The following is a 120000-nucleotide window of genomic DNA, read 5'->3' as shown; positions in this document are numbered from 1 at the left end:
AAATCCTACACTAACAAAAGCCCTCGCTTTCTCCCGCATATCAGCTTTATATGTCAGTAGACCAGCTGCCAGAGATACAAATGGAAGCATTACAACCTTAAACTGTGTTAAAAGCTTACTTGAGTATTGTGTGACATCGTTTAGCTTTAAGCAATGCAGGTGGTGACTGACTGACATGACTGTCCCTCTGGATTTACCGTAGCTGTATGCACTCGCCTCACTGCTGTGCTGAAAATGTGTAGTACTAAAAACCTGTAAACTCGATTCAACTCCACCTGACTGACCTGCTGCTGATAGCAGCTCTGCCCTCCATACTTCCTGTACATGCTGACCTGCTGTCTGTATGCTGAAGAATACTGAAGACAGCGCTCGCACTCATGGGCTTCCAGCTGCACCAGATCTGTTCACATAAAAGAGTCAGACAGTAGACTCAGTGCTTATTAGCCTGTTAGCTACTAGCACTACTTTGGAGGATGTGGTCTCAGTCCGGTCACAAACTAATTCTGGAGCACTTGGTTTGTGCAGGAGTGTGATTTGACTTTGATTTCACCCGGCCATGGATGTATGATGGATGATGAGAACTGGATACAGCATCAGAGGCGGGGCCCTGTTCATTCCTCTGAAAATTGCGCAGTGGGGCATGAAGCCAAAAAAGCCACTTGCCGCTGTAAAGAACTTACCGGGATGAAAACATACTGCGCATGCTGTATGGGCCCAGTGCACCCATAGAGCATACTCACCAGAGACCTCTGCCGGCAGGGCTGACTAACTTCCAGCTTAGCCCTCTGGCTAACTAAGTGAGTTTAAAATAATTCAATCGTGCGGCTCTTCTAGACTTTCCAAATGTTATCGGACCAAATGGATCAAATTCTGATAGTGAAACTAGTCATTTCGCAAAGGTTGTGACTCACAAATAAATTATCTACCATTTTACAACCACTCCTTTTCCCCTTGATTGTGTGCGGGGAAAATGCTTTTTGGGTCCCTGTCAGATTTGGGCTGAACGGCTTCTGTAGCCAGGTGCACTTTGCATGCTGGAATGCGGATGAGCAAAATCAACAGTTGCTAACAGCTAGCCAGAGAATGAATCAAGGTCCGACCTGGACTAACAAAAAATTGGTTGCCTTAATATTTGGGCAGAAAGAACCTTCTTCCTGGAGGTTTGTAATGGTTCGTGTATCCATCCTGAACTGTTGGGTACAGGATGTTCAGTTCGGTACGCTACTTTCCTTGGTTCTGTATGCTCTGTGACCCAAACAATTACTGTTAAAATAATTTAATAATCCACTTACTCCGACATGCAGAACAATATCTCTAGCGTTTAAGTTCCACCCAGACTGTTTTGGCAGTGCATCACTTAGCTGTAGCTGTAGTGTCACTGCCGTCATTATTATTAATATGTGTCGTTATCTTCATATTTAAACGATATTGTGTCTCCTCGTCAACTTCCCCTCTCTGTGACAGTCGCCTTATAATGAAGCCGTCTGGAACAACTATAAACACATTAGATCTCCAATGTGGTGGGACAACATGTCATAAGAACCAGTTCTGAGCGACCATAAATCAGCATAAAACAGCTGTCAGCATGTGTCCTGACTTCCTGCAAGAAACAGAACGTTGTTTTCTTTTTCCAATTCAGCACAATTAAACTGTTTCAGTAATAATTTCCACTGCAGCACAACTAAACTGTTTCAGTAATAGTTTTGGCCAATGAGCCATCGTTGGATGTTTACATTTTCAGAATAAAAGATTGAGAAAAAATTTTCTACCTTCCTTTTTTTCTGCTGTACCGAAATCATACCGAACCGTGACCCCAAAACCGAGGTACATACTGAACCATGTCTTTTCTGTACCGTTACATCCCTATCTTCCTGGTTTGTGTTCTTGTTTCTGCTCCAGAAACATCTGATCAATGAGCGGAGTGAACGTTCTGATGCATTTTGGTTTGCTTGATTTTTTTTTTTACTGTGTGAAAAGGAATTGAAACCAAGGAGGAAGTGCAACAAGCTTACCAACTTATCCATTGATTCAGACCAGAGCCCTTAGCCATAGATTGGTGACTCATAGAATAGTTTGCATACACACACACACACACTGTGTGTGTGTGTGTGTGTGTGTTAAATGCAAATTCTTAAAGGAAAGTACAACAAATTAAAATCTTTATACACTAACTGCTCATATTATGGTAATATAACTCGATGCAACTCGATGCCTTTGGTCCAACCGGACTCTCTCAGCCCCTGTGCTGATTATTGTTATTGCTCAAATTTAGTGCTATTATAGACTATTGAAATTAGCTCCTTGGCTTGATTCAATTTGTTTCTTTGTAGCATTAATAAAAGATAGGATGATATCATACGTGCCACGTTGGCTGTAGTGAAAACACTGAGCAGTGGCTGCAGAGTAATTAAACTTATGTATGAAGCTAGCTAACGTTCACCAAGCCTTCATTTACCTTCGCTTCCTGTTTGACCTTGAAGCCAAACAGTGCTGGATAGAAATGTCACTTTTCTCAGTTTTTCTCCTAACCTGTAAAATAAGAAAATGAACAACACAAACACAAATACAGCAAATTCTTGACCAGCAGATGCCCAAGGCATACATGGAAAATCTTAACATAATTTTCCATCATTAAATTTTAATGTTTTATATTTTTATGCTGAATAAATGACTCGTGCCTTTACTTTCTGCCCTCTCTCAGATGTATACCAGTAGACTTCTTGCTGTGTAAACACTGGGATTGATTGACTTTTGAAACACAAGTAGGTCAGTAGTTAGAGTAATGAAATTTGATATTTTTTTTAAACATTTAAGGTGACAACATTTTCTATTTTAGACACAGGGATGTTAATGACTATTAATTAATGACCTCATTGTGAACACTATTAATTACCTGGTGAACAGTCCTGTTCAACTAGAATATTACTGATGTTAGACCTTTGTTTTTAATTTAATTAGCATTCAATTAAAAACCAAGAAATTAATAAACTGATCTTCCCACTGGCACCCATAAATATTATAAATGATGCAATAGTTTGGGGGTTATTTGAATTATTTTAAGGAGAACAAAACATTAGCAATGAGAGAACAGAAACATTCCTGTGAATAAGATCAGTTTGAAACATTACTTAGGTCTAAGGCTACAGTGTGGCAGTATAGTATACACACATGCACACACATTTCTCTTGAGTGGCTCCATAAGGATCAGTATGATACTGAGGAAATTACACTAAGGTGGAAAGAGGGGGGTACAGTGGAAAAACTGAAGCTAGGGTCAGGTCCTTAGTTTGCTTCATGGGAAGATCAAACTCACTCTTCTTTGTAACTCAGTCAACTGTATTCAGACTTATCGCTGGAGTTTTTCCACATCTTACTGAGACTAGATGGTAAAATACATTCAGTCAGTTGTTTAAATTTGGCAAACCAGTCTGGTGGACGGGTACAGTAGCAGTGAGGTTACTTTCAAAATAAATTTCCATACCAACAAAGACAACATATTTTATGTGCAGTGTTTATCATTCCATCATGACACTGTTAGAATTAGTGTTGGTGTGGACACAATAACTATATTTAGAGACACACTCAAATTTATTCAAATAGTACTAAATTATCGCCTGTAATGACCCTGAAATAACATTGCAGTAGTCAGCGGCAAACTGTGACCACTGGACCAATCCCTCCAGCCTACATGCTTATCACATTGGGAAGTACAAACAAATCTGAAAAGCTGGTTTTGTTGCAGGCTTAAGTTCTATGTGAAGAGACACATTTATGAACAAAAGAAGTTATGATGTGTATGCTATCATCCAATCTTCAATTAATACAAGCAGTACTTTATCAATACCTAGAACATTAACATCTCATCCATCTCAGCCCCACAACCCTCTGTTCCATACGAAATAGCAAACACTCACAGCAATTTTTTATATCACTCCAGAATATAGCTCATAAGGCATCTAAAAAAATCTAAAAATATTCACAAGTAACTCGCCAAGTAACTCACCATGGTAAGATGTGGCGGAACACAGGAGTTGTTTTTGTACTTGATTTTGCCAATACAGACTATGCTGTAGGAGTTTTAGGAAGGTTCATTTTGACTAAGAGACTATATAAAATGAAAAATAATACAATTTTGATTTATCTCAAACTCTATCTAAGAGCCCTAACAATTCCCCTCTAGCAATAGTAATTAGTGTTTACCGGATATAGGTGCAATATGTAAGTACTGGCATTAATCAGCGCAGGCACTGGAGGCAGCACCACTACTGAGCAGCTTTATGCTACATATTGTGGGGATATACAGTATATCTGTTTACATGTTACATGTGGGGACTTGCCTCTCTTTTAGGGACAAAAAGCAAGTCCCCATAGCGTAAATCATTCATTTTAGGGTGGAGGCTTGGTTTAAGGTTAGGGTTAGTAGTGGTTATGGTTAGGGGTTAGGATAAGTCTCAAGGAGATGAATGTAAGTCAATGTAATGTCCTCTGTAGTGATGGAAACACGACTGTGTGTGTGTGTGTGTGTGTGTGTGTGTGTGTGTGTGTGTGTGTGTGTGTGTGTGTGTGGATTGGAGTTGCTAAGTTGTCAGAGAGCAAAGCTCCTCAGAGAGTTTTTTTTACCCATAAAGCATCTCTGCACCACTTAGCTCAGCTCACCTCTCCCTCTGTCAGGGGAGGGGTCAGAGAGAGAAAGACAGAGTGAGAGGTACGATGTGAGACATCTTTCCACAGCTGGTTAACAGATGGCTGGAGCTGACACACACACGCATGACCTTTTCTCATCCATATATCTAGCTAGTATATGACAGCAGCTAACTACAAACACTGTTTAGTTAGAAACATGTCTACTAACGCCTGCTTGGTTTGCAGACACTGTATATGCAGCCTGAGTGTTTTAGGTTAAATTTGGATTGGAAGAAATACTGCAAACACTTTAGTGTCGATGTAGCCAAATGTGTCTCTGGCCACCTATTAAGATCTAATGTGATCACTATGCTTCATCAGTGCATCTTAAATGGCTCTTTACATATGAGTTTTAAGAATATTTGACCTGTAAACAGGAAGTACCAAAATCCAATGGCCACATTGCCATGAAGCTTACAAAGCACACTCATGCTCCCCAGAGGATGAACACTTTCCATTGTGGACAATCCATGAGCTTTCCTCCAGGGCCAGCCTCTAGCCAAAATGTTAACTTTGCACACATATTTCATACTCCATTAAAGTGTTTGCCGTTAATGTATTGCCACATCCTTTTCTATTTTCCTTTTTCAACAAATTTTATATTTTTACACTCACTACTACCGATATGATTTTGTGCTTTCCATCTGGCACATTTTGTATCACAAGGTGTAGTGAACATTGCAACATTTAGTCTTGATTTCTGTTGGTGTGGCCATCATATTCAGTCTATCTCTTTCTAATCTATTTTCTGTCAGTAGCATAAAATGCTAAATGCATTACAAGGCTCAGATATGTGCACAATATGTAGCAAATACTTTTTTTCTGACTTTATAACTAGAAAAGCAATTGTAACACAGTTGGAAGCAGGGTCAGATTAGGAGGAATACAGTATTTTGGATGGGATGGTTTCAGCCATGCACAGTCACATCAGGTCTTTAAGGGCACTAATGCCACAACTCACTATTTCTGTGATGGAAAAGAACAGTCTGGAGTGGATCTGCCAGAAAAGCTTCTCCCGAGTGGAAACTAGGGCTTATTCAGCTTACCCCACTTAACGCTCCCTCTGGCCTGGAGCCCTTGTGTTGTGTTTACTGAAAGTACTGCTCTTTTCTGCTGCAACTATTTTCATGTTGGTGTGTATTTTAAAAATGTCCTTGTTTCCAAATGTTGCACATGTTAATTCGTCATCCTGTTCCACAGTGTATTTAACATTTTTGTATTTGATTTAGTGTTTTACACAAGTATTTGAATTTGCATTGTTTATGGAGCTGCAGCATGTTTTAAAAAAAACATCCAAAAAGAGGAATATTTCATTAGATAGGCTGCTGTTTCTTTTTCCTCATGTCTTTCTACATCTCAGCATCATCACTAATAAAAGGACTTTTTTTCATTCACATAATGCTCAGTACTCACCTCGTTCAATTTCCTCCTTCCTTCCTGTCTGTGATGAAAACATAAGCTAGCAGCTCTCTGCTGTCCCAGACCTGCACTAGCAGCAGTAAATCTACCAGTAGACGGACGCAGAGAGACAGAGAGAAAACGTGATCTAACAGCGATTGTGTCCTTGTGTTTCTTCTGAACTAATAAATCATCATTGAGATTGTCTCTGCTCAGGCTGCGTGGCTCTGCCAGCTGCTGCTGAGTGTTGTACAACATCTGACAAGAGTTGAAACATGGGCAGCACAGAGCAAAAGCCTGGAAAAAAATGTGGATAACAGCTGCTTATAAAGGTCTGAAACAAAACGTGAAAAAATACTGCTGTCGACACTCTTGGTCTGCTTAGGTTATGTTTTTGCAGGTCTGTTGTAAATTTTGTGTTGTTTTATTCACACTGATGCTTGCTTGCAATATTTTGGGGTACAGTTTGGTTCATAAATCATCCCATTGTGTTTTGTTTAGCTACATTTGTAACATGTCAAACGGTGTGCAATGCTGATGATACAATTCATATTTTTTAATTCCATGTACTTAAAAAACACGTTATTATATGATAGACTTGCTGTGTTTTAAAGTTACCAAACATGAAAACAAAATAATGGATTTATATCTGCAAGGTCAAATCACAGAATAGTCAATATTGCGATGATAAGCCATACACATTTCCACAAAGATAACATATAATGTACACTTTATTACTTTTTGTAAATTATATTATACATTTATGCAAATTCACCACCTTTGAATTTATAGCTGACACTTCCAGTTCAAAGTCCATTAAAATGTCTGAATATTTACACTAAACATTCACATTTCACAATCAAACATATAACCCAGTAATCTTCTTGTTACACCCCAGCAACCAACTCCTAGTGCCCCCCTATAGGCAAATAACTACTGAGTCACATGTCTATCTGCTTGGGGTGGATTCAGGCTAATGCAGTTGCACACAGTAATGCAGCAATACATTTGTGTGTGTGTGTGTGTGTGTGTGTGTGTGTGTGTGTGTGTGTGTGTGTGTGTGTGTGTGTGTGTCAGCGATGTGATTCAACTTGTTTCATTTTTGAAGACGTAGTTAGTGTTGGCTTTGCGTTGGACTTCATTTTACTTATAAGTGTTACTGTCTATTCCTTCCTTAATAACAATCCATCATATCAGACAATCAAATGCTTACTTTTTTAAGCAGCAGACACTCATTCAATTTGTATAAGCCATACATAGATAATCTTATTTGAAAGCAAAGACCAATATTTTGAAGCAATGCTCATTTGAAGGAAAGGAAGTAACCTACCATTACTTGTTTAATGCCTTTGCCTGGATGTCCATGCATAGTTCTGCTCCATGTCTGAGGTCATTAGACACACTTCATCCTATAGTGCATTAAGATTTGTAGTGCTGCTTCATGTTGAAATGTCACTTACATGCGTTTATTTAGGGCAAGTAATTTGTGGAGATTTATTAAATTAATGTACTTATTTATTTATTTTTTTAAATTCTGCAGTTGTATTTCACTTGATGATTTCTATTTTTATTTTACTGCACTTCAGGGGGAAATATTACACTTTTTTTCTCCACTGTTTCATTGTGCCATTAATACTTATAAGTGATTTTTTTCTAATACAACTTTCTATTACTGCTGCAGTTTTTCAGTGATATGTTGTTCTAATCTAATGCTTACCTCACCTTTTCTCTCTCTTTCCCTCACCCCTCCCTCTCCTTCTCTGCCTCTTATTTCTCCTTCTCTCTCCTTCTTAATGTGACTTAACTTTGTACGTCACATTTAAAAAATGTCATATTGATGTACACTGCACTAATACAGTTTGGTCTCTACTTACATTTTCATTTTATTCCTATTCTTCACTTTTTTTCTAGAAGATATATGTGCAAAAAATCTGTTCATAGGATGTATAAAACATAATAATAATAATAATAATAATAATAATAATAATAATAATAATAATAATAATAATAATAATAATAATAATAACAACAATAATAATAACAACAACAATAATAATAATAAAAATAGTATTATTATTGTAAATGTCACAATACAGTGGAAGATACATCTCTATCTCCACCACTGATGGAAGAAATATTCAGACCCTTTACTTAAGTAAGAGTAGCAATCCCATAATGTAAAAATACTCCATTACAAGTAAAAGTCCTGCATTTAAAATCCTTCTTAAGTAAAGCTACATAAGTGTTTTTAGCCAAATTTACTTTAAGTATTAAAAGTACTTGGTTTGCAGCAAAATCAGCCCCTGTGACTGATATATTAAATAAGTTTAATAAATACACATATACATTATTAATATTGATGGATCAATGTGTAAGCAGCATTTTACGACTATACGATTTTAAACAAGAGCTCATAAGACCAAATGTTGGGAACAACTGGTTTAATCTTTAACAATGCAGTGTCGTTTATAAGCCTATTATATGATATTGCATGTAAAAATTAAAATAAGCTGTAGCTAAAGCTGTCAAATAAGTGCAGTTCAGTAAAAAATGACATTATTTTCCTCTGAAATGTATTTGAGTAGAAATATCAGCATGTAACGTCACGTATCCTTCAAATAGTGTTTCTGAACAACCTGCCTGGAAGAAGCTGTTTTTCATTATTTTAGTTTAGTTTTTTTTTTCTTCAAGTAAAAAAGCTGATATACCTTACATGATAGTTCACCCTAATACCATACCAATACCAACTTTTCACATAGTACAGTAAATAAAGACAGATACATTTGTTCTGTTGTGCCACGTAGGCCCCTGGCCATGTAGATTTAAAGTTACCATTGCATTTACTGGACAAAATGCAAAATAAAAAACAGGAGTGATAACAGAAAAAAATCCAGTCACAAAAATCCTTGGAGAGGGCCACTGCTGCGGTAGCATAATTATATTTACCAACCTTCAAATGAAGACGTGGCCAACTCACCAAAAATCCACTGGTCATTCCTCATGTTAAATACTGGGTGTTAAGGGCTTTTAGGAAAATGTCCTGGTCAACCGCAGTCCAGACACTTGTTTGAGGAGGTGGTTTAAATGAGTAATGCCCCCTCAGCTTATAGTTTGCACTGGAGGAGGACCACAAGGATGTGTAGTTAAGAAATGTGCCACATATGACAGAAGAAGCAGAACTTTAGTTTTCACTGTGCAAAGGGCAGCATGTTTAGAAAACAGGCAGTGACTTAAAATAAAGAACAGTACAGGACAGGTCAGGTGTGTTTGTGAATATTGAGAAATATGAACAGGGACGGGGTATAACTAGGAGAGACAGCAACAAGAGGGAGGAAGGAATAAATAGGATGAAAACTTGAGAGGATGGCGTCGGCAGTTACAGTGACTTTTTGGACTGGCAATTAAGCTTTGAGCTCAGAGGTAGTGAAGGTTAAAGTTCTGATACTGCAGTGCAACAGTCTGAATGTAATGCAAAATCTCTGAGTAGGACTAAACTGTGGCACAAACTGTGTTGTATTCAGCTGTATTCAATCAAGAATGAGGTCTATTTGATTGTTTGAAAAGCAAAATCATTTTGGTTCTCATTTAGGTTACAAATGATTCTATGGAACTCTTCTTTTAAAAACACATTGTTGTGCACTGATGAACACTCTTTAATTACAGTTTGTGAATGGAAAGAATTTATTTTCTTACTTTTTCCTTCCTCTATTTTACTGTTGAGCAGTTGTCACATGCACTTCAATATATCAGAGATGCAACAGCCTTGTTGCACCAGTGCTATTATTTTATTTTCCATTTATTTCTATTCACTTTATTTAAATTTTTGAAAAACAAAACATCTGGCTGATCAATTTTTCCCTATTGCAAGAAATGAAGTATGAATTATTCAAATAAATTTGAGTTGGAACTCTCATTCTTGATGATATTGATGATAATGTTTAAAGTTCATGCTGAGCATATAGTGGGCTTGATTCTTTCTTTATCATTAAGGAAGGTGTGTTCATGTATATCGACGTATGTAATGTTAAAATACAAAGTTAATACATTTATACAGGGACCAGATCACCACTGCTATACATATTCCAAAATCTTAGTTTCCCTGCAGCACAAAAAAGTGGATCTTATCCAATCACAAGACCTACATGTTCTCCCATTAAGAGGCATCTGGGAACACAACTTCTCACTACTTTGTATTCTGTAAAAGAAAATAACACTAAACATTCAAAAATATAACCATGTCCCTGTAAAATTGAGCAGCATTTCACACATCAACAGATGCTTAAGGCACAGCTGGAGCTTATAGGCATGCATTTATTTATGATTATGTTGTTGAATTATTTTGGGAGAAAATAAACTGGCCTGCTTAAATTCTTCTTGATGAATTTGCTTGATTTTGAAATGAGCCCATGTTTATCACTTCTTTTTCTTACAGCTGACATCAATGATTGCTTTTGTAAGAAATGTATTTGCTCTCCAGGCTTCCAACAAATGTTAAAGATGCATTTTATATGATAAAATAAACATGTACGGTAATCATTGATGTTTAATTAAATGAGGCAATGATAGAGGGAAGTTAGCGATACTATTGAAATTAACTGACTCCCTTTATCTTATTACTAGCAACTTGCAATTTGTTGTATCTGCTGGTATAACTGCATGGTTAACTGCAAACATAGAGGTAGACATTAGTCAATATGTGATTCTGTATTTGTATTATTTCATATTGCTATTTTAGAGGTATATTGTTGATTGCAGGATTATAGTAGACATGTGGCCTATATAGTCGTATATAGGGCCATATAGTTCTTTACAGGCTGTAGTGTAGTTTCATCCAACTAACTTAAGTTTTGCTTTAAGGTTTGCATCATCATAAATGACCCTAACTACAAATGCAGTGGTCAGAATACTATTTCACATCTTTACTAACACTGTTACTACTCATAATGACAATATAATATGAGAAATATTTAATGTTCATGTAATGAAAGTAGATTTATTAGACAGCATATGCAGTAAAAGCTCTGCCAAGCAGAAGGCTGACAGCAGGCCTGTGTAATGACTGAGAGAGAAACAAGAGCAGCAGGCAGAGAGACAGAAAGCAGAAATGGTGTAAATCCTCCAGTGTTTGGAGGAGGTGGTTTCTGTGGTTTTAATGGCTCTGCTTCCAGTGCTTTAGCTTTGATTTAGCTTACAGTGACAGAAACAGCAGTTAAGAGGCCAAAGGTGTGTTTAAAGCCTGTGAGAAATGCTTCATAATTCAATGTGGAATTTTATACGGGACCTTATAAATATTATTTCACCATGAGTTCGACTTACAAATACAGCACAGGTCAGTTTTACAATAGAAAGTAGTAATCTGTGGGGTGTAACTGGTGCAAATAGCTGTTTGCTGTGTGTCTCTGCACTGCATTTCACAGAGAGAGACACTGTGACATCCTTCATTAGATATTCTGTTAATACAGTTTATGTAGATGCTTTTTTCTATATTGGTATAGTTCACATTCAGTCACTCTTCATGCTAACTACCCGCTTTAAAATGAGACTCCATAACATTTGCTGAGCAGCAGCCACTGTGGCCACAACTGACAATTAATAATGGTAAAAGTTAAAGTATGGTGTAACAGTAGCACAGGAAGAGAAGAGTGATCAAGTCCATTACACAGCCACATCTGCCTGAAGTTTGCCAACAGTAACCACCACAAGCTACTGGTCATACCAGGCCAAGTATGGCTATAGCAGCAAAAACATTAAACCAAGCAAGAGTGTGTTTTATATCTTATGACTTCAACTTCTCATTTGTAACAAGAAAAGAGTATATATACACATATATGTATATACATATTTATATGTGTGTGTGTGTGTGTGTGTATAATACAGAAATACAGAATGTTATTAATGTTTCTAAATATTTGTTTATTTTGATTTTACTTTTTTTTTGGTTTAGCTTCTTTCCTTTGCCTCAGTTTGATGTTAGCAGATTTTAAAAAATACTAAAAAAAACATTTTCCCCATTTTATTCGAAGTCTTGTGGGTCCCAAGAGAAAAGGTCATTATACAATGTGTTACACTAAGCCCCATTTTTTTGTATTAATGAAAATTCAAACTGTCAAATTAAATTTCAATGCTAAGACCCATCATTCACATGGAAGTAAAGTTTATTCATTTACATGACACCCTAAGACATATTTCTTATTTTTTTCCCTTCATGAGTATGGTTTCATATTCAGATAGTTCGAGTATATGAAATATAACAAGTGATTATCACTTGAATTATTTTCTTCCATTAAATCCACTGTTCAGTTTTTAAAGCCTGTTTCATATAAAATTTTCTTCACTGTCATAGTTTAGTTGTGTGATCATGAGTTACTGTAGAGTTTTGAACTGCCATGCACATTTTATCACATATACAGCTGACACCAAACTTTCTTTCTTCCTCTCTCTGTAAATCCACTGTTTTCTTTTGTGTCTTTAATTGCTTCAGCATCTCTCTCTCTCTCTCTTTCACTCTCACTCTCTCTCTCTGTTGTGTCATTGACTATGGGTTAATATCCTCTCTGTCTTAATCCCCTGTTTTTCATTTGAGCTTTTATTGATTCTCCATCCCTGCTTCATGTGGTGGTGCTTTTCATTTAGAAGTTGCATTTTCTGGACCACTGTCAATGGCTGCTGGATGCTAAAAGTCTTGTAGGGGAATCCCATTAAAACATTCATTTACCAATGCACGAGATCGGCTGTAGCTCCAGGGATAATTACATTGTATCCTGTCTTTAACACATAACATACATCTTCAATAAAATTGGGGTAAATAAATATTCCACATATGTAAGGGATAATGTACAGCGAGTGGGTCATTATTGTGAAAAGAAGAAGTATTGATTTAAAAATGATTTATTGATGATTGATTTAAAAATGATTTTATTGATTTAAAAAATGATGTTATTGCTTCCGCTAAAAAATAGTCCATTAGATTCTACGGGTGGAACTGCATGCATAGCCACGTTAATATCTATGAAAACTCTGTAGCCTTCTTAAGCCATGTAATACTCAGTAATAATATATGCTGATGACATTGCAAATTATAATTTAGTAAAACATTCATTCTGGGCTATATGTATTCAGAATATTCACATATTATAATAAGATGGCAAGAAACTCAATGCTAAAACAAAGCCCTTCTGCAGATAAAAGGAGGTACTTTAACTATTCAATGTATTGAAAAAAAAAATTTAACATCTCAACATCTGATTTTTCCTTTCAGTTTCCCTTGGTTGTGTTTAAAAATAAAAAAAACTTTGTAATCTGAAGAGAAATTCTGAAAAGAACACACCAATTGTTAAGTCACTGACTATGATGTCAGTGGAATGTTGGTGAACTATACTGGTGGAGCACAATTATGTTTACTTAGTCAGTCCTTTCACTGCCACAATGGATAAAACACAAAACTGGAAAGCGTAAAAAACAAAGAAGAGAAGAAATCCGGGCCAGCAGAAGAAAGAACTGGAAGCTTCAATAACCAACACCAAGGACTTTGGTTGTCAGGTCAAGTCCTTTGTCCAGGAGGACAAGATGACAAAGCTGATGGAAGAAAATGTTCTTCTCAGAGACCAGCTCACAGACTCCCAATTCAAGCAGCATATGTCTCATTGCAGACTGACAGCTGCACAGAGGAGCATCACAGCACCGAGGACCCAGCTGGAACAGGTACACCATGACCTGGTTAACTCTGAAAACAAAATACCACCAAACCTGCTGCTAAGTACAGTCAAGTTACAATTACTGGATCATCCTCGCACTACTTAACTCTGTCTATTCTGTATTTCCGTATTATAGCATTATATATATATATATATATATATATGTGTGTGTGTGTGTGTGTATACATACATATATATATATATATATATATATATATATATATATATATATATATATATATATATATATATATTTAGTCTTTCTAAATTTTCTAAATTTTCTAAATTTTCTTTGTATTAAGTTGAAGTATATGGTATCCATCATTCTTTATTTCACACTGAATATAACTGACACTTTGTTTTTTATTTACAACTCAACATATTATTTAATACAATAAAACAAATGAAAATGGCCAAAAATATTGGTACCCTTAACTTAATTGCCTTTGGAGGCAATAACTGCAGTCAAGCGCTTTCTGTAACTCTGAATAAGGTTTCTACTCTTCTCCACTGTTAGTTCGGCCCACTCTTCTTGAGCAAATTGCTCCAGTTCTCTCAGGTTTGATGGGTGCCGTCTCCCAGGTGCAAGTTTCAGATTTCTCCACAGATGTTCAATGGGATTCAGATCAGGACTCATAACAGACCATTTCAGAACGGTCCAATGTTTTCTTCTCATCCACTCTTTGGTGCTTTTTGATGTATGTTTGCTGTCACTATCCTGCTGGAAGACCCATGACCTGTGACTAAGACACAGCTTTCTGACACTAGACTGTACGTTTCACCCCAAAATGCCTTGATAGTCTTCTGACTTCATTGTGCCCTGCACAGATTCAAGGCACCCAGTGCCTGAGGCAGCAAAGCAACCCCAAAACATTAATGAGCCTCCTCCATGTTTAATAGCAGGCATGGTATTCTTTTCTTTGAAGGCGTCATTGTTTCTTCTGTAAACATGGGATTGGTGTGATTTACCAAAAAGCTCTGATTTTGTTTCATCTTTCCAAAGTACATTCTCCCAGAAGGACTGTGGCTTATCAAAATGCATTTTGGCAAAGTCCAGTCTGGCTTTTTTGTGTCTGCCTCTTAGAAGTGGAGTCTTCCTGGGTCTTCTACCATGGAGCCCATTTTCATTCAGACAGCAACGGATGGTGCAACTTGAAACAATGTACCTTGAACTTGAAGATCAGCTTGAATCTGTATTGAAGTTTTCCTTGATACTTTCTCAACCATTCGAGCAATCCTTCTGTTCACTCTTTACGTTGACCATGCTTGGCAATTACCTTTTTTCTAATGTCTTCAGACCACTCTCTAGTTTTCCTTCTGTTTTCCATGTTCAATGTGATGCACACAGTGTCAATAAACAGCAGAGTGAGTAATTTTCTCCTTTCAAACTGGCTGCCTGAATGATTATAAAATTGAAAACACCTGTGATAGTAATTAAAATACAATAGTCTGCTTAAAGTAACACTACAAATCCATTATTTCTTACAACTTCTAAAAGGCACCAATAATTTTCTCCAGGCTATTTTAGAATATCTTTGTAGAATAAGCATGAATTCAGTTATTTTCACAACTTTTTTGTTTTGTTTCACTGCAAACCAAACATAGACATACATTGATAATAAAATATCTTTTAATTTCAACACTGTTCAGGGCGAATGGTGAATTATTTTAATAAAATGCAAGCTCCTGACGGAGCTGCTGCAGCAGGCCCTGAGTCTGAAAAGTGGTGGGAAGAAGATTCCTACAAAGTACCAGTGGTATCAAGAGCAGCAGACTGACTGGCCTGAGGATGAAGCAGAGAGCCAAGCTGCTGTTTCAGAGCCACAGCTGCAGCTCAAAAACAGTCAACAAGACCTGAGCAGGGAGAGATGTTGGACAAAAAGTCCAAAAAGAAGAAAGGCTGGCTAGCCAGGTTCTTCAAACGCTCCAAATGAACACCAACTTGAAGGAGGATTGTGGCTTTGTGGGATCTTGCCTGTCATATATGATTTGTTTTTTGTGTTTGTTGTTCATCTTGACTTTATTGTGCATGTCCTGAGTAAAAAACAATATAAAATAATGTCATGCCTGGGCTGTTGTTACATTTCTACAGAGAATTCTATTTCTATAGTCAATGTCAGTAACAGATGTACTGAGATAATGATGGAAAGAACACATACAGGAATTGTGTTTTTTTGTAGATATCAGGAGGAAAACTCTAGATAAAAATAATATTATGATTTAATTAATAAGTAGTATTTCAGGGAGAAATATTGCATTTTTAATGGCTGCACCATTTCATCAAATGGAACAATTCTACATATCTTGAGTATAATTTTAAACTGAAAAAATTGACCCTTCAGTGTGCAAAAACCACACACATCTTTTTGTCCAGATGTTGAGTCCAAACCTAATTGTGATTTCTGCTTCTCAAGGACTCACAGCAGAAAGAGTACTACAATTAAATCCCAAATTGGATCTTGGTCAGGTACCAAGGTATTATAAATACCTGTGTCCTACCCAAATGCAGCGACAAAGATCCCAACATTGTACTTTTTCTAATGTTACAAAATGGAAATTTTAAAGGGAGCATACAACAGTATTGCGAGTGCTTGGGAAGCAGAAATTCCAAAACTGACATATTTGGTATGTTTCGTATCTCCACTGGCATTTTCAGTGGGTTTGAACAATGTCTGGCTGCACAGCATGAGTTTGTAATGACTGATGTTAACACGATGAGCTCTAAGTGCCATTTAAACTGACATGGTAATGAAATTAAATTAGTTTTAGTAAGAATGTATTGATATAATATATATATAAGCACACTGTTTTGATTGGGATGGAGATATGTTTGTGCTGTGAAATTCGTTTTCATCTTTAGCTTTCTTTTATGTATTTACTTTTCTATCTTTTTGATTTGATTACATTTTTATTTGCTTCATAAACTTGTTCAGCAACAAATAGATGTCCATTTATTATTTTTTAAAAAGTGAGGCTATCACTTATACTGTAACAATAACAACCACCAACTCCTTCACACATTAGAACAATCATAATGTGTCATAAAGATGTGTGCACCAGGGTGAGTACTGATTGTAATCGTAGTAACAGTAGCAGCAGCATTAGTACCTACCTGTAGTGTCAGTGGTGTGTTAGTGTAGGAGCAGTGTGAACCAGCCTGCAGTGTGTGCATGTGCGTATGCGTATGCGTGCACGTGCACGTGCGTGTGCGTGTGTGTGTGTGTGTGTGTGTCAGCAGCAGTGGCTGCTTGTGCTGATGAAGTGCAGAGGCTCTGGGGCTCAGGAGGCCATCCATCATCTCCATCAGGCTTAAGTGAGGCTCTCTGGACTGGGACGCCACCAGACGACTACCCGGGCCCATTGGTCTGAGCTGGACTAAATAAACACCAGCCCTTCATCATCATCATCATCTTCCTCCTCCTGAGACCCAATTTCAACATCAACAGAAGCAGCAGCAGCAGAAGAGGGAGAGCTGTTGGTGGTGGTGGATAGTGGCGTTCTTTTTTTGTTTTTCAATAACATATAACAATACATATCAGTACATGCACTCCAACACGTCTGACAGTAACTCTACGTCCTGCAAACACACAGTACATGATGAGATTCTCAACTGGAGACACCTTCAATATCTTATTTACAAATGATATGAATTTAAAAAAAATATCTCAGCCATATTTGACATATTCAAACTTGTTTATGGCAGGAACATTTATCAATTTCTTTTAATTGAAGCCTATAGCCACTCTGCTTGGGGTCCAATCAATTAATGTTGTACTTCATAAGCTGTGGGTGAACTTCATGAATAGATGTTTCAGCATGACACATAATTCTTGTCCCTTCTGGTCTGGGTGCATTAGCATATTTAAGAAGGTAGTAAAATATTCATTCTGTGCCTTTTTTAACATTACAAACTGTTTAGATTCCAGTTATTGGATTTAGTTCAGATCTAATCACTGAAAAAGACAGCTCTCATAATTCCTTATATACAAATGTCAATAATTAGTCAGTAGCACATCTCTCATAGAGAAGCTCACAATGGTACAATTAGTTGAGCTTTTTTCATAAAAATATATACAGTATTTGCTTATTTTATAATGATAATAATCAATAGGTGCAACCTTGTGATCAAGCTCCAATGAGGAAAAACTTGAGGAGCTATAAGAGGAAAAATGAACCACAACAAAATCAAACATCATTTCTATTATTCTAGGCAGCTTTCAGTGCTATTACTGATACTACTAATACAAATTTGCTTGATATCTGCAATCTAGAAAGTCTATGAACAGTTTTCTTTTCAGTTATGTATCAAATATACACAGGATTAAATTGAAAGGTCACTTTGCTTAAACATTTCCAGTATATGTGTGTGTAGATGGGTCATGTATTTCTGCCCTCTGCTCTCTTTTCATTTGCAGTACATAAACCAAACACCACCCAGGGATAGGTCATTCTCCTTCTCTCTCTTTCTCTCTTTCTTTCTTTCTCTCTCTCTCTCTCTCTCTCTCTCTCTCTCTCTCTCTCTCTCTCTCTCTCTCTCTCTCTCTCTCTCTCTCTCTCTCTCTCTCTCTCTCTCTCTCTCTCTCTCTCTCTCACACACACACACACACACACACAGGTCAAGTGTCAAAGGTCATATTGTGTCTGGAGAGGATTTACTCTTTTGGCTGTTTGATCTCAAACATGCACATGCTTACACACATTTTTTACTTACACACACACATACATACACACACACACACACACAGTGTCCATAATTACTGGACGCACTGTGGCTTGTCTCAAAGGAAAAACGTTCAAGTCGGATTTGTACCGAACCAAGTGGGCTCGCTGGTGTCAAATCATCATGTCATACATTTGTTTTTGGCCTGATCATGTCCTTCTGTTGAAAATGGGGTCTGATTGGGTCTAAAGATGCAGCTAGTGAAATTAAAAATGAACTGTAGAACAATCAAGACTAGTTGACTCATTTTTCTTACATTTTACATTCAATTTGTTATGTGTGAATATAGGCATTTATGTATTATGATTATTTTTAGTGAGAATTACGCTCCCACTCTCAGTACAGGCTCCTCTGACAAACCAGATTAAATATTAATCTGTCATCCATCAAGTTATTTGGCAGTATAGCATTAGACTTCAGCTATTTAGATACAGACTGAACACATGATGTGGATGCTCATTGTGGCAGATCAAATGAAAAGAGAGCTGCATGGTTCCTCTCAACTTTCTCAACTTCTATATACATTAGCCAAGCTGTATATGTGCAGGTAGTTAAAACATGTCAGTAAAATCAAGCCCAGATTTAATAAGTCAAATATTTGCAACAATTTCTCAATACATTTTGAAAGTCACAAAGTCTTAACCAGAAAGGGAAAAAACACACATCAGGAAATGGATTTCCTTCATAATTTAAAGAAAACAATGACATTACAGCTCTAAATCAGTGTGATAAAGTAAAAATATTGGATCTTCAAACAAAATGAATGTGAGTTCAGCCACGGCTGGATTTACAGTGCAATCTAACCAAGAGGCTATTTATACAGAAATGACTGATAAAATAAAATTTAAAAAATAAATAAAAGTTGTTTGGTATTGCGACTATACCTAACTGGCTAACTGATTTATGATATAAAAGGTTTAAATACAAAAGTCCTTCATTGTGTCATCCTGTCTGTTGCTATGGTTACATTCAGTGATCAATGTGATACTTCACTGTTAGCCACGGCTACATGCTAGCTGCTGGGACTCAGTAAAAGCTGCAAGCACAGAATGACAATCATGCTCCATTCAGATTTATGTGCTTTTTAAAAGCAACAGCTTCAAATCTGTCATCCATTTGAGCCATCCAAGTGTTTTTGTTGTTGGGTTTTTTTTGTTTTTTTTTATACCAGTTTAATAATCTTTTGTTTTGTTTTTTTCTGGTGAGTAGCCACATTTTTCTACTGTCCTGTTGCCCTCCAGCGGTAATTGGCTTCCACTGTCTCTACAATCCATCAAAAACACCTCAGACACATATTCCTGCACTGACAAATGTAATCCATCATTTTAAATTACATATATATTCTACCAATCACTTTACTACGCTGATAATTATGGTGTTTCCATGACTTTGGGCTGATTGCTTGCATGAATGGTAGTTAAAAGGCATAATGTAACTTGTATTGTGAGATACACGTTCATGTTCTTCACGCATGTTCTTTTCATATTAATTTTCTGGCAAAATAGAGCTACTTTTTGACAGGATTACAGCGGCAGTGGTCTTACTGTGATAAGGTCATTATAAAACTACATGTCTAATTCAAGAGATGTACTGTACTATTATATCCAGTGGTGTAATGTAACAAAGTAATAATACTTTGTTACAGTACTTAAGTATTTTTTGGGAGTATCTATGCTTTACTTGAGTTTTATATTTGTCAACTTTCTCTTTTACTCGACTATATTTCCTAAATAAAATGTATACTTTTACAAGGATACATTTCCCCAAGCATCTTTGTTATTTCATTACTACAAAATAAAATTGAAAGAAATATGGTAGCCTAATGATGTTGGAACACTGACTGCAAGCAAGCAGTTTTGTAGAATCAGTGGTCCTAGATTGAACATTTGAATTCCACTTGAGTAGAATTCCACTTGACGATGAGATTTCATGATGGAAGTAGAAGAAATAGGGACGGCACCTGCTACTCTGGCAACTAACAACAATGGTGACATATTTGCGAGAAATGTTTTCTCATGTTGGAGTGAAAGACTCTTTGTACCGGATGAAGTGCCTCTTATGCTTACCCAAAAATACGGAAATACTGGCTTTTAAAAACTCTCCGTCCAACCTCAAGAAACACATTGAGGGTAATTAAGATTAACCCTGTGAATGTTAATCCTTTTAATGTTATTTAGTTATCATAATTAGCATCAAGGCTGATCAGATCTCTGGTGATAGCTAACGTGATAGCTAGCCAATGTTGCTCATTACATTCGAATCACAGATATAGCGTTTACCACTGAATTTTGTCGGAATTAATTCAACGCAAAACTCCTGAAGACATGTCCATAATTCTGAAACACTCTTACTGGTATAACCTGCCGGCAAAATATTTCCTCAGGTAACTTCTATTTTATACCAGTGGAGGAAATATTTGTGGTTGTGGCGGGTTACAGAAATGTTCAGGATTATGCACGTCTTCAAGAGCGTCATACATTTTGTTAAACTCTCCCCTCTTTGTTTTACTTTGAATTAATTCTGTCAAAATTCAGTGGTTATAGGCTATTGGGCTATATCTGTGACTCGAATGTAGGGTTACATTATTAATCAAAGTTAATACATTTAAAAAATGAAACAATGATTACATCAGTGGCACAAAGTAGGGCTAGTTGATGCACATCGCTATTTGCAGATTTGGTAAAGGTAGTATGTTAAATAATGGTCATTGACTGTTAGTGTTGTTGAGTAGCTTTTAAATCCTGTAGCTAAAGTTGTTATGCTTAGAAAAGATCTTTCTCTCACTGTTTCAGAGAAAGCATGTACACCACCTTAAAAAATATGGAGAGCTCACATCAACAAAGAGAAAAAGGGAGACTCCCTTCACCGGCAGGAAGACCTCATTAGTGAACACCAGGACTGTTTCTCAGAGGTCCATTGACAAAGCTGCCGTGAAGTATGTAGTATGTAGTCCGAGGGCTCCAGCCGTTCTGTGTTGGTGAACAAGAACCATTTAGAGATTTTGTAAAGGAACTGCTGCCCAATGCAAAAATTATGTCAATGCTGACCCTGCACTCAATGACTGATGAAGCCTCCAAGGGAATGAAGAAAATGGTGACTCAGGCCATGAGGGGCTTTGACCATATTGCCACCACCACCGACTGCTGGTCTGTCAGAAGTCAGGCTTTCATTGGTATTTCTGCCTATTGGATTGACCCTGACAGTCTCAAAAGATGCTCAGCAGCCAATAGCCTGTAAACAACTAAGAGGTTTGCACACATTTGATGTGTTGGCAAGCACCCTGAATGACATCCATTCTGAGTTTGAAATTTGGGGGAAGATTCTGAGAACTACAATAGACAATGGCCCAAACTTCATAAAAGCTTTCCAAGTTTTTGGTGAAGATGAGAACAACAATGCAATCAGAAGTGATGGTGATGCATCTCAACCAGGAGAGGATGAAGAGGATCAAGAGAGGGGTGAAGAAGTGGAGATTGTTGATGTGTCAGTACTTCTGAATGAAGATGATGGTTTCAAGTTCCAGCTCCCAAAACACCAGCACTGTGCTTGTCACCTACTCAACCTAATAGTTGATACCGGGAAAGCAACATCCAATGAGGCGTACCAGAAAGTGCACCGTTCAACATTTGGCAAGTGTAATGCACTTTGGAACAAATGTGGAAGATCCACACTTGCAGCTAAAACTGTTAAAGATGCTTGCTCCCTCCAGCTGCTGCGCCTGAATGCTACCAGGTGGAACTCCTTGTTCCTGGCAGTGGAAAGACTGCTGAGGATAATCAAAGACAAGGGAGAGGGGGGCATCAGAGTCATATGCACAGACTTAAAGGTTCCAGTACAAGTAAGAATTATGTGTATTTTATCACTTCATCATAATTGAACAATTTGACAATTGAATGTCTCTAGAACTGTCAATGTGTTTCCCCACCCTTTCTTGAACTCTAATAACTATTTCACATTGTATCCAAAATTCTACTTATCATTGGTCCATTTTAGTTAATTACTCATCCAGCATTTTTTGTTGAATCTGATGAAATGGTTATAAAGTGTTATAAAACAGTGTTGTCGTCTTTGTTTCCATTACAGCTTTAAAACAGCTGAACTCGCATTCTTCAGAGTATGCCACTGCTGTGAGCCCAGTCGCCAAGGCAACCAACATCTTGCAAGCAAAAGCAAATGCCCACATGGGGTGGCTACTTTCAACAATCAACCTGCTGACAGTCAAACTTGACCAAATCAAATTGGCATTGAAGAACTGCAAACCTCTGATGGATGCTCTAAAGGTGGGAATAAAGAATTTTCGTCCATGTCAGAAGACACTGAGTTGATCTCAGCTACGATTCTTCTTCCAAAATTCCAAACAACTTGGACAAAGGATGATGCCACAATCAGAATGGGTAAGACCACATGGGGACAGTGAAAAACAAGTATATGGATGTAAATTTTGTACTAAATTTACAAACTAAATTTATAAATCTCAAATTAAAACAAACTATTTAGCACGAAACCTTAGGTTGGGGCCATGACATGTTATACAGTTGTATTAATCCTACCATTTATCTTTTCATCCTCACAATATTTCTGGAATGGACTTCATCAAGCAGCACATAAAAGAACCCTCCCTACAGCTAGGTGATGCCACCAGGTCCAGTTTATCTTCTGATGACTTCTTCTTTGCCCTGCAGTTGTCTCTAGCACAAGACGACTACAAACAATTGGACAGATACTTGGCCTATTCAGCAGATCACATGGACTTGCTGAAATCCTTCCCAGCTGTGTGCAAGCTGTCTGTGAAGCTGAACAAGCCTCTACCTGCCTCAGCGGCCTGTGAAAGGCTATTTAGCATTGCAGGACTTGTCTTCAGCCCAAGAAGAGCGAGACCAAATTCTCGCAATTTCAAAAAACAACTTCTTTTGAAGATGAACAGCAAATTTATCAGTTTCAAGTAATTACTGCGTTGTTACTGTAGGGAAGGAAGAGAGGAAGGAGGGAGGGGGGGTTGATTGAAGGAATAGGAGGGAAGGAAAAACTGGACTTTGTTCTCTACAATCTTTAAGGTTTGAAGACCTTGTTTTTTCTTTTAGTGTGATGTAGGTTTCATTTTTAAAGGTACTGTACATACTTGAAAGAATAAAACTTCATAATTCTCAAATTTCTGACTGCTTGCTTTTTTATTAACAGCATTTACTCTACTTTTACTTTCAATACTTAAGTACATTTAAGAAAATTACTTTTGATACTTAAGTAAAGTTAATATATTTTAAGACTTTTATTCAAATAATATTCTAGTAGGTGACTTCTACCAAAGCCATTTTCTGATAAGATATCTGTACCGTACTTTTACTCAAGTGTGGCTTTCAGATACTTCAGGTGCTTCACTGATTATATCATGGCAGAAATAGTTAAGTTTCTGTGGGCTGCTTTTCAGAGATTTTTAAAAACAAAAGCTGGGATTTAAGGTAAACCTGTGGTATGTGCACCAATGGCAGCAGGTAAAAACACAATAATAACAGTATGATTTTTCACACACAAGAACTTCATGATCTTAACATACTGCACTATCAACTACATACTTAAAATTCAGGCAGTGGTTTTGTCCTTCCATTATATCTCAAGAGCCCCCCCCCCCCCCACAAAAAAAAAATCACAGAATGACTTGATGAAAATCCTACATTTTTTCACTTCACACGATCTTTCCCTACACTTGACTACAAGAATCAAGCCAGAAGTAGATTCAGATCCATCACCAAACTCTGACTTCCCAAATACTACTTTCTGTTTACCATTTTCATTGTAAAGCAGTATTGCAGTATAAAGATGCCGCTCTACCTGCAGCACAAGGAGCATGTCACTTTTGAAGCAGTGTGATTAGAGATTTCCTTAATGTCACATGTAACAATAAGTTTTAGTACATTCAATTTAAATCATGGTGTAGAAAAAAGCTTAAGTTATATTTAGCTAGTTGGTTCTTACAACATCGACGATACTACTTGGGATATTTAACTTGGCTTTAATCTGGGTGATCGTCAAATTGATTTCATAACCAAACAACCAGAAGCAATTTATGCAGTTTTTAGAATTGACATGTGTGTTATAATATTTCACAGTGTGCCACTGGAGACAATGTGTTGTTGTCTTGTTCATTTTACTCCTTAAATGAATAAAAAAAAAAAAATAAATAAAAAAAACTTTCGTGTCTGAGCCACAGATATGCAGGTCTAGGTGAATCTTGACACTTGGACATTCTGGTTGTTGCCACTGGACAATGTATCAAGCTCAACTGACTGCTGAATAACTCTGGCTTAGCTTGGTTACACTGGCAAGTGCTACTAGTAATATTAGTGATCGATCTTTTGTTAGCCTAGTATTAACATCCTACAAGAATGGGCCAGTTTTTATACAACTGGTGATCGTGAAGCAGCTAGTGTCCGAAATGAAAGTCAGCATGACTAATCATCTGCCCAGCGTCTGTGCCAGACTGAGGGCATATCTCCTCCTCATCCCACCACCAATCAGTAGTCCCCATCCATCAGTGCAGTATCAGAGCATGTCTTCATGGTTCCACTTGAAAACCTCCTTCTTTGCAGTGGCTTGGTTTTAAAGACATTTCAAATGTTTCACACATTTGATTGAAATCTAACAACATTCCTAATATTTGGTGGCACAGTCTGTCTCACAGTGCAGTGGTGAATTGTATTTGTTTTTAATCTTTCTAGTAAGATTTTATTTGTTGTTATATTCCTCGAAGGACGTTAAAAGTGTTAACATCCATTTCCATAATGTTCCGTAATTTCCAGACACATATAGGAACCCAATCACCAATTCCTATTTTTCAGTGCAGTGTGAGGATTTCTGTTGGCCAGCTGGTAGGTGGAGCTACGCAGCCACGTGACCAATCAGGTATATGTTGTCATAGAGATGGCCAACAAAGTCATCGGAGACATTATGGGCTGCTCGGCGAGTGTTCCTGATAAACTCCCTCTTGGACATTTTGTTTTTGACGTGAGGGCTGGTCAGATCAATGGACAGCAGGATCAGACTGTAGCACAGCACATACACAGCATCTGCAGAGAGATGACATTAGAATGTGATCAAACTCAAGCAGTGTCTGGCACTAAGGAGAACTGATAGTGTTAGCTGTTCACCCAGAAAAGACATTGACATAAACGGGCAGTAAAAGAAACTAGAGAGTTATTCTGTGGATAATTGAAATTATGATGCATGACACACACTGTAAATGTGTTCTATGCTACTAATAAACTGTTCTCCACTGCTGTGTCAAATCCTGTCCAGAGGGCAGGAGGGGCAGAGGAGCACTGAAATGAAAAGGCTGTCCTCAGAGATCCATCCATCCATCCATTCATTCATTCATCCATCCATGGGCTCAAAACCATTACACTAATCCTCCTAATCACAAAAGTAGGTCCAAGGAGTTTACAGTATCAGAGGCAGGGATTGGTTTCTGTATGGTCTGCTGACAATAGCAAAGCTCTAAGTTAGTAAATGCACAGTCCATTGACAACACTGAAGCCAGGGATTATTGTAAATAAAACCTCAACGGTTTCCCCTCATTTCATGGTTTCATGCCAGAACATGGAAAAATAGCGTGGTGTGCCATAAGTGAGAGAGTCGTTATCTCATCATCCATCATCTGCAGAGTCACATTTAAGCTGAAGTTCATCTTGTTCTTATTAAGTTTACTTTATTCCTCTTTACAGTGTTACCCACATCCCTCCATCCAATATTTCATTCACGTTTGGCTTTTTCATCTGTTTCTCCACCTTTTCAGTGAAAACTGCAATATAATTATGGAAGGCAAGTATATAGTTTTTGTTTATTCCTGTTTTGTGGCATACACATGCAAGAATTTGTGTTCTTGTGGGATTTAGAGAGTCTAGTCTCCAGTCTAGAACTAAACTGATAATCTGGCAGGCCAAAATTATTTTGCATATTATCTACTCCAGCGTAGATGTTGGCAGATATGTAGAGCAGTAAACTGCAGTGTAAATATTTTTTAATTTGCAACATATTTGTATGACTTTTGCTTTTCTCATTTCAAATTTAGCTTTATTTTAATTGATAGTTGAAACAAGATTGAATGATTATCAATTAGTAGCAATCACAAACAAGTACAAGTAAAAAACATTGTTTTTACCCTGAATTTTTAGTGTGGACAGACTTGGCTTCATACCAGCATAGAGTAATTGTAAAGACAAATTTTGTGGTTTGCTGACAAATGGAGTTTATCATAAGTCTGTCAGAGAGTTGTAATAATTGTGTAAGTATTTCAGTAATACTGTCGTGGAAATTTTTGTATTGTTGCTTAAAAACCACCATGTCCAAATAGAAAAACACAAAACAAAAATACAACTATCTTGTATTTTTGGAGAGAAAGCTTGTTATTATTTGACCCTTTCCCTAAAGCCAGCCCTTTCTCTAAAGATTGTGAACAGACAGTTTTCTACCTCTCCAGGAGCAATGTTGAAAACAGTCAGATTCCTAAGTGGATACTTCCACAAACTGTTACACCTTCTTATAAACAAGTATGGTCATAGCAGAGGCTTACTTGTAGTTCCTACAGTCTCCAAAAGTAGAATGGGAGGCAGAGCCTTCAGCTATCAGGCTCCTCTCTTGTGGAACCGTCTTCCAGATTCAGTCCGGGGGCAGACACCTTCTCTACGTTTAAGAGTAGGCTTCAAAACTTTCCTTTTTGATAAAGCTTATAGTTAGGGCTGACCAAGCTCACTTTGGATCAGCCCTTAGTTATGCTGCTATAGGCCTAGACCTTCGTGGGACTTCCCATGATGCACTGAGTTCCTCTCTCCTCCTCTCCATCTGTATGTTTTCATATATCATTACTGCATGTTACTAACTTGACTTCTTTTCTTCCCCAGAGTTCTTTGTGCTTTCTCATCCGCAGGAAACCCCAGGGACTGGGCTCTGGCCCTTGGCTCTGGGGATGTCCTTCTCCAGCCATTGCTGCTGTTTGTTGTTGCTAGTCATGTATCTATTGTTGTTGTTTTTGTTTTTGTTGTTCTGCTTCTCTGTGTCCGTCTGTCCCCCACCCCCCCCAACCCCTTTCTTTCTCTCTCAACCCAACCAGTCAAAGCAGATGGCCACCCACGTAGAGCCGGGTTCTGCTTGAGGTTTCTTCCCGTTAAAGGGGAGTTTTTCCTTACCGCTGTTGCCAAGTGCTTGCTCATGGGGGAATTGTTGGGTCTCTGTAAATTAAAGGGTATGGCCTAGACCTGCTCTATGTGAAAAGTGCCCAGAGATGACTTTTGTTGCGATGTGGCGCTATATAAATAAAATTGAACTGAATTGAATAGATGATCTCACAGAGACCTGATGGACAGTGATTGGACATCCTTCAAATTTAGCTTGTCTAGGTACCTCATGATCCACACAGTTTCTAAGGCAGTGGGCTTAAAGAAAGATATCTCCCTCTAATAGAAACAAGTTCAAGAGTTCTACTAGCCTAGGAGTAGGATTTCTTATACCACAGTGTCACAGTCACATTACTACCACATTGAATTGAGAACAAGCACTGATCCCTTAGTTTGAAAACATTTGACATATAATATACACAAGAAATATATCCAATGATAACCACTTTTTAAATCTCTCTCACAATACCAATAAGCCTAGGACCACAACAACTACAAAAACTACTAGTTCACATGCGGTATGTTTTTAGTATGTGTGTAACTACTTACCTGGACTGAGGCCCAGATCTCGGACAAGACCAGGGTTGCAGGTACAAAATCTGTGGCTGAACTTGGTGATGAGTGTTTCCAGATATTCTCCCCTCTCCTCTGGTGCATGGATATGTCTGAAGAAATCCCGCAGAGCATTAGGGAGGAACTGGTTACTGAAGTTATGGAGGGTCACCAACTCGTCCAAGACATCCCGCCTGCACGCACAGTGACATACATAAATGGAGCCATGTAATACTACTTTCAAATGCAAAGGCAACAAATGCATCATGGTAGACACACTAAGTAAACATGCTCAAACACATGTTACCACAGTAGGGCTGGGCAATATGACCAAAATCTCATATCCTGATATAGCTCATTTCATATCCCGATAACGATGCCTATCCTGATAAAGGACATTTGAATTCAATGAATAAGTTGGTCTGTGCCACCCCCCCTTTGTCTGTCCATCCTATGCGCAGATTAAATTAAATTAGTCTTCTTGGCTTTTAACTCAAGAAGCTTTTATTGCACTTACAGTAACATAACGAGTGCAGTGGTTGTCAACTTGAGTACTTCATCCGGTTCACTGTCTCTTCTGTGTGTGCAGCACACACGGAGGGCTCAACCTCACCCAAGGTGAACCATAGAGTGCAGAGGAGAGTAGCGCAACTATAAATGACAGCAAACTCAGCAGACTGAAATGAAATTAGATGAGTGCACATAAATTTGGTAAATAACATAAATAAAGTCTCTACTGAGTTTTGCTGTCATTTATGGTTGCGTCTCGCTGCTTCTCTCCTCTTCTCTGCTCTTTCTCAGCACGGGTGGGGCTGGGCCCTCCATGTGTATGCAGCACAGCAGAGGAGAGACAGACAGCAGTTGAGAGGCGGAGAGTTGACGACAACTAAACTTGTTACGTTACTGTAAGTGCATGATATGAAATGATAAATGTTTTTCTAATGTCACACGATGCATATCGTCATATCACACAGCCCTACTCCACAGTTAAATAAATAGACATCTTACAACTGGATTTACATTGACACTTGAGTTTAAGAGCATGATTTTAGACTTTCTAAAGGCGGATGAAAAATGCTTCCAATGTAAAAGTGTAAACTTTGCATCATAAACTGTCATGGAAGACAGCTGGTGTGTCTTTGTGTCTGTGTGTTAACCTCTCGTCCAGGTAAATCCTCAGCATCTTCCAGTTGAGCCGTCTGGTGTAGAAGATGAACTTAGCCAGTTCAGTGGGATGATCCACTAGTATGCCTTTAGACATGAAATAACTCATACCCTACAGGGAGGGAGAAAGATCATAGATCTTCTGAGTGGAGGTCTAAAGGGGCCTTAATCCATCTGAAGATCCAGACACACACAAACACACACTTTGATGTTGAAGTGACAGATTGCTGAAACACCAGACGCTCAAAATAATGACATCATCAAACGCATAATTTTGTAGTGACATCATTGTACCGGACACAAACATGTGCACACATTCACACTGTAGAAGCTTGGAGTCAGTGTGTGTCTATAGGACTACAAATCTTTGATGTTTGAGCATGTGTTACCTCCTGTGGGTTTGCATTGAATGTCAGGCAGCCTTCATCTAGTTGCAGATATAGTCTTCTATATGAGAAACCAGCAGGTAGTCTTCTGTTGTAGATGGAGCAGTGACCCCATGTGGACTTACACAGCCTGGTGGATCGACACACAAGGAATATATGACAGAAATAAATAGAAAAGAAGAGAATAGAACTTAACTCATACATTAGGCAAAATGGTTTGTCTGGACACAACTGTGTAGTCAGCGCTTAGTAACACATATAATTTGTTTTCAGTATCTTGAACTTTCTGTCTCTTTTTATCTTGTATCATTTATTTTGTACTGTATATTAGTATACTGTAGCTGATCACACAATACAGCTGATGTCATTGACCAGAATGATCAGAAAGAAACATCTGTGAATCTCAATCAAACAACTAGTTCATTACTTTAACCATCACCATAAAAAGGGCTGAGCCTCCTTACCCCTGCCATAGATATTCATCATTTCCCAGGTCCTGCCACACACAGCCGGCCAGGCACAGATCTGTAGCATTCAGGTACGACAGGATGGTGATGCCTAACTCTGGTGGCAACATCTCCAAATCTATAAAACCATGCTGCTCTTTACCTACAATCACCAAGAAAAAGAAAGAAGGAGACAAAGACAGAAAACAAATAACAGATTCCCAACAGATTCCTGTCATTGGAGGATGACATTCAGGTTCCATCAACCTGACCTAAGATGATTTAGAGAGCCTTGTGGAGCTTTTCTCTTACAAAAACAGATTCTTTCAAGTAGGAAACAGATGTGTTTGTGCATAAAGTGGATTAAGAATTAATTCATTGACACTGAGAGCAAATGATGTCACAGCTTGAAAGGAGATATAATATTTTCTGATAGCTGTATCTTGCCCGAACCCTGTGCATGATGTTTAAACATGCATGTGTACCCGCAAACGAATTGCATGTTGTAATGTGCTGTGCTACCTCACACAATTAACTCATCTTCCGCTGTGTCCACAATTAGGTGATGTCCAATGACACATCCCCTGGAGGGTCTTTGGCATAAAGCACAGTATTTTATGATTTACATCTAAAAGGAAAAGTCCATATTGAGTTTTCCTTCACAACAACCAGAAAGATAAGGAAATGCTTACTTGGTACTAGGCATTCGGCTCCTGAGACCTTTTAAGTCTGTGGTTGGCTCACTAGTCCTACCTCAAAATGTCACTCATGATAACACCTAAACACAAGACTGCTTTAATCAGGATTATTATAACACCAAGTTTAGCTTTTGTTGCAAAATGATAATAACATAAATTAACTTGGAAAATGGCAGGGGTCAGTCCATGTAATCTATCATCTAATCCACATGAAAAAGGCGCACAGATCACACAATAACATAGAAATCCACCCCACAACTTATTCTACAGTCTCCTCATAGGCTGCAAGTACAGACTGATTCTGATTTCAAAATTTTAACTGGTACTATAAAGCTTTGTTTGGCTTTGCACTGGCATTATAAGCCCGCAGTGTTTTTCTTATGGCAGAATAAAACAGCCAAAAGTGAAAAATAAGGAAAAACTGGCCTAAATTGATTAAATAACTGAATCGCTGAGCAACCAGTCAGACAACTGTCTTTCATTACTGTCTTCAAATTCATATCAAACAGGAGAGGAGAAAGGACACTACAGGTGATGGTGGTGTCAGGGCCTGTATCATACTTACCAAATGTCACTCCTGTGCCTTGAATATATTTATTTAGGTCCAATATAATCTGTTATGTCAACCATTGCAGGAGTAAAAATATTACTGGCACTCATCTTGCTTTCAGTGAGGTTCTGGTCTTTTTAACAGTTCTTAATCCTAATAGCTGGTGTGAACGCACTTAATTGCCACACTCAAATCAAATGGAGGCAACATGCATGTACCATGTTGGATTATCTATCTCTGCTGAGGTTTTTCATCCTGTGTAAGAATGAATGGAAGCAATGACTTCTTCTATGGGTAGGATAGGAAACCAAGCCCTCAGTAGAAGTATTTCTACTGATACTGACTATATGCACACATCATCAGAAATAATGGGGGAGAGGGGTTACTAAAGAACACTGAACACTGAAAAATCATAAAAAGGGCAAGCAGTTTTGTTACACAGTGCTGATTAGTGTGATCATCATACCTCCCCTGCGTGTTCTCAGCAGATGATAGATGTCAGGGCCGTAACAGTGCTGAGGAGCTCTTCTCTGTGTGCCTCCATCTCTCCCTGGTGGAAAAAAACTTTTTTTATTCATCATATTTCTTTTCTTGCATGAATTGTGACTTAAGACTAAGGTCCAGGTTATGCTAGAAAAGAACTAGTTCTTTCTGACAAATCAAAAGTGTTTAAAATTGTTTCCAATGTCCAGTGAAAAGTTGTCGTCGTTATAAAGGCTTTCTGATTATAATCGGTTTCATTAATATTGTTTTCAAACAGCATGATTTTAAGGGCATCTTTAGTCTCCATGTCCATGGTCATTTGCAAACTCAACAAACCGTTTATGTATGAAAAATTGTCCTCATGACACATCATCTCAATTAGTCATATTATAATTAATTTAGTTTAGTAGGGTGAGTCTTCAAAGTTTTAGATTCACTAAATGAATAGCTCCAGAAAGGCAATTACAACAGACAAATAAAGAAACCATTTAACCACGTAGCCTACTTAACCTTAGTAGAGGCACAAAAATCAAGGAAAATGACCAAAGCAACGAAAGCTGAGCAAGTTAACAAAATCGGGCAGTTTAGTTGCCCTGCTACTGCAGTAATTACGGTGTCAAATAGACATCCAGTGTGTTTTCATGCACTTTAGTAATCTAGTTGTTTTCACTTTTGGCAGTAATCTAATTTCAGAAATAGCCTACATTGAAACAGGATTTATGTACTCTGTAACTTGACATATTGCACATTGTTTACAGTTTATTAAATTACATTCTTCTTACAGTAATGATTTTATTCACATTAGAGGTTCATAATATTATCTCAAACATAAACAGGAGCTTTTAAAATATGTTTAGTCTGTTAGTCTCTCTGTACTGATATTGAGTTGAAAGTTTACTTGTAAAGACTGCAACCCAAAACCTCTTTTTCCTTTTCTGTAAACAAACTCATATGTTGTTTGATCAAAAAATGAAAAGCATTAATGTCAACCATTTTTTTTGATAGCAGAAGTCATTCACAAACTACATTAAAAAATGTGAGGGTTACCTGGCTCTCGTCTTCCTCCTCCACGATCAGCCAGTCGGTCGGCTAGCTCTTCCTGAAGCTGCTGCTGTTGTCTGGGAGGCAGCCTCCACAGTGCCTGACCCATCTATGTTGCAGCACAGCCACACAGAACAAGCAAGTCAATTAGATGATGATATATAATAATTATTACCACTGACTTATCTATATGTATATATTTGCCTGCACACCATCCCCAGCATCTGCCTTCTCATTTATAGCCCACAGCAAGAGTGCTACACATGACCATGGGTTTACTACTGTCATACAGCAGTTAGTATGTTTACTGGTATTCTGGTTATGGTGATGACGATTTTTTACATTTATATATTTTACATTTATATATTTGTGCATGTAAAATATCTTAGTTGCTGTTAGAAATTAGACTGAACTATTAGATTTTTTTCCATCAGAAAACATGATACTTGGGCGTGTAAGCACCGGATCCATGTGCCTGTCAGCAAATTAATTGTTAGTAAAAAAACAAACAACAAATATCATGACGTAAGATGCCGCTAAGCACAGGATACACTGACAGTTCCATCATCACTGTGATCTTTCATTACTCACAACCACATGAAGAAGTCAGATCCACAAGATAGTGTGATACCAAGTCAGTTTAGAAAAAAAGGCAAAAACACTGTAACTCAATATGATCCCAAATAAGATTAGAGTCATACCCTTGACACTGGTATGCGTGTAATCAAACTCTCTGTCTACTCTACTTCACACAATACGTACCAGGGGCAGAATGCTTCTCAGGATGTAACAATACACTGTCTTGTATTGTATTATTCAATAAAACATTTATTCATCCATAGGTGAATTAACCAACTCCCCTCAGGTTTTATTCAAAATCTGTCTAACAATAGTGAGTTGTAGTACTTGAAATGGTATATATCTATATATTTTGGTTGATTTGTTGTGTTGTAAAGCACTGTTTGTGTTTCATGTTTAAGACTATATGCTGTAACTTGTGAAACCAAAATGAGTCCAGCAAAACGTTATTGTTCACTTCAAGTCTCAAATAATACATGTATGTTCCTAGCACTGTATAGTGTTCTATAGATTCAATCATATCTATGATAGTGTCTTTGTCAACATACAGATGCCATTCACTGAGATTTAAATGAATATGTCAGATTATATTTGGGTCACTTATTGTACAAGCTAAACTACTTTTCTCTTATACTGCATGCTGTTCTACAGTGAAAAGAACTGCTTATGCCTATTGTAATATGCTGATAAAAGGTAAACACCATGGATTTAGAAGCTTGTGCTTTCACAGTTATCCTCTCGTTTTAAGGTTGAAATGGCTTACAATTATGTGTATTAAATACGTTAATAATTAAAACTTATCAGCTGTTTGTTTCAGTTGATATATAGATCTTTAAGTTCACATTTTGACTGTTTTGGTTGCCAGTTTGCAACTTATTCCTGTTTGCACAAAACTGATGTCCATCTTATAAACAAGATTATGGTGATATTAAGAGTCTCCTTTCCTGTATTACACAAGACTGCACAGTGCTTCCAATTATATAGTAGACAGCACCGACTGATGTGACTGATATACCTGCTAACACATTCATGACAGCAGCTGCTCAGCTGATTGTCACAACTCTGTGCTGACAAGTTAGCTTCGTAGATTTTGCTACTTGTGTGCGTGTGTGTGAATAAACAAAGCAGCTTGTCTAACGTCAGCTGCGTTGCATAAACACAAATCCATTACACTGCTGTCAACATCAACGTTGGAAGTTCCAACAAGCAAGGTAGTTTGACCTAAAAGTCCCACCTTCCCTTCAACACCATTGGTCAAATAGATCACAAGAGCACTCAAAGTAGTACGCCATTGGTTTAATTGGTTATCACTCACAATATGTTGATACAAATCCCGAGTTAGCTTACCCAGCTAGTTTTATGTTGACGAAGATAGTGTCGACCCAAATTGGTTGGTTTTGGGTCAATTAAAGGGCATTTTTCGTGTTTCTTTTGCAAGCGTGGCGCAGTATTTCCTAATGAGCACGATACAAGCTAACGTTACCTACCTGAGTTTAGTGATTCCTCTGACACCCCGACCAGCACACAAGGACAGCTGGGATTGCAGTCGCCCCGCTATCAAACGTGTTCGGGTGTCATTTCATTTAGCTAGGTACAAATAAAAGCCGAATCGGTTCAGGAAGTCTTTCATACCGCAGTTAACTCTATTATCATATGTTTTTTACCCTCCTCCTCCTCCTCCTGTCACCTCTGCCCCTCCCCTTCCTCTCCTCTGTCATAATAATAATACATTTGTCATCGAAGACACACAGCCTGCACTGCGAATAATATTTGAATTTCACATAAGTCAAACGCATTTATTTTCCATGTAAATGCATGCTGCGCAAAACAAACTCCTAAACAAAACAGAAGAAAATAGTAGAAAAGCAGCGAGCGTGCATAGAGGATACGTCTCTAACGTCAGGTCGTTATATTACGTGTAAACACGTGCGTTCAACAGCCAATCCTGCGTGTCGCTAATCACCCGGCAGAAACAAAATAACGTCTCTAGCCGACTTAGCCATAAAGAAGTCTATTTTTGGGTCATTGGGCTTTTTCTACCGAGGGTAAGCGAATTTACATTAATTATCAAATGTTCAAGCAAAGAACCGAGCCATATCATCGTTGTCTTCTTATTCAGTTTCTATATATCTAGCAGCTTTGGTTTGCAACGATGATACAGATAGCTATGACGTTAACCTCTGTTACAAATGCTTAAACACGCTGCGATAATAAAAAGTGAAAACTTTTAAATTAACGTTAAGCTGGTGCTTCCCTCTTTTTCAGTTTAAGATGCTGTCTACTGGAGATGTGCAAGGCTGTCTTCGTAAACTGGAAACTCTCCTGCGAGTAATAAAGTACCCAGGACATGTCGACTACAGTGGGTAGGTCGTAATACAATAACGTTACAATACAATACAATACAATTTAATAACAAAAACACATTTGTGCCAACACTTATTAAAACTCAGCAGCCCTATTTACATTCACGAGTAACATTTTTAGTGGTCGAAGCCCTTAACTTAACGCTACAAGTTAATATTTAAGCTAGTTCATTTCACTTCCAAATTACAGATTGGAGCCTTCCTTTATAGCAGGAGGAACTTTCTCTAACATGAATTATATGATTTGACTAACTTCATGTCAGTAGATTTCCTGTAAATAAGTAGAACAACAAGTAGTTCAAAACGTTATTATCCACAAATGGTCCAAAGGCTACTGCTTTCCACTGTGTTGTCAAGTGGAATATATTAGAGATTAATATTCATCACAGTTCTTAAAGTTGACAGTTATTGATGTAACATTAGTTTACAGGGACAATTAGAACATGTTCTTCTACTAAGTATTCACAAATAACGTTACGACTTTATGTGTTGTTTGGTTAAGTTGAACACCAGTGTTTTCAAGAAAAAAAGTTCCAACATTGCCTTTCCCTCAGGTACTATTAATTTATGTAGGTACACCCATACACCCATGAGTTAGACATTGAGCATGTCTGATTAATTGTGTGTGGGTTTCCTTTTGTAATGTTGCCTGTCTACCACAAGGTGTCACTGTTGCCCCAGTGTAACATAAAGCGCAGCCACAGCGCATCGGTCTAGGTTCAGTTCACCTTTGGTTCAATAAGTGCAGTTTGACATTCAATTTCATATTTTTCTTGCTGGAGTGGATTTCCTTCTGATTACAATTTAATTGTGTGATTCTAGGCCAAAATAGTACTTTTTCCATTATTATATAGAAATAGGACAGACAAAGACATCCAAAACTAAAACAAATTCATAACAAACAATACAGTGCATATCAGATCAGATACACAGTGATATAAATGCACAACATATCCATTATGCAATACAGAAATAAGAACCATATGAACGAGTTAAAATTACAAATAATGAGTTAACATAAATGAACACAAAGTGTTACAGATAAATAAATGTTTTTTTTTGTTTTTTTTAATGCACATGTCTGTCAGTAACCTATGTGAGCTGCTGCATAACCTGTTAGGTCTATATGTTTGGTTTGGTTTGGATTTTGGCACAGAGATAAACAAAAACAATCTAGTCCAGATTCACTCAGATGAATATTAGAATAAAAGTACTAACTAAAATAAAATTACATATTCTTTACTTATTTGAAGTTAGATTGTGTTATTGAGCAAAAATAGATCCAAATGTTTGTGTATTTTATCCAATCTGAGAAACAACTATTACATTTTCACATGAACATTTTGTAAAATGTCACAGTTTAATCACTTCTTACATTGAGCAAAATATGTCTGTTGACTTTGCCAAGAGTGCAATTCTTGCACACTAAAAAAACCCCAATAAATTCATTCTCAGATTTGGTAGCTGCAGAATGTGATTGTCACTCTCTGCCCTAACACAACTGTGTAAAATTGAAAGTGACACTCCCATGAGCAATGACAACTGTTTTTAGCTGCTGTGTAGCTTAACAAGTGATGGCATATCACATTTTCCATTTTTTTCTCAAAATCTTGCACCAGCCTTTCAAAAGGAGATCCCTTAGCTTTTCTACCAATAGTGAGCTTCACCTTGACCTCCTTCTCTCCACCTTTTGCTGAGCAACTAGTGGAAGCCGGATTGGAACTGACTGGCAAAACGGACCTCAGATTCACTGACACTCTTTATAAGGTAACTCTATCACATTACACAATTCTGAGTGCTTTGTTTTCAGGGGTGCACAAAGATTGTTGCACGGAGCATTACAACATGTTGTCTCTTTCTGGTTTCTTACACAAGCATTACCATTTTCATCCTCTTCCTCTAGGAAGCCCAGTTACTACTAACCTACCAGCATACAGTGGATTTTTTCTTTACACTGTTTTGTGTGTATAGGTTTTACGAGATATCTTCCACTATAAGCCCATACTGTCCAAGCAGCAGTTCCTCCAGTGGGGTTTCTCTCAAAGAAAAATCTCTGTCATCTGTGACATCATTAACTTGGTCCTGCAGAGACATAATCAAATGAAGAAGGTAAAGATCCTTTTAATGGTTTGTTTTCATTGATATATGTATCAATGTTTCTCTTGATTGCAGATATACAATTGCATCGGTGTTCAGCATATTGATGGCTAAAATTAAATGGCATCTGATTAATTAATTGAATGATTAAATCATTACTTAGACACAATTGTGTTTGGTGACGCCAAACTAATAGTATATATTGTCCGGGAATTTAAATAAGTAGTAATCATATCAGCCAGTATACGAAGCTGTGCTAAGGATGAGTTAAAAATCTAACCTAATCTAATCTCATCAGTGTGATAGGGAGGAGTGTCCCATCACCAAAACTAAAGACGCACAATGAATTGTCCCTGTGTATCAAAATCATCTCCATGTTGATGGTTCAGTATACAATCACCAGCTGGAATAGTCTACTGTCTGTCTAGTTTTTATCAAATAACTGTGAACATGATTGAAAATGACAGAAGTAATTTTTAGCCTTTTAGTAATGAAGGTGAGAGGAGACCTGAAAACATACTATGTGAACCAGCCTGCAGTGTGTGCATGTCTGTGTGCATGTCTCTGGTGTGTGTGTGTGTGTGTGTGTGTTCTCTCTAGCCCAGAGTCAGATATCCTGCCTCATACAAGGACGGCAGAAGAGAAGCTTATCCAACACTGACTGATTCGAACACTGTAAGTATAGTATAAACTGCTGAACGCTAGTATGTAAAGTACCTAATGAACCAGATAATAATGTGAGTGGACTCTAGCTGCTCTTAATGTTTTTTAAAGGAACAAAGGAGGTGTACACCTATATGAAAATGTCAGTTGTGCATATTTGTACAATTTTAATAACACAATTTGAAGGAACACAGTGAGAATACAGATATCTAGCTAACAAGCTGATATAGAGTTGCAAAGTGGGAGAAGCTTTTTCAGGCACCCCTGGTTGTAGAAGTAAAAATCCCATTCATTTTTACCATAGACAGTGTAACTCACAGATGAGGCACTACTATGGCTTAGATCACCATTACACTCTCCCAGTTAAATCTTCTTTAAAAAAGATTAACTGATTATTTTATAAAAAAAAATCAAAGGTACAAGACTGTACATAAAAATTTAATTTCTGGGTCACTTTTGAGTGAATTCAGCAACCATGGAACTGCATTTTGCAACAATGAAGCATTTTAAATTCATTAACACTCTGATTCTCACCTCTGACTGGCTTCCTCTCCAAAGCAACAGTGACCAAAGCTCATGGGTTATGTAGTATTTTCATTACATTTTGTCATTTGACAGATGCTTTTATCAAAAGCAACTTGCAAACAAGGCAAGACAATCAAGTGTTAGAGGACAGTGACTCAAGAAGAGCCATGGTACAAATTTTCAAGTAGCTGACCCGGTATAAGTGCAATGAGAAAGAGCAGAAGATTGAAGTTTTTTGTTTCTTAATTATTAATTATTAAAGTAAGAAACAATTGTAAGTAGACAAATGCATAAGAAATACCATAAACAACAAGAAAGAAGTGCAACAATCAACAAAGTGCTAAAAGGTTAAGATTAAGGTTGAATGTTGAGGTGTTGACGGAAGAGCTGAGTTTTCAGACATTTCATGAATGCACCGAGGGAGTCAGCAGACCGTGTGAAGCTGGGTAGCTCTTTCCACCATTGCGGCTGAAATCACTGAAACTGGTGGTCATAACATAGATCTGTAGGATTGTTACATCATCTGGGAAAGTCCTGTGTTTCTGTGTTAAGTAATATTGAGGATATCATTCAAATACAAATTTGAAATTTGGGAAAAACACACATTTTCAAGCTGAAACAGTACAGAAATCTACTGTATCCATTTAGTTCTATCAAGACAGCTACATTTTTTGTATTTGTTAAAGCAATTAGCTGTTCACTCAGTATGGCAAAAGATGTGAGGGCCTTGAATGTGCTTTCCAGCAGGTGTGTTTTATTATTGAACAGTCTATGGCACATGGTCACAGGTGCATTTAGGCTAACGCAATGTCACTGAAATATACAGGGACATTAAAAGGGATGTTAAGAGGTAAATGAGTTGACAGGTAAGTGTGTACTGTAGACAGTCAGACAGGTGCTGAATGATGTGAATTAATGTCTTTTCTCTTTATTTAAATTACATGGTATGGGGTTTTTGTGTTTCAGGTGTCCGACAGGCCATTTGTGTTGAATCATAGAGAAAATCCATCTGTATTTCCCCAATCCTTTCGAAAGGAAGTATTCTCCTCCCATAATGTAACTGATGCCTCTCATAATGAAGTACATGCTTCCAATTCTGTTGAAAATGGGATTACAGAGCTGGCAGGAGGGGAGGAGGACAAGGATGATGTTCTACACGTAAGCCTCTCCTAAATCAATAGAATGTAGAGACTAGATGAGAGCTCATGCTGCATTTTGGTTTATAGATTCAAGATTGTAAAAGTTTAGACCAGCTTCTACTTAATTTTTCAACGAGAGAAAGAATTGTGCTGTCTTTGCTGTCTTTCAGTCCCCAGAGGTGGAAGAGAGGCTCTCAGCATTGGACGCTCAACTGGGGAGTCTCCATGTTGGGCTAGACAGGCTCAGTGCCCTGGAGAAACGCCTGGAGGAGCTTGAGAGTCGGAGTAACAAAGATGAGGTTGATCAAGACAGTCCTTTACTCTGTTTCTTATCCCATTTATTTTGTCCATTATTGCACAGACAGAAGCTATACATCAACACTTGGACTGAAGTCCTTCAGTGCATCCAGTTTGGCATGAAACTGCCCCATTCATTTGATTCATAAAAAATATCACAATACATACAGTAATGGTGCCTTGTGTGGCTATTCAGTTGGAACTACACCAATTATGGACTAGTATCCATGTGGTGATGAGAGCCTCTATATAAATTTGTCAATGTCCACCATCCAAATGTGTTGATTTCCATCCTTACCATTTCATCAGCGAGCAGCCATGTCATGTCATCTAAAAGATGCAAAGATCTAAAAAAGTTCAGATTAAGTCAGAATATTTGCTACTGGATATGGGGAGTTTTTACAATTTTTACAATTGAGTGTGGTTTGTTGCCCAAGCCAAGGAATTTTAATAAAGTTTAGTTGTTTTTTTTTTTGTTTTGTTTTGTTTTCAGGACTGCCATCTTTTCTACTTTGAGAATTTATTCTATTTTATTAATTTCTATTCTAATTAATTCCAGAATGAAGGACAGGTCATCACCATCTCCAGAGAGAGCTGGGAAAATCTGATGAGCAGAGTCCTGCTATTGGAAACTAAACTGGAACTGAACAATACACAGGTAGGTACACAGCTCCTCATAGACACTAATGTAGTGACTGATCTTGTATTACAAGCTGTTTCTGCCTGTTATTGTGTTGAACCTCTCTAGACCTCAATTTAACATGTTCACATGGCAGTGGCTGGGTTTGTAAGAAATCGTCAATCACAGCTACATGGACAGATCCAGAGCAGTGTACTGTATGTAAGATGAAAAGGGGAAATAGCGTCGTTCCAACAGCTGAATTACATACATTCAAGATATGAAAAACATATTGTAAAAAATGTTGTCCTGTTATACTAAATATGTGCAATACAAATCATAACAGTAAAATGATCCCTGTTGCTGCTGCTAGGACTATTAGGATAGAGGTTTTATATTATTAAGCCATAATGTGCATACTTTTTATATATACAATATTGTGTTGTCTCATGAGATTTTTCTCAGTTAATAAAGTCAGCTTCATATTGATGTATATGGAATGTGGGTGTTAATTTGCATCAAACACACCACTTATCCAGGTCGCTGTGACAGTAAGGTAAGCAACGTTGCAAGACATCTTTCTCCCCAATTACTTCCACCAGCTCTTGCCATCTGTACAGACTAGTTAGAATATATTGTATACTCCTTCAGGCGTGTTGTGGGTCTGCCCTGGAGTCTTTTCTGTACTGTAATGTAGTTGGACATGCCTGAAATTCCTTCGTCTGGGAAGCATCCTTACCCTAAGATGGATAAAACAACAGCAGCCTTCCGAGTCTGAGCTCCACACAGGTGACCCCAGACACCCTCTGAAGGAAAGTCATTTCGTCTGCTCTAGAGTTGCAATGATTAGTCAACTGACAAAAAATTAATAATCAACTAGTTTGATAATTGATTCATCATTTTTCAAGCAAGTGCCAAACATTTGCTGGTTTCAGCTTCTCAAATGTGAGGATTTAATGCTTTTCTTTGTTTTACAAGATAATAAACTGATAATCTTTAGGTTTTGGGCTGTTGGTTGGACAAAGTAAGATATATGAAGATGTTACCTTGACTCTGGGAAATTAAATGAATTTAGATAATAATTTGCAGATTAATCAATAATGAAAATAATGGTTAGCTGCAGCCTTTGTCTATTTGTATCTAATCTCATTTTTTCAGTCACTACCCAAAGCTCATGGCAATAGGAGAGGGCTGGAATGTGAATTGACTAGTAAATCAAGAATTTAAGGTTCAGCTCCCTGCAACAATCTGTACATAACCTGTCAATCTCAGGTAACATCTTTCCCTCTGTCAAGAACAGGGAAATCATGAGGCAATGTCACTGCTCTTTCCAAGTTCATGCTTGGGATCTTTTTGATATTGTAAGCTGTTGTATTGCTCAATTTCACAAGTAGTAGTGGTAGTAGTAGCTTGAAACTTACACCAAGATACTTTTCAAATTAATCCCCAAATAAGTATATTTTCGCACAAAAAATGAAAATATCTGTTGCCTCTCCCTGTGCTTTCTCATCTCCCTTTCAGTCCCATGTCCCACCGTCATCTACCTCATCTTATTCTACCAGCACCATGTCTGATACGTCACAGGTAGGACAGACTAGGACTCACTTCCTTGTCACTATGGATAAACGAATTCAAGCTAAATCTAAGGCACAGAGTGAACTCAGCAGCCACACATTTCTCCGTTGTTGCTAACTTTTGATTTCTGAATAAAAGGGTATTTGAGAGTTAAAGAGTTATTTTTGGCATTTAAAAAAAATTTTTTTTGGCCTGGTGGGAATTCTTGTTGTCCTGGCAGCCCACCAGACCTGTACAATTACGGGGGTAACACTGGGATTGCTCTTTTGTAAATTATATCCCTAGATTTGTTGTTTTATTATTTCTCTTCACTCTAGTCAGTTTCTCACTTCTAATTTGTCAGGGGATATTCTCAACTACAGTGAATTGTGAGTTGCAGTTTTTACAGAGTACCTTCATGCTCAACCCAAAATATTTTTTTTGTGAAGTTCACAAATACACAAAAAATCCTCTGAGACTTTTTAAAAAAGGTGTTAATACTAAGCTTTTGAGGTTGTGTAGCAGTTATTGTGTCTTCCTCCTGTAGGTTGCCTCAATTCTAAAGGCTGTTAACAAAACAAATTCAGCATAGCCTATGAGTTAGCTTATTAATACTCCACTAACAGCAGAATTGTCATGGCAGTGTAATATTGACTAATTTTCAAGTATGACGTGTATTTTTTTTTCCCTCTTCCTTCAAGTTAGCCACCTGCTGGCATTGGCAAACTTCATTTCCTAAGAGAAAGCAATCAGCCTGCAGATTTATTGCTGTCTCAAATGTCCTGACTAGAGTACAGCAGTACTAAAGGACATACAGAATCATTTGACTTGACTATGCAAACAATACGCATGAGGCTAGCTATGAGCTAGCTGGTCACCTGTGTCTAATGCTTTCATAGTGCAGCAGTACCCCAAAGATTGATTGGGAGCTAGAAATTAATTGTTTGCTTATCTGTCTTTGTCCAGGAGGATCTGAAAGACAGGCTAGAGAGGATCAACAACATGTAAGTTCGTAGTTGAATATTACATAATCATAATCCACATAATGCATTGTTACAGTTTTAATTATTAGTATGTGTGTTTGTGTGTGTCTGAAATTTGTAGGCTGAAGAGTACCTCCAGTCTGCTGAAGAACACTGAATCCTCCACAACACCCTGCAAATAAATGATGATAAATGATCCTCGTTAAAGTTCATTAATGTAGTACCACATCACACTTTTCCAATTCCTTATTAAACCATAATTACTAACATTCTCTACCTGTCAGCTTACTTTATAGCTTTTCTAACAAGCTACTTTTAGACAAAACGTTACTCCTACAGGTGTTTATAACTTAAGTCTCAAGGGAAATTACTGTGAGGAAGAAATACTGTCACCAGAGGAAAATCCATATGAAAGGAGGAAGGCCTCTGCTGAGAGAACACTAGATGATTTGATTTCCATTGTGTTTGTCCTCCACAATTAAAGGCTTTATTCTTAAAACTGCAAGTGCTTATGTGTTTCTTTTTTATTTATTAACATATTAATAAGGTTGTGGTCACATTTCTTCTTTTTCCCTTGTATGTCAAGCAAAATTGATAGAAATGTGTTTTAAATATGTTAATTATCACCAGTGTTTCCTACACATAGTAGCTTGATATTTCCACAATGTACACGCCATTATTGATTCCAGATATTTTAAGTCAGTGACATTAAGCACCACCAGTTACCAAAAAGACTGGTTAAGGCCCAAATTTGAATTCTTGTTGCCTTTTGATGTATACATCTTGATTACAAAAAGCACTTGTTTTGACACCTGACAAGCAAAGCGAAGCTCGTCAGGCTCCTAAAATACACTAAAGAGCTAAATCAAGATGAAAGCTGTGATTCTTAATTGATTACAAATGAGGAGAAGTGGGTACAATTGAGATTTTCATCATAAAACATACATGAATCATACATTTTGTGCTCTTTGACCTGATGGACTGATGGTTGAGCAGTTTTGGCTGAGCCAGTAACACCATGCCATGTCAGGAGATGCTCTGGCTCCTGCACAGCATCCAGATTGAAAAAGCTTGAAAGCCTCCATTCCCATATGACAGATATCACCCATCTGTGAGTGACAGCAGGGAATGGTGAGGAGTAGAAGTAGGTGGGCAGGGATATTACGATGGATAGATAGGGAGAGGGGGACAGTGAGGCATGGGTGTCAGAGACAGCATCCCTTGAACATGAGTTTGTTGGAAATCAACCATGTGCTAAGTGGTTTAACACACAAGAACACTGCTAGACAACTGACAACAAGTATTAGTGTAGTAGAACTGTTTTTCCTGTATTTCAACACCATGACAAAGAATGAGCTCTGCCATGAGATGTCAATTTCCACTTCTGTAGTCACTGTATATGACCTTGTAATAAAATGTATGAAATGTCAGAAAGAAGTAAGGGTGGGCATCAAGAATAGAGTGTTAGTGTTTATCACAGCAAAATACTGAGCACAAATGTTATCCATGGGTGTATGTGATGATATTGAACAGTAAAATCTAAACTATCTTTAATGAATATTTAGTTTTACAACAAGCACCAAGTTTGAAAAAACCTAATTAATTACTCAGCTCAGTTTTGAAGGTTTTGATATGCGATGACATTTCTGCCACCACAACAATACATCTGTGATGCCCACAGCATTGATAAATTACATGTTTAAAAAAATTCAGGATTCAACTGGCACCCTTTCCCACCAGGATGACATAATTTATCAGTGCCTTTTGGCTCATATGAATGTTAGTGTTTTAGGATCTCCCACCCCCATAGCTAAGGTTCTAAGAGATCGGCATTAACTGGCAGGATGTGAACTGTGAAAATAGAAAACTGGTCATACAATTCTCCTTGAAATACTTGTACTGCATTAGCCGGTATTAATACAGCATATTCTAAATAGTGTCTGTTCTTTATCCTGTGGTGGTGTGTGTCTTTAGATATCTCTAGTATCTATTATGCTTGCTATCTGTCATGGCTTACTAGAACACTTGAATATAACAGAGCCATGCACTGTTAATGTTATTAATAACACCTGTGCTTTTGCTACTGTGACAAGTCAAAATGTCTACTGTGAAAAAGGCCTTTGCATGTTACACTAGTTTAGAGAGCACACCATTCATAAACTGGAACTCATCTGGAACATTTGTGGTGAAATTTTAATAAGGTGTTTATTTTGTGATCAAATATCTAAGTATGGCATTTAATCTGGATTTATGGATCTTTCTCACAAGTGTAACTAGGTACAAATTCTACAATTCAAAATTCTACATTTGATTTAGTTTTGTTCCTGCTGGCTCACTGGTATGACTTACTGGGACATTTAAATGGAACAGTTAATGATGTTATTAACTGCTCCTGTGGTTATCCAGCTGGGACAAAGTGAAAATATCCACTGTAAGAGAGTTTCATAAATAGGCAAACAACTGTCATAAAGGACAGAAAGATGGATGGTGTGCTTCCAGTTGGCACATTCAAGGGATTTTCACAATACACTTAGTTCTAGGCCCAAGTCTTAACAGTGCCATTCCAAACTTAAAGCTTGGATTGTGGGATAGCCCCACTCTGGGCTAATAAACCCCTGCGCAGAGCAGGGTTATCCCTGACTTTTCACAGTTGGGATAACTAAGGTGAATCAGGGCTAAAACAAAAGCAATAGAAGTCAGCTCTCCAAACAAGTGAAGTCAAGATATCCACTTGATATGACTAAGTTAGACTGCTGAAGCCTCATAAAAGCTTCACATCAGCTTTTAAATGCATTTTGCACAAAATAACTGTGCGGACACACTGTGGATTTTGGCCCCCATCACTTACATTGAAAGCACACATAAAGGGGCTCTTTTAATGGCCAGTATGAACAGGAGGAATGATTACAGTGTTTACTGTCCATATGGACAGCTGACTGTTGTTTTAAGACACTTGAAAAATTGTGAACTCGTCCTTTCAGATTGGTGATTTTGTATCCGGTAGATGGCGGTAATGGAACAAAGGTGAAGGATGTAAGCCTGAGAAAAATTGTGAATTGTAGTTGTATTCTGCCAGCACTTTTTCTTTTTTTTTTATCGTCAACATACTAGATATCATCAACATACTACCAATTAAATATTTGAGGTTACAGCTATAACTAAAGGTTGCACGTGATGGTCATGGTTGTGATTTGAGTCCTCCAGTCCTTGTGAAGGATTCTGGTTTTGTCCTGGAAGTCAAAACCCCGGGATAAAATCATCATGAACAGCGCGGGAGATTTCTTCTTCCTGTTTCATGTTGACGTAGTGAGCTCGTTCTGCTTCTACCGCCGCTGACTAAAAACGAACAACCACAGGTCCACAGAAAAACAGAAAACGGAGTAACTCCTGGATTGTTGAAGAATATGGAAGACATTCAGCAGCCCAAGTCTGGGCACCTAAACGGGTTAGAAGTTGTCTTAATTTTTTGTCTACATTCGGCATGACAGGGATAAACTAGGGTGACTTCCACCTCCACCCAGAAGTGTGCTGCTGTTTTCCCCGTTGTGTTTGTTAAGTTGTCATATTTCAAACACCAGCCTGGGCGAATTGTTGTGCTTGTGTCAAACGGGGGCTAACGCTAACCTAGCTTGTTTAACGACACGTGTGTGTGTTTGTGAGAGAGCTTTTTTCCTCACATTAGTGAGCACTAGTGCTGAAACGTTAGTTAATCGATTAATTGTTCGATTAATTTATCTTTTAAAATAAAGAATTTATTGCTTTCTGTTACTTCTATCATACTGAAGTGATAACTCGGGGTTTTGACTCTTGGCCAGACAAAGTAAGCAATTTAAACTATGAAAGGTATGTGTTTAAATCCTAGTTGGTTCAGTAATTGGCAACCTGGCTCTTGTAAATGTGTAAATTTAGTTTATATAAATTTATTTTTACATCAATACATGAAGTCCCAGATCCATTGTCTGAGTTCATATGTTTGTGCCTACAACATACAGTCTAGAGCAATGATGTTTCCTTCGGGTCTTTTTTTTTTAGATAACTAAGTGTTTGTGCGGAAGCAGGGTTCACACTTTCAGATGAAGTCATAGGGCCACTGGGCATGCTGCCAAAACTGAGCCCAGCTGAAATTGAGCCACAATATATTTCCTAGTGAAGCTTGTGCTTGTGGAGTATTTTCCCCTGGTGTTTGCAAAACTGACAAAGGCTATTATGTTCAAGCTTGTACTGACAATCATACACGTCAGGCTTCTTCTCAAAAGATTCCTCTGTGTTCTTTTGAAGTGACTTTCCTTATGGTAATCCTGTTGCAAATCATTACCAATTTACTGTGTATGTGCACCTTAGCTAATACCAGCTGAATTCAAATGTAAGCACCATAGTTGGGTAAGCAGAGCCAATCACTGCACTGAAATGAGCTGTGATTTCAGTAAATGGAAAGTCTCATAAGTCAGGATGGCTTAAGGGATAGTTTTCACAAATTTAACATCCTCTCATCTTATTCTTTTTTTCTGTGTATTTTTCTGTAGCACCACAACCAAGAAGAGAGAAGACTATCTGGAATGGCCTGAGTACTTTATGGCTGTGGCCTTTCTGTCCGCTCAGAGGAGCAAAGACCCAAGCTCACAGGTGTGTGTGTGTGTGTGTAACGATCAGGGGCTCTAACAATTAGCAAAATTCACATTTAAATTAGATGTTTAACAGTGATGTTATTTTTCTGGTGGCTTTTTGGTAAATTCATGTTGTCCAGTGAGAAGTTTTTCCAGGTCTTAACTGTAGAGAGTGTAACCTCTAGGGTAGAGGACTCATTGTATTTACCAAATTGGACATCCTCGCTCAACCCACCGTCATTATGAGGAGACGGCAATTACTCATGATGCACAGCATCCCAACCTGTCCCGTAATGTTTATTAATAATTAAGTGACATTAACATTTTAAAAGAAATACAGCCGGTGCCCGATAACAAGGGCATCTCAGAATCTGACTGATGGAAATAACAAAAATCTAAAAAACTAAAATAATTAAAATCTAAATCTAATCTAAATAATTAAAGCTAAAATAATTAAAATCTTTTTTGTTAGTGAAAGAATAGAACAGACAAGAGGGAGCAATAAAAACAGCAATAAATGTATTAAATAAAATCTATAGTGTATAACTTTGTGAAAGGCTACAGGCACAGTAACCAGTGCAGACTTGCACACAGATATCCAGACACGTATATGCTTTTATACATACTACAAACGGGGGGGGGGGGGGGGGGGGGGGGTGTAACAGCAAGAGGAAAAGTTATTTTGTTTGTTGTATTTGGCAGAACAACAAGGCTCAGGCTGATATTACAGGAGTAATAATAACTGCAACTGTGCAGCCATGCTAAACTGTATAGCTGTATATTTTCCCTGAATGAGCAAAGATTCACTTGGAACGAAAAATGACAACTAGAAGAAAAGAAGAGCCTTTTGGCTAATCAAGGAAAAGTAGACAATGTTGCCAGAGTGTTTCATGATTCATTAATGAACGTGTACAAATTGATCTGATAAATAAATAATTAAACCAGCATAATGCAGTTCCTTTAATGTAGGGCTGGGCAATATGACCAAAATCTCATACCCTGATATAGGTCATTTCATATCCTGATAACGATACCTATGCACGATGCATAAATATCGCACAGCCCTACTTTAATGCCAATTAAATGTTCCATTATATATCAACCACTAGTCCTCTTCCCAGAAAGGACTGTTGTTGTTAGTGCGACGTCACGGTCTGTAGTTCTAATGAATGGCGGAGTAATATTTTTATGATGAGGCTTTTTTCATTTGAGCACGGCAAGGTGTGCTGTCATGCTGATTTGAGCACGTTCTGAATGTCTAGTTGACCAATCAGATTGCTCAGTCGGAACTACTTGTATAATCTAGGCTTGTGACAGTGGTAATGTAACTCTCTCACTCACTCTCTGACTCACTCACAAACTCACTCTCTCTCTCTGACTCACTCACACACACACACACACTCTCTCTCTCTTCCTCTGTATATGTGTACAAGACCTGCTAGAAGCAGCCACTTTGTAGTTAAAAGTGTTTTGTGGAGCCATGCATGGACCCATAATATGTTAAAAAAACACATTAGTAGCAAGAGCAATTACTGTAGTTTTCCTGGTATGTAGCCTATCTATTGAAGTAGTTGGTGCCCCACCAATTTTTTACATATAAAACGCCACTGGTTACAGGTATATAGTTGGCTAAAATACCTGAATCAAGAGTCAGCTTCTTAAGAAGAGGTTTAATTACAGCTACTTTAAAGGACTGTGGTACATAGCCTGTTACTAAAGACAGATTGATCATATCTAGCAAAGAAGTGCTAACTTAGGATAAGACTTCCTTAAGCCTAGTTGGGATGGGGTCTAAGATACAGGATGGTGGTTTAGATGAAGAAATTGTTGAAGTTAGTACAGAAAGGTCAATTGAAGAAAAGCAGTCTAAATATATATCATGTTTCACAGCTGTTTCTAAAGTTCCTGTGTTTTGGGATAAATCGGTGCCTGCTGAGGGAACTTGATGAATTTTGTCTCTAATAGTTAGAATTTTATTATTAAAGAAGCTCATGAAGTCATTACTACTGAGAGCTATAGGAATACATAGATCAATAAAGTTATGACTCTTTGTCAGCCTGGCCAAAGTGCTGAAAAAGAACCTACCACTGTTTTTATTCTCCTCTATTAATGATGAGTAATAAACGTGACAAAAGCTTGTCAGTCTGCGTTTTTTGACCTGCATGTCAAAGTACACGCCCATTTCCTACCGCAGCCGATGAGGCTATGCTAGTGCTATCATTAGCAGGGCTATGACTATCTGGAATGCCCATCATACCTAAAGTAACATTAGCTCAAAAATACTGCTCTAACTCATGGGCACGTTTCTCTAATAGAGACATCCTGTCTGTAACTGTGGAACGGTCATCACATGCCATCATTTTAATGAGGCTGCTTTGACTGCGAATACGCAAAGATAATTGTTAAACTAGGCTAAGCACGAAGTTAATAAACAGAGTAGCAACAAAAGGCTAGTTACCCACTAACACTAATGTCATTTCATAAAGAAAACCAGCAAATCTAGTTATATGTGAACTAAGCACAGAAAATAACATAGTAAGATAAAATGAAGGGGTTACAGCAGGATAATCACTGTATATTCAGACATGGCCGAAATTATTGCTACCCTTGCATTTTATTAAAATAATGCACCATTCACCCTAAACAGTGTTGAAATTAAAAGATATTTTATTATCAATGCATCAACGTCTATGTTTGGTTTGCAGTGAAACAAAACAAAACAGTTGTGGAAATATCTGATTTCATGCTTATTCTATAAAGACATTCTAAAATAGCCTGGAGAAAATTATTAGTACCCTTTAGAAGTTGTAAGAAATAATTGATTTGTAGTGATACTTTAAGCAGACTATTGTGTTTTAATTACTATCACAGGTGTTTTCAATCTTATAAATCAGGCAGCCAGTTTAAAAGGAGAAAATTACTCACTCTGCTGTTTATTGCCACTGTGTGCATCACATTGAACATGGAAAACGGAAAGAAAACTGGAGAGTGTTCTGAAGACATTAGAGAAAGGGTTATAGCCAAGCATGGTCAACGTTAAGGTTACAAGACGAACTCCAAAGAGCTTTATGTTCCTATAACCCCTGTTGCCAATATTATTAAGAAGTTTAAGGCCCATGGAAGTGCAGCCAACATCTCTGGATGTAGTCGCAAGAGGAAAATTGGCCTGAGATTGAAGAGAAGGATTGCGCGAATGGTTGAGAGAGAACCAAGGAAAATTGCAAAACAGATCCAAGCTGATCTTCAAGTTCAAGGTACAATAGTTTCAAGTTGCACCATCCGTCACTATCTGAATAAAAATGGGCTCTATGGTAGAAGACCCAGGAAGACCCCCCTCTTAAAAGGGAGACGCAATAAAGTCAGACTGTACTTTGCCAAAATGCATGTTGACAAAGCCACAGTCCTTCTGGGAGAATGTGTTTTGGACAGATGAAACAAAATCAGAGCTTTTTGGTAAATCATACCAATCCTATGTTTACAGAAGAAACAATGAAGCCTTCAAAGAAAAGAACACCATGCCTGCTGTTTAACATGGAGGAGGCTCAGTGATGTTTTGGGGTTGCTTTGCTCCCTCAAGCACTGGGTGCCTTGAATCTGTGCAGGGCACAATGAAATCAGATGACTAATCAAGGCATTTTGGGGGAAACATACAGCCCAGTGTCAGGAAGCTGTGTCTTAGTCGCAGGTCATGGATCTTCCAGCAGGATAATGATCCCAAACATACATCAAAAAGCACCCAAGAGTGGATGAGAAGAAAATTTAGGACCATTCTGTAGTGGCCTGCTATGAATCCTGATCTGAATCCCAGTGAACATCTGTGGAAAGAGCTGAAACTTGCAGTTGGGAGATGGCACCCATCGAAGCTGAGAGAACTGGAGCCTTGTGCTGAAGAAGGGTGGGCCGAACTACCAGTGGAGAAGTGGAGAAACCCTATTCAGAGTTACAGAAAGCACTTGACTGCAGTTATTGCCTCCAAAAATACAAAATACAAGTCAATTATAATAATAATTAAAGCTGCAAGCACGATGATCGGGCCCTCACACCTTTGCACACGTCGGGGCGCACCACAGTCAAAGGGCTTTTATTGCGGGCATGCAGATGTGTTCAGGACCAGGCTCTTATCAGTTGCGCAAGTTAAATATCACCTCCTGTGTGCACTATGTGGCTTTAGAAAACACCCACTATTTATACATCATGTTGCTGTATATCAAACGTAGACCACACCTTGCAAATTTCATGTGAATCGGATGATGTTTGTCACATAAGGCTGAATTTCCTGTTGCCATTAGGCAGTGCTACAAGAGGGTCTTTAATGCAGCAACATATTTATTGGAGGTTGACTGAAATGCATATGCATTTTCATGAATATCTGACATCACACAGAGTTAAATATTACTTCCTGTGGCCACTATGTGGCACTAGAGAACACCCATTCATGTCATGTTGCTGTATATCATGCGTAGACCACACCATGTAAATTCCATGTAAATCAGATGATGTTTGTCATGTAAGGCTGACTTCCTGTTGTCAGTAGGTGGCTTTATGACTATGACTCAATATATAGGCTACATGTAGATGCATTCAGGCCTGGGACTCTTATCAAGCATGAGAAATTTGGTGCAGCTTGGACAATGTACATTCAAGTTACAACAACCTCCTGCTTCATGACGAAACATCCAAGTTTGCCGCGTTGCCACGGCAAAGACATTTAATGAAAACTAAAGATTTTGATAACTTTAGATGACACTGACCAAATTTGAAGTTCTCTAGAAGGAGTTTGTTAAAATACAATGCTTGTAAATTGCAAAAACTGCGCTGAAATTGCAAAGTAAATTCAAAATGGCTGACTTCCTGTTGGACTTAGGGTATGGCTCCAAGAGGCTTTTTTTGTTCATCTGGACATGATATGTGTGCCTACCAAATTTTGTTCATCCATGTCAAATTTAAAGGTGGGGGCTTTTGACTTGAAATTTTCTAGGGGGGGCACATAAGTCATTTTGTCACACCTAACCCCTAGACCCATATCAGACAACTAAATACACATTTTCTGACAGGTGTGCCAAGTTTTGTGCGTTTTCAATCATCCCTAGCCCATCAAAAACGGCTTCCTGTTTCATGACGAATAATGTGTCGCCATGGTAACAGCTTTTGATGAACACTCATAAGTTTCACAATTTAGCATCATCTTATAATTTCATCTTATAATTATTGCCAAATTTTGAGTGGATCTGGTAGTAGTTAGTAAAAGTATGGGGCCTATAACTTTCTGTTGCCAGTAGGTCGCACTATTACTATAGTTCAGTATTGTCCTGTACATGTCTTCAGACTCTTTGGGACTCTTATCAAAGGTGAAATTTGGGAAAGATCTGATGAGGTGGAGTCCAGTTACAACAGTTTGTTTTGCAATGCGAAACATTGAAATTTGCCGCGTCGCCATGGCAACAGCGTTCCGTGAAAACTCACACTCTTCACAATATAGCATCATCAAGGTCTTAAGACTTTTCTGACCAAATTTGAAATGGATGTGTTCAACTTGCTAGGCAGAGGTCGTAAAAGTACAGCACCTGTAACTTCCTGTTGCCAGAAGGTGGCGCTACGACTATGACGCAATATTGACCATGGATGTATAATAAGAGCTGGATAGGGTGCTGCTGCTCAGCCAAAGACATCCAGCACTAAGTCTTGATTGTATATACCAAGTTGCATTCACATTATACAGTTTAATATTAGAGCTTAAGTCACCTCCGACCACAATGAAGGTTGCAATGGCAGAGTGGCGCTGTCCGTATTTCAGCTCATTTACTCCACAGGCAGAAGAAGAAGCACATCAACGTTGTTTATGAGGTTTTTATATATTTTTCTAGAACCACTCATCCAAACAACTTCACACACTGACATTGCACTTCCTTGATTCCCCAGCAATCCACCTGCCGGGTATGAAGTGGATAAGTAAAGTATAAGTTATTAAGCATAAGCACACACAATTATGATGTAGTACAAATAAATTTTTTTTTTTTCACACTTATTTGTATTGGAGAATTACCTCAAGTGCTGCAGCCTCAGCAAACACCTTGGAGTGTATGTCCTGTTGTTCATGTTGGGAGAGGAGAGCAGCGCAAATGGCTGGCTGTTGCTCAAGGAATCTTTCTATCATCTTGAACGTGCTATTCCATCTTGAAGCCACATCTGTCTTCAACTTACGGACTGGCAGCTCCAGAAGCTTCTGTTTCTGCTCAAGGGCATGATTTGCAGTGGCGCTGCGGTGGAAAAATCCCGTGATTCGCCGAATCCTCCCCAGCAGTCCTGACACAGGTTGATGGTGTGTGCAAAACACTTAACATGTTTAAAGTTGCCCAGCTGTGTAGCAGCTACCATGTTAGCAGCGTTATCGGTAACTAGTACCACATCGGTGGTTTGGAGCCCCCATTCCTGTGCATCTGAAATGTCTCATTCATGTTTGCTCCGGTGTGGCTTTCATGCATCACTCTGATTTGTAAAACACGAGACTCCAGCTGCCAACCATCAGTGATACAGTGAGCGGTAAAATGTGACATATGATTGAGTTGCTCGTGATGTCCATGTATCACATGTTAGTACTGCTCTCGGTGCTTTCTTCAAGGCTTCCATGGCGTCCTCTTTTGTCTCTTGGTAAAGCAGAGGCACCGCTTTCTCAGTAAAAACACGACGAGATGGTATAGTATACCTGGGGTCCGTTTCATAGAGCAGGTTCAACAAACTCTGAGTCTAATCCTGAACTCTGAGTTGATCTACTCTGAGATAGGAAACTCTAAGTTTCTGGTTCCAGAACAGCTGATTTGAGTCAGTTTAATCAACTCGGAGTAGTTTCACCCGGAGTTAAGCGCGTGCACCACAACTATAAAAAGCCAGCATCAATGGAGCCCCGATTCAACGAGTCACCATGGCAACGGGGAAGAGGAGGGCTGCGTTTTTCACCCCACTAGAACTAGAAATCTTAATTCGCTCATACGGCAAGTTTGAGCATGTTTTCAGAAAGAAGTGCAACACCGCTGCAGCTGCAAAAGAGAGGGAGACGGCGTGGAACGACGCTGCTCGGGTCAATGCGTAAGTTTAAATGTAGTCCTTTGTAATCACAATAATATTACAGAGGAAAACTGCTTGAATGGTTTATTTCATTTAGGTGCAATGCCGCAGGGGAGAAGCACACTTGGCAGCAGTTTAGGATGAAATATAAAAATATTGTTCAAACAAGTTAAACCTTGACATAATCTCATGGGGGTACCTCATTTTGATCATGTTTTACATTGTAAAGTAAATATTGAGTGGCTGTTTGACTGTGCAGTTGTTTCATCCCCAACATAATGCTGGTTTCACACACATAAATGTCTTCTCATCTACATCATGGTCTGTTAAATAATTAAGCCTATTTAAATTAACACAGACTTCTACTCAGCCAACAGAAAGAAGGCAGATGCCCATAAAACGAACGGGTGGTGGCCCAGCACCTAACGGAGGCAGAGGAGCTGGCCATAAGCCAGAATTTAGGAAGGCCAGTGGCTGGCTCCAACATTGTACAAAAAACTTCCGTTTGCAAAGAAATGCAGCGCAACACACAATATCTGCTGGGATGTGAGAGCATCGATTGCATATGCATACTACGATTGGTAATGTTGCAAATGTAAGTACGAATTAGGTTGTGTATGTAGATGATGGACTGTAACGTGAAACGGTACCACCCAAAAAGATAATTGTCTGGAAATGCTAGAACATCTATGCGCGGTCTGATAACCATCTCTCGACGAATATTTAATTCTCTGCGCAGTAATGTTGCACCTTCATCCACGGGATCGTTATCAAAAGGACATGCCATGTTAGTGAAAAAGTCACCACTTACTGTGCCTAATGGACTTCTAATATACTGACTCTGATTTTTTTTTTTAATGATTTTTTTAAATGACAGACAGCAGAACTAGGCTACACCAAAACTCGCCTGCTGACTGAATGAATGAGGAAATCAAATGGAGTGTGTGGCTCTGAAAGAGGGCGGAGACTGAGAGAAACTTGAGGTTCATTGAGAAACACCTGGTCCCGACCAGGTTAGGTTCATAGAGTCTGTTACTACGGTAACTGACCAAGAGCTTAAGTTACCTCTCTCTCTGAAACAGGTTAGAGTTATCCCTCTTTCTCTGGTTTGAGTTACCTCCCTTTTTGAAATGGAAAACTCAGAGTTTCCCTCATTTCAGGGTTAACAGACTCTGAGTTTTCACTAAACCTGCTTTGTGGAACGGACCCCTGGGCTCAATTGTGTGCATCATGTGCCGAAAGCCTTCATTGTCAACAACGCTGTAGGGCTGCAGATCTTTTGAAATGAAATTCGCCATGGACTTGGTTATTTTCTTTGCCCGTTCAGAGTTGGCTTGAAGTTTAGAACATTGTTGCAGAGTGCATTGGTTCACCGGAACGCTTGCTGCCACTGGGGGTTGCTGCTCCAAATCTATCTCTGGGTGATGGCGTACAACGTGAGTCCTCAAGTTTGTAGTGTTTTCTGAAATACTTCACCTTCACTTTGCAAGGCTTGCATATTGCATTAGTCTTGTCAAGCTCCTTTTTCCCTTTGAGAAAATAAAATCCAAAATATTTCCAAATTAATGCCTTCATTGCCAATGGGGCAGGTTGTATTTGTTTTTCTGTCAGGTACTCTGTTGCTCGTGGTCTCTCCATGACACACTTTGCTTTCTTCTTGCCCCGGGATTTGGGTCCGGGTGGAAACTGGCGCGGCGTCATTGTGCCATCTATGGGATTTAGCGAGCTAACTCATGTCAGGAAAAAATGGATAACAGCGTTGTGGCAAGACTGCAAAATATGAATCAATTCTTGGAATTTCTGAATCAGCAGAGATAGAATCGCGATTCTTATGTGAATCCATTTTTTGGCGCACCCCTACTTTAAAGAATAGGTTGAAGTTTTTTTTTAAGTCTGTCTTAATAAAATACTGTCTTAAGTCTGTCTTAATACTCCTACTCTCCACACTGGCCTTGAAGCTATTCTCTCAGAGCACAACTACACTGTAAGAAATGAGGAACAAAATCTTCTTCAAGGCCAATGTGGAGAGTAGGAAGTGTTAGAGCGACCAAGACCCATTTCCATGTACATATGGGCATGTTTATTAAGACAGACTTGAAAAAACCTAAACCTACCCTTTAAAGCTGTGTCTTTTGAGATCAGCTGACCAATCAGTAAACATGTTCAAATCAAAGAGGTGTTGCCACCTAGTTTAAAAAAAAAAAAAAAAAAAAAACCTTCTGCATAGGATACGCTTGTGGTTCCTTCCTCATCTCCTCCAAGACGCATTTGAGGGATTGGAACATCCTTGATGTTAGCACAGTGTGTTTCCTAGGTTTCTGGAGGGCTTAGATGCTGTGGACCATTATCATTACAATATTTATTTTAAAAATGAACAACACAATGGTTTTTTAGGAGGCAGCTTTGGGTTGTGCCTGACACAGATAAGACCAAGTGAGGTTAAATCCGTGGGCAGATGTTCTAGGGTAAGCTGAAAGAGACTTATTTGGTAATTTATAGATTGTCTACACATGGTGAAATACCTTCTGAGTTTTTGCTTATAAATTCTCAAATTACCACCAGTGAAGTACGCATTCTATAGATTGTATTTTCACTTTATTTTATCTTATGTTTAGTAATATTATCAAGTGAGTTTATTTACGTCTTATGTACATTTAAATGCTTTTATGTTCATTTTATGTCTCTTTTGTGATGTGAAGCACTTGTATGTAATTTCTTTTGTTGTAAAGCACTTTGAGCTACATTTTGTATGTAAGTTGTAATTATTCACAGACACATTAGCAAGAAGAAAAGTGAAACAAATATTCAAGCAATGAGTTCTGAAGTCATTTTCGTGAATGATCACACTGTGCAGCATACAAAATGGATTTCAACTGCGATTTTCTTATCCTCCCATAGTCAAGGTTTAGCCACTAGCCAGCAGAAGGGATGGGTATTGTTATGATTTTATTGATACTACTACTTTTATCAATATTCTTATCAGTTCTTTTTAATTACTACAAAGCTAATTTTACAAGAATTTACCGAATTTTAAGGTACATGGCAAACTAAGATAACAGTTACAGAACCTACACACAGACAGCTTTCGTTTTAGCTCGTTCATAACAATTCACTATTAGCACTGTGGTTGTGTAAAATGTAAAACTTTGTCAGTCCCAGGCCTGAGGATGGAGGAGCAAGGACGAGACAACACATGGATGCTTTCCATAGCAGAATGGAAAGCATCAACAGTTTCCTTCAGATTCTCTACTGAGGGTGTGTTTTAAAGGGAGACTTCAGTATTTTTCAACCTGGACCCTATTTTACCCATCTTTGTGTCTAGGTGACTAATTGGGACTACAATTTTTGAAATTGGTCCAGTATTGACTGAGAGTGCTGCTGTAAGCAGCTGTGAAATGGGCTACAATGTAATTCTTTGGGGAAATAGTGCCCCATCAATTTCTGCCCACTGAAAGTGCTTGTTTTTGCCACTGACAGGCTCAGATTGTTGTTATAAGTGTCTGACAACATTATGAAAAAGGCCATACAGAGAAATAAAACTTTATTTAACCTTTCACTTGATCCAGTCTTTTTGTTATCATGTCTAACCAAATCTCGCTCAAGGAGAAGTATCGTTCTGAAATCTCATGAGAATTGAGTCGTTGTCGAAATCAGCTAAATTATCAGCCATGACTTTGAAAATCTTTTAGATAAAACTAAGGTATGCTTTCTGTACTCCACACAACAGTCTCCTCCCTGCACTCCTCTCTCCAACTCTGTCATGGCTGAATATTTTGCTGATTTCGACAACAACTCAACTCTCGAGATTTAAGAATGATGAACAGTGGTAAAAATAAGCACCCTTAGTGGACATACGGGGTGCTATTGCCCCAGAGGATTACATTGCAGCCTGTTTCGCGGCTGCCGGCTGCAGCACTCTTGCTTGATTCTGGACCAATTTCAAAAACTGTTGTCCCCATTTGTCATTTAGACAAAAAAAGATGGGAAAATAGGGTCCAGGTTTAGTTTCCATTTAAGCAAAGGTGAAATTAGAAAATAACATTTCCTGTTATATCAGACTGAGATGAGACACAGACAAACATTCAAACTATATATGATCTTTTTGAGGGGCGTAATTACCATTCTCACCTTACTGGTTTGAATCAGCAGGTTGGCTGGCTTCTTTCTATGTGAATCTTGCTACTTCTTCTCCCTTAAGTGTGGGTTTCCTCCCACAATCTAATTGCATACAGAGTAGGTGCTCTAAATTGCCTGTAGGTGTCAATGTGATAGACTTGCAACATCATCTCCAGGTCTTTAGAGTGCTTTTCATCCTTGATTTATGTAGTGATGCACTGGACTCAACAGACTAAAACAGGACTAAACAGTGTAATCTCTCTCCATGCCTGCAGGTGGGCGCCTGTATAGTGAACCAGGAGAATAAAATAGTTGGTATTGGTTACAACGGTATGCCTAATGGCTGCGATGATGACCTGCTACCATGGTCCCGATCAGCTGAAGACCGCCTGGACACTAAGTACCCTTATGGTGAGAACCATGTCTACACACATTCCAGCACACATGAAAACAATCACCAGCAGGTCTCTGAGAGTAAATTAGCTCTACCTCTATTCAGACTCTGATCACATTTTTTCTGGAATAGCATCATTAAAAGAAAATATGTGCAACAAAACAACAAAGTGCTCCTGGTTTTATCCACTAGACCATTTTATTTCAAACTGTGTGTCAGACATTCTTGAAGGCATACATATTTTAAAGGCAATCGTGTGTGCAGCAAAGTTCAGAAAATTGTCCACACTGCTGAATTATCTTCCTGTCTCAAGTGCTATATATGGTAATACCACATTTGGGGTTGTAGAGGGCGGTAGAGGATAAATAATAAGATGTCTGCACTTCTTTTTCTCTCCTCCATCCTTCTTTGTTCCTTAGTTCTTGTTCTTCCCCTCACTCTTTGAGCTCAGTTTAGGATGTGATAGAGTAAATGAGGAATCTATATCTTTCTCAACTGAAAAAGAGCACATTCTCTCCATTTCTCTCTTTCTCTGTTTTGATTATGCGCCTGTTTTATTGCCATTACATGAGCTGAAATTAAGGAAAACAAATCCACAGAAAATCACTTTATACACAAAATATTTCTAGATTATAACTGATAACTAAACCACATTAAAATATTTAAGGCCCTTATAGTGGATCCATGGATGCTACTGTCAGTACACCCCCCAATATTAAAGTGAACCAAACAGACATTTTTGAATCTGCCTATTAGATTTTTAGATATTATGTGTATATTCATTTTCACCTGGGTGTGGTCCTAAAGGGAAGCTTGTGTTTGCAAAATTCACACTCCTCTTGGGAGTGTGAATGTTCTCAGGAAATTTCAAGACTGGATTTGGTCATTAGAACTTAATATTTCTTCTTCTATTAGTCTGATGGTGGCCCTGGAAGAAAAGTCATCATTATATTAGGAAAATCCACGGAAGTCTAGCCATTGGTTTACAAAACTATAGGAGGATGAGGGGGGATGGACAGACTGATTTGAGACTTCTGCCTCCGTTCCAAATCAACGGAAGTGAACAGAATTTTGTTTGTGGCGCTCAAAGCATCAAGAAACGCAACAGCAGCATCTCTTCTGTTGCTTGTTAATCCACAGACCTCACTGTGGTCAGTTTTCATTGAGACTATTTTCAACTAGATGTAAAATATAGTGAACAAACATTACACAGGTCAGACACAAAGGCCTGCTTTTTTGGGGGGGGGGGACAAATGAGAACATAACATGCACACAGGTGATCTAGATTGCCATGACAGCATTCAAGGTGATGTCTTGTATTGACTGTGCCACAGTGTGCCATGCAGAGCTGAACGCCATTATGAACAAAAACAGTGCTGATGTGAAGGACTGCACCATGTATGTGGCTCTGTTCCCCTGCAATGAGTGTGCCAAGCTCATCATCCAGGCAGGTGGGTGTTGACAACACACACACACACACACTCACTGTTACTGGCCAATTAGTTGAAACTGTTGGTAGGCTGATGCTGATTTTTTTTTTTTAAGGCATACTTTGTGTTACTAATATTAATCAATCTAAGTTTTAATTACTTGCAGTTACTACTAACTTTGTGCTCATATTTTGTGCCAATGTTCAATGCCCTCAAGTGTGGCAATGTTCTTAACAAACCTCTATAATTCCAGGTGTTTGGAATTAATATTACCCATATATAGAATTTACCACCCACATAGACTGTATGGACGCATTTCATCATAGTTAATGATAATGCTCAACCATATGAGCTGGCAGTGCATTCCCAACAGGAAGGAGTGACACAAATAGTCAAGACCAGAGAAAAAACTCAGCTGCATGTTTACGAAGGACCTGGGAAATGTTGCTTGCTCTCAGGCATTTATATAATTTAAATCAACTTTAAAATAACTTTGTCCTCCTCTGTGCTTCTACACTCGAGTGCCTCACACCAGGCTATATTTTAAATTAAATTAAATGAGATTTTACATCAGTTGAGGAAATTTGCTCAAGTAATGATCAAGCCCATGGTAGCCGCCAATGTTCAGTCACCCTACCTCAGTCTCTCAGCAGCAGCAGCAACCTGAGCAGTCCACTTCTGGCAGACGTGATCTGACTTTAAGTCTTTTCACACCAGGCTCAGACAGGTTTTTTCACATATATATTTCAAGAAAGTGATTTCATGGTGTGTAATGAAAGTGTGGACTCCCATGTAGATCATGTGTGCAGCAGAAGAAAATTGCAGTTTTTTTTTATGCAGAAAGACGGCCAATAAATTCCTTCATACGTCCACAGTTTTATATACATGCACCCAATGTTGGGCCTCATGCAAGACCCGCTCATACAAACAGATTCATAAGTGAAACTTGTTTCACTAGAGTTACGAGTTATAGCTAATACCTGAATCTAAACCGGTCCCTCCTTATTTCTGACCCAGAAGCAGTCGAGAGAGTTTGGTGAATCTGATTTGGAAGCTGCCACATCCATTGACTCTACCTGTCCTCCCAGCCTTAACTTTTTATTCAGAGCTGCTTAGTGTGAATAATATGTACAACACAGTTTACGATCAAGATCATCAGTAACATATCAATTTGTTGTATCAGCATGAGTTAATACTGTTTAACTATACCTCACTATCTGCCATGAGACTGATATTTCTGGAAAGGGTTCAGACTCCTGTTCAGAGGTAGTAGTAGTATATTACGGTCCACTGGCCAATCATCTTCCTCCACTATTTACAAGGGAAGAGTAAACAACAAAGCAGGTCATGAGTCATGTTATCATCATACAAAAAAATATATATAAAAAAATATATACCGTATTTTCTCTAATACTATAGTTGTCTAATAGTTCAATTAAAAGCCGGGTCCAATAATGGCCAGGGGTGTGGTCGACACGAATAAATAAAGGCCGGTCCCAAATACAGGCCGGGGAGGGAAAAAACAAGGATGGATTAAGGCCATATTCAGACCAAATCAGGTGTTGCTGCGCACCGCTGCAGGGTTGTACGGTGATGTGTGTGTGTGTGTTTGTTTGTGCTCTAGAAAGTAACCCCTGTGAAACAATTAGATATTTTTTTTATTGATCTGGTTCACCACTTTCTTACCAGCTCCATCTCTTCATTCACTCTCTAGCCCCCTCTCTCTCTTTTTATCTCATCTTTTTTTTAAATGAGTTGGGAAACCGACAGCAAAGCCTAACTTTACTTTTAACGCTATCAAATGAAAAGAAACGCCCACAGCACTCCTCTTGGTGCCCGTTATAATGTGACTGTGGTTTGTAGTAATGTACAAGTGCCACAAGATGGCGGTAGCTATAATTGAAGTACCATATAGGACCTGTGCAAGTGTCAGTGACTAAATTTTCCATCACACCCATGCCACAACACTGTAGTGAGCGAACATGGCACTCACCAGACGGAAGTCTGACATCAAATTCAAAGAGAGTTTTGCGATATGCGGAGGAAAATTACCCAAAAACTGTCCTCGACTGTCGGTTTCAGCATTCCAATCTCCCATCTGTGTCTGCTAGGAGACTTTTTCCTCAGTTGAACCACCACTGAAATTAAACAACCCTTATTGGTCGCCTTAACAATTGCTAAGAAACCATCTTATTCAGCTGGAAGGGCTCTATACATCCCAATAGCATCTTCTGTTATCTGAGTACATTTCAATGGAAAGATAAATAGCATTAAAAACAACCAAGTTGGGTCCGTTCATAAACACCATTAGCCTACCCATGTAGCACAGTTAAGCTACATATATATATATATATATATATATATATATATATATATATATATATATATATATATATATATATATATATATATATATATATATATATACATATATATATATACATATATATATATATATATATATACATATATATATATATATATATATATTAGTCCAGTCAAGTCGGTATTTGGACAGTTACACAATAATTGTTCTTCGGGTTCGCTGCATCAGTACATGCAATTGTAAATAAAGCAATGGATATTACACTAAAGTGCCGTGCCCCGGCTTTATGCACATACACAACATATCCAAAGCCAGCTAGCCACTTGGAGTTACAACAGTCTTGTGCAGCAGGTCTGCGTGTAGTGTTACTATTTACATCACAGTTTACAGGACTGTTGTAATTTTTGTGAATGTTGTAATAACTACATTTTTACATTTTAGACATTTTACAAACTGCAAAAACAAAAATCAAATTAATCACATTCATTTAATATATCACCCAACCTTACACCACACTGTATGTAGTGTGGCTTTGTGTGTAATATAGAATGTTCAGGTGCAGGTTTGCAGCACCAGTAGATGGCAATGTGCGCTGTTTTGAATGAAGCTTTGAGAAATGAACCTATTCCCAAAGCAACGTGTCAAAATGCTCCAAGAAGCTTAATTTCATCATCAATAGTCTATGCTGTAATGCTCATTGTACCTCAGAGTATGAATGTGTTGGTCAGCACCAGCAGCATACTTATTTTGCTACTCTTAGAGCCTTAGAAGACGGACAAAAGTAGCCATACTAGGGAGAAATCAGCTCTTACCTCTTTTACATATTGACCTCTTTCTTCATGCACTTCCCCAGGTACGAAGTGAATTTCTGCTTAGAAGACTAAAAATGGTCTTTATTTTGTGTTCATACCTTCTGCATCCCTTCATTATCCCTCACTCCCTCTGTCCAGGTATTAAGGAAGTGGTCTATCTCTCTGATAAGTACCATGACACGCCAGAGATGACAGCTTCTAGAAGACTGCTCAGCATGGCAGGGATACAATACAAGTGAGTAAGACATTTTCAGACCTGCCATCCTGTACATATTTTGTGTAGCAGGTACACATTTTGACATCAAAGTAAGCTGGTACAATTTATTACTCTTAACTATGCAAAAAGGTGGTGACACCTGAGAATTCAGTTGTGCATGTGCAGAACCAAAGTCTAACAGCAAGAGGCAGCAGCGTCTAGCCTGCCGAAAAGCAAAAGAAGAAGAGGAGTTCGACCAATCACAGCACCGGATTCATTCCCCCTGCCTTCACCCAAATATCAAGCGGGCATTTCAAGAGACTGCAAATGGACAGCAACATGACATTGATTTTATCCCTCTCATTCCCCCTCTTCACTCCGACTGGTTCCTCAAGTAAGGATGGTTCTTTTAACTCCTTTGCAAAGGTAAATGGACATGGGTGGATGTGGAAAGTTAAAATTGTGAATTGAGTTAACTTAAGGTGACTTAGACCTGCAATAACTAATAATGTTAGCATAACATTACGTAATTTGCAAGCTAGCTTGCCTGTTCACCAGGCATTTAAGATGTCAAAGTAACTAAGTTATATTGTCTGTGTGTTGCAGATTGTTAAACCTGACATTTCATAGTATTGTATTCATAATTATTATTGCAGCCAAACCTGTAACCGTAATGAGAGTAACAGATCATGGCACGATTTTTTAAAAAAAGGAAAAAGAAGCAAGTGCATGTGCCACTGAAATAACGTTACCTAAAAAGTTACTGGGAGGTGTGTGTGTGTGTGTGTGTGTGTGTGTGTGTGTGTGTGTGTTGGCACTGTTGTGTAGTGTATGACTTGGCCTCCTCTAGGAAAATTTCAAGGAAAGGGAATACCCCCATTGCAAATTAAGTACAATATATAAGGAGGGATGTGTTTGCTTCTATAGTTTCAAAAGCCATGCTCATATTCAGCCTGTATTGTTATTAGGTCATCATACCATTAAGTAATCGCCTAGCCAGGGTTTTCCCTGAATTTTTTTGGAGACAAAGATGGCAAAGGCTGGAGAACATCCGTGATGCGGTGTATACAGTTTATGCACGCAGTTGCTCACCTTTGGAGTGTCGTGCACTTAAATGAAAAAAATCATGATTTGACAGACAAAAGTGTCCATCGGGATTTAAATTTTATACCAAGATGGAATAAAAAGATATTGATTTTGTAGGCCTGGGAAAATATGCTTATTTCCTCATTCAGTACTATGACAATACTTGCCGATGGTGCAAATTCAATTCAGAATTGATTCTCAATTCAAAACTGATTCTCAATCGAATGAATAGAAAAGGGGGCACTATTTTCAGTTTGTTGCTGGTGGTCTGCTGCCTTTTTATTTTAAAAAAAGGCATTAATTAATTTGAAAGCATCTTACAGTCTCCTGCCTGTATGAGAATAACAAACTGAGGGGGAGGCAGAGTGCTCCTCTGTGTTGTTATTAACATCATATTTCCAGCAGTGGAGAGCAGCCTCTCTGCTGCACATTAGCTCCGGGGAAAGCCACCGTTGTCCAGGTACGCTGAGAGGGTGCAGGGTTTTTGAGGTGAAACAGACTGAGCACCAAGTTATTTTCTTCGCACCAGAGTTGGTTTAAGTTATTTAATGCTGCAGTGTGTGTTGGTCAGCTGGTCTCATTTGTTACTGGCAGAGTTTTTTCTGGTTTGGGTTTTACAGCTACATTGTCATCATTTTTTCAAATAAGGTGAAAATCATATTTTTAAAAATCTAATTGGCTTAAAGTTTGGTTATTTTTGATGTGCTAACATAGAAACTATATAAATACAGCAGTAGTGGTGGGTTAGTGGGTAGCCTGAGTGAAATTGTGTTACTTGGTAAGCTATTTTTAGGCAAGTGAAAGACAAATGGACAAACATAGGCATAAATTACCAACTAACAGTACTGGCATCTGCAGATGTTTTTGTAAAGAATCTGTTAATGGTATAAAGAATTTTCACTTTTTTTATCTGATTGACTACTGCGTGTATGCAAATTATGTACAATAATTAATTATGCAAACAGCAGTGATTTGCATCTGATGCATCTAGGTCACCAAAGTGGTGCTCAAAAAATGTGTCCAGGGTTGGCAGGTCTTCATTTTCTTTGGTACACATGGGAGAATTTTGTTGACATCAAAACATCACCTCAGACCTCACTATGGAACTGTATCATTAATTTGCCATATCTGGTGTCCAGGACTCATCCTGATGGTGTTGTACAGATATTCCTTTTGTTGTACCAGCTGTTCCTCAATTTCCCTCCTCTATGTCAAACTTCATAGTGAATTCTTTCATTTTCCAGAATGCTTTTCAACAATCAAGAGAACTTGCTTGTGTGTTTTGCATTCAGCTCAGTTTTCAGGCCAGCAGAGAAATTAACATCACAACGCAAATTGTCAAACATCTGTGCTCAAAAAGAATGAGAAGCTGACACCAAGACTTGCATGTAAAATGTAATGCATTTAAAAACGTATCAATAATGTTTCGCATACAGTAGTTGAAAATCCTGTTATCACACTGCCTGTATCTAGCCAATATGGTAACACCTGATGGGAGCTTATCATGCTCATGGATGCAGTACATGATAGTAGTCAGATTAATTTAGAATGAGGCAGGAGCCATCATACAACCCTGCTTGACTCCCATCCTGATTTTGAAAGGATTTCTATCTGATCCACCACAGTGAACACTAGCAGTCATGACACGAAGGAGGAGGGTGAAGTTGACAATGTTTTTGTGGGCAGTCAATGTGCGCCAGGACGTGCTGGAAGCTTCCTGGTTGATTGAATTAAAGGTCAGATCTGGTCAGGTCTATAAAGCCAAGAAATAGTTGCTAGTGTCTCTGCTGCAATTGTCTGTCTCTGACAATGTCAGTCATGTGTGACAGGTCAATATATATATATAACGCTGGTGCGTTTCCCTCCAACATTTGAAATTTCCTCTGTAGAGGTACTCATCTCTCGTCTTTCTAACAGTTGATGCCAAAATAAAAGCATGTAGTGTGTTGGGCCTCAATCATGGGATCGGACAAAGGCAGGCCTTCATGTAAACTCCCTGAAACAAAAGAGCAGCGCCAAAATGCTGCTCTCACAGACTCCAACTCCCAGCATGCTTTGCTCAGTTTGCACCTTGGTGTGAAATATTCTCTCATTGGCAGAGACGCATCAACACCACCAAGAGTCATGGCAACGCAGCTGTGACGTCGCTGCAGCTTTAAGAAGCAGCTGTGCGAATTAAACATCGCCATTCCATTGTAACTACGCCAGAGGAAGCTTTGCTTTGGCCGTCAGCCAGTTTATTAAAGGAGGTAACCCTGTGCACGTGTAATTCCCCTCACCAAGTTTGAAGAGCCTCCCTCGCTGGACGAGCTGAGACTCTGCCCCATGTTCGCCTGAACACAATCACTGGATCCAAGAGACAGACCGCTGCTGCAATCCAGCGCTCTCAATTTGCCTGCAGAAGAAAGAAAGGATTTCTCCACAGAGATGAAGGACCATCTCGTCTTTACCTGAGTCAACTCCGCTGTTTTCTCCGTAACGCCCGCCCACAGGATCAGCACACACACACTCACAAGTTGTGAAAAGCGATGATGTCTTCATAGTTTTAATAAATTCACATGAGCCGGTTGTAAAAGGCAAATTGTCTTTTGTCTTTTACCTTCTTCTCTCTCCTGTTCACACACACACACACCTACATTTCTGTTTACAACTTGCCCCAACTTTGTGAACATTTCTTGTTAGTGGTCGATGGCTGAAAGTATGATGAAAATGTGATTTTCATCCTCATCCATGTTTCTATTTGGTGTTTTCCGTGTGTGTCCTCATACCTGTGCCTCCCTGACTTCTGTGTGTGTTGTGTTTTTTTCCTCTTTGTGTGTTTTGGCAGGCAGTTCAAGCCCAAGAGGACTGAGATTGTCATTGATTTTAATTCCATTAACCACCCTGGAATGCTGAACAGCACAACCAAGTGAAAATGCAAACAGCTCACCTTGGGGAGCCACTGAAAGAGGTGGGGAGGTGGAGGGAGACTGACGAGATGGAAAAGGACTTTGATGCCTCCTTTCTGTGTGTCTTCTTGCCCTCTGCTTTGTCCAAAGGAAAATTCAAGGATACCTTGACTTTGGCGTGTTTTTGATATTTTGATCAACCGGATATTCAAGATAGTTTTATTTGACGCTTCACCCAATGTGGCTGACTGTGGCAGAAGGTCTTCTTTGACATTTTTTTTTCTTTTAAAAAAGGAATATACAAGGACCCTGAACACATTGTCTTTAGTTTTTGATTTTAAAATCCTTTGAATCGTAAATCAGATCTCCTCATGGCTGTCTGCACAGGGGAAAACTTTTTTTTTTTTAATTATTATTATTATTTTATTATTATTTTCATTCGAAGATGGTTCCAGACTGAGAGGCAAAGGGAGTATTACCTTGATATTCTTTTGACCTTTCCCATTCACCTTGGAGGCTGCCCATCGAATCTAAGTATTGTCCTGTTGAATACAGGGAGCTCCTCTGTCCTGTATGAAAGCTAATTATCTGTTTTTGACTCCCTGGCTGCCATTTCCTCAAAGGTCAGCACTGTTAAGATGGTTGGCTATTAATTAACAGCACAAATGTGTGGGTCAAATTTCACCAAAGGTAAATAAACTATTCCTTTATGCTGATTGGTTCTCTGCAACTGTCTCATCATGGTTGCTCTCTAAGTTGCGTTAAGTTATATTAAGTTGGCACCACTAAAACTTTTGCAGCTCAGTTCATGAGAGCAGAAACCCCATCCCTTTTCCAAGGTAGCCTGTTTTACTATGTATTTTCTATGTTGAGGTTTTTTTCTGGCTTTCTGATGATGGCGATGGGCATTTACTACTGTACTGGCAACTTGCTCATGTTAACAAAGATAAAGCAATGATTTCTTTTTTTTTAGCCCTTAACCACTACATATCCCATGAGGCTATGACAGAACTATGAGTGAGACCTATGGGAGCTGTATTTCTTTTATTAAATGACATTAATTTGCTAGATAAGAAGGATTAATTGAGCTGTTTTACAAATGGTCCAATTAATTGGAATTCCTATTCAAAATAAGTGATGGCTCACAAGCAAGGATGTTTGAATCCAGAGAGCCAGCAGATTATCTAATTATCACACTTTTATTTAAGGTTTCTTTCATGTTACTGAAAGGCTTTTAAAAATGTGCATTTATTGTATCTGTCTGTGACTATATTGCATTGTCTTATTGTTATATAGTCTGACATGCTGTTACAAGCTTATGAAAGCTTATTGACTACATGTACTGTATGTACATGTGTGCTTTCACATGGATGTCAGGAAAACACAATTCAGTGCTCTTGTAGACAGTATGTCTTCATACTAACATTCCTTCAACCATGTCAGCTGTTAGCGCAGTTTAAGTCAATAAAACATTGGTACCACGTGAGCTAGTGTTCACTGTGTTCATTCTTCCTGAAAAGGTGTTCGAAGTACAAAATTAACATTTCTTGTTCTGTGTAAACTGAAGGTAAAATGGAGCTTCAGCAGTCTGTGTGTTACAGATAAGTGGATATCTTCCAAAGTTACAGTCTTTGTTTTTCCCCGGACAGCGTTTCCTTGTTGAGCTTCAGTGGCGGGATGGTAACAAAAACAATGAATTTTGTGCTAAAAAGAATAACTTGTTGATTTGTCTAACTCTTGCTGCTGAGGCTCATATTTGCCCAAATAAACTTCGGTATACATTTTTGCACAGAGCAAGGACAATGGATTTTGTCCCTCATCACTTACATTGCAAGTGCATTAAGAAGGGATCTCTTCACAGCCAGCATGGACAGGAGGAATGATTACAGCCAGCAAAAACTGTTCCCATGTTCATATGGGCATCTGACTCGTTTTAAGATAGAAAACTGAATCTATCCCTTAATTCTCTTTCAGTCTGACTTCCGCACCGAACCTGATACTAAAGGTGTGTTCAGACTGAACACAAAGCAAACTGTTGATGTGGCATAATTGCATCCAACTGTAAAGCCACAGCAAAGACACGAGTAGATGGAAGTTTTGAACTGGGTGAAACAAACTGAGACTAATGCTGCATTAACATGGATTCAGGCAGATCATAGACAGCAAACCATATATCATTTTAGTGGACAAGAGCAGGATGGTAAAACTAGGTGAGGCTGGCAGAGAATACCAGTAACAGTAACGGTAGATGGCATTCCTACGCCATGGATTGGTAAATGCTAGATTAGACTGGATCAGCTGGAGGGACGAACTCTTGCAAAGTGCTGGTAGGGAATAGGTTAAGGTAAGGGTTAGGCGCACAATGAAGAAATACAATGCGTATAAATCTCGCAAGAGTTTTGTAAATCAAGCCCTTCCTGCCAATCTAGCACCAACCTGATTGAATTTACAATCGGATGTTACATAGCTGCCTCACACAAGGAGAAAACACTGGCGATCTGGTCAACAAGAAGCTTATAATTTTGGTGTAACAACACCCAGAGTTATACGATCAGAGCTTGAAATCCTACCAAGGATTTTGGGGAAGTTCTGAGTTAAAAGATAGAATGTTAAGAGAAAGCTGTGTTTTATAGCTACATGCAAATGCTAGAGTAATTGCATAAAATAAGGCGCAAAATAATTTTATTTAATACATTTTATTCCATTCTTTGTAAACAAACGGCATCAGCATAGCAACATATCTTCAAGCCGGTTTTGTTTTGCCGTCCTGCCATTCCGTTGGACTGTTTGTTTTTCCCTCGCCATCCAGAAGGTTTTGTCCTTCTGCCGTCTACCATCTGCCTGAATCTGTGTAAACGCAGCATAAGGCCTTTTCAGACACAAGGCAACAACAACACCAATGCCCTCTGAAACCCATTATTTCCAGTGTAGTGTGCAGCTCAGGTGAGTACACGCCCAAAGTTCAACGTAGTTGCACACTGTGACGAATACCCACGTGGCCAATAGAAACAAAGCAACCAGCCAGGCACAGAAAGCAAAATGGAAGAAAAGCTAATGTGTGTGTCTGAATTCCCTGAATTGTACAACACAAGTTTACACTTGTATCGAGACCTCTGGAGGAAAGCCCTATGTTGGAAACACATTTCCAACCAAGTAGTCATAACAGGTGTGTTTTAACAGTCATGTAGCTTGTAGGTAGGCAATATGTGTAGCCTATATTATAAACATGGCTTAGGTTTGTTATATGGTTCACAAAGTGTACCCCCCAATAGCTCTACAGAACTATTAAAGTTTCTTAACACTAGCCAGGGGTGGCTACCTTACCTAAAACCACCAATAGGTAAAATTTATCCATGCATCTGGCTACCGCATTTCTGATACTAAAAAATGTACTCTGTCATTGTATTAAGGCATTGTCTTCACAAAAGAATGTCTAAGTCACAAAATGAGTTTCACCTGTGTTTTGGTCCCCTTGTTTTATAATCGAAGTATTCTAAGAACACTACTCTCCTTGCATGGCCGTCAGTATAAATCAGTCTGAATGACACGTTTCTTCCCTTTAAAGGGGAGTTTTTCCTTGCCGTTGTCACCAAGTGCTTGCTCATGGGTCTCTGTAAATTAAAGAGTACGGTCTAGACCTGCTCTATGTGAAAAGTGCCCTGAGATAACTTTTGTCATGATTTGGTGCTATATAAATAAAACTGAATTGAATTGAATTGAAAATAATGAGATAACCCATGTTATTTAAATTACCAAAGTAGCCTAAATACCCCAAATGGACTATAATGAGCCATAATAATAACGATAAACAACCATCACACTTATGGGTGATTTAATGTTTCAACAAAAACGACATGACAGTCAAGTGCACAATTTCACCTAATCAATTATTAATTAATTTCAATAATGTGTAAATAAGAGAACATCACCTGACATGAGGTATCCATTAAAACATTTTTTTTAGATTTATAACATCACAACGCAAATATTATCTCTTTTGGTGTTCCATTCATTAAAACAGAGTAAGGCAACAAGGAAATTAGGCTTAATAGCCTATAAACAATAACTGACTTTACACCATATTGCGTTGTTTCTCTAAGGAAGACAGTCTCCTTTTAACAGTTAACAGGGCAAAAATAATGCAGCTTTCTAGCCTCCTGAGGTCCAAATCACAAATTGAGCTACAGGCATTAGCAATGTAAACACTGAGTGCATTTCAATTGTTTTCATTACAAAAACAAAAAAGAGTAATTGAAATGGCAGAATTTTTTTAAAAAGTTGTATCACTTGGCTAAGGGGGGAAAATAACTGTATCAATAAAAACAAAATGTGAAGGGAAGTGTGTTGAAAACAGACTTGGTGAATTAATCATGTTACGTAGTGTAATTAGTGACGTAATTAGTCATGTCATGTAGCCTACATGAAGCATGTGACAAAAATAGCGACAGACGAAAACATATGGAGCAATGAGTAGACTAACATTCCTCAAAAATAGACATTGATTGAGTAGGAGAGTGCTGCTACAGCAAGCCAAACTCAAACAAATTTTTAAATGAACAAAGTTGAGCACTCTTACAGAGATCCACGCACAAAGATGATTGAGAGTGTGTTTAATCATACTGAAGTAAAAAATATGTTCATATCATCTTTGAATATATAAAGACAAACTGGACTAAATACAATAATCTCTCTCAATGTTTCAGGTGGGGGCCTGTATAGTGAACCAGGAGAATAAGATAGTTGGTATTGGTCACAATTATATGTCCAATGGCTGTGATGACCAGCTACCATGGGCATGATCAGCTGATGTCCACCAGCCAGCACATGTATGGAAAAGGGCAATTGGACACTAAGTACCCACACACTTCTTGATTTTTAATACTTAAATACACGCATTGTTTTTATTATTTTTAATACACACATAAGAACAATCAGCAGTAGGTCTCCGAAAGCAAACCAGCTCTACTTCTACTCTACTATTACATTTATTTTGGATAGTCTGAAATAATATTGGTTTTATTTTTTTCAGGAATCAAAGTGTTTGGTTTTATGAATTCAAAGGAAATGTGCGCAAGTAATCAGAATCAGCTTTATTGTCATTTTTCAAGACAACAAAATTATAGACATTAGTAAATAAAGATTTATTTATATAGCACTTTTCAGAACAAAATTTACAGTGCTTCACATTCAAAGCATTAAATACCAAACAAGCAGGATGCGAACAAAAAAATGTGTCAGCAAAGACTAAATTAAAAGATGCTCATATTGTTCAGTGTCTCATGAGCTATAATTCAAAGGCAATACCACTGTTTCACCTGAGTGGGATAGAGGATAAATAATGAATCTCCATCTTTCTCTATTAATAAGAGGCTTCAGATCAGGCTTTAGAATCATTTATTTTAAACAAAGTCAGAAACAGAAAAGTCAGAAAACACATAGACATGTAGGGGATGATAAAGAGCTGATAACTGATTTACATTGAACTGAAATTCCACTCCATTTCTTCACAAAATATTCTGCATAACAACTGATTACTGAAAACAACACTTAAAGATCAAAGCCCTGATAGTGGCCTGTAGATGGAAAGGGTTCATCCTCTAGAGATGAACTCTCTTATCCTCTGGAGTCTCATTTCAACTTGTTGAGTAGGCAAAGTATTGGGGTGATTGTTAAGGGAAAAAATTGAGATTTTGAGAACAAAGTTGAAATATTTTAAGAAAAAAATCATTTTAATTTTGATCATTAACTAAATTTAATACATATTTTTTAAAACACTTTTCCTAATATTACATGAATAAATGTAATTTGTCGTAATTTGATTGGGAAGAACATTTCAAGATTAATTTTTTTCTTATCAGTGAGAATACAGTATATGCTGATCTTGATAAATCTATAGTTTGTAAACACACACTTACTACTTCAGATTAAACCCATTATCCTGATTCAGCAGAAACGAATACATCACGCTGGTCACATACAAAACACGTGTTGACTGGGCTCTGTCCAACTGTGTGCCATGCAGAGCTGAACATCATTATGAACAAGAACAGTGTTGATGTGAAGGGCTGCACAATCTATGTGACTCTGTTTCCCTGCAACGTGTTTATCAAGCTCATCATCCAGGCAGGTGGGTGTTGACAACTCTCTCTCAGGTTGGTAGTAACTAGTTTCTACTTATGGATTGTTTTCTGGCTTACATTTGAGGAGTTTACATTTGAGTCTAAAAGGAATGAGGAAGGACAGAAAGGGAGAGTTATAGGCCATACAATTCCAGAGAAGTATTGTATATACTGTATCTATATATACTGTATGTGTGATCTAGGAATATTACATTTTTGTACTAGTTGCTCAAATGAGGCAAATTTGTCAATATAATTTATCTATAATTTTGTCACTCTGATTTTCCATATCATCATTTTGCTGTTTTGGTCTATTCTATACACACAACACCTGTTGCCTGAGGTTGTTTCCATTTCTCCCAGTTAAATGGGTTGTTTTTGACTTGAGATGATACCACATTTTGACCATGTACCGAAGGCCTTATCCACAGTGAATGAAGGAAGCGGGGGGGGGGGGGGGGGGGGCAGTGACAAGGGTTGAGTTTTGTCCAATGACACTGCTCTAAGTTAGCAGCTCAATAGTACAGAAAGTTTGGAAGTGCCATGCCACCCATTTTACAGGGTATCTTTAGTATACTTTGTTTAACCAAAGGTTGTTTCATGTTCCAAATAAATTATTATATCTGACTGTTGAAATTATTTAAAAACTATTTGATTGAAATGACTGGAAGACACTGAAACAGGCAGAGGAATTCAGGAAATATATCCATTTTAACCATATTCAGTCTTCCATCTGAGGAGAGAGGCAGCAAATCCATCCTTCAGAGTCTTTCAATTTGGAAAGCAAGAGCTGATAGTTAGCTTTATACAATTTGTTATGGCCACTAGAGATTCAGGTCCTTAAGTATTAAAGCTTTTCAGACTAATTTTAAACAGAGCTAAAATTGCGGGTCCTTTTGTCATATCTTTGATTGGCATTAGTTCCCTTTTTTGAGGATTAACTTTGTAGCTGGATATTTCACCAAACTCTTTCATCCAGTCAAGTTTTGAAAGGTGTAGTAAGGGGACAGATACATACATAACAACATGTCATCAGCATAAAGTGACACCTTATGCTCTAGGCCCCAATGATGAATACCTTTTCCCTCAGAGCAACAGCTAGTGGCTAAATTGCTACAGCAAAAAGAAGGGGAGTCAGAGTGTACCCCTGTCTTGTGCCATGCTGCAGCTAGTCAAGGCAAGACAGGCAAGCTAGATAGTTCCTGTTAGTACGCACAGCAGCCAACAAGGACAAGTGCAAAACCTTAATCAATGATATTAATTTGGAACCAAAGCCAAAATTTTGTGGAAAAAAAAAAAGCCAAGTCAAATGCCAGTCAATAAAAATGCCTTTACTACATCATGCAAGACAATTATCTCTGAGGTATCAGGTAAAGACAGAATATAGATTATATTAAATCACAGTTCACAGTCCATACTCCACTCTGTCTTTAATATCTAATATTAGAGACATTGTGTCTGTTTTGAATGAAACCTGTTTTATTGGGTGAAATGATGAATGGTAGAATCTTCTCCAGATGACAAGTGAGAGCTTTTTCAAGAATTTTAGCCTTTGTATTAAAGAAAGTCAAGAATCCTGCACACTGTCCATCACTTCATTGGGCAAAATTCATACAGACAAACAATGGATTTTGCCTGATGAAGGTCAGAGGACTGATATGAAAAATGTTGACAGAGAGTGCCCATAAAAGACCAGCATAAATGAGATCATGGCAGCTGTACCAGTTGTCACAAGCTTTAAATCAGCTTGTCATGCTCTTTTTTGTCATAATATAATTTAACTGCTTGTGCGTCAACTGAATATGATGTTGTCATTTCATCTTTCATCCTTCCTCTTTCCTTTGTTCTGTCCTCTCTTGTCTTGCTTTCATTGTCATGCACTTATACTACTACTACTACTACTACTACTACTACTAATAATAATAATAATAATAATAATAATAATAATAATAATAATAATAATAACAATAATAATAATAACAATAATAATAATAAACAACTTTATTTATATAGCGCCTTTCATAACATAAAATGCAGCTCAAAGTGTTTTACAAGAAAAGGTATTAAAAAAAACAAAAAAACAGATATTTAAAAATAGGAAACAATAAAAAACTAAGAAGATAAAAAGAGGTAAAATCATGAGGAGATAAGAGAGATAATACTGGTAGTAAAAACAACTGATAATAGTAAAAGCAGATTTTAAAATATAAAAACCACAAAACAATATAAAAGAAATGTCAGATAAAAGGTTGAATTAATTAAAAGCAAGACCGTAAAAATAAGTTTTGAGCTGCCTCTTGAAATTATCAACAGAGGATGCTTGTCTGACACGTGGTGGGAGTTTGTTCCAAATCTTCGGTGCATAGCTACAAAAAGCTGCCTCACCATAGTTTTTGCATTTTATCCGTGGCATTACAGGTAGCCAGTGCAAAGACACTAATACAAGTGTAATATGTTTCCTTTTCCTAGTTTTGGTTGTTGGTGGTTGTTGCTGAGTTTTGAGCAAGTTGCAGCCGATCAGTGGTTTTATTTGGTAAACCAGTATAAAGTGTATTACAATAATCTAGGTGTAAAGGGTTAAAAATGTTGTGTATACCAGACATAAATATGCAGTGTAAAGGGTTAAAAATGTATGTACAGGAATATTAAAATGGCATAAAAAAGATGTTAAAAAGTCATTGGAACTATGGTACAGTTCATTGCAAAGATAATAAGTTAAATGTGTTAAAAATGGACACCCCTATATATTTTTTTAATTTATTGTGTCAAATAGTGATTAAATATCAAATTTCATTGTACTCTACTTGTTACCATGTCAGTGCGATGCTTAAACAGGTCACTAAAGGGCGCTTAGCTTGGGAGGAACCTAAAACCCCGTGGAGGCAAATACTGCAGAATAAATCCTGCAGTCGAGCTAAACGCAAGCTAAAGTTTTCTGCCTCTTTGTTTTACATAAAGGTGGGTTAATATTCCTCAAAATCACATGCATGTACCCCAGTATAAGGGATAAGAGTGTTGTGAATCGTTTGTGATGACGTGCAACGTTAGAGTTGAGTGGTTTTGCAGTAATGTGTCGAAATAGAGATGTTTAGCTACACACTGTGATACTAGGCTGTAAAGTTAATAGTTACTCACTGTGAGGTTGTATATCATTGTTTTATGTGCAATGTGATGAAAGTGTCAAATTTGGGAAAATGTTAGTTGCAGTGACCAAATGAGAACAAATAGTTTTTTTAATGTTCTACTGGTTAATATGTAATTCAAGCGCAACTGAAGAACAACACCCCTAACTGCTGTGTCATACTGTCTTTTGCCTTGGGCTGAAGATTTATCACTGTTGGTTGCTGCAATTTCATATGCAGAACGCATCCTCTTAGCCCATTTCTGCGCATATGTTTGCTCATCAGATGGCTCAGGCTCCTTTTTGGGTGGGAACAGTAAGTCAACAGGTAGCGTGGAGGTCGACGATATAAGAGGAAGAATGGGGAAAAGCTGGTGGCTTCATGCCTTGTGCAGTTATTGGCATGCACGACATGAGGAAGGTGATCTTTCCACTGACTCTTTTTTTCCTCTTCCAGGGTACGCATCATCTGAGGGAGTGTACGGTTCAGTCTCTCCACTGGGTTACTTTGTAGGTAGTACGGTGTAGTTCGTGAATGACCAATACCAGCCAGCTGCTGTAACCTATTGAACAAACTGTTCTCAAACTCCTTCCCCTGATCATGGTGGAGCTTCTCAGGATATCCAAAGCGAGGAATGAAGTCCTGAAAGATCTTATCAGCTGCTGTTTTTCCCGATTTGTTCCTTGTTGGGTACGCTTGGGCAAAGCATGTGAAGTGGTCAACCAGGACGAGAATGTACTCGTAGCCTTGACTTTGCTCCAGGTGGAGGTAGTCAACACACACTAACTCGAATGGACTGCTTGTGGAGATGCGTCCTATGGGTGCTCTCTGTGGAAGATTGAGACATTTCTGTTTAATGCAGGTGCATCTTTTGTTAACATAGTCCTCTATATCCCGCTGGGCCAGTAAAACCTCTTGCGGGCGAGATGGGCTACTTTCTCCGAACCCACATGGCCCATGTCATTGTGCAGGATCTTTAGCACCATGGATTTCAACTTCTCAGGGAGGTCTAGCGGCCTGTGTTGTTCAGTCTGCTGATAGAGTATCCCATCATCCACCTCCAGCCTATTCTATTCATACAGCAGTCTCCTTGTCTCTTTCCTCATGTTCCTTTTGTCTATTTTGTTGGGAGTCCAGTTTGTAAGTTTTAAAGAGACAACTTCTGTGATTGCTGGGTCCTCTTGCTGTGCTGCATGGATGTTTTCTGGTGTAACACAGGAAATACTCTGTGGTGACTCAGCATCTGCATTCCCACTATCAAGCTGCAAGGCTGCGACCCAAGGCATGTCACTTTCTTCAACTGCTTTGCTCCCTTGCCACACTGCAGACACAACCTCAAGTGACATAGTCTCTGTGTGCTCTTTCATGCCGTCCTGAAGTTTCAGAGGGTACCTTGACAATGTATCAGTGTCTCTGTTCATCTTCCCTGGCCTGTATTTAATATCAAAGTGAAAGTCAGCCAGCTCACCAACCCATCTGTGTCCAACGGCATTTAGTCTGGCAGTGCTGAGGACATAAGTCAAGGGGTTGTTATCTGTGAATACTGTAAATGTTGGGGCATAATACAAGTGATCTCAAAACTTGTCACAGATGGCCCACTTGAGAGCCAAGAACTAAAGTTTACCAGAGTGGAGGTGGTAATTTCTCTCAGCAGGTGTTAGAGTTCTTGAGCCGTATCTGATGACCTGCAACTTGTTGTCCTGATGCTGGTATAGCACTGCTCCTAAACCTTCATTGGATGCATCCGTGTGCAGTATGAATGGGAGGTCAAAGTTCGGGTAAGCTAGGATAGGTGGATTAGTCAGCATTTCCACTAGCTTGGCTACTACATCTCTGTGCTCTGCTCTCCATGTAATGGGTGTTTTTGACAGTAGCTGTCCTTTATCTCCCTTCCTAGCTCTGCCTTTGCTTTTACTTGTCTGGTCCTGGGTGTTACTTTCACGAGTTTCAGTGGGTTTTTGCAGCAGTTCAAACAGTGGCTTAGCAAGTCTTGGATGATGGAGCGGTAGTATCCAAGAAACCCGAGCAGAGACTTGACATCTCCAACTGTGCGAGGCTCTTTCTCTTTAAGTGGCATCACTGCTGCCAAATCCTGTGGATCAATCTTAACTCCTTAACTCGCACTTGGTTGGTCTCAGTTTAATGCCGTGTACTCTCATGCAGCTGAGAACTTGTCTGAGGTGATGTATGTGATCCTCAAAGGACGCTGAGTAACACAGGACATCATCGAGGTATGGAGCACAGCATTCATCTCGAATACCTTCCAGCACACCCTCCATACACCTCTGGAAAGCTGCAGGTGCATTAGTCAAGCCGAATGGAATCCGTATCCATTCATACAATCCCCACGGTGTGCTGAAGGCTGTGAGGTGTCTGGATTCCTCGCTCACAAACCCTTGGTCCAGTATGGAGAACCATGTGTTGCCCCCCAAACTGTCAAGCAGGTCTTGGATTCGTGGCAATAGATGATGATCTGGAACAGTCTTTTGGTTCACCCCTCTGAAGTCCACACACAGCCGCAGACTATGGTCCTTTTTTCTGACACAAACCACCGGGGAGGAATAAGAAGACACAGATTTGCGTATACAGCCTCTGTCTAGGAGGTTCTGTACATACTCCTTCACCTCCTTATATAAGGGCTTGGGTATGGAGTTATAGCACTTTTGAACAGGCTTGTTGTCCATAACATTAATCTTTAGTTGTAAGTTGGGGATACAACCTATGTCTCCTTCCCCTCTTGCAAACACATCAGACTCCTCAAAAAGCAGTTGGCGCACAACCTCCTGCTGTTGCTGATCAAGATGCTCCAAATTGACAGGAGGATGCCACTTTTCTTGTGTGTGGGTCTCTGCTGAGCTGCTTGTTCTGTCACTGATGTTGCTGGTTGAGCTAACCTGTGCAGTGCATAGGTATGGGTCACTGTCTGACTTTGCTGGCTGCTGGGAAGGTGAACAGAGATTTACTGGCCTGCTGTCAATGATTTCTTCTATACAGCCTAAGACTGTTCTTGGTGACAGGAAGATGTTATGCTTGGTGGAGTTGCAGACTGGGATTTTTACAGCTTTTGGAGGCACCAGGAAGCACATCAACTAATGCAGGAAACAGTTCTAGCCCCTCTGGTAGGACACTCTCTAAAGCGCGTTCAAATAGCATTGTTCCTCCCTGTGGCCATGACCTGACATGACACTTCACTTCACATATTTGGCCACTTGGAACTGTGAGACCTCTCTTTCCTACTCTAATAGTGTCATTTACAGGCTTTTCCTGGGCTGGAGTGTCACTGATTACCAAGACAAGGGTTTCAGCTGTGTCTCCATGGAGCTTTAATACCTCTGCTAGTAAATCCCTTAGACTGACACTCCCTGGCTTTTCAAGACTCTCTAGGATGATTTCCCCTATCACATTAAACCCTAGCAATAGACCACTAACACAGCTCTGACTCACTAGCATGGGTACAGTAATAGCTACCTGACCATGTTTTGCACTTTTGATTTCCACTAATATTTCAGCCCACCCCTCAAAAGGTACATCTGTCCCATTAGCTGCTGTGATTCTGAGTGGATCATCTGGCAGGAGGTCTTCAAGTGACTAGATTTTGGCATCTGGTAAGTGTTTCTCTAGCCAGGACTTAGCCAGTATAGTAATCTGGGCTCCACTATCTAGTAACATGTCAGTCTGTACATCATTGAGATAACAGGGAAGCATACATCTTTTACTTATCAGTTTTGCAACACGATTTCCTTTTCTTACTCTGTGTTTTAATGGTGGCTGGCCATTAGCTGGAGTCATGGAGTCAGGGCTGGCTACTGTGACAGGGGACTCTGGCTCTTGTTTGGTCACTGGTGGTCCCTCCCCAGTGACCCCATCATGTTTCCCGCAGGCTTAGTTTTTGACAGGCAGCCAACAGCTCGGTGCCCTTCCTGGCCACACCTGAAACAGTGGCTGCAGCTTGCAGTCCCCCGAGCTATATATGGCTTGCATTTCCCCCTTGTGGCAGACTTGGATGGTTGCACAGTACTGACCGAGTTGTCCTGTGACGGATCTGGAGTACTGGCCATAGGGGTAAGAGCCTTCTCTATAGTTTTTGCTAAGGCTGAGTATAGCTGTGCGGTTTGCCTGGACTTCAGCCTGAGTTTCCAGAACAATGGCTTGAACTTCAGCTGTAGGCTGGACTGCATATTGTCTCTCCTGTTGTTGCATGGCATTGACTGTGACTGTTTTGGTTCTGTGTGTCTGACCTAGGCATGCCTGTCTGTCAACCTCTTCACTAACTGACTTTGTTATTATCTCTAAGATAAAATCATCAGTTACACTTGTGTTGGTAATGAGAGGTTTAAGGTCTCGCCTAACATATGCATATTTCTCACTTACTCCTTGATACAGAAAGTGAAGAAATGCTGTCATACTGAAACTCTGAGCTACTTTGCTGTGAAGTAAACAACACTCTCTGTTTGAGCCCCATTAACCGGTACATGAGTTGTTGTGGGTTTTCTCTCTCATGTTGTTTCGTCTTGCTAAGCTCCTGAAATAACTCTGCACTACTCTTGTCTCGTAAGTGTGCTCTGAGGAAACACTTGAGCTCAGCTACAGTTAACCCATCTTTAGTAATCAGCATGTCTCTAAAAGTACCAGGCTTGATTATCTTTAGGACAATACGAATTACTTCTGCTTCTGTGAAATTCTCAGATAGTCCTTCATCAATATGCCTACACAGCGAGCTATAGCTAACATCAGAATCTGAGTCAGATATCTGTCCACTATGTATCTTGAATTCTCTACGAGGCAGTAAAGCTGCAACATCTGTCAACTTTATCACATCAGTTACCTGACTGGCTACAACCAGTGGTCTGTCTGCCTGAACAGTCACTACTGTAGGTGCCACTAGTGATTCAGTCTCTGCCACTAACTCACGATGCTCTTCTGTAGCTGCGGGAGGTTGTTGCAGTTCCATGATGAGATCGTTAAAGGCTAACAGGCAGGCCATGCCTTGGTCCTCTTGATTTGCCAACTCGTCACTTTTCACAAAGTCCATGATGAAGTCATAGAGTTCCACCTCTGTTGCATCATCCCCTGGTAGATCTTCCTCTGTCTCATCCTTGATAGAAGATGCCAGCTTGTAGAGCACGTCTGTTTTGGCAGAGTTGATCAGCTGATGAAGCTGCCATACACCCTGCAGCTTTAAGTAAAACAAAGAGGCAGAAAACTTTAGCTTGTGTTCAGCTCGACTGCAGGATTTATTCTGCTTCTTCAACATCATAATACTTAACACTTGACTCCCTGAGGTGGTCAACTAAATGCTCATTGTAGCATCAGGTAAGTTACGATATCCTCAAATACAAGAGATATCTACAATATCTGCAGAAAAACACATTAGTAACCATGGCATAGGTAAATACATTGAAAACTAAAGCACTGTGAAATAACCAAAATGAATGTCCTTGAGTGTCCTTGTTCTTCAGTCAGGCGACCGAGTGCTGGTGAAAAACCTGTCAGAGAGAGGCGGGCCTGGCAAGTTGCGGGCTTACTGGGAGCAGGTAGTGCACTCTGTTGTGGAGAGAGTTGACAATGGACCAGTTTACAAAGTGCAACCTGAGAAGGGACCAAAAAAACTGTGTGTGCTCCACAGGAACCTACTCCTGCCCGTAAATGAACTGCCCTTGGAAGAAACACTTCCTGCACAATGTCAAAAAGGAAAGGCAAAGTTGAAAAAACAGCAACAAACAGTTACCAACACTCATGAAGAAAACACAGACAGCTCTGATAAGGAGTATTCTTACCAGCAGATCCCATGCTATAGGTTAGTGAGATCTCAACAGAGAGAGCATCATCCAACAGGGCACCATTCTCAGACTGAGCAAAGGCTACGTGCCAAAGCCTGTGAGTTTCACACTGCTGTCAGAGAGGACACAGACAACCAGGACCAGGGGGAGAATACACCACAGGCACAGGACAGAGCTCTTGATATTGCAGTGGAGGATGAACATCAAGTGGAGGAAGAAGCACATGACAGACTACTAGAGGGCATGGTAGTGGAGAAGGATGGACACCAAGTGGAGGCGGAGACAGTCAGAAGATCCCAACGGACAGCAAGGCCGAAAGAGATGTTCACCAATGGCACACTGGGACAGCCGTCTTACCAGCAGTGTAATGCAGGGGTAAACTCACTACTACCAATCTACTCTCCCCCAAGTCATTTCAGTGCTGTTCCCATTCCATACTTCACACATCCACACCCTTACTACTACAACTGCTTCACCCAGGCATAGTGATATGTTACAGACTCAAGTACATCTCTCAACACATAGACAAATGTCAGGAGACATTAAAAAAGCAGGGGAGAGTGTAAAGGGTTAAAAATGTTGAGTATACCAGACATAAATATGCAGTGTAAAGGGTTAAAAATGTGTGTACAGGAATATTAAAATGGCATAAAAGGATGCCGAAATAGAGATGTTTAGCTACACACTGTGATGCTAGGCTGGCGGACCTGTTGCTAATGAGTAAGGTAGAATACACAGTACAATAGAAATGCTAATAAGACATGTAAAAGGGGTTTGTTGAGCTGAACACAAGCTAAAGTTTTCTGCCTCTTTGTTTTACGTAAAGCTGCAGGGTGTATGAACACACCCCTCCTGACACCCACCAGGCCAGGGGGGCAACATAAGCATGAAAAAACAAAGGCATGAGTCAGTTTCTTAGCATCTTCCAAAGAAAGGTATGGTCTGACTCTTGTGATGATGATAAAAAGCTATCTTTGTAACATTGTTGATATGACTTTTAAAATTCAGTTCAGAGTCGAGGATAACACCGAAGTTTTTTTTTTTACCTCTGGCTTAATCTGTAGAGCCAGATTTCAAGCCTGCTTGAAAGTTATTCTCTCTGTGCATCTGTGCCAGTTATAAGAACTTCTGTTTTGTATTCATTTAATTTAAGGAAGTTACCATTCATCCATTGTAAAATTCTACAGAGGCAATTTATCAAAGGATTTATGGCCTTCTTATTGTCTGGCACTACAGATAAATATAACATGTTGTCATCTGCATAAAAATGAAAATTTACACCATGGTTGTGAACAATTTCTCCGATTGGAAGCATATACTGGGTAGTGGAAGCATATACGGGGTAGTGTATACAGTAGTGGACCAATAATTGAACCCTGCGGAACACCAAAGAGAAAATCACACTTCTCTGAAACATGTTCACCAAGGCTAACAAAATAGCTTCTGCCAGTGAGGTAAGCATTAAACCAGTTCAGTGCGGTTCCAGAGATTCCAATCCAACTTTCAAGTCTGTATAGGAGTATCTCATGGTCGACTGTATCGAACGCAGCACTTAGATCAAGAAGAACAAAGATTGAAACGTTTTTATTATCTGCACTCAATCTAAGATCATTTATTACTTTTACAAGTGCTGTCTCAGTACTATATCCTCTTCCAAAACCGGGCTGAAATTTTTCATGGATCTCGTTTTGCAAGAATGCATCTAACTGTTTTAACACTGCCTTTTCTAAAATCTTACCCAGAAAAGACAGGTTTGATACCAAAATAAAATTACTTGAAACAGAAGGGTCAAGAGTATGCTTTTTGAGTAAAGCCTGACTAGAGCTGTTTTGAGTGTATCTGGGAAGATGCCTGTCTCTAGAGAGCAGTTTACAATGTCAAGTACATTGTAGATAAAACTATCTTAAACCTCCTTTAAAAAGAAAGTGGGATTATTATAAAAGGAATTTTGATTTCCCTGGTAGGCACTAGCAGGTTTTTGATTGGTAAAATTATTTACAATACTAGCTTGGATATTCGTAATTTTATTTTCAAAGAAAGATGCAAACTCCTTGCATTTTGACTGTGAGGCATGGTGTATTTTTCACTAAGTTGGGAAGGATTTAAAAGGCAATAGTTGAAAACAAAATTCTGGGGTTGTTTCCACTGTTACTAATAATCTTAGAGAAATATGCCCGTTTCTCACAGCATAAAGCTTTGTTATAAATACAAATGGATTTTATAAAGGATCTCTCCGGTAATTGTTCATTTGCTTCACCTCCACATTTGCTTGGCTCTACGACATTCCCTCTTTAACAGACGTTTGCTCATTTTTCCAAGGCGTTTCCTTAACCTGTAATTTCTCTCTGATTTTCTCAGGTGATTTTCTCAGCTGCTCTTAATTTACAATAAAAATGGTTTTCCTTTTTCATGAATTGATGTGATTTCAAGTTAGTAGTAGTAATTAGTTAGAAGTTAGTTGACAAAAAAACGTAATGAGGTGCTCAGTATCATAATTTACTAACCCTGTAATGTTAGTAAATTATGTAATGTTAAAAAATAAGCAGTAGTGATCTGATATATTTATATCAACAATCTTATCAACCACAGTATATAGCTCTCTAGAGATCACTAAGTCTAGCGTGTGGCCATAGTTGTGGGTTGGCAGAGCAGTATGTTGCATAAAATCAAAAGTATGTTGCAAAAGTTGCAGAAAGTCCATAGCATTGCAGTCTGAGAAGTTATTGATATGCAAATTAAAGTCACCAGTTGTAAGAATCCCATCATGAATTAATCATGCCCAAAATCAGAGCAGAACATATAGCCTTATATGGGAATTTTAATGGCGGTGATCATGTTGATGAAATGTCAGAAACACACCTCATGAACAGGAAGCATTCGTCAGGCTGAAACAAGTGATTTAGGACACATTTGTGAATATGACTTTGAACATTCATACGAGAGTACCTGAAAGAAATGAGAGATTTCATCCATGTTTTTATTTGGTGTTTTCCATGTGTGTCCTCATACCTGTGCCGCCCTGACTTGTGTTTGTGTTGTGTTTTTTTCCTCTTTGTGTGTTTTGGCAGGCCATTGAAGCCCAAGAGGACTGAGATTGTCATTGATATTATTACCATTGAAATCAGAGATGTCAACCAGTGAGAACAAGTGAAAATGCAAAGGAGGTGGGGAGGCAGAGGGAGACTGACAAGATGGAAAGAGACTTTGATGCCACTTTTCTGTATGTCTTCTTGCCCTCTGCTTTGTCTAAAGGAAAATTCAAGGATACCTCGCCTTTGGCATCTTTTGATATTTTGATTAACAAGATTCAAGATATTTTAACTTGATGCTTCGCCCAATGTGGCTGACTGTGGCAGAAGGTCTTTCTATGCTGCTTTGACTTTTTTATTTTATTTTAAAACTTCCTTTAGGTTCAGGAATATGAAAGAATTCTGGTTACACTGTGAGCTGTGAATGTGGGAGTGATCCTCATTGTTTGTCCAGGAATCTCCTTCTCCTTTGTTTTGGTTTTTATTGATTCAACTTGACATTTTTGAAATTAGAGGTAGATTAAGATGCACATTGGTTGATGACAGTGGCTTGAAAAATAGTAATAACTAATGAAAAAGTTAGTTAAGTGTAGTTTGATGTTACAACTTCACGGACATGCAAATGAGTAGTGATGCTTTAGCTACTTTCCATTAAAATGATTGCCAACACTACTGTGAGCAGTTATAGGTTTCTGGGGAAACAATGATGTATATATGGGTACCAGTACACTGCACAATATGACTGGACAAATACCAAATATGTTTTAAAGACTCTTTATGAGAACGACTGGCAGCAACTGGATCGGAAACTTCAGATTAGAATCTTTACATATCACAGTTTATGATTTATCTGCTGCACATCAACACTAACTGAGTGACACTGCAACGGTCCCGCTCCAACTCGGTCTCATCAGCCATCATGCCCAGGTCAAATTCGGCTTAGCAGTCATAATGGCACTCATTTATCAAATGAATGTATGACAGAAAACTGGGTGTACGGTCATTTCCACACAAAGCTCGGCATTTATTAATTTGGATGTGAGCGGAGGCTCACGTCAATCTCACATCAAGTTTCTACTCATGCATGCAAGTTTTCAAGTCAGCGTGGTGCAGCATTGTAAATCTGACTGTGTCGGATAATCGTTATTAGACCATACTAATGCAGTGCCCTTTCAGACAGACAGACATCCCTGTTTTTATATTCATTTTATGTCTATTTTTATTTTGTAATTTCTTTATTGTAAAGCACTTTGGGCTGCATTCTTTGTATGAAAGGTGCTATATAAATAGTTTATTTTTATTATTATTATGATTATTATCATTATTTAAGCATATGCATCCACATATTCATTATTTAAAAATATGTATCCTATGGCAAAATATTCTATTTTGTAAAGGCATACATTAACTATGTGTCATAAATATCCCTAACATAAATAGGTATTATCAAATTGTTTGCAATTAATGGGGTTAAAAGTTTTTTGGTGTAAGATTAATTTCTCTTTCATTTTGAGATAGCCTTCATGTTAGGCCAGGCTACAGGTGACATAATTACAAGCAATTAAAATTAATTGAAAACAATGGGTAGGCTAACCGATTTGCAATGCGATAGGTTAGATGCTTATTCGGTCACCAATTTAAAAAAGAGCTTTGACAGTCATCAAATCTTGGCAATGGCAGATCTGACTCTGAACTTTACCTGCCTGTAAGACCTGAGGGTTTTTTGGGGCTGCAGGGATCTTTTTATGGAGAGTGACAAGTGACTATTAAGTCGCTTTCGTCTCCCAAGGCATTTCCCTCTGAAATTATGCCACAATTTGGAACCTCAGTTAAGGGGAGAAACCCAACGCTCGAATTCCATACCTGTGGCAATGCAGGTGTTCTTCATGTTGGGGTTTTTGGCCACTGGTACCTTTCAGTGGGAGATTGGGGATAGGTCCAGTATGTCACAGCCAATCATTAGCAGAATGATGCCAGCAGAGTTAGCGGCTGTCAAGTCCATTTCTCGTCAATACATCACATTTCCATATACTCAGCAAACTGTGATTAATTTTATGAGATTGCTGGGTTTCCTAATGTGATTGGTGCAATTGATTGTACCCATGTGCATCCATGCCACCATCCATGAATGATTACACATTCATCAATCATTAAAACTATCACTCCTTAAACGTTCAGGTCATTTGTAATGCCAGGCTATCTAAAATGTGGAAATGTGTCTAAAATGTGGAATGAAATCCCTCATTTTGCAAAATAGCAGCAAAGGGACACGGCTACAGGAGGGCGCACTGCAAGGCCAGAGTCATCTCCTTGGTGAGTAAATACTACATTGAATTATTCTAAATTCTAAAAGTATTCCAGTGATTCTAACATTTTGGTGTGATTCATGCACAGGGGCGGATCTACCGGGGTGGCATGGGGTGGCAGCTGCCACCCCTAAAAAATGCCTTTCCACCCAAGTTTTGGACATCTAATTCAAAAATGAATGAAAAGTTGTGGCTGATTGGAAAATTACAAGAGCAAAATTCAGATGTCCCTGTGCAAGTGAATGCAACAAGAGATGACGCTCCCCGTAGACTGCTATCAGAGCTGCTTTGTTCTCTCCTGGCCTCAGCACTGGTCCCAACTGCATAGAACGACTGCCGATGGCTTTTCTCCTGCTAAAAGTTCGTGTACCGTTGCCAGCTTCCACTAATAGCGGTGGGGTCGTTTTGTTGAAGCGTGTTCTGTTTAGTGACTCGTGTTTGATTGTGTGAAGAATGGCTTAAATCTGAATAAAGTCAGAGTCAAGTACTCACCAGTGTTTACGAGTGTCTGAATCTATCAACATCTCTGAAACTGCTCGTTCTGCAGACAAACATGTCCAAATTTCAGATCAGTCATGCAAGTGCAACACATAAAAGCATGCAGTTTTAAAAAGCACTAAAATCACTCGCTCCAAGCTCCAAACAAAAAGTCACATTCATCAGCTATGCAGTGACAGTTCATTCAAAGCTCACCTGAGAGTTTGCACTTTCACCACGTTTTCAAATTGAAGCTCAGAGAGTCTCTACCTAGGAGCCTGTTTAAACCCTTAGAGAAAGCATACATTACCATAATTACTGATCAAGATTTGGAAATAAAACAACTTATTGATTTCTAATGCCACCTTTATTTCTATTCATTGCTTTACTCGTGCCACGATAAAGTAGTGATTTTGATTTAAAATCTTCATTTGGGGGCTTTTCCAAGCAAATATTGATATGATGTGATTGTTTGTGATTAAATCAGCATGCATATATATATATATATATATATATATATATATATATATATATATATATATATATATATATATCTCATTCACTGCTTAAAAGGTTTAAATGAAATTTGGTGTAAAGTTCAGCTTCACCATATATTTTGCACATGTGTAAAAATGTTTTGAAGCTGTAGAAATATTTTGTGTATGTGTGAAACAGTATTGTGCACAGATATAATTTGCACATGTAAATATTTTGTGTATGTGTAATTATAATTTGTGCAGGATTTTTTTGTGAGATTTCACAAAGTCTGAGAGGTGGACACACAAATTTCCCACCTGTGTGTGCAACACTGAAGTTACAACTACAAACTGCAAGTTACGAGTACGAATTTTGACTGTTTTTACGCGTGAATCCAAATGGTCAAATGCTGATCAATCTGTCCAATCAGAGGGCAGATGGTGCCGTTGTGTTCATCCCTGTAGCAACTACTGGAAACAAAGTAAAAGTCGCTGAGAGGCTGAGGTTGGGCCTTGTTTGCTGTTTGTCTGACACACTACCAAAAAAGGTTTGCTGAGATCAAAAAATAAGTTTAATAACTTTTATTAATGAAAAAGATCAACTTATTATAATGTGCACAAAGTATAATCAAAATAATCACAGCGATCAGGTGTAAAACAGCGGTCAACAAAAAATACGGCGACCCACTCACCCTCCCTCTCTTTCTTACCAACCGCCATGCAGTTGAACAGGTGCTTATATTAACTATAGGATATCACCGCCCATATCTATGTGACCTGATTATCAATCACTGTGATTGTGCAATAATAAATAACCCAAAATATAAGCCACACAAAATTACTACTTTGCAATTCATTCCAAATTCACAATCAAACCATTCATGCCTCCTACAATCCCCCTGCAGGTCTTGAAAGATGGACGACAGTGCGAGCTCTCCTGCAACCCAGGTGGGTTTAATTGTACTTAAGGATACTCTAGATATTAATGGTAAACATTTAACGTGTTGTGTATTTAGTTTGTAGTTAGTTTGCCGTTATTGTCATATTTTCAAGTTCAGGAAGGCTGCTTTATGTACCCAGAATAGAACAGTAATGTAGTTTTCTGTTAGCAAATGTCTGCTAGTGTTACCGAAGTAGCAGCGTCAACGTTGGCATTACACAAAACACTTCTACAGCTACAAAAACTTTTTACATATGCAAATTATATCTGTGCGCACAAAACTTTTACTTCTACATACATTTACCTCATTATTTGTCACCAATTAAAATTAAATAAAATAGTCAGAAGTAGGCTTGAGTAGAGTTTGTCTCAGCCACATATAGTGGAGCTTTCAACACTATGATGACGACATAACTCAGCCTCAAGACATTCAACTGTACACTGATGCAGCACACTCCATCAGGTTCTATGGCAGTAGATGGTAGTCGCCTCTAATTGGCCACCAGAACTGTGCTCACTCTCACTTTCCTCTGCCCTCTATTAGTTGTACCCCATAGTCATTGCTGCCCTTCTTTGGGGGCATGAGTTATCCAAAAAAGTTATCTTCATCCAGACAGACAACTGCACCACCACTGATGTCATAAATAAAGGTTGCTCACAATCACTCAACATCATGAAGTTCATCCACAGACTGACACAGAATCAGAAGAGAATCTTGGCCCAACACCAATTCATCATCCGTGCCACCCATGTTCTGGGCTACAAAAACTCCATCTCTGACTCCCTCTCCTGTTTCTCATTTCAGAAATTCAAATCCTTGGCATCAGAGTCGGATCCTCATCCGACACCAGTCCCTCCATTTTCAGCCACCATCTTCACCTGAAACCCCAGCATCTCTACCTGATCTCCACATCACAACAAACAATCATAAATAGTCTCACTCCTAAACCCTTTCATCATACTATTCAGAACGGTGCAGTTTCAAAACTTCCCTTACCTCGCATAACCTACCATTTCCGTCCATCGACATCATATCATTAACCAGCTTCATCATTTACACCCACTCAGTTCTCAAAATCAGAACATCCACCATCCAAGTGTACCTCGGAGGTATTAACTTCTTTATCAAACTGCTTTCTGGAGCTCCAGCCCCTTCCATATCTCGTCCCCACATTAACATGTTAATCAAAGGCCTACGAAAGGCAGAACCTCAGCTCACACCAAAATGTTTACCCCTGACAGCACACCTCCTCATCTGTTGTATCCAAACCCTCGGTCCAGGATGCCCCATCCATCAACTCAACCCTCAAATCCATGTTCCTCCTAGCATTCTTCGTTTTTTTTTACAAGAATTCACCACCACCTCATTCACCCATGACCCATCACAGCATGCTAGCCTCTCTGGCATTTCCATCCACTCATCAGACACCCTCAGATTTAACCTCAAACAAAGCAAAACTGACCAGCTCGGTCTCTCTTACCCCACTTTTCTCTTCCATTTAACCTCATATGTGAGCCCTTTTGAACCAATTCAAACTCATATCAACCAGAGACTAGCCATGCTTCTCCTCAAGACCTGCTCTTCACCACCGAATCAGGCAGAGTCGCTATGTGCTTCTGGTTCCACCATCCTCGCTGCCAAGTTCTGTCTAGGTAAGAGATTTCTCCTGAACTATAGTCCGCTCAATCCTTCTGCATCAGAGCCGCTTCAACCGTTTCCATTAGGGAATCCCAGACCACACAATCAAAATTCTCAGCTGATGGTCTTCCCAAGCTTAACATAGCTACATCTATAGCAACCTCAATGACATACAAAGAGCCCATTCTCACGTAGTCTAGTGAACTTAACTTTCGGGGACGATGAAGAAGAAAGCTGTGCCCCCACCCTTTGTCTCGACCCCCGTGTTCCTAGATGCTCCAGCTACATCACAACTCCATTCGGCCTATGTTCATCCCCATGTAATCGACCCCATTCATCCCTTCCATCGATCTCATTCATCCCATTGTACAAGACCTCGACCAACCTTTGGCTCCCCTTCATACCCTGGTGATTGATCCCCTTCAGCCCCCTTCTCATACCCCAATCATCCCATTGTTTATGACGCTCATCCAATTCATCCTGAATCTTCTCGCAAATTCAAATAATCTATTTTTTTATACTGTATAAATGGCGTGGTCTTTGTTAGTGAAATATCCAAACTACCGTTGCAACAATATATCTGCTGAGGTTGGGCTTAACTCTCTGTCCAGCCTCTCTCAATGTCAACCCATGGTTTACAACATGGTCAACCAATGTTGCTCAAATCGCAACTGACAAATTTGGTCCTTGTCTTCTTTGTCCACATCCTCATCCAGGTCTACCTCTTCTTCCTCCTCTTACTCTCCCTACTCCTCTTCCTCCATGGGCTCCCCCTCCCATCCTCACTCTCCATCTTCCTCTTCCTCTTACTGCAACGTTGCCTTCCATTTTTGTTGAAGACAGGTACTCTCACGTGTTGCCTTATATGTGCTTATGCCTGATTGGTGAGTTTACAATTAAGCACCTAAACTGTGTGTACACCTGACGACTGTGTTTGATCAATTGGTTCATGGGTGTGATATTTTCAAAGGCAATGTCTTGAAATGACAAAGGAGTCACATCATGTTGCTGTATATTTATGTGTCTAATGTAGAGAAGTGTGTTTAGTGTTCTGCAAAAAGTGTGAGAATATGCTTATAGTTGTGCAGATCTGGACTGAGGTTTTGCTCCTTGAGTATTGGTGTCACTAAATGTGTGTTATTTTCTATTTTAGTGTGTAAGCAATCATAAAAAAACATAAATGAGGGATGTGAAATGTAAAGTCCAGTTTAATGACAGAAAAGTCCAGCTATTTAGTAATGCAACAACCTCTGGAAAAAAGCTGTTCTGGTGTATGTTGTTGGAGACTTGTGCTTGTTATTGTGGATATTATCTTTAATTTATGTACCATATCTGTATCTAATCAGTGCTTTAATTTTAGAAGACTGATTTGCAACTGCTTGCAAAGTTGTGTGTGTTTTTAGAATTCAGTAGTTAAGTCCCCCAATTCATTGTGTGAACCTGCTGTTTCTCTTGTTCTTGTTTTGTCATATTTGCATTTCATTTTCATATTTGTATCTTCTTTCTGTGGTTCATCTTTTTCCTACATTTTCTACCTTATGGGCAGTGATTTCAGGCATTGATTCAGAGGCAGATATTATGAATTGCTTAATTCAGGAAAGACTCTGCAATGTTGTAGTAAAATTCAATTCAATTTTTATTTATATAGTGCCAAATCATAACAGAAGTTATTCAGGGCACTTTTCACATAGAGGAGGTCTAGCCGATACTCTTTATTTTACAGAGACCCAACATTGCATTTAGGCTATGCTTTATCATCCTCCCCAAATATTAGGCATGCTACCTAAAGTGGATAACTTATCATTTTTCATTTACTTACTGTGATAATTGTGTTGATGCTACATGTGTATGATTTTTACAGTAAATGAAAAAAAATCTGCCGTATGTTGTAATATGACAAAATAAGAAAATAACGACATTTCAGTCATAATGCAAAACCATTATTAACAGGCACTGAAGTAATCTATCGTATCAACCCAACGGCAGCAGTGAGTATCTACAAAGTCCAAAAGCAGCATGAAGCATCCATATAGTATAACAATAGTAGAGGCGAGTGTATACAGTTACCTCTGGGGGACAAACATGTCAGTCACTCACCGCCTGCACTGCTTAAAGCTAAACTTTGTCACGTAGCACTCACATGGGTTTTTAGTACAGTTTAAGGTTGTAATGCTTCTATTTTTATCTCTGGCAGCTATAGTCTGTTGACATATAAAGATGAATAGGCGGAAGATGGAGAGGGATTTGTCAGATGCTAGTGTCAGATGTTAGAGTGCCAGTATATGGCTACTTCCCGGAGGCAGTACATACCGGTATAAACCCAGTACAGATCAAACCCACAAAAGAATCAGCATTTTGGATTTGTTTGTTCATTTTATGCCAGCATTATCATCAGGAGGGGGGGCTTAAAGAGTCAGTAGCTAAGTCTGCCTGTTAGAGATAGAGGCTGAACTGAGGGGCTGCATAAAGGGCCAGTGTAAGATAAATAGGGAGTTTTTCAAATTGTGAATCATGTTAACTACTCTAGTGGGGTCCAAAATTAAAAATATAGAGCTGGAAATGAACATCCCCTTTAAACTGTGAATCATGCAAAGATGTGAAGCCCCAGAACATAAATATAGACCTGGAAATATGCATGATACAAACCCTTTAAAACACATGGAACCCCAGTATTGTCTCTGCTGCTCTCAGAGTATGGATGCAGTGTTGTATAGTGCATCCCAGGTGCTGCCCCCTTAAAGGGTTAAACTCTGGATCATGACCTTTGTTGTAGCTCATTCCCTTTCTCCCCTGTCATTCTCCATGCTGTACTTTTTAATAAAACACAAATGCCAGATTTTTGTTTTTCCAATTCCATTTGTTCAAATATTCCATCTGCGAGCTATTGTTTGACATTCTGTGAGCAAGATATTCATAGGAACATTATGAGCCTATGGTCACAGATATTTCATTGTTTTTCCTATTGACTACCATGCATAGAGGCACAAACACACGCACACACACACACAGCCTTTAAGCTGTGAGATGCACATGCACTGAACACAAACACACAATGTCACACACATTGTATTCCATTTGCTATTTGACATTTTTGCCGACATGCCTACACACAGAGGCAGTAAATGCATCCAGCAGCCCATTTCACTGTCAGATTGATTTGCTGCTCATTTCCGTAGCCAGTCTGCACCAATCTATGGGGATCATTACTCTGCTTCCCACAAAACAGACCCTGAGATCACTTCCTAGGGGTGGGGTGTGTGTGCTCAGTGCTGTGTGTTTACTTGGATGTCTTCATTTTGATTTATAAAATAAGATAAATGCACTTATTTTAACATGTTTTACAACAAATATATAGACATTTATAGACTTGTGACTAGCGATGGCAACTGTTCACCATAGGTTTCCATCAAATATAAAAATAGGTTTTAGAGCAGTCTTGTCATTGGCCTATTTGACTGTGACTTTAGGACCAGTTATGACAAACTTTGTTTTTGAACTGACTGTTTTATTTAGACTAATATGAATAAATGATAAGCACACTGGTTAACAACCTGAATTAGTTGTAGAATTAGTGGAAGCCAGTAGTTGGAATTATTAACATCACCAACAATGTAATCTATGCTCAACAGCATTGGTCAGGTGTGTTTTGGCTCTTTTAAAAAGGTTCAATTCATTAAAATTGTTAAAAACAAACAATTTGAATGTCAAGGGAGGGGAAACAACATACAAAATTGTTAATTGTTTAGATATTTGTTCCCTGGTATGAACTCATTGGGGCAAGAACGTTCCAGGGACTCTTTTTTCCAGGAGAGGAACATTTTGGCCCAACACCTGGTTTGGTGGCTGTTTGTTCCTTCATGCTTGCACAGATCACTGAACAAAAGTTGACAGTCGGGGTAGTTGAGAGTTTGGGCATGAATTGAAATGCCTTGGGGTGTGGGATGTGCAAAAAGCCTGAAATCTGGCATTGACACCTGCAAACCTCCACTGATATAAAATGTTCATTTTGTGCAATGAGGCATTAAAATACTACTAATGAACTAAGCTGTCACCAGCTTGAGACTCCAACCCCCTGTTGAAAACCACACTCTGCTAAGACACATTAAGTACTGCATCACTGGACTGGGCTGCACTTTGATTTTGGCCACTAAACAAAGAGTGAGATGCAGATCCTACACAAACATGGGTAGCGGGTACAATTGAATCACATGCTATATTAGCCAAGGCACTGCTGAAGGAAGAACAGAGCAGGAATGACAAAGCTCTCTCCGGGGGAAGAAGCAGGGGCAAACTGAGGAAAAGATGGAGGAGGAAAGAGGAAAAGAGAGAGTGAGAGTCAGTCTTCATTGACTAAATAAATGAGCACACTAAGTCATGGCCTTGCTCTCCATTGCATAATGTTAGTGTGCAGAAACCCATGGCAGACATGCATGAAGAAACACAAGCAAAGAAACAAACAGTAATGGAACACAAAAAGTTTTCAATCACCTCCATTCTTTCCTCTACTCAAGCAGATGGTGTCTTTGTGTTCGTGAAGATCAAAGTGGGTCAGAGTTTGCTGCCTCAAGGCTTATCATGATGAGTTTCAGTTTCTCTTCCTCTCCTTCATTTAGATGATTGGGTAAAAGTCAGGACTTGCTTTAGACCTGTCTGCCCAAAACTATGAAAAGAAGACCCAGGTGGTTGAAAAACTGAATTATCGTTTGAAGGGCACACTCATTTATGACAACGTTGGAGACATACAACATGGTCTTCTGCTCTGTAATGATCATCTTGGGGGACAGCTGCATTGGAAAGGCCAGTTAGGACAAATATGAAGAAAGGATCCTGCAGACTGTTTGAAGCTCACAAATCAGAACACTTCATTTTATCAAACTCTGTTTTGGTCTGACAGTAATCTTCCTCAGGTCTACAAACCAACAAGTTCCCCTCTTTAGACTGGTTAAGGTCCTCTGATCTTTGGTTTATCAGTTAGCACATGGCCTGGAAGCAGAGGAGAAACAGCTAGCCAGGCTCTGTCCAAAGTTAGAAAAATTTGTCTAGCACCCATAAATCTGACTAATTAATATTTTGTATTGTTTAAGCCGGACATAAACATAAATATAAAAGAGACAGTTTGTGCAAATGACTGTGTGCTGCATCCCACACTCTTGTCGTCACAGTGAGGTTACCAGGTTTGGTACATTGTACCTATACAGAGACCAAAACCAAAACCTGTGCCAACTAACCGTATGTGTCAACCAGTGTTACAGCCAGAGGGGCTGCACATCCATTCGTTGTTGTCCATCAAAAAATAGTCCCATCACCTAACTCTGTACATTTGTTATGATTGGAAAAAAAGAAACGCAATATAACGTGTCAATCATTAGTGAGCTTTAGAGGTGTTGGCAGGCACATTTTTGAATGAGAGCCAGGCTAGAGACAATTCCCAGGTCTACTGAATGATATATGAATCATATCTATAATACCAATTATATATTTTTTCATTATATGTGGTTGTACTTGAAAAATGTTGTAGTTTATGAGCCTCTGACAGAGTGACAGGATCTTTGTTTCATAATTTGTCAGACATTCTGTTAAGGGGGGAAAAGAAAACCAGTTCCTGTGATATATTGGGAAACTTCAGTAGAATGGTACACTTTATAGTCAGCATTCATTCTGTATGTTTTGGGATTAAAACCAGCAACCATCCTGTCACAAGACCCCTGCTCTCCCTCCAGGCTACTGCTGTCCTCAATACAGTCGAAGAAACCGTGAGAGAGAGAGTGAGAGAGAAGGAGAAAAGTTCTGCATTAATGATCTCATGTGCACCCGAGCCTGAATGAAAGAAAATCCTTGTTGACATAACCTAAATGACTAGTCAGTGTGATGTAGCTCAGATAAGGCTACTGCTGCGCTCTTTCACTCTCATCCAGAACACGTGTGTTGCAACAAAGTTGGAAGCATGAGCAAGAGTAGGAGACAGTTCTGAGAGAGTAAAGAAAAAAAAAGAGTTGAACAGTCTTCACTTTCTCATCATTTGTACTGCAGGAGAGTTCAACTCAGTTTCTTAAATTACTTCTGCTTCAACCAGTTATTAGAAAAGTTCAGTCAGAAACATTCAAAATGCAAATTAAGTGTGGCTTCTGAGCAGCTTTCCTGTCCAATTAGAAGGCTGTCAACAGAGTCACACGTAACAACACATGACTGAAAATGAAGTTGACCATGCTTTTGTAGCATCATCACAGGTCACTGACTAAATTGAGTTTTGAATTGAAATTTGAATGCTATTGTATATAATACAGTTGTCAGCAACAGCAATTAGAGTAACAGAGGCACTGCTCATAGGAAAACAAAATCCAAGAAGAGATCTCATAGTTGTCTCTCTTCATTTCTCCTAGGCACAAATGAGCTTTTTTTAAGACTAAAGTGAGACCAAAGGCCTCCTCCTTCTCCTACTTCCCAAATTCAACTCATGAGAAATAACCACATATAATCTCGTTTATGTCTTACTCTGATCAAAACAAGAGATCTCTAAATCATCTTAAATAAGTCTAATTTAAGTCTCCTGAACATGGGACCATGAGATCAGAGAAAGAGCTCCAAGAAAACTCCGCTATGACTCCTAGGATCTCATGATTCTTCTCAAATATGTCTCAGTTTTGTCTCAGGTACCCTGGTGCTACTCCTCATGCAGCCGAACAGACTGGAGTAAGTTAGCAGGCGCAGAGAGCAGCTCAGAGAAAGGCTGGCTCAGAAAAAAAAGCGCGCAGTGCCAATTAGTTTCCTATTGGTAACGTAGGCTGTCACTTCACTTTAAGTGTCATGTTGTGAAACATATTTATTAAAGTAAAAGTCCTGCATCCAAAACAGTAAACATTTTTATTGGTTAAATGTAGTTTAAAATCATCAGATAAAGTCTTCAACTGTTTCCTACTGTTGGAGGAAAACCTCAAAAAATGTAGGCCTATACGGAGCAGAGCTTACCGGTGAACATCTACTCCTTCCAAAAGATCATGTATGATTTCTCATGAACAGACACTAACTCATTCTGCGAACATTTAACATAATTTGATATTAATTTTAACTCCATGTAAAGTGAATAAATATGATGTTTCCCAGATAATGCTTGTCTGCCGTAATGACGCAGTTTACATTTTGTAACTGCTGATTTATTAAATCAGAGTTCTTCTGAGTGAAACATGATGCCGAATTTAGCAGACCTCAGTAATGTATAAAAAGTCTCTTTTGTCAGGTAAAAAAATATTATCAGTGTTTGATAATAATAAAAAATGTGAACCAAATTAAATGAAAACAGCTGGAAACCATAGAGGAAGAGGCGGTTGATGAGTTATTTTATATTTTTGTTACTATTATTTTTTACTTTTAACTTTGTGCTGAATAATTAAAGGATAGTGACTGTCAAATACATTCTGTGAAATTACTCACAGTGACTGTCAAATACATTCTGTGAAATTACCCAGTAATGGATGCAGTAAAGTTACTACAGTACTGTACTCAAGTACAGTTTAGAGGTACTTGAGTATCTCCATTTTATACCACTTCTATATACTTCTACTCCAGTACATTTCAGAGGATTCAGAGGGAATTAAGGTTCTTATAACTACACAACATTTATTTGACAGCTCTGAGTGGTTACTAGTAATTTTGCTGATTATTTTTCATACAAAACATAAGCAGCATCAAAAACATATCACATTGTTAAGTGGAAAAACAAAGTCTTTTTTGTGTGTAACTGAGTTTAGTTTCTCAAAAAACATGAAACATATGCCACTGTAATAGGAATATTTCAACCTGTTTCCAATCAACTTATCATAATAATAATAATAAAAAACTGAGTGCTGATACCTGCGTTATTCTTTCTTGTTTCAAGATACAGAGACTCATTTTTAGAACATTTTAAACAAGGTAATTGAATTTAAAAACAGGTTGAAATATTCTTACCCCACTGCAAAATAAAGTTTGTAGGACACAGTGGACACGGTGACTGTGGCTCAGGAGGTAGAGCGGGTCGCCCACTAATCAGAAGATCAGCCTCTGCCATCAGTGTATGAATGTGTGTGTGAATGGGTGAATGTTGGCATGTGTTGTAAAGTGCTTTGAGTGGTTGGTACACTAGAAAAGCACTATGTAAATGCAGTCCATTTACCATTTACATTTACAGACAGAAATGGCTTTACAAGAAAGTTATTGCAGATCGAACAGCTCAGCATGTTATGAAGTAGTTAAAAAACTACAGCAAACACTCTGCTAACACATGAATGAGTCAGTCATACAGAATATAGAGGAATATAGAATATATAACATCATGAAAGGAGCCATTTGGCATGATGAATGCTTTTACTTTCCTTATTTTAGGTCCATTTTGCTGATAATACTTCTGTACCTTTACTGAGGTATAAAAGTGAATGCAGGACATTTACTTAAGTAAAGGACGGTAAATGGTAAATGGACTGTACTTGTATAGCACCTTTCTAGTCTTCCAACCACTCAAAGCGCTTTTTACACTACAAGTCACATTCACCCATTCACACACATTCATACGCTGAATGGGTACAGGGGCTACCAGGCAAGGTCCCAACCTGCCCATCAGTGGGAAGTAACCATTCACACACTGATGGCACAGCCATCAGGAGAAATTTGGGGTTCAGTATCTTGCCCAAGGACACTTATAACATACAGACTGACTGAGCCAGGAACCACCGATCTTCTGACCGATTAGTGGACGACCCGCTCTACCTCCTGAGCCTGAGCCGCCCCATGAGCTACAGCCGCTCCAGGATCTGAGCATTTCTTCCAGTCGTGGAATTACCATTCAGTTGTAGCCTATTTAACCACATATTTCAGTGGTATTTTGGTGGATTTTATGAAATAATATTGATTCAATAAAACATTTCAGTCAGTGGAGCCAAACTGAAAGAAGGACTTTTAAAAAATTAATGTATTCAGTGTGGGAACAACAGGAAGTCTTGAAGTAATACGTCATGAGCTGTGCAGGAATTTCTGGTAATGGTGAAGAACTGAAAAGCATGAAAGGATGGGTTTACAGGTTTAACAGTCAGGAGCCTAAATGAACACTGAAACATGTTTTCATACTGACCATTAGAAGATCCCTTCATAACGCACTTACAATTTAAGTGATGGGGGACAAAATCCACAGTCCTCCTACTGTGGAAAAATGTGTTTAAAAGTTTATCTGAAGCTAATATGAAGCTTCAGCGTCCAAATGAGTCAAATCAAGTAGATATCTTTCAACATTAGTCTTTTTAGTGCCAAAGTTCCACCGCAGCGCAACAGGGACACACCGTCCAAGGAAACACAAAGAGGGAATTTGATGCTAAAAATCTTTGCACAAAATGACTTTGTGGACACACTGTGGACTCCATCACATTGAGAGCACATTTGAAAGGGATCTCTTAATAGCCAGTATGAACAGTAGGAATGATTTCACTGTTCATATCAACACCTGACTGTTGTTTTAAGACAGACTTAAAAAAAATGTGAACCTGTCCTTTAAGACTAGATGAAGCTCTGCATGGATGTGACCTGGAGCAAGACTGCTGATCAAGTCACTGGAGGGATCCATTAGACTGATGAAAAGTGGAGGTATGTTGCATTAGCTCAGGACTCCTTATCATAGATACTGTATGATAAACAGCAGTTTTTCTGTTGCATGTGATTTACTTTCTGCAGAAATCAAGTCAAATGTTAAAATGTTAAGATTTTAAGAAAGTGAAGCCATTTGAATTTAATTTGTGTTGTGATAATTAGCACGTATGTGTACTCAAGAACATTGACACATTTCTCATCACATGATGCCACCATGGTCGTTGCTGATGACACCTGGCCTTTGAGGATGAAGAGAAAAAAGAAACAGAAAAAATCCGGCAATAGTTTGAAGGATTTTATTCTTTACCGTAGAAACACTGTACATAAATTACTTTCTCTGAGACTAATATTGATGTACGGATAAGTGGAATTTGTCAACCTTCAAAATAAAAAGATGAACCCATTAAACATTGTCAACTCGTCTCAATTGTCTCTGAAAAAAGATTGGTAGATTATGATGTTAACTCTCTCTGTAAAGTTCCTGTTCTTTCCTTTGAAATGATAAAAGTTGCCTTTCCACCCTTGTAAACACACATACACACAAAGAAAACTCCTCTAAAAGAGTACAGAGACCCACAATCAATGAGAAAACATCCACACCGATTTTAGATCTATTACTGTTACTCATTAAAGTCACTGATGGCGATGCACTGTCCCTTTAAGGAGAAACAAGCAAAAACGAGGAGAAGCAACGATTAGTTACTACTCACAGCAACCCTGCCCCCCCCACCCCCCCACCCCAAAGCCATGACAACATGTTTCTATTGCAAGCAATACTACTACCTTTGACCGATAAAAGCACAAAGTCTATGCGTTATGAGGCTGAGTCACATTTTGCAGAAGTGAAGGACTCCTGGGCTAACAGGGGACCAGTGAGCCCAATCGGTCCACAAAGAGTACATCCATAGAGAATTAGAAACAGCCGTGGCACCGGGGTCGTCCTGCTTCCTCCCACACCACTGTTGATTGTTTTTGTCATTGTACGATTTTATAGACCTTGTAAAAGCACAGGGGATGAGGAGGAGTGGTTTTAGAGCTGACCAAACAGATAGATATCAGTAAGAAAGAAACAAAAACACAACTCAAAGCTTCTGGTTTTGTTTAGTTCAGATCATGGTCCATTCCTGTGGTGGTATAGTAATAGTAGTAATAGTGGTATAGGTAATAGTATGTAAACACTTTTTTGTTCATTTTTTTATATCCCCTTTTTGTCTGAAGCAAATGCAAGTTTATATATAAAACAAAACAAAAATTCCAAACAGAAAATCAGTCTTTTTTTTTTCTCCTTCGTACAAATTGTAGTCCTTTTTTGTGCCTGTCTCTCTTTGAGAGAGTCCACAACAGTTCCATTCAATGGCTTCAGCCACGGAAACAAAAGATATATATAGACATGGCCCATAGAGTTCTAAAACCCAGAGCAACAGGTCACAGCTGGACCCACGGAGATATGATACCTGCAACATCTGTTAGGGATCCACAGACATTTGTTACATTGGCTGCTCTGACAGTTTGCAACTGTCTAAATGCTTGTGGGCTCATCTAGTTGTGATGGCTTCTGAAATGCCCAGTTGGCTATTTGAATAGGTCTCTACATCCCACTAGATAGCACAAGATATAGCACTCAGGTTAGCCCCGCCTACCAGAGAAAGGGTGAGGGGCATGCGTGCAGGGTGACAGAAAGAAAGAAAAAAAGAAAAAAAAAAGAAAGAAAAGGCATTGGTCAAAAGACTGAACCTTCTTGCAGGCTCATGTAGACTGTTTTAAACCATCACAACTGGAGTTTCATAATGTTTCGGGTCAGATGCACTGAAGTGATTGTTACATCATCAATCAGCGTAAAAGCCCTCTTAATCATCTTCAGGAAAAAACTAATTTGCACATGGTGGGTCTCTTCAGTGGCTAGTTTAGAGTCTCAAGACAGTTCAGTCTGTGACATCCATTTTATAGTTAAAACTGAACTTAATCTTTTTGGAGTCTCTGACAGTCACAGGGGTGGAAATGAAACATTCGTTGATGGCGTGTTACCTCCTCCCTATCTCACTCTGGCGTAGGAACTGGATGTTGTTGGCGCTGTCCGCTAGCTCGGGGTACTGCTCTATGGACAAGACGTAGTAGCCATCATAACCCAAAACCTTCCCACTGCTCAGCAGCTGCCTTTTCTCCCCCTCCGTCCACAGCCGAACTCCCTCCTCCCCGTCTCTCACGCGCTGCTGTTCGCGGGCCCAGGCACTCGACAGCGCCCTCTGTCTCGCGTGCTCCAGGATGCGCGCTTTCTCTTCATCCAGCGTCGTCCCATAACGCACATGGAGTGCCAGAGAGCCAAACTGCAGCTCCACATCTGCAAAGCGCCGCGTTCGGCCATTCATCACTGTTGTGGACTGGGACACCGTCACATTTACACCGTTTTCCAGTGATTTGCGTCCCGAGGTGAGCCGCAGTGCGCTGAGGTCATTCTCAGGAAGGCTGGTCTTGATGAAGTAGTGTGTGTCTCGTCCCTCCACCGTGAAATGTAGGTCCTCAAGGTAAAAGGCATTGTTTAAGACAGCAGCCACTTTGATGCAGTCCTCGTTGGCGATGTTGAGGGCATTGGTCACCACGCGGCCTTGGATCACAGCAAGCATCACTCCCTTGCCGATGAGAGACTTGACGGTGGCGAACCACAACCAGGGTTTGGCATGGTCTGAATGCCGCCGGCTGAGCTGGATTTCTGGCATGCGCTCAAAGGAAAGGAAGGCCTGAGACTGACGAGTCACCTCCTGCTGGACACCTGAGATAGACTGGAAGGAAGACAGGTAAAGGTAAAGTAAAGCTTGACTTTATGTGCTACTTATAAGGCATCATAAGATATTCAAGATATTCAGGATTCAAGAAGTTTATGATCATGTGCACAGTGAACACAGGCGGTTACATCATATTATGAAAGAAATCCAAAACACTGAATTTAAACCACGATAATTATAATTAGAGGATCAAACACAGAGAAACCACAGCTAAACTGCACAAATAAGTCCAGTACATTCACATTTTAAATAACACTGTCAGTCAGTCCAAGTCTCTCATTTCCTTCCTCATTTTTTGATTTTCTCTCAATTTCTCTGTGAATCTGCTGCATCTATTTTTGTCTGTGTCTTCATTAGGCTGTTTTCACATCGGTGTCTTTATTTCACTATATTTCAACACAGTCTCTCAGGCTTAGTGCATAAGTGTGACTTCTTGCTAACCTGTCCACAAAACAAGTGTATAAATAGGCACAATAACTGAATGAGTAAGAAAAGAGGAAGCAACTTTAAGCTGAGAAAGGCATGAATGATTGGTTTCGCAGGATAACTCTTTATTGTCTTCTCTCCTCATTTCCTCTCTCATTATTCCCACTCCATTTCCTCCTATAGTACATCTTCCTCTTTCCCCTCCATTTCCTGATTCTCTCTTCTCTATGAATGTCAGGTTGTCTGTTGATTTTCTTTCTTTTTCACTCACTTGTTTTCTACCACTTCATTTCCCTCTCAATTTTCTTTTCCTCTTGATTTCCTGAATATGTTTTGTGCTCCATGAATTTCCCTTACCATTTCATCTCTTTTTCTTCTCTACTATTTTTTACTTTCATTTTTTGCATGTATAAAATTTCCTTCACTACTACTGTCCTTTTGTCTCTCCTTTGCCATTCACTGTGTTATCATCTGTATGTATTTGTGCATGACTATATGTTAATTTTAGATTAAACAATAAATAAATTTTAGCTATTATTGTTGGATTTAATCTTATTTCTTCTGTGAAATCATACAAATTTATCAAATATCGCATATGTGTAGCAAATTTTCACATATTTCTAAAATGTATGAATTCTTATTTTTGATTTCCTTCTGTCCCACACATTGTTGTCTACTGAAATGGCGACATTAAGTTGAAATAATCAAAATAAGTAACTGTAATCAAGTCATGACCAGTGACAGCAGTTTCAACTGCTAGTTGAAAATACCTGCAGTGACATCACCGATTGGGGTGTGGCCAGTAGCACAGCATGCTTGAAAGTTTGAGCAGCATTCAGGTTTAATGTGGATTTACATTCTGCTGCTAACACAACAGGTAATTGTTGCTATTAAGTAAACTGGGATTAATGTGACCTTTCAGTCTAATAGTTCTAATGATACGTACAGGCAGGTCATCCCACAGCTGGCTCTTCTTCATCTCCAGCGACGGCTGCGTCAGGTCAAATTTAGGAATGGGGAATCCTGGGATGGCGTTGTGGAGATGGAAGCCAAACGTGACCAACCAGATATTGACATCTGAGAAACAGAGCAGTGGATGTGAACGAGAGATAGTTGAAGACTGAGTTAAAGCAATGTTGTTTCCTTCATAAAATTAAATCACATTGTTGCAGCTCATTACTTTTAAGACAACCAATTGATAATTGTTGAGTGAAAATCATTTCATATCTCTGATTTTATTTTCCACCTGTCAGCTAGAGAATAAACTTTTTAGCACCTGTTGCCCCAGACCTATTTCACTATACTTTTCATCTTTACTAAATTTAGCTTTCAGCTACTTACAAAGAGTTAATTTTCACCAGTACAGCACCAATATAGCCTACGGTTTTTAAAATTCATAAAACCCTCAAACTCACTATTTGGGTTGATGAAATACAACATTAAAATATAGCTTCACATTCCATTAAATGTAGGCAAACTGCATCTATTGCAGAAATAGAGTTAAGCTACACAGCATTCCCATTAAAAAAATAAAAATGATGGTTTCTTGATATACCTTCAAGCAATGAAAACTCCACAGATGAATGAGAGATCCCCTTGTGTTTTTAAAACCAGCTAGCTTTAAGATCAGGCTACAACCAAAATTACATAGTCTGTATTTAAGTGAAGGGAGATTATTAACCATAATAAATGGAAGAGGACCCAGAATTGAACCTTGCAGGACACCTATACTTTAACTCTTAGAGTACTTGGCATCAATCAGTATGTTTGTTGCAGTCAACTTTCTCCAAACAGCTGATTTCTGTACTGTTATGTAATCAGAGTAGGGGATTAGAGAGACCTGCTTTCCCCAGGTAGATTCCTCCTTGAGTATGCTGATTACTCTGCCATGTATACAGGTAATCTGCTTTCTAACTGACTTTTGACACATGTGCAGGACAAAGACTGCAGACAGGGAAAGTAACAACGGAGCAGCTAGATGAAAGCAGAGATCATTACATGGAGCGATGCCCCTTAGCTTTTAAAACAATTCCATTACACATGTAACACACTGACTGAGAGTACCTGTTTAAATAAAGGATTTACTACATTTATATATACTCTTCGTGTCACTTTTACCTGTTACATATTCTTTGACCTGATGAATTTTGCTGATGGGGTTGTTGCCTCGGAACATGTAGAGGTTGAAGGGTTGGGGGTCTTTACCAACCCGCGTCCATGTACTAATGTCAGGAGTGGTCCACCTTCATGACAAACACATTCTGGTTAGACGACACACTGACAAAGCAGTTATGTATAATCACATCTCATGCTTGGACTGGAAATGAGTGAATCAGTGACAGACTGCCTACCTCCCAGCAGGGATGTCATAGTCTCTATCTCCAAAATGCAGAAGTCGAGTCAGAGGATCATACAAGCCTCCATGGAAACCAATGACCAGCACAAAGTCCGGGTTGGAATCAAAATAAACTTCGCCGTACGCTGTGTACTGCACCTACACACACACAGTCGTGTTTCCATCACTTCAGAGGACATCTTAACTTTAAACCAAGTCTTCACTCTAAAATTAATGATTTACGTTATAGGTACTTGCTTTTTGTCCCCAAAAGGGAGGCGAGTCCCCACAGTGTGACTGTGTAAACAGATTTACAATATGTGCCCACAACATGAGGAATACCCAGTACACACACACACATATCTGACAAAATAATACAACAAGTAGAATTTGGACAGATACATAGAAACACATTTGATCTCTTTCATCCATTGCCCCACAAGAAAACACACACATACCTGTTTAAGTAAGAGTCCATTGTTGCTGAAAACAGCCAGTGGGGTCCCAGTGTTATCACATGCAATATAAAACTCCTCTCCACTGCTGATTTCCATTGCAAACACATGGCCCTGTGCAACAATAAACATTATTTTATACACATTATGAATATAATAATAATGATGATTATTGTTAATCATTGCTGTTGTATTCTGTAACTATCCTTCACAAGTGATAACAGGAGGGCCATAAATAATTATGTCATTATTATTTTTAATCATTGTGGGTCATGCTGCTGCCGCCACACTAATTTCACTAACCATATTCATCACAATGAAACAATTTTATCTCTGGCTGCCACTGTGTCGCAGGTTCCCAAAGCAGTGAAGCGTTTAGAGCTGCAATAGATTTCTCTAAGAATACAGTATTTTAATGTGATAACGTGGGGCTGCCAAACAGAAAATCTCCCCCCCTATAATTGAGATGCTGTATAGTCACTGTGTTTTTTCTATGGTCACTGGTCACACATAAACATCAAAGAGTGACGGATAAGACCAGAGAAAGACATATTCACCTAAATTTAAGGTTTGGCTTGGCTTGTCTAAGACTTTCACAAACATCTCAGAGAGCAAAATAAAACTATTTTGTAAGCATTAGTGCTATCTGGAGACAGATGAGACCAAAACACATCAATTTATCTACTCTCCTTGAAAATTGACCAATACAGGATTTTTGAGGTTGATACTATTATTTGTATTTGGGAGTTTCAAAATCTGATAATGAAACATCTAAAGGTATTTTTTTTAAGTAAACACATAGCATAAACAAAAAATCTTTATACAAACTATTTGTTTAAAAAAAAAAAGTGACACACACTGAGCAGGACATCTTACAGTGGAAAAGTCATCTTGACAGTGCTCTCTGGTGGACAAACTGTGTTATGCTGACAGTGTTTCTAAATGACCTCAAACATAGTTTGGTATTTCTTTGCTGCAAGTTCATGTTACTTACCAGCCGAAATATACACTGATACTGAGCAAAAAGCTAATATGGGCTGATATATCTGCTTGCCTGATTTATCAGTCTAGTTAATGGGTAAGTACCAGTGAATACAGCATGTTAGCACCGATATCACCATATTTGGAATCATTTTCCCAGTGTAGTTACCTGCAGATCGTAGTAAAAGGAAGTGATCTCAGAGCTGGAGTGGTTATAGACATGGGTGATCCTGGTGGGGTAGTTCAGGTCAGCGTAGAAGAACTGCAGGTGTTGGCCCAGACTGTTTCTAGACGCCACACGCCTGCCCAAACCATCATAACGGTACTGGATGGTCCAACTGGCAGCTTTACTGTAGACACGAACTAGAAGACCTGAAATACAAGTGTGAAGGTAGATGTTAAAGCTACTATGTTTAGAATTTGAATATTACTAAATATTATTATTTCTCACTTTGGTAATCATATCAAATTTCACTGGGATTGTCTCATTCTCAAAAACAAACAAATGCCATTTGAATAATTTTGAGATGCTATGATCTAGAATAGAATTTAAAATCCTTCTCCTAACTCACAAAGCCCTTAATGGTCAGGCACCATCATATCTTGAAGAGCTCATAGTACCGTACTACCCAACTAGAACACTGCGCTCCCAGAATGCAGGCTTACTGGTGGTTCCAACAGTCTTTAAAAGTAGAATGGGAGGCAGAGCCTTCAGTTATCAGACTCCTCTCCTGTGGAACCATCTTCCAGATTCGGTCCGGGGTGCAGACACCCTCTCTATGTTTAAGAGTAGGCTTAAAACTTTCCTTTTTGATAAAGCTTATAGTCAGGGCCGACCAGGCTCACCTTGGATCAGCCCTTAGTTATGCTGCTATAGGCCTAGACTGCCGGGGACTTCCCATGATGCACTGAGCTCCTCTCTCCTCCTCCTCCTCTCCATCTGTATGCATTCATGTAACATCAATGAATGTCACTAACTTGGCTTCTTCCCCGGAGTTTTTTTTTTTTTTTTTTGTGCTTTCTAATCTTGCAGGAAACCATAGGTTGCTGGCCTAGCCTTTGCGGTCCTTCGCAGTCCTGTTGGCATCCTTCCCTGGCTGTTGCTGCTGTTATTGTTATTGTTATGATTGTTGTTATTCTGTCCTTCCTGCTGTCGCCAAGTGCTTTCTCATGGGGGAATTGTTGGGTCTCTGTAAATTACAGAGTATGGTCTAGACCTGCTCTATGTGAAAAGTGCCCTGAGATGACCTTTGTTGTGATTTGGCGCTATATAAATAAAAATTGATTGATTGATAGATTGATTGATCATATAAATATACTACACATGGTGGCGTTACATTAAACTCAAATTAAATGAGGTAAAAACTAGGGTTATACATACATTATTATCATTTTATACATACATTATTATCTTTATATATGTATTCCCACCTTTGGAGTTGTATTCAAATATCTCTGCTCCTCTCTGTCTGAGGAAACCATCTTCATCCAGCCTGTACTGAACATCTCCCAGACGAGTGATTCTGTCTCTCAGATCGTAGCGTAGAGGCGTTAACCGACCGCTGTTCCCAGGGTTTAGTAAATGCAGGTTCCCATTCAGATCATAATTATACCTGCAAGGACAGATAATGGTGCTCATAACATTTGGCATCATCAAATTATGTTTTTTTTCCCAGTTCCATGTTCTGAACCTACCTCCACATCATTTTCTCATTAAGGGAGACTGTCTGCAGCTGTCCATCAACATCATACTCGTAACCATATTTGGTTGTGTTGGCAAATGGTCCGATCTTGATCTCGCGCTTTGTGACTCGGCCCATGTTGTCGTACTGAATGGTGATCCAGTACATCAGAGACCTGAAGATCTCATATTGGATCTCCTTGATGCGACCGTGCTGGTCAAAGTGCTTGGTGTACGTCATCACTGCTGTGGAGATGATCTGAGACGAGAAGACAAATGTTTGAATTCCTGCTGATCAGTCTTCAACAGAGAGACTAAAGAGACAGACATGACGGGGCATTAACACTAAACAACTGCCATTCAAAGAGGTTTTCTTGTCTTGCTTTGCCGACACAAACACACACTTGATGACCGGTTGGATTTAAGGAATTCAAACAAATATCTGAGGGCTTGTATTTATCAAGCATCTCAAAATCACTCCAAAGAATCAAGCTGAAAGTCAAACTAGGATTAAGACTAAGCTTTCTACACTCTCTCTCAGCGAGGAGTAGAAGGTGTCATTTGAGAAATGTTTGGTTTGTGTGGTGGAAGAGTGCGTCAATAACTTGCTGAAGCTGTGGCAAGAAATCTGGTTATCTGTTCACTACCTGAGTGCAGCTGAGGGATGTTATCTGCTGCTAATTTGAATTAAGTATATTCAATGAAAGTATCTCTGGTTGCTTATGGGGCGGCTATGGCTCAGGAGGTAGAGCAGGTCATCCACTAATTGGAAGATCGGTGTTCGATTCCTGGCTCCTCCAGTCCGCATATCGAAGTGTCCTTGGGCAAGATACTGAACCCAAAATTTCCCCCGATGGCTGTGCCATCAGTATGTGAATGACTTAGTTCCTACTGATGTGCAGGTTGGCACCTTGCATGACAGCCCCTGCCATCAGTGTATGAATGTGTGTGTGAATGGGTGAATGAGGCTTGTAATGTAAAAGTGCTTTGAGTGGTCGGAAGATGAGAAAGGCGCTATATAAGTGCAGTCCATTAGCCATTTTTATTTTTCTTGAAATTTTCATTGTTTGCATTCCAAACAAAAATAATAATCATTTCAACAATCTGAATGGAAAAGATAAGAAAAACGTATTGGTCGCTGTTCTTGAGGGATGCATTTTGCTTGTCCTTTGTATAACGTAATGCTATTAAATACATCAGTCTGTCTATCATCAGTGATGTAGAAAACATTGTCTTGTCAGCTCCCAACCCACTGAGTAGCCCTTGATGCCAAGTGCAGCTGTGGAAAAATTCCATTTGGAGGGACAGGGAGGGTTTTCACTGGGCAGCCACTTTGAGTGATGGTCAAATGAATAAACAGGACACAGAAGAGCACACCTAACAACAGATTATTTACTCACTGAAATGTTTAGATTGATAATCTATGATGTAAGGACCCCCTTGAAAATGAGATGCTACATCTCAAAGGGTTATCCTATTAATAATAAATGAAATGTAAGGTGTTAGTTATCACTGGTTGTCCCTTTAAATGCCTGATTAATCTCCACCTTGTCAAGATTTACAGAGATACTTTTTCTTACTTAACCAGAATTTATCTTCTCTTACCTGATTGATATCGTAATAGATGACTCCAAATTTCCCAAACTGCTCCACCTTCCCTGATATATCATCAAACTGATAGAGATCGATTGGCAGCGGCGTCTCGTTGATTACGGCCTGCATGCTGGTGACCCTGAAGCTATTGTCGTAGGTGTAGTCAAAGCGTGCATTCACCATCCCGTCCTCACTGAAGCGGAATATTTGCCGATCGACTAGTGGGCCGATCTGGCGGTACCGGATGGAGCAGATGAAGCCTTCGCTCTGCAGGTTGACCGTCTTCAGCACGCCAGCCGTCTCATCATATGTGAAACTGACCCGTGTCGAGTCATAGAGGATCTCTGCCAGCTTGTTCTGGTGAGGCAAATACAACAGTGCAGTATGTGTTTACAACATCCAATATGTTCACCAAGGATCAACTACACCATCAAGTAACCTCAGTGACTGTCATCACCTCTTGGGTGGTCTATTCAAGCTGTCAAAGTCCCTGTTCATTCTCTGCTGCAGCTGCTACTTATGCATATCACGCCTTGCCATCACCCTAAGGTCCACCTGACTCTGTTTCTTCATGATTCCCCGTGTGTGGGCTGTATTGATCTCTCCCTGCTTTGGCTTTCAGTTACACTTCCAGGAAAGTCAAATGAAACAGAGTCTTGATGCAAAGATAAATCTTTAAATCTATCCACTTCTCCTGTTCAGAATCCATTAGTGACACACGACTGGAAAATAAACAAAGGTAACACTTAAGAGATACTAGAAACACAGGTAACTCTTAATGATGATTTGTTTTTCACAACGAACTGTGTTAAATGACAGAAACAAACAAACAAAAGAAACAACCAGAAACTCATATACCTGTCTGCGATATTTGTAGAGTATGCAGCGACCAGTGCCTAGATGTGCAACCCTGAGGAGCTGGAGCGAGAGAGAAAAAGTTAAGTTTTAATATCATCAAAATGATATGGATGATCAGATCAGTGGGTTGCTGATCAGACCTGGACAATAATCATTACCCAAAAGATTGCTGGTCCTAACATTTGAAAAAAGTAAAACAAAACTCGAGCTGATCCATCATGGCTGTTCACAGTGTAAGCCAAGAAATGACCATATTGAGACTTAGCATACCAAAAATGTGGCACTGCTTTACAGTCATAAACAATATAGATTGTGACAAAGAGAACTAAAATATCTGATAAAATACTAGGCAAAACTATTGAAAAGTTTCTTGTTTGGTGGGAAGCTTGAAAAAAAAAAAGGAAAGTAAAGAAAAAAACCCTAAAAACTCTTCCATACCGAATGATACAAGTTGAAGCAAGCTTCAGTCTTACTGCACATACACATACACATGCATATGCACACATTCACACACCTGTCCATCTTCAGAGTAGTCCACAGTAACGGAGGCATTGCTCTCTGGAGGGGTGTAGATGTTCCTGTAGTATCCTATGGATCTGATGGTCTGCATGGTGTGTCGAGCCACGCTGGGCATGGTGACCGCTGACAGACGGTCCCCTGAGTCATAGTCGAAGATGTACTGGTGCTGGCTGTGCAGCAGCAAGACCATGGACTGTCAGAAAGAGGGTAAAAGAAAGGAAGAATATGTTACATGCCCTCAGAACAGTCAAAGACACAAAGTAGAGGCACAATGAGACATTTCACGGATTATTCTAAGATTTTTTTCTTGTCTGACATTCAACAAAAACAACAAACAAAAACAAAATCTATTGAAATATTATATGGACTAATCATTTCAGGAGAGCACTCTAGTGAGAGGCTAATATATACTGTACATATATATATATATATATATATATATATATACCAACAGATATGTACTGGATAGTTGTATTAATCATGTAGCTCCTTACTCAAAAAATAAAAGTGGTGTTTGTGTCATGAACTGTGGGACATTGACATGAACAAATTTCAATATACATTATAAACAAATCAGTGAATAAAACACAGCTGGCAGTACATCTTTTAATCAGCCTTTATTGGATGAATAGTTTGATATTTTTGCGCCATCTGGTGGGGTTGTGCCCCACTGACCTTTATGCAAAATCCCCTGCTGCATGAGAGAGTTAGACAGCTCTCCATGCATTTTAAGTAGTGTATTATTTGCAGCCCTCGGGAGGCATTACCAGCCGGCTAATATTAGCTATTTAACTGAGGCAAATGTGGCGTCTGTGCATGTTTGTATTTTATGAGATCCAGATACATACACATCACCCCTGTGCTGGCCTCTCTTTCATAGCTTCCAGTGCAGCAAAGAATCCATTTGGAACATATTACTTCTTGTTTTTAAGGTATCTAATGGCCTGCCCCATTTGTACATCAGATATTTTTAACCCTTCAGGTGTCATGCAGTATCTCTTACGCCATCTGAAATGAAACATAAATTTAGTTCAGGTAGAGCACTGAGGTTGTGCTTGCATCAGCTGCTTCGTTCATGCTTCACTGTCAGTTTATCCACTAGCGGCTTGGCTACTAACATCAAATCATATTCATACAGGTGTACCTGACAGCCTTATAAACTGACACTTCTTACTGCTGATGCCTTCATGCCAACGCTGTCTGCTGCAGCAGCTTCCTCCGCCAGCCCAACCTCCTCCTCATGTGCTAAGCTTTTGGCATTGTTGATTTAACTAAGATTAAATGTTTAAAAATTGTTGGCAAAATTGTTAAATGCTGACATGCTTGCCTGATGATACAGTTGGTTTATTAATGGGGGGATTAGTTCTCTCAGCAGAATCCTCTGTGCTACCCAGATTCTTTGAGAGCTTCCTCAAAGAGCCGAGCCTTTTCTGCCAAATCCAACTGTATGACCATTTTCTATAAATGGTCAATTGCTTGACACAATATATAAGTGAACATATCTATACTGGCTGTCCTGATGTCATCAATACTACACTACAACATGTGTCCTATTTTAATGTGTTTTATAAATAAAGTAATATGAAGTGAATGAACAGGCTTGTTAGATTTTCTTTCTACATAATAGATTGCTATTCAAAAATAGTCATTTGAATTTGATAAAAGAGCATCATGTTGTTACTCTGTCAGTGTTGGTCCTGATATAGGCTATGTGCTTTTGTGCAGTTAGTGGAAGTGGAACACAGGTGGGGATGTCATTGAGCAGTCACATACAAAAGCACAAAGAAAGCAAGGACAGGAACAGAGATACATTTGAAAAAAAAAAGCAGAAAGTGAACAGAGTACAGCCTCTCCATTTTCAACCAACCTTCAGGTAAAAAAAGCCTGACATTTCCTACAACAAGCAGACATTGCAGCACAGGGTCTGCAATTACTCTGACAATAACAATAACAACAATAATAACATGACACAACATGTTTACTGGAAATACAGTACATCTATCACAACAATTTTCCTCCACATGGGTCTTCTACAGGATGGGGCTAACTGGACATCTTTGTAGAATAATGTGACACAAATTTCCCTTACTCGTCAAACCCATCACTTTAACAAATCCTCTGTTAATCACACTGTGATTGTTGGTGGACAATCTAAAATGTGAGGAGAACACAGATGTAATCTATAAGAAGAGACAGCAGCAACTCTCTCTAATGGGACAGAGTGCACAGTGAACTCTGCAGCCACACATTTCTCCATTCTCTATTTCTCTCTTTTACGTCTTCAAGTTAGGCTAACCCATTGTTGCTAACTTTGGAGCTAACCCCCTTTACTTTTCCAGCACTTGGGGAAACAACAGACTTGACTTTTTAGCATTTATTAACTGTTACACTGCAGTCTGTACTGTACATTTACTGCCAGACTGACAACGTACTACTAACCTTTTCCTCTGTTCCGCTCGCATCCTCTGTCACTTTCCTGCCGCTCACTCTTTTCCCACTCGCAACATACTACGCAATGCTGCATTCCTTAACGTAGTTACGCTACCAATAGTTTCCCAGGCAACGACACAGAGGTAGACTCACGTACCTGAACAGCGCTGCACAGAGACCCCATAAACGCTATTGATTTCCGAATGAATGGATATTTGACGTTATTTTTGACATTTTGGCCTGGAGGGAATTCTTGTTATAATTGTAGGAGAAACACTGATTCAGTAAACGCTCGTTGAGTACAGTTAGACCTAGCAGGCTCCATTAGGTTGGGCAAATTCAAAGTTGTGAAAACAAGGGGGGTGTTTTGAATACACCCCCGTTTTCTCAGGTAATTTGTTAGTCTGTCCCTCCCGCTGCAGGAAATAATGGATAAATCCTGGAGGGCTGTTGATGTAGCACTTTTTCCTCATGAAAGTAAGACAGCAATTACTCGACCAATGAGAATTTGGTCGGACAAGAGTCGACCAGGAGACTACAGCCCTACTTCTTTGTCTTGAATATAAACTCTTTTAATGTGAGCAATACAAACATCACACTCTCCTGGGTGTGTGCTCCTTGCCTCAGGCAGACATTAAAGATCACCTTGACCTCCGACTAAACAGGTCAGGCAAGTGCTTAATACCTGTTTCTATTAACTGGCTCATGAGGAAACCATAGTATGCTTTCTTTGTACTCTCTGCACATTTAAAAGTTAAACTTTCACTGAATAAAATGTATCTGCTTGTACAGATTATTGTGTATCTGGGCTTTTATGTCTTTCATACAGCAGGTCATTGGGTTTGTGTTTCCAGAAAGCAGCTTGAGCAGCTTGCTTACTTCTTGCAGACTGTCTGAAACTGTTGAAATGGTCTGAAACTGAAATGGTTGATACTTTCGCCAGTCTAGTATCTGTGTTTATTTGACTGTAGGTCCTATTCTCCCTGGGGACAACAAAGATGCTGAACAGTAATTGATTACACTACTTAAAGTAGTACCATGAAGTACACTAGCATAGCACCTACTCACCTGTGCTCATGGTGCTCATCATAAATAATGATAAAGTACGTGGCATCCGTATAGATGCAGTTACGATGTTACATGCGTCCCACTGTGCATGATGAATTCTGCTTTTTGACACCATGTTTCCCAAAGAGGTTTCCAGTAAGAATTTTTAGCAAGGAGAGAAAGTGACAGATGGAGGAAGAAAGTGAATGAAAAACAAGTGCAAGAAAAGGTGAGAATGTGCGTGGGGTGACACATGGAATAATAGAATATGGCTCATTTATTCACTGGGAAGGATGATCTCTCTTCTTTCTATTTGTCTCTTCCTCACGTCTCTTGTTTTGTTTGGTCTCTTTGCTTGTTTTGTGTTTTCCTCTCTTCCTGTTTTTCTTCTTTCCCTTTACTTCAGTTCCCTCTCCCCTTGTCAGTTTTTCCTGTTTTATTCATTATTGACTAGAGTTTTGCTTCCATTTTTTTCCCCAAAACTGTCACTCAGGAAAAAAAAAAAACAATTTCTCTTGGAATGCTTCCTTATAGTTTCCTCTGTTTTCCTTTTTTGCCCCCATAACAAATACCTTCTCACAATACAGACTTTTTATAAAAACACTGCCACTACAAAAAGTTTGCATGTCTTGAAAAGCCTACCTTATGCATAAATAAAATGTCTATTATAAATTAATCAAATGTGATGTCATTAATCTACTTTATCTACATACTAATTGAATTTGTTCTACTATGTTATTCTATCATTCAGAGAATTGTGTACAAAGTGTCCTTAAGTAATCTAAAGCTGTAATGGACCTGTGTCATTGACTAATGGGACAAATATGTCATTGCTAATGATCTTGTAGAATCCACCACAGCTGGATGATGAGCTGATTCTTAAGATGCTAAGATGCAGTCTCTCTAATGGCCGCAAGATGTTAGCTCCATGAAAACTGAAAACAACTGGTCATTTGTTCCAACCCTTAAAATGACCTATGTTTACATTTTCCTGACAAGCAACTTCTTGTGGTAATGCAGATAATGATTGTTGGCTGTCGAAAGCACAAATGGAAGTAGCAGAATGTTAATATAGCACCACAAAATCTCTGAGGGGTGCAGATATTAAGCATTTAAAGTATTTGACACTGGAGAATGCAGTCTGCATTACGTCTTGTACTTACAGTTAATGTTGGTTTCTTTTAACAATATAGATATTTACCTAATCTTAACCAGGTACTTTTAGTTGCATAAACCTAACCAAACCATAAACATAGCATAGTGGTGGTGCAGCATTTTTGTAATTATCATTTGTTAAGGTTTAGGACAGTACCAGTGCCATCCATTTTAACATCATCTATTTTAAATAGTGAAATATGTCTCTCTCTAGCTCTTGGGATCACAGGTTGACTCTGTTACAGATCTGGACCTGCCAGGTTCAACTCAGATGCTACTTTGCCATGCTCCCTTTTTTATTGTAAACATGAAGCAAACAGAGAGCTTACTGATTTGACTTTTAAACTGTGTCCACCTCCTCACCTGTGAGTCCTGTTCCCACTAAAATGTAATGAAATGGTATGACCCGACCTTCTCTCAAAGTCACATATTTTTGGCTACAATCACAGTGCTCTTGCAAGGGAGGAGAAAAACATATTTTACTACAAAAAACTGGGTTACATTTCTTTTCATGTCTGTTTGTTTTAACTGTTGTATGTCTCCTCTCTCTCTTTTCCTCTCTCACACTTTCTCCTTAAGAGACTAAGGAGCTGTGTTTCATTTCTTTTTAACTATCACAAGCCCTCTCCTCTCCTCCCTTCCCCCCCCCCACCCTTCTATCTTTCCTCATCCTGAAAACAGTAACCTTGCTTTGTGTGTGGAAGAAACAGAGAACACACAGAAAGCACACAAGTGTCTGTGCTTTTTAGTGCATATATGCATGCCATTTATCTTTTTTTCATCTTGTCTCTGCAGAATTGAGCAGCATCTCAATCACAGTACCTCCTTGAGAAAGAGAGTGTGTATGGTTGTGTGTGTGTGAGCATGTGCGTGTGGAATCTGGTTCTCCTTGAGTATGACATGTATGGCCTTTTGTCTCATCCTTCATGATATACTCTAAATATACATGAAAAGTGATGATAGTAATGATAAAAGTAATGAATACAATGATGATGATATCTAGATACATTTGCTCTTATAGTGAAAAGTCTGTACGAGTCATCCTGTACCCTTATCCAGGTAAGTGTAGCTCCATGTCTTTCCGTCAGCAAAAACCCGAGAAATGATTCTCCCCTGACTGTCGTACTCCCATTTCTCTGTGGTTGGACCTCTCTGTAGGCCTGTCACCTGTCCCCGTACTGGACACACACACAAGATACACACACACATATAAGACTATGTGGAGGATTTATATCTGGTCACAGAAAGACTCATAAGAAGAACCATGGCACTACAAGTAGATGTGTTTTTGAGTGACAGGCAATTTATTGGATTTCACACAGCTTCCTCTTGAGCCACAAAACTTTTAAACATATGCAGTAGTACTCCCCAACACCTTGGAAACACATGATGATTTGTAAAATCTGCAGAGTTCCCATATTAGCATGATTTTTCTAAAAAAAATACAATGTGCAGACTCATGCAAAAATAATCCCTCTCAATCATCACTTATGACCCACTAGAAGTGTGTGGCAGTGTTCAATATCTACAG

At 38.9% G+C, this 120000-nt stretch overlaps 4 protein-coding genes and 1 long non-coding RNA gene across 13 annotated transcripts in view; 3 read left to right on the top strand and 2 right to left on the bottom strand.

The window, feature by feature from the left end:
* Nucleotides 1-19060: 19060 nt before the first annotated feature.
* fbxo8 (F-box protein 8) lies at nucleotides 19061-35378 on the bottom strand. The gene is made up of 8 exons (XM_067584482.1): nucleotides 35046-35378; nucleotides 32986-33088; nucleotides 31922-32005; nucleotides 30226-30370; nucleotides 29765-29891; nucleotides 29369-29487; nucleotides 28209-28405; nucleotides 19061-25556 (listed from the first exon to the last, which is right to left on the bottom strand). Exons 2-8 carry the CDS (start codon nucleotides 33086-33088, stop codon nucleotides 25369-25371), a joined length of 963 nt encoding a protein of 320 aa, XP_067440583.1. The 5' UTR covers nucleotides 35046-35378; the 3' UTR covers nucleotides 19061-25368.
* A 114-nt stretch (nucleotides 35379-35492) lies between these two features.
* cep44 (centrosomal protein 44) lies at nucleotides 35493-44303 on the top strand. Of its 2 annotated transcripts, none has more exons than XR_010927854.1 (11): nucleotides 35493-35603; nucleotides 35824-35921; nucleotides 37541-37688; nucleotides 37893-38030; nucleotides 38619-38693; nucleotides 40173-40364; nucleotides 40516-40644; nucleotides 41202-41300; nucleotides 41959-42050; nucleotides 42783-42845; nucleotides 43782-43816. XR_010927854.1 is itself a non-coding variant. In XM_067584481.1 (11 exons), exons 2-11 carry the CDS (start codon nucleotides 35830-35832, stop codon nucleotides 43978-43980), a joined length of 1035 nt encoding a protein of 344 aa, XP_067440582.1. In that variant the 5' UTR covers nucleotides 35494-35603; nucleotides 35824-35829; the 3' UTR covers nucleotides 43981-44303. The 2 variants fall into 2 exon arrangements, 1 of the variants encoding a protein (XP_067440582.1); XM_067584481.1 differs by lacking the exon at nucleotides 41959-42050 and adding an exon at nucleotides 43920-44303 and having other exon boundaries at nucleotides 35494-35603; nucleotides 43782-43819.
* Nucleotides 44304-47010: 2707 nt separating this feature from the next.
* Nucleotides 47011-70198, top strand: dctd (dCMP deaminase). The gene is made up of 6 exons (XM_067584480.1): nucleotides 47011-47243; nucleotides 48322-48421; nucleotides 59856-59991; nucleotides 61309-61425; nucleotides 64681-64777; nucleotides 68652-70198. Exons 1-6 carry the CDS (start codon nucleotides 47203-47205, stop codon nucleotides 68734-68736), a joined length of 576 nt encoding a protein of 191 aa, XP_067440581.1. The 5' UTR covers nucleotides 47011-47202; the 3' UTR covers nucleotides 68737-70198.
* A 6740-nt stretch (nucleotides 70199-76938) lies between these two features.
* Nucleotides 76939-87434, top strand: LOC137179645 (uncharacterized). Of its 2 annotated transcripts, XR_010927853.1 has the most exons (3): nucleotides 76939-77789; nucleotides 84560-84668; nucleotides 86802-87434. It is a non-coding gene; the product is annotated as an uncharacterized lncRNA (long non-coding RNA). The 2 variants fall into 2 exon arrangements; XR_010927852.1 differs by lacking the exon at nucleotides 76939-77789 and having other exon boundaries at nucleotides 84503-84668.
* A 15056-nt stretch (nucleotides 87435-102490) lies between these two features.
* The window catches only part of LOC137179643 (teneurin-3), a 370272-nt gene continuing 352762 nt past the window's right edge, over nucleotides 102491-120000 (bottom strand). For all 7 annotated transcript variants that reach the window (XM_067584473.1, XM_067584474.1, XM_067584475.1 and 4 more), the window contains 11 exons: nucleotides 113833-114030; nucleotides 113319-113378; nucleotides 112473-112817; nucleotides 110882-111126; nucleotides 110618-110799; nucleotides 109356-109558; nucleotides 108209-108319; nucleotides 107767-107909; nucleotides 107534-107658; nucleotides 106362-106492; nucleotides 102491-104986 (listed from right to left, as the gene is read on the bottom strand). In XM_067584473.1, coding sequence (XP_067440574.1) covers nucleotides 104231-104986; nucleotides 106362-106492; nucleotides 107534-107658; nucleotides 107767-107909; nucleotides 108209-108319; nucleotides 109356-109558; nucleotides 110618-110799; nucleotides 110882-111126; nucleotides 112473-112817; nucleotides 113319-113378; nucleotides 113833-114030 — 2499 coding nt within the window. In that variant the 3' untranslated portion in view covers nucleotides 102491-104230. The remainder of the gene's footprint in view (nucleotides 104987-106361; nucleotides 106493-107533; nucleotides 107659-107766; nucleotides 107910-108208; nucleotides 108320-109355; nucleotides 109559-110617; nucleotides 110800-110881; nucleotides 111127-112472; nucleotides 112818-113318; nucleotides 113379-113832; nucleotides 114031-120000) is intronic.

Source organism: Thunnus thynnus, chromosome 3 (assembly GCF_963924715.1).
Source record: "Thunnus thynnus chromosome 3, fThuThy2.1, whole genome shotgun sequence".
Lineage (NCBI taxonomy): Eukaryota > Metazoa > Chordata > Actinopteri > Scombriformes > Scombridae > Thunnus > Thunnus thynnus.
This window is presented reverse-complemented; position numbering and strand designations above follow the sequence as displayed.

What these genes read in the sequence shown, in the direction of transcription:
- fbxo8 (XM_067584482.1), bottom strand. Translation starts at nt 33,088, where the DNA reads ATGGGTCAGGCACTGTGGAGGCTGCCTCCCAGACAACAGCAGCAGCTT. An exon ending in TCAATGCAAACCCACAGGAG is followed by an intron (nt 29,488 to 29,764) that starts GTAACACATGCT and finishes CCCTCCCTGTAG; the next exon opens with GGTATGAGTTATTTCATGTC. An exon ending in AGGATTTACCTGGACGAGAG is followed by an intron (nt 28,406 to 29,368) that starts GTTAACACACAG and finishes CTGTGCGTGCAG; the next exon opens with GCGGGATGTCTTGGACGAGT.
- cep44 (XM_067584481.1), top strand. Translation starts at nt 35,830, where the DNA reads ATGCTGTCTACTGGAGATGTGCAAGGCTGTCTTCGTAAACTGGAAACT. An exon ending in ACAAGGATGATGTTCTACAC is followed by an intron (nt 40,365 to 40,515) that starts GTAAGCCTCTCC and finishes GCTGTCTTTCAG; the next exon opens with TCCCCAGAGGTGGAAGAGAG. An exon ending in CCATGTCTGATACGTCACAG is followed by an intron (nt 42,846 to 43,781) that starts GTAGGACAGACT and finishes GTCTTTGTCCAG; the next exon opens with GAGGATCTGAAAGACAGGCT.
- dctd (XM_067584480.1), top strand. Translation starts at nt 47,203, where the DNA reads ATGGAAGACATTCAGCAGCCCAAGTCTGGGCACCTAAACGG. An exon ending in GCAAAGACCCAAGCTCACAG is followed by an intron (nt 48,422 to 59,855) that starts GTGTGTGTGTGT and finishes CCATGCCTGCAG; the next exon opens with GTGGGCGCCTGTATAGTGAA. An exon ending in GGACACTAAGTACCCTTATG is followed by an intron (nt 59,992 to 61,308) that starts GTGAGAACCATG and finishes ACTGTGCCACAG; the next exon opens with TGTGCCATGCAGAGCTGAAC.